The 141,068-nt window shown below is 43.5% G+C and overlaps 2 protein-coding genes across 5 annotated transcripts in view; both read right to left on the minus strand.

Annotated features, from left to right (window-relative positions):
* Positions 1-6,400: 6,400 nt before the first annotated feature.
* UACA (uveal autoantigen with coiled-coil domains and ankyrin repeats) lies at positions 6,401-80,394 on the minus strand. Of its 4 annotated transcripts, none has more exons than XM_032949280.2 (21): positions 80,207-80,394; positions 76,080-76,140; positions 29,609-29,733; positions 27,360-27,448; positions 26,587-26,651; positions 25,714-25,771; positions 24,413-24,483; positions 22,925-23,031; positions 20,971-21,173; positions 20,302-20,330; positions 19,761-19,838; positions 18,642-18,761; positions 17,761-17,889; positions 17,176-17,220; positions 16,554-16,652; positions 15,599-15,656; positions 14,604-14,719; positions 9,977-13,720; positions 9,537-9,704; positions 8,893-8,958; positions 6,401-7,928 (listed from the first exon to the last, which is right to left on the minus strand). In XM_032949280.2, exons 2-21 carry the CDS (start codon positions 76,113-76,115, stop codon positions 7,851-7,853), a joined length of 5,484 nt encoding a protein of 1,827 aa, XP_032805171.2. In that variant the 5' UTR covers positions 76,116-76,140; positions 80,207-80,394; the 3' UTR covers positions 6,401-7,850. The 4 variants fall into 4 exon arrangements, with proteins under 4 accessions (XP_032805171.2, XP_032805176.2, XP_032805164.2 ...); XM_032949285.2 differs by having other exon boundaries at positions 80,146-80,394; XM_032949273.2 differs by lacking the exons at positions 76,080-76,140; positions 80,207-80,394 and adding an exon at positions 34,437-35,643.
* Positions 80,395-138,869: 58,475 nt separating this feature from the next.
* Positions 138,870-141,068, minus strand: part of LOC116940048 (relaxin-3 receptor 1-like) — a 9,921-nt gene continuing 7,722 nt past the window's right edge. The window contains exon 2 of the mRNA XM_032949309.2: positions 138,870-141,068. This exon is cut by the window's right edge and continues 3,799 nt beyond it. The gene's annotated coding sequence lies outside the window, so the exon portion shown is untranslated.

Genomic DNA, 141,068 nt, shown 5'->3' on the forward strand with positions numbered 1-141,068 from the left:
CTGTTTACGAGCACCCATGAAGTCCGGCCAGTACTGCACACGAGGGCTTGGGTGATCAGCACCACGCCCGGTCGCCTTTGTCTCCCTCGTGGCGATGTTTATACATCGCTCCGGGTTCTCATTTGATGCTGAGTCGACCTAGGGTAGGCCCAGGACCGGTTCAGATAATCGTCACTGGTGTTGGCCGTGAGCGGGGGAATCGAACTCGGGTCGTGGGGTTCGTAGCGCAGTGCGCTAGCCGCTACACTACTGCTCCCCACATAGAGACATTTAATACAATGTTTACTTGCAACAAGGCTGTGTGTATAGGTACTCTGTATACCAAGGGTAGAGTTTATTCACTAACCACGCCTGCCACCTCATCTCTCGAGATTAGATGGCATGTCACGTTCAAGGCCACAATTCAATGAAAGGTTTACCATTATACATTTTTATATTGTGGTGAATGGTAACGCCGGAATGGCTGCAGTGGTGACATGAAGCGCTTATAAGACACCCCATATAACGTTGATTCTTATACGAAGCAACGTACATATGACGCTCTGAAGAATAATTAGCGTTCGATAAAGCAGTGTATCGTACCACCTATAATATGCTGTACAATCGTCAGACATTTGCGATTCCCACTGAGAGTTATTAAATTTCGAATACTGTGCAGGCAGATAGTCAAGAACACTTCGGGAGTGGCAGCCAAGGAAAGGAGCGCATTCGAGAGGAAGCCTCACCGCCAAGGAGGTGGAGCGACAAAAGCAACTTGTGTGCTGGTGCTTGGTGGATTATTCCATTCCAGGATAGTGGGAGATAGTGTCAGCTTGGGGAGAACATCATCCAGCAGTGGATCAACCATGATGGCGATGACGATGATGAATGTGTGTAATAAGTTACAATCTTAGTGGACTACAAGCAGTTTGTGATGTCGCGGCACAAGATCCGGCTGTACATAGAGCAATAGGGCACGAGGTCTTCGTGACCAGAGATGCCCCTTGGATGGTGAGGTCCATTATCATTGGTTATGCAACCGTTTGCCAAGCCACTGCTGGATGAAAACTTCCCAGGGCGGTCTCAGTCATGGGGGTTATTTTGATCAGACCTCACCACCCTTGGTCAGTGCGAGTTGGTAAAGGGAGGAGGGGCTCAAGACCGATTCAGATATCACTCACCATTGATCTCAGCCGTGACCGGGAATTGAACTTATCTGGTAAAGTGCATAGTGCAGTGTGCTAACCACTACGCCGCTGCTTCCTCCACTCAATACCATTATTACCATAATGAATCTCTTTATCTAACCAATTCCAACTCGGGAGTAGATTTCTCAGTTGGGTATTTGTTGTTTGTGCTGTTGCCGATTTGGGTAACTTGTGTAAACGCACCCCATTACTTTCATGAATCTATAGGGTCATAGAGAAAGGGCCATTGTGGTGGTTAAGATCACAGTGTTAATCAGGGTCGATGCGATATCTTGTTTTATGGAAGCGGGTGTGAACAATTTAACTTGTGTTTCACGTGCGGCTGCTCTTCGGAGGGGGGGGGGGAGAAGACCCCATTTAACAAAGTGCATGACAACACATGAACAAATGGCTGAGCAATTCATCGTGACCATAACAAGAAGAAGTAGAAGAAGAAGAAGCAGAAGAAGAAGAAAAGTCTCGCAGTAAACATCACGCAAATTAAACGCTCAATAAAGTGAAGCGGAATGCGCACATTGTTTTTTTTTTGGAAATCATTCACTTGAACGACCGAAAAGCGCAAATGCCGTAAAATTAAGCACAGAGTCAAGGTGCGCATGAAAGCAAACAAGACGACCGTAAAAAAACAGAAAAAAGCCAGGAAGATCACTGGACTTTGGCAATCTTTGTGGTTCGTTTGCGCTGTGCAAACACAGTAAAAAAAGGCAAACTAAATAAAACAAAAGAACACGGCATAAAACCCAACGGCTCCTTCCATCTTCCACGTCGCCGTTAACCCCATTATCCCCCAGAACGCGCAATTCTCTGTACGCGACGGGTAAAGGTGCAGCCCTGCAATTGCGCACTCACGACCACTGCCAGCGTGCCATTGCCCGCTCACGCCACCAGTCACCACAGCGGGTATTTGGGGCCTTTCTCTGCCACGTCGACCTGCCCATCGACTAACTGCAGTGGGTGAACAGAGGTCACGGCGGGAGGGAAGGAGTGGGGGGGGGGGAGAATTGAATAAACTTACTTTATTGTTTCCACCTGCTGTATTGTTTCTCGCACATCCGATTAGCACGGTTGGCTACGTACGGTGCGAAAGAAGCTCAATATGCATACGTACAACTGCCGCGCGGGAAGATCGAATTTAAGTGATCGACCTCTGGATGGAAAGTCCAGTGTGCTAACCATTACTCCACGGCAGGATCCCCCCCCCCCCCCACGTGATGCCATCCGCTCACTGTAAAACGGGCTGTATAGTTGCGAGGTTTTTTTTTGGTTTTATATGTTACGAGCCGTACAGGTGAGTCATCCACGTCCCTGTTTTCAAGAAAGTGGTTACAGCTCTCTGAACACCGATTAGAAGCTTCTTCAAACCGGCCAGTGTCAGCATTTCAGGCGGAGTTTGGCTTCGGTTCAGGCAATAAAAAAACGGCTTGAAAATGCCAAGCATCGGCCAACGTAAACAGATGAATCACTTACTTTAATCACGGGCGACACACACGCATGAAAAGCACGATATTACGCATAAACTCCGGATGAGAAATCGTGAATGCATTTACACTGCAATCTCACTCCACCGTCTCAATGCTGGCTTCAAAACAGAGCTCAGACACGGGTGGTGGCGCCAAGCACATGCAAAAGTTAGGGCCCCGTGTCGCTCAAGCGTGGGCGATAGTCATGAAAATGATGGATGCTGCAAAAATCGACCCGAATTCAGATAATAATAAAAATGTCATCCGTAATTCTAATAACATCGACAGCCGAAGCTGTCCAGGGCTGGGCTGTGGAAAACACTGAATCCTGAATAACACTTAAAATAATGTGGTTGTTATTAATCTCATGGCTTAATGATTCCACACACCTGTGACGTTACGTTGCTAAGTAAATAATATACCGCACCTGAAAATTAATTCTGCTTCAGGCACACAATGTCCTGAAACCACCATTGTGCAGAGATTCACACGGTTCTGTAACAACGCACGTGAAATCCGGTAGGGCCGGATTGATCTGCGGACCTGGTTGAGTGACGTTTTCACGAAAAGTCAACACACGACGTTAAATAAACAGCTGATTAAATAGACCCAGAGCGAGCGATGATGAGGCTTCAGAAAGGGGCAACATTTACACGAAACATGTGGCTGGCTGACAGCAGAACCACATCTGCCATCTAGTGTGCGCGGAGGGGAAGGCTGTTCGGGTTTGGAAAGCGGAACTTGATCGAGACAAGCGACAAATCGACTGCGCCTCGAGAAAAAAAGAGTGTACTGATTGTCTACCACCCGCTCTGATATATGGTTTAGAAACATGGTCGTGAACATCAAAAGGCAAACACAAAGTGAATTGCACAGAGACGCATGGAGGAGAAATGTAAGTTGGAATTATATAATGATACATAGAGAAAGAGGAATGTGAATTAAATAACATACACAGGTTAAGGACGTAACTTAACACATTTAAGAAAAAGCAAGTGAGCAGGACACGTCGCTAGAAGTGATGAAGGCCGTTGTAGTGGCAGCCAAAAAGGTAGAGAATGCGTCCGAGTAAATGCCCACCAGAGTAGGAGTGGTAAAATCATCAGCTCATGTGCACGTAGGTTATTGGTGGACTGTTGAATTTCGGGACCTTGAGAGATGGCATAAAGAGCTTTGGTTGGCCTTCATCCAGCAGTGTATTAATCATGGCTGCTAACGCTGGAGGCAGTAAGCAATTCCATTGTCAATCTTGATTTGAAGCTTTCGTGACTGCAGGAATCCATAAATTCCATTGTCAGTTGTGCAAAGGTTGTGCAAAGTCGGGTAAGGCTATGTTCGGCAAGCCATCTCCCACTGCACGCACAGTGACACTGGAGGTGTCCCTGTGTCAGTTTGACAGTGTTGGGATGCAGCCAGTTGGTGTCGCTATCGAGTGTACAGGTGATGCAATTGTGCCGTGGCCCATGGGCTAGGAGGGGGTCCAGGCACTGGACTACAAATATTTATAAGAATTCAAATTTATAATGCGCATTCCATCCTATGATCCCAATGCGCAATGCATGAAAAGCAGGAAACAAAAACAAAACCAGGGCAACCGACCAAACTAAAGAGGGAAGGCCACTTTAAAGAGATGGGTTTTCAAAGTACTCATATATCTACCGACTCTGCCTGATTTCAAGTGGCACGGTGTTCCATAGCTTGGGTGCCATGCTAACAAAAGCCCGATAAGAGCGCAACCGACACCTGGGAGTGCTGAGCAGTTGGATATCAGAATATCTTAAGGACCTTGATTGAATATATAAATGTATTAGTTCCTGCAAGTAATGTGGGGTGAGCCCTTTGAAAGTCTTATCGGCTAATTGCAGTATCTTAAAATCCACTCGGAATTTGACCGGTAGCCAATGAAGAGATAAGAGAATTGGTATAATGTGCTCACGTAATGGTGTACGTGGTGTAAGCACTCGAGCAACTGCATTTTGAACAAGCTGGAGTCTGCCAACTACTTTGCTCGGTATCCCAACCATTAAGGTGTTGTAATAGTTGAGTCGGGATAACACAAAAGCATGGACCAGCCTCTCCAAGTCAGCGGGTGACAGGAAGCAATACATTCTGGCAAGATTTCTTGGGTGGAAAAAGGGCATTTTAACCACATTAGATATATGTGCCTCAAAGGATGACTGGTTAAACTGAACACCAAGGTTTCTGACCTTCCATGTGGGACTGACATCCTGACCATCAATCAACAAACGAGGCGAACCAATTTTAGAAAGATGCAGAGAGGAGCCAATGAACATGGCTTCGGTAGTCGGCATTTAGTTGAAAAAAGTTTTGGCACAACCATGAATTCACTACTGTTAATGATGCAAATAGCGCAGAAGAATGCTGTTGTAAAGTCTGGTCATAACCGGATATAAATTTTAGCATCATCTGCATCGCAATGGTAGAATAAGCCAATATGTTGGAGCAGAATACCTAAATGGTGCCATACAGATGCTACAAAGTGATGGGCCAAGCACAGATCCATGCGGAACACCACCGATAACCTAATTGGTGATTTGAAGCCAGCCTTTGTGAAATAGGGGGGGGGGGCATTCCTTGCACCAGGGCCCATGCCGATCACGTTGGAGGGAGGGGGTGGGGAGGCCGGTGAAAGGCGAGTTACTGGGAGGGCTCTGGGGATGGGGAAATGTTGGCAGGGGGATTTCAATCGGTGGAATTTCAGTGTTGTGACAGAGCAATTGTCTATTTGCCTCCGGATGCAAAACAAGCTACACTCACCTTAGGCAACACTGAGAACAGCCTTAGAAGAGAATTACACTGTGGAGTGAGCAATGTCAAGAACCCTGTTACGGAATGTGACCCATGGACATCCGTGTACACGTAACAAATCATTTTTGAGTTACAGGACTTTCATCATTTTTGTCAGTCTAGTAAGGGCTAGCTCGTTCACCTATGACAATGATGAACTAAGTACGGCCTTTGACCTTCAATTAATAATGTGCAGCTGTTTGTCACGCCACCGCCAGGATTCCCCATGTTGTCACCATCACCTCGTGGTCTTATTGGTGATCTGACCAGCGACCGACTTGGGTTAGGATTGGAGTCAGCGTTTTGTAATTAACAAAGTTAGGACAATATGAATTTATAGTCTAAAGGTCGTAGATTACTACATATAAGCCACCTTTATATATCTGTCCGGATATTATATTCTTGGTTCTTTTGGTAAAGTCACGTGACTTTACCGAAAGAACCAAGAAAATGAATCCCTGCAGTCACGAAAGCTTTATATCAAAATTTGTCCGGATATTGTTTAATAAAATGTGTACTTGAATTTAGTTCGTATTTATCTTGAGCTCAACTTGCAGGCTTCTACGATAACCTAGGTAAATTGGCTGTAACCTTTAACCTCAGTAGTCTATGGGTGAGAGCATAAATTGGTACCACTTAAGAAAGTAACACGCTAGCTGTACCTCTGTATTTATATGGCAAAGTAATATATTTGATAACCCTCTCATTTCAAATCGTTTTCGGCCATGTAAGGAAATTGGAACCGCAAAAGTTAGGCCACCTAAAGTGAAATACTGACATTTTAAACGTTGCCTCCCCTCTCTCACGACCCCACACCCATGTTGCCGGTGCTGGGTGGCGAGTGGCTAGCCAGCCAAACTTTTTTTGTAATACAGCACAGTGTGATGTGACAATGTTGAATAAAAAAAATAACACGGCACAGAGGTAACCCGTTATGACACCAACCATATGCAACATATCATTTTATTTTAACATTTCTAATTTTACAAATACGCACCCCAAAAAAACATCATCAAGCAAGTATAAATAGTGTCAGCCTGTAGCAAATGGCATGTTTTTTTTAAGCTTGAAATGGCCTGCACAAAAAGCCAAGCTGACAGAATGGTACATCAAAAAATATCACTATACTCTCTAAAGAAACACTACCGCACCACAGCAAAATATCCATTTCCGCAATCACTAACAGGAGGCAAAAGAGAAAAAAATACTATGAAATAAAGTTTCTAGCCAACATAACTAGTACCTTGAATAAGAAGCAGTTTCATTGTCCAAGTTTTTACGAAAATTCACATTAGCTCATGAAAAGTTCGAGCATGATAAGTATGCCAAGTACTTGGCCAGCCAAGTAGCACTTATACATCAGTATCAAAAAATCTGAAAAATAGAGTTGCACACGTACGCACGTACACACACGAACACACGTGCATGCGTCGGAGAGTCTCGTGTCCCCGTTACGAAACACGCAAGGCAATTTATGATGCTGAATCTACAGCGATGTCCTCTTACTATTTGGCAAGGTGTTGGGTTGGGTTGTCGGTTGCACTTTGTAGCAAGGAAGCATTTTTAAAATATGATTTTCAAATTTAGGCCTGGACAGAAAATGTCTCCCGTCTCGTAGTATAAACAAACAGCAATTACGTTTTGTTTCGTTGGTGCTGATGGCGCTATCTCTAAAGTGGTTCGACGTATTTATGGTTCCCCAGTGCAAGGCCACAACTCTGTTTATTTTAATCATTGTAAGGGGACTGCATCAGCTGAATACTTTCAAATGTCGTGCTAATCGCGCCCAATGCCGCTGCGGACTTCACTTACTGAAGCCAACAGAAGGGGAGAGCATCGACAAAAGAGGGGAGGAAAATATCACCAAATCTTAGTCCACGCACACAAACACATGAATCAAAAATACAGACATTTGATGTTAGCTTACGCCGCACGTAATGGAATCTTTTTAGACCAATGCATATCACAAACACTCGTAAGTGTGTATGCAGTAGACTCTTGATTAACCACGCTTGTTGGTAGGGCTGGGGGGGGGAGGGGAGTTAAGGCCCTCACTGAAACGTGAAAGATTCAAGGAGGGCCACAGGGTTGAAGGGGGAGCACGAGGGAGGGTGGCTGGGAAGATATGGTAACGAGCAGGGACAGTGCAGCAAAGGGACGATCCGATAAACAGTTTCACAAAATCGAGTTCGTCCTGCAGACACGGTTAAAAAATAAATTAACGAGCGCGCGTGTGTGCGCGTGCGAGCGCGGTTTACCGAGAGCCCAGTGAACATACATACTACGTATCCCGTCAATGTGTTTAAGCAGGAACGAAAGAGTAGTGTGCACGTCCATCCTGTGATGGCGTTCTTCTGCGCGGCGGTGGCAGCGCGGGACAGGAACTAACGCGGCGTCAACGGAGCGGTTCCTTCGCCTTGTGCATCTTGAGGATGTGCAGGAGGGTCGACTGGATGTCCTCGTCCATTTGGCCCTGTGGTCACAGAGATGAGTTTAAATGACGACCATTAATTACAATATGAACATTGCTTTGGGGGATTATCATCATCGCCATCATCATTCGCGATCATCTATCCACTTCTGGATGGCGCGCCCCCCAATACCGTCGCCATCTGTCGCGCTCTAGCGATGCCACGTTCCACTTCGCTCATGCGCATGAGCTAATCCCATCAATCCATCTCCAATATAATCCAATCGTCCAATTACGAAATATATGCAATATTGCGGTGTGCATTACCCATGGATTTATGGGCATGTGTAATGCCCACTTGTGATCCAACATTGTGGTGGCAAGGCTTGAGGGATCACACAAATATTGTCAAATTACCAAAAGCCTCTGCGCTGCGAATTGGCCAGGAGATGGCACAAATATGCGGACCCTTCAGCGTTACCGTTTCCCCTGTATAAGATTGTCTGTGTAGCCTTCCACGCTAGATATAATTTTACCCACAGGCTCAAGAACCCTTATGAAAATGTTGAGAGCTTGCTCAGAGTCCCATCGCGCATTGAAACCAAAATCGGCTTAACACGCAAAAATAAAGAAATTAACAAGTCTGCGATCAAAATCTTGCTTGAGCAATAATTGGGGGGGGGGGGAAAGTTTTTTAGCTATTGTTTTTATTCCAACTCAATGCGAGTACAAATCACCGACTGCGATGCAAGGAGGGGGGGGGGGGACAGAAACTCTGTGGACAAAATCCCAGGCTTGGTGCTCCAGGGGTTTAAAGAAGATGGGGGGGAGATTTGGGCTCAACGCCCCACTCACGTGGGGACCGTGAGCAAGAGCGTGGAAGTTCGTACAGGGAGGGAAGGATGAGGAGAAAGGTAACTAACATAAAGGGCCAAAGGGTACGGTGGGGGGGGGGGAGAAATGGCTAGGGATGGGGAGGAAAGAGAGGGGGAGAATGGGGGGGCAAGTTATTGACACAGGTACAGACCTGCACGGCGCAGAGCAGGTGGGTACGGTACACGGACACCACGTCCTTGTGCTGCTTGTCAGCCTCCTGGGGGATGGGGGGTGGGGTGGGGGTGGGGGTGGGGGTGGGAAACCCCCAGAAAAACCATATAAAGTACATATCAGAGTTTCAGTATAACAACACAAACCGTGATTTGAAAAAATCCTTCAAACAGTGACACTGAAAACAAATATCTATCATAAACAGGTCCAACAACAAATCACTGAAAGAAGCGGGCCTTGTGTTGTGAAGTCAGTTGTGTTGATTTTTTGTTGTTTACAGTCAAGGTGAAACGTAGCGTAAATAATAAATACGTGCGATTCGGCGCAGATCCGATATAAATCGAAGCACCGGCTATGGTTTAACACGGAACAGTAAATTTCACATACGCTGTCAAAAATGACCAAGACACGTTTGAATGTTCTCCTATTTCTCTCAAAGCAACACTTTCAAGTCGATTCAACAGACTACGTAACATCAAGGGACGTCCCAAAAGCTCCCCAAAAAAAAATCAGAGTCGAATCTCTTTTTAGCGTTCATTCTGATGGCGGGAGGCGGGTGGGTGGGGGGGGGGCGTGTGGGCGAGGAAGGGGGGCGGGTGAAGAGGTAGAAGCCAAGAGACTCACGGCGAGCTGCTGCTGTAGGCGCTTGACCTGACTCTGCAGGACGTCGAGCTGCTGGCTCGCTCGCTTGTTGCCGCCGCCGCCGCCGCCGCCACTCGTGGCGTACGGCAGCTGCGACAGGCTGTTGAGAGCCTGCCGCAGGGTCCCCACCTCCTCCTGAAGCCCCGCGAGCTGTGTGCACAAAACAACGGTCGCCAGGATTCATTTATAGAGGTGGGTGGCCCAGGGTGGCCCGGGGGGGGCTCATTTTGTGTCTGTAGAGAGCACTTGAGTCAGCACTGCTGGGAATGGTGTTTAGTTTGGAATTCGGGCAGTCGTTCAAGATTAGTTTCCAAAAATCACAGCAAGTCGACGCGCCTAAAGCCTGGACATCAATGACAACAAGAAAAAAAATCATTACATGTGAATATTACACGGGGGGTTTTTCCACCCCTGAATATTACCTTGAAATCCTTTTGTTTCATCAGCGCAGCTGATTTATCCAAACGTTGTTGCAGCTCTTTGATTACCCTGCTGGCCTCGTCCAGCTTCTGCTTAAGGTTAGAGAGGTGCTTTTGCAGGTCCCCTGCCTTGGAGTCTGCCACTTCCCTCTCGTCTTGTGCTCCGTCAGCCTCCGATCGATATCTTGAAAACTCGAGTTGTGATTCCTCATACTTGTTTCGCAGTTCCTCCAGCTGCTGCGTCAGCGAAAGAACCTCGGCTTCCAGTTCCAAATGCCTCTCGTCGGACGCCATCCGTTGCTCCATCTTCTCCAGAGACTGAATCTCTTTGTGCTTCTTGTTTAAGGCCTCCAATTGCTCACACAATGCCATGATCTCAGCCTCTTTTTGAAATCTCATTTCTTTAAACGCCTCAACGGACACAGTTTCCTTCTCCATCGTGGCTTTCAACTTTTCAACTTCACCCCTCAACCTCTGAATTTCATTATCCTTCTCCACAATGCCTTTCTCCACATTCGTCGATCCCCGCTCCAACTTTCGCGTCACCTTCTCCAGCTGCTCCTTGGTCCCAACATGCTGCTCCGTCAGCGCCGCGTGCTTCTGCACCCAACCCGCCACCTCCTTCTGCAGCCTCTGCGCGGTCTCCATCACCTCGCCGTGCTTCCCCATCATCTCCGACACCCTCTCGTTGAACGCGCTTTCCAGCTCCACGTACTTTTCAATAGGCACATACTCTGACCCGCATTTCTCAATCAACGTCTCCATCTCCTTCTTCTGGTTGGCCACAGTCGCCTCCAGGATTTTGGATTTTTCTTCCGCCGCTTTGCACTGTGCGTTGAGTTTAACGGCGTCTTTCCCGAGACCTTTTATTGCTTCTTGCAGCGATAGCACCATCTTTTCTTGCTCCGCCATCGGAGCCATCTGCTGCATGAGCTCGGACTGCAGCTTAGCCTCGGCCTCCTGGTGCACGTGCGTCGCTTGGATGCTGTGCTGCAGAGAATTCTCCATGATTTCCATACTCCGCTCCCTCTCCCTCAGCTTTTCATTCACTTCTCCGACAGACACCTCCAGGGCAGAATTTTCATTCTGCAGCTCGGCAACCTGCCTCTGCATCTCTTTCATTCGACCTTCTGAAACCTTCACCTCCTCCGTGAGTTTGGTGAGCTGGTTCTGCAGCTCTTTGCCGGCCCTCTCCAACTGGCCGTGCTCTTTCAGCACTCGGTTCTTCTCCCCGAGCGCCTCCGCCAGCGCTTTGTCGGAATGCTCCTGCGCCTGCATCATCTCTGCAACGCGACCCTGCAGCTGAGCCACGCTCAACTTGGACAGGGCCTGCAGCTCCAAGTGCCGCTGGGGAGAGGTGCTCTGCTGCAGGATCACGTCCCTGTTGGCCAGTTCCTGCTTCAGCTGTTCCACGTGGTTCTGCACCGACGACAGATTTTTCTTCGCCTCTGCCAGCTGCGCGTCGGCGCCTTCCAACGAGCCCTGCAGGGACGTCCTGGCCCGCTCCGTCTCGGCGAGGTTGCGCAGGGCGTTTTCCAAGCGACACTCAAGGTCTTTGGTGGCAGCCACTGCACCAGTGGACTCCTGCTGCAGTCGCGCCAGCTCGTTTTGGGTCACCTCGTTTTTATTCTTCCATGCCAAAAGTTCAGAACCTTTCTGGGCTAAAAGAGCCTTTAGCTCATCCATTTCCTTGTTATATTCTTCAAATTGTTCTTGTTTACTCCTGAGATCGCCAATAGTGGTCTGCAGTGAAGTGTGCTCTGTTCGTAACCTACTGAGTTCATTCTGAAATTGATTGTTCTTAGACCTCAGTTCTTCAACGGTATTGCTCATCTCCTTGACGTTTTTCTGCAGTGCTGCCCTCACCTTGTCGGCCTCCATGTACTTGTGCTCTGTTTCGCCAAGCTGCTGGTTAATATCATGAATCTCCCCCTGCAGTGACGCCGTTAATTCTTTATGCTTCTGTAAGGGGACCGAGTCCGTGAGCTCAGCCTGAGCACTTCGCAGCATTCCATTTACCCTGCTGACCTCCGCTTGCGATTCTGAATATTTCGCCTCCAGCTCCGACAGCGCGCTCAGCTTTTGTGACAATCTGGCATCCACCTCCTTCTTTTCATCCTCCAGTTCCACGACCCTCCTGGACATTTCCGAAATCTGCCTGCTCAGCATCATGGTTTCCTCCTGAAGCAGAGCCATCTCTTGCTCGTACACACTCTTCGGCACCATTTCAGACTTGTTGCTCTCCAAATTCTGGGCCTTCAGGCTTATCTCGGTGAGTTTTGTTTCCGATACGGAGCGCTTCTCTGTCGCTTCAGCCAATTTCTTCTGCAGATTTTCAATCTGAGATCTATGAGCAGCCAGCGCTGTCTCCATGTCTGAATGTTTGGCTACCATCGAAGCCACCGCCTTATTCTTTGCCTCGAGCTCAGAGGCCAGGCTCGACTTGCTGTTCTTAGCCTCGGAAAGCTTATTCGACAAGTCAGCCGCCTCCTTCCTCTTCGCGTCGAGTTCCACTTTGAGTACTGTCTTTACCTTCTCGGACTCGGTAAACTTGTCGGTCATTGTGGACAGCTCCATTCTCTGCTGCTCCACGGTCGCGCTTAGAGCTTTCCTTGCCTTCTCCGCCACGGAATGCCTGGAAGAAATTTCGGCGAGCTGCCGATCGAGGTCATCGAGCGTAGCCCGCGTCGCGGCTTTTGCGGCCTCGTGCTCTTGCCGATTCACGCTGCAGCTCCGCAGGCCGGCGAGCTCATGGCGGAGGCCGCCGATCTCGTCCTGAGCCGCGTTGTACTGCTCCGTGAGCCCTGCGAGCCTCTCGCTCGTCTCCTCCAGCGACAGGTTGAACGACGTCTCCAGCTCCTCGTACTGCCGAAGAGGCACCGTCTCGGGAAGGGCTCTCTGCGAGTCCTCAAGCAGATTTTGGAGCTCTGTGGCACGTTCCTCGGCCGTCCTGCAAGACGCCCGTGCCGCCAGCAGCTGGCTCTCCAAGTCCCTTATCTGCTGCTCATAAGACACTTTAATCTTGTCAACGAGCCCTTCCGCACCCTTCTGGGAAGAGCGGGAGGAAGCGATCTGATTTTCCATTTCCCGCACCCGTTGCTCGAGGGACCTCTTCATATCGTCAACCTTCTTGTCCGCCTCCTGCCGCAGTGCCTGAGCGAGCGCAAGGCGCTTCTCCAGCTCGGCCACCTTGGTGCCGTACGTGCGCTTCAGCTCCTCCACCAGCTCCTGGTTGACGGCACGGTTCATTGCCTTCACCTCGGACTGCAGGCGGCTCACGCTGGCCGCCGACGCCTCGTACTTGGACGCGACCTCCTTGAGCTGCCGCTCGAGCTCGCCGGTGCGCTTCTGCGCATGCTGCAGCTGCGCGTCCTTCTCGGCGTCGGCCGCAAACAGCGCCCCGATGCTTCCAGGTCCAGGCCCTGCCGCGCCGCCTCCCAGCGGCAGCGACAGCAGTTGCTGCTGCAGGCGACGCATCTTGTTGTCGGAGTCCCGCGTCCTCTGCAGCACCTTTTCCAGGTCCTCCTGCAGCTGGCGGATCTGGCGCTCCGAGTCGCGCTTCAGGCCCTCGTACGCAGCTAGCGGCACCGCGCCAGCACCGGGCGACGCGGGGCCCGCGGGGTCGGCGATCTGGCTGCGCAGGTCCGAGAGCTCGAGGCGCGAGTGCTCCAGCTCCGACGCCAAGCTCAGGTGCTGCTGCAGGGGCACGCAGTCCTTGGTAAGGTGACCCAGGTCCGCCTCAGTCCTCTGCACAGACGACAAAGGGAATGGCGGCGGAAGGGAGAAGACCATCAGACCATCGTCAACATTCTGGCAGCAGGTTCTTAAAAATATATACATATACTGTGTGACACCTGTGTACATCAATTAAAATATGCGAGGAGGCCGGGTGGCTAAGAGGTCAATGGAGCAGAGCCTGCAATGCTGAGATCCTGGTTCAAATCGAAGCAGCTGCCTATGATTAAAGCTCGTTTTCAAGTTTAGTGAGTTGCTCGTCTCAGCCCGGGTGTCAATAACTGTACAAAAATAAAGTCGCATGAAACTTGGTTCTGCATTAAAATTGGCTCAATTCCATCTCTGAAAGTTAAAGATATTGGGTTTTACCATCATGCGATGGTCATTATTCTTTTTGGAAGAGGACATGCATACCCAATGGGTTAGGTGACTGGGATGGATCTCAGAAGTAGCTTTGTGATATTCCCCTCTGAAGGATGTTCTCTAGCATAGGGGGGTTGCGCTGCTCTGTGAAAGTTTGAATAGACAAACTAAACTAAAACTACAAACTTTGTATTTTACCAGAGAAGGACTACTGAGATATATAGTTCTTTTTCAGTATTATCCTGGCCACACATGACAGCAAACCCAACGCATGTTTATAAATATGGAGGAAAAAACTGGAGGACCCAGAGAAAAATCCACGCTACTCCAGGGAAAACATGCAAACTCCAAATATACAGCAGGCGTCAAGGGTCGGGATCGAACCCACGACCTCTTGTATACCAGGCGCCCCTCTCGCCACCGTGAGCGTAGAGCCCTGTGAAGAGCTCATCCCCCTCGCGTGAGCTATATGAGGGGGCTTGCCTCGCCCCATCCATCTATGGCCAGGCCCCTGGAGCTCCGTGTGGCTCACCTGCAGGCGGACATTGAGGTCGCGATTTCGCAGGCTCAGCATGGTGACCTCGGCGTGCAGCGCTGAGATCAGATTCCGTGCCTTCTCCTCCAGCCCCGCCATCTCCCTTCCTGAATCTTTTACCAAAAATATAAATTCATAAACACGGAAGTTAGTTTCATGTGAAGGTTTTGCGTAAGCATTGTCTTCATCATCAGCCATTAAACTAAAGCAAACTATTTTTATTTTGCCAGGTAAGGCCCAGCGCTATATAGCTCTTTTTCAGTGGCGACCAGACCACAAATGATAGCTCAACGAAGTGGCTTATCACGTGGAAATTTAAAGCAGCCAATAATGGAAGGAAAAACCTGAGGACATGGAGAAATATCCATGCAACCACTATCCACTAGATGAAGACCTCTGGCAAGCCATCGACCATGTCTCATTGCCCTGAAATACGACAATCTATCATAAGAGCTGATTTCATCGCTCCATCTCCATGGTGGGTAATCTCTCAGGAGTTTTCCCTCCTTTGGCTGCAACTCTGTTATTAGTCTCGACCAACAACTTGTCCTGCCCCCGCCCACTTACTGTTCAAATCGGTCAACGTGATGCCTCCTACTTTCTTGTTTCTATTTATATATGTGCGACTGATTAAAAAAATGTATAGCCCACTGAGGATTGTACACCCGCACCACGATGGCAAAAACCCATTGATTTTGAAATCTAATATTTACCACCAACCATGCATGCAGTAAACCTTTACACAGGTATAACACTGCCTTAAAAGGCAAAAAAGTATATAATAGGTGACATTTCATAGCAATTTTATGTGCTATGTAGAAGGGCCATTGCTTGAAATGTCACCCTTATATATATATGTTTTTCCTTTTAAGGCGGTAGTATTATTGACTAATGTGCCGAGTTGTATTTTTAACCATGCTTGTGCACCATTGCTGACGTAGCATCTCTATATAATTGGTTTATACGGGTAAATGTTGTAGCCGTGAGCTCACCGCTGATCATGATGTCCTCTTCATCCTCCCAATCTCTCTTAACTCCACTGGCGTCGACCTGATCACACGGTGCCAGCACCCAAATCACAACGCAGCCCATAAGTGTGCTTTTTCTGTTCCATTTTTATTGACTTAAAATAATATTAACCCTCTCGAGCATCAATTATTACTGAAAGAACCAGAATAAGTCTACATTATAGAGTGCCAGTGCGCTCACTCGGGTTAAGAACCAGGCTACATTCTGCATTATAGACTGCCAGTACGCTCACGAGCTTAAAATCAGCCTACAGTTTACATTATAGACTGCCAGTACACTCACCAAGGTTAAGAACCAGGCTACAGTCTACATTAGACTGCCAGTACGCTCACCAGCTTAAAATCAGGCTAAAGTCTACATTATTGACTTCCAGACCGCTCACCGAGGTTAATAACCAGGCTACAGTCCACATTATAGATTTCCAGTACACTCACTCCGATTAAGAACCAAGCTATGGTCTACATGAGTGTTTCTATTATTTTTTTATTATTTTAATTCACTTTATTTATTATTTTTCTATCTACGTGACTTTACCTCATAATCTAACTGGATTATTACTCTGAATGACCGTATACGTAAAGACTCGAGCGGTGGAGCTAAATCGCTGTATATTATTGCGGAATTAATTTAAATGTCATGGCAATTTTTTGTAGATTGATCACAGACAAATAATAATTTCAAATTGTAACGTGCTGCCGCACAGTACTCGCTCACTCTCCAAGACGGAGAATGATTCAGGACCACGAGGATGAACCACAGACAAGTGGAAAACGCAGCCAGGAGGTGAGCCGGTGCCAACTTCCACCCCAAGCTCTGTGGTCCTCTATATATTAAGGTGTTATCGATGATGACGACGATGATGATGATGATGACGTTGCTCCAAAGGTTAGTATTGGATACCAGTCGTCAAAATCTTACCGCTGACGTGTCAACAGCCTTCTTGAGCTTTTTGATTTCTTCAACGATCACCCACATGGCCTCTTCTTTTTCCCCCAGCTTGCTCTTCAGCTGAGCGACCTGACACAGAGAAAAACCCACGTGCTCTATTCTTCCCGCAAACGTCTGATAGAAATGCCACGTCGAATCTTAGCTTATCTTATAGAGATTTATATATGTAGCGCCTTATTCCAAGGCGCTATACAGCAACTATAAAATTGTACATAAGATGATGGTGGTTGAGATAAAGAGTGGGGTCGTAATAAAAAGTGGCGGTGTAGTTATGGTGCCAGTTTTGAGAACAGGCAGGAGTAGTTAAGAAGAGGTTAAGGTTGGGGTAGTGATAGGGGATGGGGTAGTGATAGGGGATGGGGTAGTGATAGGGGTTCGTGGGTAGTGATAGGGGTTGGAGTAGGCTTGGTCGTAGCTGGGGGGCTGGGGCAGAGAATAGCAGTAGGATGGGCTAGGGGAGAAGAGATGCGTTCTAAGGGAGGAGCGGAAGCAGGTTCGTGAAGATGATTGTTTGTATCGCACCATTAAATGAAGGGGTGGGTCTATATTATTTTAAATCATCGTGTGTTAGTGGATCCACGTGTTTCCTTACTTCGTTGTTGAGCTCAGCCTTCCTCTGTTTATCCGCTGCTTGCCTCTGTGTAAATGTGAACAGGAAAACAAGCGCGCCTTGAGCCGTTTGTGCCACTCTACAGATGATTTTGATGGCAACTTCGTCACTAGGCGCACACGTATTGTATCGAGTCATCGATTAACGTCAACTGTTTCGTTCACAACACATGCAACGCATTGGATCATGTGCGTGAGAATTCATAAATTATGATTCGTTCACATTTTAAGTAGTGAGTCCACTAAAGTAAACTATTTTTATTTTACCAGGTAAGGCCCACTGAGCTATATAGCTTTTTTTCAGAAGTGACCTGGCCACAAATGATAGCTGAATGAAGTGGCTTATCAACTGGAAATTTATAGCAGCCAAATGTGGAAAGAAAAACCGCAGGACCCGGATAAAAATCCACACAACCATCCACGCCAGAACATGCAACCAAACTCCAAATATGCAGGCGCCAGGGTCGGGATCGAACCCACGACCTCGTGCATGCCAGGCGAGATAGTTAACATCTCGCCACCGTGGCGTCCAAATGGGCCCGAGGCTGCATGCATGCGGAGCGCCCACCTCGCGGATCTCCAAGCTGCGGTTGGTGAGCTGCGTCTCGAGCCCGTGCGTCTTGTCCAGCAGTGCGCGGTGCTCCTTGCGGAGCTGAGCCAGTTCCGTCTGCAGAAGGCTGTTGTCGTCGTGCAGGGCCTGACGCACGCCAGCCAAAGCCACGACAGAGACAGACCGCATTGTGGCAGCCGACCGTCAGACCGTTTTCCCAAGCACTTTGAACTATGCATGTTGAACTTCTTTCGCACCGTACGTAGCCAACCATGCTAATCGGAGGTGCAATTTGCAAGGTTAGCACATAACGTGTGACGATATGGGCTATGGACCTTCTGTATAGCACATGCAGAGAGAGGCCAGAGAGACAGAGTTGGGGGGCCTGATGAGAATTACATTTTTATATTTTATGATGACCAGTTTGAATGTCTTTTACGGTTTTTACAGGATTGCTATTGACCTTTTATCACAATTACTGTATCAGTGTGTTTTACCCCAGTCACCTTTTGACAAGGGATGTTGAGTCTCAATGGGCTCTCACCTGGCCTTATATCAATTACACGAATGAACGAATTAATTAATAACCTCCTCTCTCACACACACGCATAATCCAATTGTCCACCACTGCCCTCTCTCCCATGATGATCCACAAAATCTTTCCAACGTGGTTCCGGGTTGTGTCCATAGCTGAATATTCAGTACACACAGAGTGTGTGCGTGTGAATAATACTAGTCTAAGTACACAAATGAATGAAAATTGGTAAACCGAAGCTCCCAGAATGTGCGGCGAAACGTCAGACATCGTGCCAAACAACGTGCAGTACAACTCAAAACACATTGGAGAGCTTTACAGAACTGTAAAAAACCTATTCAGCCATACACGATGAATCTGTTACCTGGAGGGACTGTCGTTCGGTAGCCTGTGGGGTGTAGAAAGCCCCGGACGTGTTCCCCGACATCGGGGAGCTAAAGCTGATGTTTTCGCTGCCGGGTGACGACAAACTGCTGCCGACACTCTGAAAACAACACACACACGCAAAGCAATTAAGCCTACAAGCTCTTAACATAGAGTGCACATATCCGGCTTTAAGGGGTTTTTCAAACACTTCTTCCGCTTCACTATTTACTTTGTGTTGGGGTGTAGAGGTGGCCAACACCCTGCGCCATTATTCCTACGGCCTGAGTTTGACTTCCGGCGATGGACCAACGTCAATCAGCAGTGACATCTGACCCAGTCCCCACCCCCAGGACACTTCACCAATCCGCACTGACCAGCATGGTGAAGTATGATTAATGACGGGTGTGATGTGGGGTGGCCTTCATTCGTAAGTGGATTGACCAACAGCTGTAAACTATTATTCTCCGTCGTTCTCTCTCTTCTCGTCTGTTGTCAGACGTTGGCTGACGATGAGGCTGGTCAAATTTCTCCCACCTCTTCCTTTCTCTAGTCATTGCGATTGCTTCCTGTATGCCTCTGTTTTTCTATTTTAAGTCCTCCTTCATGCCTTCAATTCACCATCTGTGTGGATGTCCAATATTATCATTACTAATATAAGATTATTACAGTGTGTGCACTTATTTCTGTCACATGCGTGTATAGATGTAAGTTTAACTTCTTTCGCTCCGTACAAAGCCAACCGTGCTAATCGGAGGTGTGGGGGAAGGACAAAAATCTAAACTTAAAAAAGAATTTCTAAAGAAAATCGTTTTCAATCTAGATTTAAAAGCATATAGCTCCAGTGGCTTCCTGATTTTGGAAGAGTGTTCCAGACGGCCGCAGAAGCGCATCTGAAAGCGTGTGATGCAGTGACCGTCTTTGTTCAACGGCCAGCCAAAAGCCACTGCTGCGGGAATGACCGGAATTTGTGTGATGATGGTGTATGCTCCTTGACGAGATCAGCAAGGTATTGTGGTTCATTCGTGGGAAGCATTTTGTGTGTAATGAGTGCAACCTTATAATGCATTCATTTGACGAATGTATAACTTGAGTGCGGTCCACCCTCTCATGCATTAACCTGGGCTGAACTGAGGGACGGAGGAGGAGCAGGGGCTTTCCGCTTCTTGCCAGGGTCATTCCGGTCCTTCCCTGTGGCCTGCACGGCAGCGGAGGGTTAAACACCACAGCCTGGCACAGACCGCTCGGCTCTACTGGTGATGATGTCCGTGCTGTTGTTCGCGATGAGGCGGGGGTGGGCGAAGGTCATGGGACTTGAGAATTTGAGATGATGCCGGATGAGAGGGGAACTACTCACTACAGCCCTCCGACCGTGCTTTCAGGTTGCACCGCGTGCTGTATAAACTAGTGTGCGTGGAGTGGAACGTCAGACATCGTGCCCAAAAACATGTGGTGCGACCGGAAAACGCATCGGGAGAGCTGTACAAAACAGCCGCGAAAAGCTACGCAGGAGCAGGCGTTCTACTATATATGATGCTATGATAACCATTACAAAATATATATTTTTTTATCTGTGCTAGAATGTTTCAATATTACATTGCTTTTACATCAACAATTAAGGATTATGAGCAGGAATGGTGAAGTCACAAGCGTTTTCTCACCTGCACAGCTTTCACGTTGTACTTCTCACCTGTTAAAAATAAATTCAGTATTAAATGACCACCAACTCTATAAGGCAGCTGCACGGGCACTCTGAATACCGGTCCCAATGGTGTTGACGTCTTGGCAGTGCAGAACATTGCCAGAACTTCTGCATAATTCAGCTGCAGTCGAGTTTGAGTTCCATCGTTTACCACCAGAGGGCACTCTTGGCTCAACATTAGGTCTTATTTTACTCCAGTGGTTTTTATTCTCCCCAAAACTGGCACCATCTTGAGGGGCAGCTATGCATTATTCAAAATAATAATCTAACAATTTATCAGGAGAGCCTCACTGTTCGTAAAAACTCATTCTGAGGAGCCCTCTTTGGGATAGTTGGCCAATTTTTTCCTTGAGTGTTTTTGCATTTAACAAAAAAACGAATGCTACATGTGATGATGCTTGACGACGTAGTTTCTAACGAAACGTCACATGTACCTGCTACATTTATTTGGTTTGTGAAATTTTTTTTGTGTTTTTTACTTACCAGTGAGCCAAAACAACAACAATAATTGGCACGCTTGGGTGCGCGCGACACTTTTAATTTGTCGCGCGGTGTCGGTCGGTGGAAGGGGTCTGAACGAGAAACATCTGGCCGGCCGAATCGGGAACCCTGCTTTTGCGAGACGCACCGGGGTCGTGTGCGGCGGCGGGGACGGCAGGGAAGCCGGCGGCGCCCTGCAGCAGCGCCAGCATGTCCGGGTGCCCCGACAGCTTGGCATGGTGGAGCGCGTCGTGGCCCCGCGAGTCGGTGGCGCGCGTGTCCGCCCCCTTCCGCAGCAGCACCTCGGCGGCGTCACAGCTCGCGTGCTCGCACGCCACCATCAGCGGGGTCCTGGGCGCACGTGGCAGAAGCCACGCAAATGAAGATTTCCCCACCCCACCCCCCCCACCCACCTCGTCCCTCTCAGTGTAATGAGGATAATGATTAATAATGACTGATTAACTAACTTACATTTTTTTTTTTTAACCAGGTAAGGCCCACTGAGCTATATAGCTCTTTTCAAAAGCAACTCAACCACAAATGATAGCTCAACGAAGTAGCTTATCATGTGGACATTTGTAGCAGTCAAATACTCTAAACGCATGTTTCTACACGTGGAGGGAAACACCAGAGAAAAATACACGCGACCAAGGGGAAAACATTAAAACTCCAAATATACAGGTTTCAGGTTCAGGATTGAACCAACAAACTCCTGTATACCAGGCGAGGTAGTTGACATCTCGCCACCACGGCTTAAGTTCATAGACACAGGGGCGGGGAATATTTTATCCCTTCCGAGCGGCGACTATGAATTCATAATAATATTGATGCACACAACTCGGCATTACCCATTAACGCGAAATATAATGTGCGGGTCAATTGCGTAAATCGCAGTGTGTTGCCTGGTCGAAAATATTCATTTCTAGCATACGATAAGTACAGCTAAGATTCTAACAGTACTGGTTCAGATTCCAGTTGCCGTTGATGCGATCCATGACTCAGAAATTAACTCAGGTCGCTGGGATCATAGCGTAGTGCGTTCACCCCTACAACATTGCTCCCCACATATGCAAACGCAAATGTACACACACACACACGTGTTCATAAATACAAGATCATCGCACAAGCACACAAACTACCTCATAACCCAGGCATAGGTTATTCAAGAGTGCAAATTCAGCATTACACTGACTTCTTGGCATCAAATATAAATAAGATGCCAATTCAGCCTGTCAGACTGATGTGTCAAAGTTCGTCTCACATTACAAAATACCACCATTGTCACTCTCCAGAAAAAATGTGCTAATTAGTCACGCACAAAGACACAGGCAATCCGTTACAGCACAGGAAGCTCGTTTTGAATTTTGGAAGCAAAATTGAAGCCGAATGTCCAATTATGACAGCGAGGATGAAGCTCATTTGGTAGAGCAGCAGGGATCTCAATAACAATAACATTGAAAATATAAAACCTAATCACCGTGATAATTATCCCTGCCTTCCAACATAACAATTACACAGGCCAATATTTCAAGCGCCGACTTATTCTGAGCATTCTCTTTGCTGCTCCGATGAAGAGCCGTAAAAAGTAAAAACGTTAGCTTGCTAAATGTTGCTCCGTCACCATATAGACCGTTCGCAAGAAGGTGAATGGGGGCTTGGCAGTCAGTGGATGAGACTCGGGACAGACTGCCCGGCAAAGCAGGCAGCATGCCCCTGGGAGTTTGACCACCGCAGAGATGGCACAATGAGAAATCAATCATGCGCGGGAGCAAGATTTATTGCAACATCATCGCAGGAACACGAAGGATGGTGGCGTCATGAGGAGGCGGCCTTCATCCAGCAGTGCAAAGGACATGGCTGCTGATTATGTATATTGAACTTTTTTCGCACCGTACATAGCCAACCGTGCTAATCGGAGATGCGGGGGAAGGACAAACTAAACACGACAAGAAAATACAAAAAAGCATGATGATGACGACAGGACAGCATTAATGACGATGATGGAGGGGGCTTTTTTTTTTAAATCAATCTGTTCATATGTCACTCTCACAAAGATCCTTTAAGCTACAGGCAAAGAAGATCAGGCAGGCCCGCCCACGCACTTGTTGTGGTTGTCGCGTCCATTGACCTCGGCGCCGCACTCTATGAGGTGGCTGCACACTTCGGGATGGCACATGCGGGCGGCCAGCGCCAGCGGAGTACAGCCATCCTTTGCAGGGGGGTCGAGAGGGTGGGGTAGAGTTGGGGGGGGGAGGGGGCGCACAGAGAGGGCAAACCACCAGTGAGGCCTTTAAACGGAATGTTTATATTGTATGTTGAACTTCTTTCCCACCGTACATAGCCGACCGTGCTAATCGGAGGTGCGGTTAAAAAAAAATATGCAGTCAATTTTCTCACGACAAATTAAATGTCACGAATGTACTGTGAAAGTAATAAGGCGTATCTATTCATTTGATCTTCGCACTGGATAACTGCCTGAATTTAAAAAATATATAAACCCCCGAGGTTTCCTTAAGGTGCCCCGCCAAGCTGTGTGACAATGCGTAGATTTGTCGATTGAAATCGATTGTTAAGTTCTAAAGTTAATCGGGCACGCGCAAGAACCAGTTATTTTACACCATGCTCCTTATGCACGGATTATATACGTATGAGATTGAACAAATGGGACAGAAACAAGCGAGAAAGACAGAACAAAGGAGAAAGAAAAAACGAGGAAGACGGAACAAAGGAGGGGGGGGGGGTTACGAGGCAGATGACGCTACCCTTTGTGTCATCTATACTGTACAATCTGGATTGAAAGTTCATTTCTTTCGAACTGCTATTTGTGTTTAGTTTGTTGTCCTTCCCCCGCACCTCCGATGAGCACAGTTGGCTGCGTACGGTGCAAAAGAAGTTGAACATACACACTGACATAGTGTTCAGATGGTAACAAATTACACGTACAGGATAGATGATGCCATGGAGGCCGACTGCACAGACTACAAATGAGAAGCACAAATGAGATCGTATGAACAAGACATATAAATCTCTCTCAATAAGAGCATCAAATGGCGACACTGAATTGTGTCAATTCATCAAACGGATGGAGAATAAATCGTGAGATTGCCTCGTCCATTCACCGGTGTCGCTAAAGTGCAAGTTACGCACGGAGTTTGTGCCTCACGGAGAGGAAATGGATGCAGTTTAATGAGGCTGATATTGAATATCTGCGAGTCGTTCTACGAGCTTTGCATTATTAACGCGTACAACCTGTTTTAATGTTGCTCAACAGCCACGAGCCATTAAAATGGAATGCATCCTTACAATCAATGATGCATGTCAACGTGTGCCTGTCAGGCCGCAAGGGTTACAATTACAATTTTGATAACCTGGCAGCCTGACACATCAGCACGCGTCAACGTTGCGCTGCCCGAGTTTATAAAATTCCCAGCCCACAATCGGGAAACGGTGAAGCGATCGTAAAGCAAGAGCTAACACGCATTCGCATTAATATTTCACGTCTTTGACGTCGACCGTAAAACCTCCGTAGGTGCGAAAGCTCGCGTGCAAACGTGTCGAAGTGGATAGCGTGCGCCGCACGGTGAACGTACTGCATCCTGGGAATTAACGGGAGCCTTGTAGTCGCACAGGAGCTGCACAGAGGCAACGTCTCCATGTATGGCTAACGGGGGAAGGCAGAAGCACAACAAGAGGCGTTATTGGTAACGGCACGTTTCATCCAATCCATCATCTTACGAGCGCGTTGCAAAAATCGCACAATATCCTTGCTCGGCGCAAGGATTTTGTGATTGCAGAGTTTTAACCAAGTTCAGCTTCGAGTATGTTGTCCACTCACACACGAGAGTATGGCAATATCGCATGAGAAAAAAACATGCTACTGCTGCTCAGGAAGTCAAAAGGGGATGGTGGCGTATACAAATTGGAAAAAAAATACGCGAAGTCCGGCTCTTTGCGCTGCTAATTAAAGTGGTGCAGCTGGAAGCCTTATGAACAGTCAAATTCCCACGCAGCCACTCCTGCCAAACTAGGGGCTGGGGCTGCCATCTGCAGCTTCTGAATGGATTTGGGGCCTCCTGAATAGGTGCATACACACACACTCCCTATTTTCATCCGCTCCACACATCCCTCGCTCGGGCTCTGTTCAAGCTCCCAAACAATTGGGCCGTTCATCGGCATCGCTGAGCAACAGAGGGGCGACGGGCGGGAGGGTGCGCATGGGGCGGGGATGGAAGGATTATTGTGCTCTTAATTTGCACAATGGCCACTACGGCTTGTACCCCACCATGGCCATCTCCCCATTAACTCAACCGCAAATCAATTGCACACAAAGCGGCCAGTCGCCTGTGAACGTGTCCTCGCTACACGCGACACGCAAACACGTAAGCCGAACGCGGTCAACTAAAAAAAACAATGCTCGCAATCTGGACGACTCAATGCTCGGCCGTAATGAAGTTAAAATAAAGGAAAGTATTTTTTTCTTGACACCGACATTCCACCCACCGCCTTCCATCTCCATTCAAATTGGTTCCTTTTGCTAATTTGCTAATCTGTGCATCTTTAATTGAATTGCTTTTCCTCTGTGCCCATAAACATCAGTGCTTTTTAAGAGAAAATGGATTAGTGTTGCTTCTCCGCGGCCAGGAAATGGTGTTGCCACGAACCAAAATGTAAATCCTTTGGATTAAGGCTGGGAGGAGGCTTGCTTCCATAACCCCAGCTGGAGTCAGATAACACGGCATCAACAAGCAGGGTTTATTCTGAGTGAGTGAGTAAAGAGAAATGTTTCGCTCGCCCACGGCGCCACGTGAATGGCCGTGCACAGCCAAAGCTGTGGGGGGCTTTGGGAAACTGCTCACGGAGCATTCGACACAAGCCCATTCACGCTGCTCACCTGCATAGTGCAGAGCTGTGCGCCCGGCTTGGTCCAAAATGCTTACGGGGCTTTTGTACTGTGGAAACAAGCCAGAAAGCATCAAGAACGTGTCAGCCAGATCACCCCTTCAGCGGGTATGCGGCGTTCCACACTGGGGGTGGTTTCAAAGGCAGGGGTGGATGGATGGGTGGCTGAGTAAGTGAGATGGCGAGCGGGTGAGTTGGTTGAGTGGGTGGCAGAGTCAGTGACTAGATGGGTAAGAGTTAGTGAGATGGTGAGTGGAAGGGTGAGCGAGCGTTGATAATGTTTTAATTCAATGAGATTTAAAGTTAAGGGGAAAATGTACAAAACGAGATAAATATTTGAATACTATTTGTATTTTACCAGTTAAGGCCCACTGAGCGATATAGTTATTTTTCAGAAGTAATCTGGCCACAAATGATAGCTCAACGAAGTGGCTTATCACGTGGAAATGTATAACATACATATGTAGAAAAACACAACTGTGTATGCTTGCAAGCACTGCACATATGGCACGCGGCCATCTCAAGGGGCAACCGTAACTAAACTCAATAATGCGCTGTGCTCTTTTGTTCATAGTCTAATATATTTTGTACCTATTTTAGCACACACTGGTCCAACCAAAGGAAGATTGCTCATGTATTCTGCGCATGGTATCAACTTTGCACTTGACAGAGTGCCCTTGCAGTGCACTCGGATACAAAACATATCCGCGCAGAGGCACGAAACAATCCCACAATATTGTGTCTACCAAAGCAGGAGTGGTCATTAGTTGTGTTTTTGTGTTATGGTATAAAACGTATTCTGTGCACGTGTCCGCGTGACTTGGGCGCCCATCGGCGGTTTACAACTGCAACACGCGGTGCTTGCCTGCAGGAGATGCCTCATGCATTGGCTTTGACCATTTTTCGCCGCCAGATGCAATGCGGTGCGACCTGGAAATAAACGCATCATATTACAGGCGGAGGGGGTTGGAGTTGACTGTTTTCAGTTGTTATTATTTTTTTAAACAAAAGCCTTTGCTTATTTATTTTATATTTAACATCACAGGGGGTACAAACATGGTGTTAATGGCCAGCGCACCGGGCTTGCGATCTTAGAGGTCCGTCAGTTAGATTTGATCTCCTGCAGCAGTGTGGGTAAGCCCAGCTCTTCCAAGACATCCCGCCAGTGTAGAAGAGTTAGCCAAGATATACCCTTGAGAGGGCCTCCCTATGGAGCTCTCTCTTAGTGGAGGCCCTTTCCGCCAGCAGCAGCGTGAGCAAGACATTAGCAGAGCTGCACCTTTACCTTTTAACATATATATATTAACTTAAACATTGTTCAATGTCGTGACACGTCACGTAAGAAGCCAGTTAATGAAAGCGGAGTTAATGTATCAAAGGAATGAAAGAAAACAAAATTTACTCTCCCATGAGCAACCCCATGCACATTTTTTAGTGGGTTGTTTTTAAAACTTGTAACAGATAACAAGTGAACTCAGGATATCGATGGGCAACAGATTGCATAAACAGTGAATTAAGGACGGGAAATCGTTAAAGATTCCATTTGCTGGTATAATAAATCTTTACAAGCTTGCCAAACTACACAAAGTGAACTACTTTAATTTTCATCTCCGTCAGAGGGACTGCACACAAGCTCACCAGACCCATCAGTGGCCCCAGCGTCCGCCCCGTTTGACAGAAAGATATCCAGCAATTCATCATAGCCCTTCGCAGCAGCCAAATGGAAACTACATGCACGCACGCACACATAAAAAAAACATTATTATCCATCACCATCAAAAACGCTGTCACATACTTCAACTCGGGACACCGGATTTGCAGTTCTCTAGCAGAAGAGCACCAGAAAAGAACACAAATGGCAGACTTGCAGACGTTACACCGCCAACTTACACGTGTTGCGTCGTTCTGGCCAACAGCTAATAGCGTTACTTTTACGTGACCGATGCCTTCCAAAACACGTTCGGTTACATCAAGAGTAAAAAGTGCCATGACTAACAGTTGATACGTGTTTATTTGCCCACAGGTACATTCATGAAATATTCACGATGATAATTACAGGGGGCTTCTGATAAATGCTCTACCTCCTCCCGCTTCTGCTATATTTAAACAACAAAAAATGTCAGGCTTTTAAAGATAGACAACGTCTGCCTTCTCTACCCTGTATTTAGCTCCGGGCTGGTCCTAAGTCTGGCCCCTTCTATTAGGGGGGGGGGGGCAAAACGAAGCGGCATCGTAAACAGCAGAATGCTGGGTCACAGAGGATGTCGCTTGGATGATAACAAACAACTGTTTGTCGACCTATCGGCTGAAAATCGATTCTCTCGCTCGCAGCGTATGGCTTGGTTCTCGTGCGACGTGAGAGCGGGTTATTTACGACTCGTATGCAAACGCCATCCAATTAGGATAATGGAGCCGACAAGACTGTACAAAGGAGACATGGAAAATGTGAAACACTACAAAGTAGGCGGTAAATATTCGACAAAAAGGAACCGTTTACTGAATTTAATTTTAACCCCCACGTCGTGACAATGAATAGAATCACTATGAGTAATCTGGCAGGGGGGATATTTACATGCTTCGAAAAACAGCAGCATGCAAAGCACAATCGTTCGGATGATTTATGTAGAGAAAACAGGTCAGAGGATAGCAGAAGCATTTGCCTTTGTACTCTGGTCTGGAAACAGTTCATGAAATGCCCACTGATTATTATTAAAAAAACGTTTAAAAGCCTCGATACAAAACACAAGAGGTTGTGCAACCATTATGCGAAAAGAAAAAATGATACACCATGGCCAAATAAGCAACGAGGGGAGAGAAAAAAAACCTATTCCGTTTTTATTGCGAAGTGTGAGTCCACTCAAACGGCCTTTCTCACGAAGGGTTATATTTTTCAGGCGAGAGCCCCCCCCCCCAAATTTTTTCATGCAACCCAAAATTCCAGAAAAACCACAAATATCAACACCATCAACAGTCAACACCTGATCCCATCTGAACTGGTGCACACGTACAGTGCGTCTGCCGTTCTTTCTCGGAAATGCGCAGACAGTGGGCTACAACGCCCTAGAAACTTATTCAGTTGTAAGGCTTTCAGCGCAAATGTTTTCCCCCGGCCAGTTATACAGTATTTGATTAGCTTTCCTAACCCCATAGTACTCTTTAAAGTGTAAAATTTCCTTCTGATAAACGTGGATTCCTTCCTGGATTTGAAAGTTCCCTGTTGTATAGCGCCACGTATAGGTTTTCGCGGTTCTGCTACACAGCTGGCTCTATCTCGTGTTTTTTGGGATGTGTACGGCGTATTGTTCAGTATCAAGTGCGACGATTCAGTGTCATGTCCAAACATGCTGGGAACTTTTTTTTAGGAACTCATATCTGGAGAAAAACGTCAGACATGATTCCAAATAACCACGAGGTTATTATTATGGTTCTTTACCCAGGAAAAGCCGCAATGAGTTTCAATGCTATTTTTCAGGAGGGTCCTGCCAAGTTGTTTCGCAGGAGGACAAAAAGCAATGGGAAGGAAAATGTTCTGCATTGGTATGTTTCATCAGTACCACTGACATTGTGTGTTTGTCTCTTTATATATGGCAGGAAACTGGCGAACCCGGAGAAAACCCATGCATAAGAGGAGACAGAACATACAAACTAAACATAGAAAGGCACCCAAGTCAGGAATTGAACCGAGGCTCTTCTTGTGCTACTACTGCGCCATCATGCCGCAGTACAACCTGAAAACACTTTGGCGACCTCATTCGCCGCTGAACCCTCCAAAGGGTAACGTTAGTGCTCCAGAAAAGTCGGCGCCCTGCCATATTAAGGGCGCCATGGGAGATTGCCCTGCCATTGGGAGGGGACCACCACCAGGAGATGGAACTGAGCTCACTCACGCCGACTGTCCCTCCGCGTCGAGCTTTGTGGAAGAGACACCCTTCTTCTGCAGAGTGGTGGACACACGCTCGGCGTCCCGGCTGTCCACGGCATGCAAAAGGCGATCGTCGTACTTGTTCCATTCCTAGAGAGGACACGAGGCATGACGAGTGAGCACGGGGCATAGGAACACAACTGTGACGATTCGTTACACACGTGTCACCGCCTTCCACGGCCTGGGGAAAAACCCACGTACGGTCACGCAGCGTTCGGAATCCTGGCTAATGTGAGCATTGTATAAATCAGTCAGATGGGAGGATGGCAGGGCCTGGTTGTCAGCAGACTTGTCACGAATAATATTTCGAAAATATAAAGCGACGAAATACAGGCGCATCTCAAGAAGTTGGGATTCTGCCATATTATAATTATTAGCAGACTGTACTTATAAATTATATATATTTTTAATATTACTCTTGATTACCCAGGAAAGACTCATAGAGCTTCAACTAATTTTGGAAGGGTCTTGCCAAGTTTTGGCAGTAGGGGGGGGGGGGGAATGTTGCTTTGTGTGATCCTAATTGAGTAATTTGCAGGTATTTTTATTAGCATTGGGATGTTTGGCCAGCACATTAGATGATTTTTTTTAGCTTTGGGAGGAAAATGCAGAACCTAAAGGAAACCCATGCAGAACACGGGGAGAACATTCAAACTCGACACAGAAAGGCATCAGAGTGAAGAGTCGAACCCAGGACAATCTTGATGTGAGGAACAAGTTTTTCCACTGCATCACTCTGACTGACACCCACTTGCAATCCAGAGGTTCACCGTTGCTAAATACTCAGTGCGGCAGATAATATCACGGCCAAGTTTCTTAAAGTCCCCCCAAGTATAAATGGGCAAACCAGTTTGTTAATCAGCAGGAAACTTGGCCGTGATATTCCAAGACTTCCAGCCAACGTGGAATAGGCCAAAAATATAATCTAAAGCGTCGTCTAGTGAAGGGCCTTCCGCCAGAAAGTGAGCAAATAAAATCGTAGAGCTGCGCCTTTATCTTTAACTCAAGACGCTGCACAAGGCAGCTATATATAAATACTCTTTGGTTCTTTCGGTAAAGTCACGTAGGTAGAAAAATAAATAGATCACGACGTTTCGATTGCAACGCAAGCAATCATCATCATCCTGCAGTCACGAAAGCTTAAAATCAAGATATATATAAATAGTTGACACAAACTACAAGGAAATAAAGATAGCCCGTTTGCATGGAGTTTATATAGACATTTAATATGCACATATTTACCTGGATTCAATTTGATTTAATTAACAAAGAAATGAGTAATTACTCTCTTCTGAAAATTGGACTATCAAAAACCCATGTGCTATCCCTTGTAAGATTTAGCAACTGTTTTGCCAATTTCAAAATCCAAATCCCCAGACGATACCCAAGTATTCCTTTGCAATAGAGAGCATGTCATTGGCATTTGAGGTTTCTACTGCAGAGAAGCACTCACAATTTATCAACTGCAGCACCACACAGCAGCTCCTCATAAGTCATCAACGCACATCAGCTGTGACGCAGCGTGAACACATAACCTGAGTTTGCAAAAGATTAATGTTTATGACACTCCACGACAAAACATCAAGATGCATGCTAGGTCATTTTATATATCCGTTGTTTTATTTTTTGACGTTTATAAATGTTATGTTGCACTTCTGCCAAATGTAGAAAACACACACACACACACAACAGGAAACCACTCGGTTGGTTAATTTAGTGTCACCGAGCTTGGGAGTGCCAGATTCCGAACCGTGGCGCTCCAATAGGATGGGATGCTGATGGATGGACTTGACCGAAGTGTTATGCAGGTTCAGCCCATGCTCAAGTCTTAGGCTGTGAGCAACCATTATTTATGAACATGGCGTTCTCTTCAAAAAAATCAAGAGGCGGTGAGCCCGAGAGAGAAAAAAACAATACACAATCTAAAACTTGGCGCACATTTTTAAGCCTGCGCCAGAGTCAATTTAACGAATGCCACCGCTGTAGTTTCATGCCAACAGTATTACAACCATAAGCACAAATCGTGAAGCATTGCATTGCTTTCCATGGCAGTGACATTTGCTTCCAATGTTTAGTTTTCCTGAGAATACATTTTATTGTAAACTCGAGGCAGAAATCCAAAGAAAACCGACAGGGCGCAATCATCAAAGAGCTTAGTCTGATGAAGGGTACTTCAGCTCAGCTTCTGTTATGATGTTAAGCTTCTTAAAAGTGTATACGATTATTAGAGAAATAAAACTTTGACTGCAGGTAGACAGATTTCCAGTCTGTAATAATCGCTCTGAAAACCGACCCCTTCCGCGTCGTACTTGGGCTTCCAAAAGCAATGCTGTAGCAAACACACACACAAAGAAGGCTGAGCCACACTCAATGGATACTAGAGTACGTGCACGCGATCTTCATGAGGAACGATGCAGTACAAATAAAGAATTCACAAGGCATACTGCGATCAGCGCATTGAGGGGGGATGCACGATGGTGGTATCGGGCTAAAACGCAACGGCAGGATAACTACCTCTGTGGGAATTGCTGTGTGCCAGGATGAATGCCCTAATGCTGTGTTGCTACAAATGGGGTGTGTTTCATAATGCCGCTCAATGGGACGTTCCGTGCTATTTTCTATATAAGGAACGAAACAGTAAGACTTCTCCACAATTCTGGCTTGTCGCCTGATGAAGCTACATCATGGGACCTCCTTTGCCAGTACCAAAATATGATAATAGGTTTTCCCCTTTTTTCTGGTAACAAAACAGGTGTTAAGATGTTAAAACACCAAACTGAAACCTTTTACAAGGAATCATGTCTGCATTAACCACAATACTTGTGGTCAGAATGCAAACAAAAAACACTGATAATAAATGTATTGTCTTTGAAACTAATCGGTCCACACAAGAGACAGCTTTCTTTTGAGCCTAGTCTCAAAACGGTGTTAGACCAGAGGACGCCAACAAACCTCTCAAGGATGATATCGGTCGCGAAAGCCTACGTGTGAAACTATTTTCTGATTGTATGGAGTGGAGATGTAGGAACAATAATGTCGTCATCTCCTTTCAATCTGGGGGGTTGGCGATCCAACAACCTCCTTAATCCATCACAACTTTCTAATTCGATCAGTCAAAGACAAAACAAGTCGAATGTTACACGGCACTGGGTACTGTTCATCTCTGTTCCCAAATGAGAGTGATTGGTGGAGACTGCGTATTACTATTGGTCTCTGAAGAGCAAACCCTTTGGTGAATTCCCACCAATTGCCACAACCCTGTTAGGATGATTGGCTCGGCTGACCCCTGAATGGGGTTTCAACTTATGTATTCCTGCTGGAAGGCAGCCACTCTGACAGTCTCATTAGCACGAGTGACCAGGGAAGAACAATTCTGCTGGGTTAAGACCTCCCCATGTTGTGTCTTGGTGGGTGATTGAACATTCTACGCCACACTGGTCAGTGGGGGCTTGTGGGTTGACCGGTTCAGATATCACTCGCCACCAATGTTAGCAAGGACTGGGACTCGAACTCAGGCCGCTGGGTTCAGAGCGCAGTACGCCAACCACTGCGTCATCGCCCCCCCCACCCTCCATTGAAGCACAGAATAATTATTGGGTCAGTTGTCTGTTTACTTCCGCGAGATTATTTATATTCAGGCTTATATTCATTCACCATCTGGACCCAGCCAAGACACCCTTTGAACTTCACTGCCGACCAACCCACACCCTCGCCTGCACAGCGCCCTCAGCTGGATGGACAGCTAACCGCAGCCCTTTTTCAGGATTTCATTTGGCCTTTTCACATTGGCTCATTCTGGCAGCATTGGTTAACTGTCTTCTACTGCTGCTGCATCCTCGGGTGTATGCAGGCATGCAGCTGTGACTATGTAACAAACAGATGAGGGAGGGAAAAATATATATTCCATGGCGGACTTAGCGTAATCTGATAGGGGCACGACCTCGCAATCTGCTATACTCGTTACGCCCCAGGGGACAGGCAAGAACCTGTTTATTTGGTGGTGTCAGCGTTTGAAATAAGTCTCGGTCACTTCACACGGGACCTTGAACTGCCATAATTGAACAAGTGGCTGCAATTAGGTTCTCAAGCGCAATTAGATTCCGATTCATCGTTGCAAAAGTGTGAAAATAGCAGGATTCTCTGCACCACACGACACTGATGGACAACATTAGGGTAAAAATGAAAAATTGTCAAATTAATTTTGCACAATGCTTACTCTCCGCAAATACTTTTAGCACAATTGCTCACCAGATTTAGCACTTATGCATGACAGAGTTGTTTTAAAATAAATAAATAACAATGCAAATATGGGGGCTACTCCAGGTCTTTCCACTTACAGTCTCACATATTTTTCTTGTAAAAAACAGAAATTTAGTGCTCGAAAATTCACACGCAAAACCACATGCATGCACAGAGCAACGATCCAGTACGGCTCCGTAATCTCTTAATACAGTAGGCTAAACTGTATAATCCCTATCGCATGGAAAATGCAGACGTCAGATTGGGATGCCAGGTGCATGCTGTAGGAAAACTGAAAATGTATAATTTTAACGCAATAAAAATTAAACTTGTCTTTGTGCAAACGCCAACATTTTCAGACCAGAAGGTTGAAAGCGATACCATTTACATTCAGCACGTTCGAAAGTCTACATTTTTGTTTCAAGTGTATGCGAAGCAGATAAAATAACAAGAGAACGAGGAATGTGGGCCATGTTTGGCTAAACTGAAAAGAGATGGGCGATGAAGGGTCACGCGAGGTTGATGGTGCGAGGCTTGCAACAGACATTACGTACGGTCCTGGAGGAGTTGCAGAGGAGAAACCGCTTCATTTTTCGGCACCGGTTCAAGCCGTCGGCGAAAAGCCCTTCCTGCCAGCTCCCGGCAATGAGAGGCAGGCGAGCGAGCCCACGAGCATCCCCCCCCCGCCCGCCACGGCCTGCCGCCCCACGGACCCCGACGGAGCTTAGCAGCCACCGCCGGAGCGGCGCTACCCTCCCCCGAGCGACCTCAACCCCGCCACTCGCTTCTCCCCACCAGCTAAAAGCCGCAAGCGCGCAAAGCTCCGCTCCTGAGACTCTCTCTCACTTTCCCTTGGGCGAAGCGGGCATACCCTGGGCATGCATGGGCACTGCGTAAAACACACAGCTGTTACGAATCTGCGAATGTGCCGCTGCCGCCGCCGCCGCCGGACGGACGGACGCACGCTGCCGCTGTCGGCGCAATCGAAGTGCTCACACGGGTTTTCTCCCCTGAAAGACGCCGCTCGGATTCGCTCACTGATGATGGCATGACAGCGTTCTGCTGCCTACTCTTGAGTCCCTAAAACCTTGCTCTTCTCCAGCCCCGGCGCTAATGTGCTATCCCCCACCCCCCACCCTCCCCCGCTGCTTATCAATCCGGCACGCTGCACATCGCAGCGGCTGCGCTGCGCTGCGCGCTCAGGCAGACGATACAACGGTTAAAACATTTAATAGTCAACTCACGGCTACAGTGAATTCCTGCCACAGCCACAGGCTATGGACGTACAGCGCGACAAAGGTAAACCCCCAAAACTGTTTGCTCCGTGCTCGTTTCACTGAAGCTTAACCTTTTAACTAGACCCGGCTCCCTTTGCAACCATTTCTCTTTATGCATTGGCTGCTTTCAAGTGCCGCGGTAGACACAGCGGAAAGAAGTGAGCCACGGACACATGCACACACGCACACACGCACGCACGCACGCGTGCACAGAGGCTTATCTGTTAATCAATTTCCCTGGGCTCTCAACTGATGCAGCGCAAGCCCTCACACGTTTCACCCACCCGTTTCACGCACACCCGGCCCCCGAAATCCGCCCTCGGCCAAAGACACCCACAGTATGAAATTCTATCACGCGAGTTGTCTTGCTGACATCCGCACGGTCAATGCAGAGAGAGAGAGAGAGACGGGGCGCCCAGCGCCCAGCTGCCCGCAGCTTCTCTCTCCCTGTCCGTGCCTGTGTTGTATGGTCGCTCCCCCCCCCCCCCCCCCCGCAGAATGCAGACCCTTATTTAACGCCTACCATAATCCCCGTCTCCCCACGGACAGCCAGTGGCCAATCCCAACCCCACCACGACAATGCTGTCAGTGGAGGCTGGCCAATCAGCCTCCAGATTTGTTGTTACTTTTTTTTGTTGTTGTTGCTCACCCACCCATTCCCTCGCTCCTGCTTTCTTTCTGAACAAGATATCACACCATCCTTTCCAAAGTTCCAGTTTGCCAGTGTCACGCAATCTTTCCGAGACCCTGACCGCCACTCCCCCGTCCCTCGACCCCCCCACCCCAACACCTGCCCCCCCCACCGGTCCCTATCCTTTACACTCCCATAAAACCTCCCAATCCATCCCCTCTCAGTGACCATTACAAGTTTAGGTCCTGACCAAAAATTTGCACGCAAAAAAACTGCGGGCGCCCGCTCACACCCCGAGTCAACCCGTACACCATGCACACGAATCGTTAGCGTTGATGGGTGCGCGGGTGGTGGCTTCAGCCCTCCGGCTTCGATTCTAACGGTCCAGCCGCAGTGCCAACTGACACGGCAGCTGCCGGCCGACAGGCGTGCCGGCACGCCCGGGGCGAGCTAAATCTGTTGCCGCCGTTCACGGGCGTTCCTCTGGGACATTATCACGATTAGAGAGATCAGCACTGATGGCCTCTCGCGGAGGATAAGGGCTAATGAAATCCGTTACGCTGCCAGGTGGAGCTTTGCCCAATTTGGGGGTCCTCAACTCGCCTCCGACATTCGCTATCGGCTGCCATCGCACGGACAACGCCGTGTTGGGGAGCGACTTGTAAACGAGCGCACGTGAAGACCGTAGGTTGTCTGCGACGAGTCAAACGACGCTCGGGCAAAAACAACGCAACAACTGTTGACTCATAGTAGCTAGAGGTATATAAATACGTCCATGAGATATTAAATTTGGACACGGGTACAGTGCTTTGTGAACAATAACACCGCACATTGAATGCAAATTCAATTAACATCTACGCAGTGGTTCATTTCAGATTCATCGTTGTGCCAAGGCCCTTCCTGCATGGCTCCTTTGGACTTGTAATGCATGAATGCAGGGGACAGCGAATTGATCGCAAAAGGCAGAAAAGCTAAGCATTGTTAATTCGCATTGTTTTTGACCTTTTAAATTTCACCCTGCCATTGTACCGTGACTCTGAGCATCGCAGCAATGAATGGTGAATTATAACCTCCACACTGTGCATGTGGTCTTCTGCATCCATGCTGCTGTGGTGAAAACAAAAATCTGCAATGCCTTTGAAAGGTTCCACCTCGATTTACACACAATTATGGATAAAACAGAGCTGACCACATTGGACAGAGAATGGGAATTCAATAGCAATTTCCACAGCCTGTGCCGACTGAAGAGCCTAGCGTAGAACATTCGTGCAGCTCCTGCAACACGCTGACCACTGTGAGCCGGTTTGCATGAGGTCATCGGTTCGATTCTTTGCCACCGGCTGGGGAAGTTCTGTGGGGAATTTCCCAAGTACATCTTCTGCTATAAAGAGGACATTAAAGACCCCCCATAGAATCACTATTTACAAGCAGAGACCATTGCACGCCAATGTCATAACCATCAATCTAAAAATGAAAATCATTGGCAGAGTGGGGAAAGCTACGAAATAACTGCTAAATATAAGTACTTTACGATAATAACCACCACCCCTCCCCCCTTTGGTGAGGTAGCGGCTAGCGCACTGCGCTATGAACCAAGTGACCGATTCTCTGCCACGGCTAGCATTAATGGCAAGTGATATCCGAACTCACCTTGCCCACCCCTCTATTTTACTAATTTGCACGAGCCAGCTTGGTGAAGTATGGTCGAACAGCACCCCCATGAATGACATAGCATGGGGAGCCCTCCATCTAGCCGTTGCATTTCAGACTGTAAATTGTTGTTTCATTGTTGCAATAAATCGTTAAATAATAGGCAACAATTTTAAACGCAAGTTTAACGTTTTCCCAATATCTGAACGTAAACAAGCTCGATTCTCAAATTATGAATTCGAAAGCATGGTCATGCAACTGGCAGTGATCCCTAAAAGATGTCAGGCACGACTACTTTGTGCAATAGTTCAGGAGAGGAGGGCAGTTGCTGTGGCATTGTGGTGCGTGACATCTCCTGAATGGCGAATGGGATGAACAAGGTCATGTTATTCAGCTGCACAGAAAAACAAAACTTTTCTAAAAGGGCCCTTCTAAGGTCTGACCCTTGTTGGACGTGCATACCGGAGCATGAATCCTCAAATACAATGATTACATCACACTGCTGGGCACTCAGTAGTCTAATCCTGTAAATATTTGTTTACAAGTTATTTGATTTGTTGCTTTTTTTAGGAGAGTTAATTGGAAGCTCAACCTATTTTCTAAAAATGTTGCATTAGGGAAGAAACTGCAGTGCCTAAGAAAAAAAGGAATATGCATGCTAAAGAATAACACGCGCAAACAACTGTCACAGATGTATCAAACATCTACTGTATGGATTGAAATTTACTGTCATTCATTTCATCATCATCGTCATCAGCCATGTTCAATCCCCTACTGGGTGAAGGCCTCCTCAATCAACTGCCATCTCTCACAACTCTGGGGCTTAAATAATCCACATAGCACCTGCACACAAGCTGATATCATCTCCATCTCCCCGGTCAGGTGCTCGCCCTGATGTTTATTCCTGACCATCATCCATCATTCCTTCTCGTCACAAGTACTGCCGAAGCAAACAGACTTTTTTTAAGAGCCTAAATTATGTCAGTCCGCATATGTTCTCTATTTCACGTGGCTCTTTTTATGCCTTTCAACGCAATTCAAAGCGTGGATCTCTCTGCGCTTCTTTGCGCTCTTTCATTTATTTACACAAGACATATTTACCGTCGCCTCTATTCATGTGGGCGTGGGCGTTGTGTAACCTGTACATTAATCATTTTTCATAGCTCCATCGCCACCACACCGCATTCCGTTCGGCAGTTTAAACCAAAACTTTGCCCACAGGTGAGTGCCTGGTGTTTCTATTATACAGGAGAGGGAGGCACTTGGCTGAAATAGGGAACCGATGACCTTGACACTGCACCAAGCTGGGAGAGATCAGCGAAAAAATGTGCGGCCTGCTCCGTATATATATTAAAAAAAGGTGCTGCACATGGAACGCATTGAACGGTGTCAGCCCGGTTTCTGATGACGACATGAAAAATACCCATCCTGAAATGGCACTGGCACCTGATTTGGAGTACTCGGCCCTGAGAGGACAGAGTCGTGACAGAGATGGAACGAAGTGGTAACTCGCTTCTTCAGCACGGCGGGCAGAGTTGGGGAGGGGGTGGGGGAGCGAGCAACAGAATTGAACGAGACGGCGGGAGATGTCTCGAGGTGTCTCGGCGTGGGAATGTTCCCGGACTGGAGGAGTTTTTTTGAGCACGAGTGAGTGGTGGGATTCGAGTGACTCCTTGCCCACTGAACATATTTTTTGCAGTTTTTTTTGGCACACGCACACACAGGGATAGGTCAGTCGATGATGATAAAAAAAGAATAAAGTCTTACATGCTTGTATAGGCTTGTTTTCAAAGCGGATTGTACAAATGCTATTGTATTTCCTCTCTCCTGCCACTCCGTATGTAGGTAGATGCTTTCAGGCAATACACGAAGGGTATTATGAATCTGTGTTTTAAGCCAACCTGCCCAAAATTTTTACTTGCTCTGTAATAAATGTCAATCTTCCCGCACCATGGCTCAGATTCCAAATGAAAACCTGTCAAATCGGGTGTGACGCACCCCAAGGCTAGCACAGCTGTTAAATATCCTTAACCCTTCTGTATCCCTCCATAACTTACATTACCGTACTGCTGTGTGTTGAACCACTGCTGTGTCTGTCCAGTTTCTACGCGTGCAGACTTTACGTTTATGTACTGTATAAGCGTGTAGCCTGTCAACTTTTGGCGCACGATGCTAATTGTTCGTATTTAGTATTCACAGCATATTGCTTGCTACAAGTTTAATAAATAAATAAGTACATCGATGTGCACAATGATGCTGCTTGTTAACAATGTTGCACCGCCACACTTTGTGAGAAAATCATTAAATGCTCATGGCACACTTGCGTTTCGAATGCAAGCACGTGAAATCACGTACATTCACGTGTACGATGTTTGAAAGTCACGTTTAAATGGTCTGCCAGTCACTGAGCAGAGTTCTCATAAGTTTTCGATGAAAGAAGCGGTGTTCGCACAAGGTTCCCACGGACCATCAGGACCGTGACTTTAATTAATATAGTGAAATGAAGTTAATTAATGAGTTCATTACTATTCCATTTTTCTACGCCTACCACCGTGCCAAGAATTTTCTATAAAAGCTGGTGACGTCAGTGCAAGTCAGTCCGGCTTTGCTCTTTCTGCACGCCTTTGTTTTGGAAACACTTTTCATTAAGATAACCTTTCACGTGATGTGTAATCGCACGGTGGGTAAAAAAAAGTACTTATTTTACCATTTAATTGAAACGTAGCCATTGTGCTCTTTCAAGCATGGTATTTCTTAAATTCGCAGGCATTTGTGGTATCAATTACCATTTACAGTTTACCTTTCCTCCCAAACAAACACAAACAAACGTCTTTACCACTTTTCGAATAAAATATTCCGCATCGAATAAACTGCTGGAATTACTCCACACAACCGTTAATCAGGGTGAAAATTGACTTGGCATATTTTTCGAATTACAAATATGAGTATACAGCCCCACATAAATTACATAATGACATCCAGTCACACTGCAGGCTATGTATTTATATTGAACCTCTTTCACACCATAAGTAGCTAACCGTGCTAATCGGATGGTAATTGTTTATCAGGAAAAATGTTGGGGGGAAAAAAATCCATGAAAAGTCGCATGACCCCCCAACTTTTCACGATTTCATTTTTGGTTACACTTCGCACGAATGTACCGAAAATAAATGCAGAACAGTATATTCATAGCAGTTATTTAATGTTCTGTTAGGGAGTATATTTTTTTTTATTTTAACAGATTACAAAATTCAATATTTAATCAAGTTACTAGTAATGTAGGAGATAATCCAACCCTACTAATGAGTAAATATCAATTATAAAACAGCTCACGACAAGAATAAACAATCAGTGACAAATGTTTAATACTGCCTCGTGTCGTGGCATGGTTTCTTCCAGTTTTACCAATTCCTATTTCTGTAATGAAACTAAAAATCAAATGCAGTAATTTTCAAGTGGATGTCCCACCAAGCCATAAAACCTTCCAAAGTTTTGCTAATTTAAGTCATTGCACCTTAATATAAATATATACACGACTGTCATTATACTTTAAATAAATGGAAAACTGTTTTGGTATGTGAATTAAGTTCATTTTATCTGTTACACGGATGATCCCGTTTAGCCAGTTTCCTGGGTACTTTACATGGGAGATCCGTCGTGCATGAGCACAGCACAACGAAACAAAGACAAAAACGTTAAATATTTCAGAGAACGCGTACCGGGTCCTGGAGGAATAGTGCATAACCAGGTACTGGTGCAAGCATACTCTGTGCTTTGGTTTAATAGAGTAAAAGAGAGCGGGAGAGAACGGAGGCAGAACCAGGCTGTAAATTAGCAGCATGGGTATTCCAGAATAGGGTATTTATTGTGAATTGACTTCATGGCATGGTTTATCGTCAGACCGGTCCTCGGCCACTTATTACGGAACCCTGCAAAACCTGCAGCGGTTCTTCCTTCCACCGCCATCAGTATGCAAGGGATGCTCCGTGTTGATGCAATGTGCATCACAAATGACCCACAGACAATCCACGCATCTCGCAATAGCTTCAGTAAACACGCGCGCGGGTAAACATGCCCGCACACGTACACGTGCGTGGGTGGGGGATAGCCCCTTACGAGGCATAGGAGAGTCAGAATTAAGCAGGGCTGCTGTTGCATATTAAATAAATAAGACAGGCACCCCTGTGCCAAGAAATGGTTTGATAAAACACTTATAAAGTAAGGGCGGCTCCGCAGAGACATGTTTAGAAATCATGTTGAAAATATTACGGCAATGTGCCCCGCGTCGTAAATCCACCGTCCAGCATGCGACCGCTCGGCTCTTTTTTTAGGCTGCATCGTATTTAGGAGTGCGGCTGCCGGCACTGATGATGCAATTTGGCAAGGATAACCGGGAATATACATCTGAGCCGGTGCCATCACGGCACGATAACCCAACGCGGGCCAAACCCCGCTCATCCATCAACAAGCACCCGGCCTCCCCGAGCCTGGCAGGGGGTGGGCGCGTGAGCGAGGTTCTGGTGACGACCAACGGGGGAGGGCACACAGGGCGAGATGAGTGTTGGGTGGCCTTGCTGCTGCCGTACGCGAGGCATATTTGTCACCATAGGTCATGGAAAATGAGCGGTCAGTGAACCCGTTATAGTTCATCCGAGGTTTTAATGTCACCTTCTTAAAAAACATATATATTACATGACATAATGCAAAAGCCAGAGTCTGGTTCATATGTACAAGGTCATACATTCTGAACATCAGTTTACCCTATTGGTTAGTTGGCTTTGAAATTGACCATTGCTTGGTTATCTTTGATCTTGGTGATGGGGTTGTGTAATTGTGATACGAGGGAAATGGGTCTGTAATTCTTTACATTTATTTTTTCTCAGTTTGTTTTTATAGCAGAAAAACTGAGTGAAGGAGTTTCATTACTGTGCAAACATTTAGTAAACAAGTCCAATAATTCGAATTCAACAGCTGGTCCCAACTTCTTTGATGTTCAAAATCAAGATGTCATCATGGCCAAAGCCGTTGATGCCACTACACCTCGCCAACGCTTTCTACCCTTTGCCAGATACCACAGCTGTTGTGCAGCTGACACGTAACTTCCAAGACCTGCACTAACAGTATCCCACAATTTGGTTTTAGGTCCTTCCTCTTTGTAGCTAGACACCGTGGAAACTATTCCACAATCTGTCTCATCAGTCAGCTCCAGCCCCATCTTTCACATAGGCCCACCCAGCGCATCGTTCATATCCGTATTTTACATCTCTAGGCATTTGCATGTGTTGCTCAGAGTAATTCCAAATTATTCACCTGTAAGAACTACATATTTTATGGTCACTGTCATTTTAAACCCTGTCATTATATTTGTCCTGTCTTTGGCCATGTTAAAGAGTAATAAGCATTGCAACATTCTCTGATAACATCCTTTATTGAAGGGACGATGACAGCAGATGGACGAGAGCGGAGATTAAATTGCAGCCAAAGGAGGGAACATGTCCAAGAGACGGGCTACCACACAGATGGAGCGATAAGATAATCTCACGCGCAGCAGCGAGATTGATTGTGGCATCACAAGAACAGGAGAAATTGCGAAGATGTGGGAAGGCCTTCATCCGGCGGTCGATGGAACATGGCCGACGGAGATGATGGTGCTGAACAATGAATGCAAAAGCTACAAAATATAAAACGGGAATACTTTGAAAAACTTTAACACGTGCACATTGCGCGTGATATATTAAGCGACTGAGGGCCACAGCGTAATCTATACATGGCCGCAGCTGACGTTTTCCTGGCTCAACGCGAGCCATGCAAAAGCACTCATGTCAGCACCTAGCTATTAGTCAGGACTGACGATTCACTAATTTAACATTTTACAAAGCCTTGACAAAAGGTTAGGACATGTTCAACCTAGTGTGTGTGCTGTGCAAAGTTCCAAACAAACAGCTATCTCCGTCATAAAACATTTTTGGGAGTTTTATTTTGCGTCTACTAAAGTTACGGCATTACTCTCAAACAGGGATTGGCCACAAATAGTCAGCGGTAATGTCACATGGTATTGTGGCTACAACTGATGTTTACTTGGGCAAGACTATATTTTTGTGCGAATCACATGATGTTCTTGGCATACAAGTTTAGGAAGTATCAGCTGTTACGGTTAATATTTGTTTGTTTTAAAATGTTTAATTGTTTCGATGCTGCCCACAAAATGTATGGTGTCATAATCCAAATATGTCTGATCACAAGGCCTGTGGAAAAAGTGGCAAGCCTTATTTTAATAAGCACATGAAAACATACTAATCTCCACATTAAGACATTGGCGTCAGCATTTCAGAGACAACGTTGGTGTTTGTGTGAATCCAAGATCCGAGGACTAATTATGTGGTAAATTTCTTATTTGCAATTCAGCTCCGACTTACTGAAATCCGAAGAAACATTATGGAACCTCTAACAGGGCCATCAGTGTATGCAGCAGTATTTTACACAAGCAGGCCTATTAATGAGCCCCGTTCATTAGCACCCAGCGGCTAAATGTGGAAAATCACGACAGCAGCCGAATAATGCATATATTGTGCAACGTGTCAAGATAATATTGTAATGTGACACACTTAAAAAACAAATCAGAAATATATTGTTGGATTAGGTTCAGAGTAAATCACATCTCTATGGCAACGCAAGGCTATTAACAGAACATGTTACGTCAACAAAACGGCCGTATACACCGTACATGAAAAACTGTCATGTCGCATAATACATTTTCTATGCTTATAGCATCACAAATGGAAGCTGTTGCTGTATATCGAATCAAACGATTATTCTATTTATGCTTCTAAAAAACCCTCAAAAGGTCAGTGGAAGCATTCTAAAATATATAAAAAATATCAAGGTTCAGCCTTGTAATTATTTTCTCATGCTACTGCTGCCAGAAGGGCCTTGGTTAGAGGGAGCTCCAGAGAGCCTCACTTAGAGGGTATCTGGTCTTCTCTTCCACACTGGCCAGATGACTCAGAAGAGGTGGGAATACCTACAATTTAAACTAAAACTATTTAAACTGTAAACTATTTTTTATTTCAACAGGTAAGGCCCACTGAGCTACATAGCTCTTTTTCAGAAGTGACCTGGCCAAAAATGCTAGTTCAACAATGTGGCTTATCAGCATGTAGAAATTTAAAGCAGCCAAATACTATAAACGCAGTTTCTAAGTGTGAAGGGAAAAACCGGAGGACCCAGATAAAAATCCACTCGACCACGGGGAGAACATACCAACTCCAAATATTAATGCGTCAAGGTCAGGACCAAACTCACGACCTCCTGTATACCAGGCGACGTAGTTAACATCTCGCCAGCGTGGCGCCAACACGTGACCCGCCGAATGACAAACTGTGGTTGTACCATTTACTCTGCTCGAAGGGTTGAGGGTTTCAGAAACGTGCTCCTTGTTTTAGCTGCCACACCAGGAGATCCAACCGGCAACCTCTGATTTGCTGGCTGAGTGTGCTAAACCAATCACACCAAGGCAGCATCCAAAATAAATAACAGGTTTCTAATACATGTTTGCTATTCAAATAAGTGCCACTTGTGCAAAATAAATCAATTGTAAAATCAGTAGTTGGCTAAAATGTATAACTATCATTTATAGCCCTTTGTCAATACACTGCAGGATTAAGGCCACCTTCCCATGCGTTGCTGTCATGGGGGAATACAGTATTTGTTTAAGTCACTGGACCTACAGTGAGGGAAAAAATATTTGATCCCCTGCTGATATTGTACGTTTGCCCACTGACAAAGAAATGATCAGTCTATAATTTTAATGGTAGGTTTATTTGAACAGTGAGAGACAGAATAATAACAACATCCAGAAAAAACGCATGTCAAAAATGTTATAAATTGATTTGCATTTTAATGAGGGAAAAAGTATGACCCCTCTGCAAAACATGTCTTAGTACTTGGTGGCAAAACCCTTGTTGGCAATCACAGAGGTCAGACGTTTCTTTTAGTTGGCCAACAGGTTTGCACACATCTCAGGAGGGATTTTGTCCCACTTCTCTTGGCAGATCTTCTCCAAGTCATTAAGGTTTCGAGGCTGACATTTGGCAACTCGAACCTTCAGCTCCCTCCACAGATTTTCTATGGGATTAAGGTCTGGAGACTGGCTAGGCCACTCCAGGACCTTAATGTGCTTCTTCTTGAGCCACTCCTTTGTTGCCTTGGCCGTGTGTTTTGGGTCATTGTCATGCTGGAATACCCATCCACGACCCATTTTCAATGCCCTGGCTGAGGGGAGGAGGTTCTCACCCAAGATTTGACGGTGCATGGCCCCGTCCATCGTCCCTTTGATGCGGTGAAGTTGTCCTGTCCCCTTAGCAGAAAAACACCCCCAAAGCATAATGTTTCCACCTCCATGTTTGACGGTGGGGATGGTGTTCTTGGGGTCATAGGCAGCATTCCTCCTCCTCCAAACACGGCGAGTTGAGTTGATGCCAAAGAGCTCCATTTTGGTCTCATCTGACCACAACACTTTCACTCAGTTGTCCTCTGAATCATTCAGATGTTCATTGGCAAACTTCAGACGGGCATGTATATGTGCTTTCTTGAGCAGGGGGACCTTGCGGGCGCTGCAGGATTTCAGTCCTTCACGGCATAGTGTGTTACCAATTGTTTTCTTGGTGACTATGGTCCCAGCTGCCTTGAGATCATTGACAAGATCCTCCCGTGTAGTTCTGGGCTGATTCCTCTCCGTTCTCATGATCATTGCAACTCCACAAGGAGAGATCTTGCATGGAGCTTCAGGCCGAGGGAGATTGACAGTTCTTTTGTGTTTCTTCCATTTGCGAATAATCGCACCAACTGTTGTCACCTTCTCACCAAGCTGCTTGGCAATGGTCTTGTAGCCCATTCCAGCCTTGTGTAGGTCTACAATCTTGTCCTTGACATCCTTGGAGAGCTCTTTGGTCTTGGCGATGGTGGAGAGTTTGGAATCTGATTGATTGATTGATTGCTTCTGTGGACAGGTGTATTTTATACAGGTAACAAGCTGAGATTAGGAGCACTCCCTTTAAGTGTGTGCTCCTAATCTCAGCTCGTTACCTGTATAAAAGACACCTGGGAGCCAGAAATCTTTCTGATTGAGAGGGGGTCAAATACTTATTTCCCTCATTAAAATGCAAATCAATTTATAACATTTTTGGCATGCGTTTTTCTGGATTTTTTTGTTGTTATTCTGTCTCTCACTGTTCAAATAAACCTACCATTAAAATTATAGACTGATAATTTCTTCGTCAGTGGGCAAACGTACAAAATCAGCAGGGGATCAAATACTTTTTTCCCTCACTGTATATGAATACATTTTAATTTGAATAAACCGAGTTAACCCTGCATCTTCTTATTGGGAATCCGCTGTATCGGTAACAAATGAACTGTAATTGCTTTCCCGGACACTTACAAATTATCACACAAAGGAGGCAGAAGCCACAATATCACTGCCATTTTCTTCAGGAACTGACAAGGGTATCCAGATATTGTCAGAAATTTGGTCTAAAGCTTAACTGAGAGAAAGCAGGAATATGTGGCTTAAACATATCCGGATTAAAAGAGACCTGCCACAGATGGCACCAAGAGCCTTCGCTGCCACTATGGCTAAAAGCCACGTGGGCAAACAGTGTTGTGGAAACCTAAATGCAGATTCAACAAAACCCAACATTGTGATACTGCGTTGGCAGTGATGCACAAATACACGAAACAAAAAACTCACATTCACCAATGCCACACTCAAGCGGGGAAAATAAAAAAATACTATTATCGATTTGTATTTCACTACCTATTTATGCGAAGTTGAATTGCCCGAAAAGTCGCCTATAATGCGTTTTCCTATGTAAGCCAGTGTAAATAATGAATGTGTTGAGTTTTTTGTTCTAAAAATAGGCAGATTGGTGACACAAAAGCTCAACGGTTTTCCCCTTGCGATGAAAAATAAGACCACCAGGTGGCATTATACGCCTTCATGAAAACAGCATTGTCTGAGGCCATTATGAATGAGCAGTTGCTTGGACGCAGAAGTTTTTAGGGGCCAGGTGGCGTGGCATGTTTGATTGGTCCTAAAAAAAGGCAGCTTTGGTGGCCTGGAAAAGGCAAACACACAAAGGCCCTGCAGACACTGTATGCACCTTTGTACCTGGGTAACGTACCGCACCGCAGGTGTAAAAGAAGAATGTAATCCGCTGCGCAGAACAGAGTACAACAATACACCACCAAGTTAAGGAACACAGTAACAAGCACTGCAAACTTCACCGGCTCCTTGGGTTCACCAAACGGGTGGGGAAGGGAGCAGCCGTAAGAAACTTCTTTGTTTAATTGGCTCTGCATGCCTGCACAAACCCTCGGACTTAAAACACATTAGCCGATTTGAAGACAAAGGTGGTGTTTAAAACCCGCCTCGTACGTATTGGTGTGAAAGAAGTTCAACATACTATATAGCTCTTATCATAAGTGGCCTGGCCACAAATGATAACTCAACGATGTGGGTTATCATGTGGAACTTTATAGCAGCCAAATACTCTAAACACATGTTTATAAATGTGGAGGGGAAAACCGGAGTACCCGGAGAAAAATCCACACGACCACGGGGAGAACAAGCAAACTCCAAATATACAGCAGCAGGCGTCAGGGTGGGGATCAAACCCACGACCTCCTGCAAACCAGGCGAGGTAGTTAACATCTCGCCCCATGGCGCTTATACAAGATGGCATTTCTTTTCCATTTTGGTTCTCTCAACTTGAAAGTTGTTTGAATTGCACAGTTGAATGTTGAAGTAATTGGAAAGATAGCGTTTTTGCTACACTTCCTCCCAAGACGCTTGAGTGATCATGAACAGCACATGACAGAAAGCAACAGTCAAAAATCACAGCCGAGATGTTGGTGAACACTAAGACTTTGGAGGGGATTTGCCTGAAATGACGAAATATTCACACCACGAAGTGTGTGTGTGTGTATAGCTATATTGACCCAGCTCAAAAAACTGTCTACAGTGATTACAATTATTCCATCATGGTTACCTTTGTGGCTGCCCTGTCTATGCAAAACATTTTTTGTAAGATCTTACTCATTGCAATTTATGCCAGACACAGATCTAGTGTAAATAAACAAGAGCTAGATAAGCCGGTTGCTCTTGCAAGCTCTTTGACAGTATTCCAAATCCTAAAGTATGAATTTCAGTTCGTACATAACTCACCAAGGCCATATACCACGTGATTAATTTTGCTTACTTTGAACCTTAACCCTCTCGTGCATTAATGATTTAAAAGTATTACCAAAAAACGAATATGTTGTTTAATGTGATTGAAAGCCCCTAGAATGTATTAAAATTGTGTCATATAGTTTCATAGCAATCATGTAAGCAATAGAGGTCAACCCCAGTGGACATTATTCATGAGAGGGTTACACTCAAAAACAGTACAGACAAGTAAAGCTTTCACCTGGCCTCGTCAGTCAACATTTCTTGGCCTGTGCAGATTCTGAAAGCCAGTGAGAAAAGTGAATGGCATTACAGTAACTCAAATATTGGATTGAGAGCCAAAGGTGTTGAGTTATACTGTCATGAGCTGGTTGATATTTTTTTATTTAATTGACATTTTTTTATAATATAAAATTTCATTAATATTAAGTGATCAGTTTGGCACTTTTTTACCCTTAAACAAGTGTTGACATGAATTTAGCGATGTGTAAATACAGCATAGCATCATGCAATTAGCAATAATTGTGAGGTTTTTGTAATTACTGAATAGAGTAGTAAATTGATTTAGTTTTGTTCCGCATGAGTATTGCACCCTTAAAAACTTTCCCTCGTGGTTTCCCCACGGACCTAAATGAATGGATTTCCACCAGCCTCACCATTAAGCCTTGTTTATATCATCCTGCATACCGACCGGTTTCCCACCTCCAGTCCCTTATGACTCTGACTGCACAGCTCTCCGTGATCACGGCCACCCAAAAAAGTTTTTTCGAGGCCTGGAGTGAAATGTCAGATGATGCCCCTAAGGTCCCCTTGGCCTTTCTAAAGCCCACTCAGGTCTGAGGTCCCTGCCTGAGGTCCCTGTGTGCGATTACATTCAGGTGGATGCCGTGTCTTAATTTGCATATGAATTGCAAAGATTGTTCATTTAAAAAAAAGGTGCACCATGAGGGGTCGTGTGGACTGGAGTTTAGGAATACCGATATGGGGACTCGTGAAAATTACAATGGTGTTCTAAAAGGGGCACCAGATCTGAAATGTTGCACAACTATATTCAAGCCTTCCACTTGTACTTTTATATATGTATCTGGAAACCAAAATGTTTAAATATTATAAGCCCACAAAATTAATTTCTGGATATTGATAGGTTTCAATCATGGAGCTAAGCCAACCTAAAGTCCTACATTGCATCAAGACTGATGCCAAAGGCAATATAAAGCAGGCAAAGCTCGCTACTTCTGCAGTTACAAGTAATGAACAGAATGTATATGGCTTGGATTAAGTGCACATTGTTTGGCAGGTTGCGTGTGGTCGGATATCAAGTGCGTGTACCCAAACCCTCTTCCAAAGTGGCTGGCCAGTGTGAAAGAGTAGGCCAAAATTCCCTCCAGAGTCCCCTCCATTGGAGGCCCCTCCACAAGCAGACCGGGAGTTGTGCGAGTAAGAATGCGTAGGGTTGCACCTTTTACCACTTTTTTTTACACAGCATTCAGGAAACGGTAATGGCAGTGGTGCCGTGATTAACACACTGTGAAGTGCACCCTGCGACCCGAGTTCTATTTCTGGCCACATTTAACATCAGTGGCGAGTGACACTTGAACCAGTCCTGGGCCCTTAGACCTTCACCAACCCGCACTGACCAGCATGGAGAAGCATGGTCAAACAAAGCACCATGAACGACACGGCACGGGGAAGCATTAATCCTGCTTGGATTGACAAAAGGCTGTACAAAAATACAGTCCCTGTATTTACTAGTCGACGTAATTGATGAGCCAAAAGACAGAGTGCAGGTTCAAACAATGGGCAGAATCTGAGGCCTTTTAGAGCAGTCTCGCCTCAGCCAATGGAAATACTTTTAGCATCTTTGGACAAGTTGAGATTGAATTTTTTTTACCAACTTGTGGTGTACATAAACACATGATTATAAGTGACACTGACAGCCACATTTAACCTTTTTTTCATAGTATTGTATTTTTAGACGTATTCCCACAATATTTCACATCCGAGTCATTATTAGACATAATGAACAATGTCTCATACTCAATAACTGCATTACCAAATGAGTCATTCGGTCACAGGAGCGTATCGCATTGTCTTTCCAAATAACATTCGGCCTGGCGATAAAAACAGAGCCCATTTGCATGCCTATAACCATAAAACAGCTCAAGTGGAATTCCATTCCATTTTTGTCTCTTTACTCCCTTCTGTTGCTTTTCTTTTAAATATAACTTATTTCATACTTTTCAAAGAATGCAAACTCGAGTCCTTTTTCACATTTGGCGACGCAAGCCAAGTGCCGTTTGAGCGTTCGTAAAATGAACGCGGGCATCAGCGACCGCCAGAGGAGATGAAGTGATGAGAAACACGCTCAAACATGAAACACGTCACCAGTTGCAACTATTTAATCGAATTTCTTAATAATTTACTTAATGGCGAGATATCAAACGAGATAATCTCGAAAAGTTTTTTTTTATCTGCATCCGGTGTTATTTTCCGTCCAGGTTACCACTCTCTTTTCTGTCACGTTGCGGGCTTTTTTTTGCAGCCAGCAATGAGGGTGCCTTAACTTTGTGGACATTGTTCACAAACCTATGGCACGGCATGTTTATTTTGTCGTTTGAAGGCAAAGCAGTCTCATGCATTTCAGTTTATGAAAAATAAACTCTCTCAAAGCTGAGGTCCACTTGAAAAACAGCCACCATTGAAATGTTCACATTTATTGGTTTACAAACACACAATTAAAGTTTAATTTCAGATACTCCACTAATATGCGTTAGAAATTCAGCAAAAATACAAGAGGTTTATTTTTAAACTTCAAAACCCCAAAATGCACAAGATAGCCAACACCCTTTAGCTTCAAATCAAGATTGAACCCCTTAGATGCTTGACATTCATAAGGAATTCGTCACTGTACCCACGCCTGTAAGTGAATTCAGAAATTCATCTTGTGGCATTCTTTTATATTTTAAGGATAATTACCTTTGTCAAAAACATATTGTATCACTCTCAAAATATTTGACTTAGCTCGTAACAGAAACACCAAGGTTTGTCCCAAAAATCTAACTTTCAAATTGCACCGTGAACTACTATATAGGTTATAGTCATTAAATAATTGTAATACCTTACTTTCATAACAGTTCTGTTTTGCCAACATAACATATGGCCATATAGCTCACTGATGTGTTTCCAGAATGTCTTGCCCATTGCTCTGGATGATGCTGGGGTGCTTCTTCAATAATTGAATTAAGTTCCTGAAGAAATCTCTCAGGACGTGGTTCGAAACGTCAGACATCCTCTTCACGTGAAGTTAACTAATGCCAAACGGCGGTCATCAAAGTTGTCGCGTTGCGAAATCGGTCATTCCGTCCTCGTGTCTGCCTGGCATTTCCCATGAAACGAGAGCTGTGGGCCGTGGTGGGTCAGCGTTACTGCCAAGGGATCGGTGTGGGGAGGGGACGCGTGATCGGAATGCAAAACCCCGATGTTATGATATCCACGTGTTGTCGAATTGATTTGCTGACACTTTCTCATAAAACGAAGAGAAGCAGAAATTAAAAACAGAACAAAGTTTCTTTTTTTCTTTTTTTACCAAAGCAAAACATATTTGTCCACAAAGGCCTCGTAGACCTCGTGCAATTTAAAACTTAACACAAACTTGGACATGTCAGTGGTATGTTTTCCCTTATGCCACAATGCAGCTGCCCTCCCATCCTGTTTAGGAGCCAATCAGCTGCAAGCTACCCAGGTATTTTGATTGCATCTGACTAAGAGGGAATGCAGCAATAAAATCTAAGTTGTAAATGCTCTCTTTTGCCCGTAACTGTTACCTACAACAAGCGATTAGTTAAATATATGTGTAAAACACATTAAAAACGTACGTTAAATTCTACGATGCAGACAGATGGAATGTGCTCGATTCATGGTCATTGTGCGACTGGGTTCGCGGGTCTGCAAGCAGAACTACATGCTTTAAAAAACACAAAAAAAACTACTGGAATTTTAATGGTTGTTAATCATGACTTAGCCAGAAGGAAATACGCCAACCTTTTATAGAAACCCGAGTTATGACCATGCAGTGGAAAAGCTGGTTGCTCGACTTTAACAGATTAGCACAACTTTTTAAACTATTTTTTATGTTTTGACGCTACAGTATTTACTAACCGCAACTGAAAATGTGCAAAAACACCACATTTTTACTGGAAATGCGTGTTCTCAAAATCGGCATTTCAAACTAGGATTATTGTCTCAGGTACAATAAACCAGGATATATTATGGAAAGAACAATATCTCTCAACACCGGAGCAGGGATCTACATGTAAATTGCCAACGACATTGTCACGAGCGGCGTATTGTGAAACAATTGACAAAAACCTCGATTTTAAATGTCCCAGGAGACCTTACTGCTTTTTACACGACAGCTACATATCTCAGTAAGAGGACGATTCTGGAAAAAATCAGGACCGGTGGCAACCCTCTCTCCAATAAATGACAGGCATTTCCGAAGTGAAATTGATATAAAACATTCTGCGGCAAGGCTGTACATTCTACAACATGCATTGACCGACCATCGTTCCCCTTTAAAACTCATTCCTAAAATAAATTTCCTAAAATCCCTTTGTGAGCTGGAAGTGTTTCAGAATCACCAACTCAATTCTACCCTGGGGGTTTTCCCCAGGCCTCCCAGAGGCCACGGCATAATCTAGTTCCCAGCACGGCACGGCGGCTTTCATTTCTTAGCGAGGAAGTGGGAATCGATGGGGTCTCATGGTGAGGAGCCCTGCCTGGCATCACAGCTGCATCTGGCAAGCCGAGACCACGCATCGATTTTTCGCGATGGATCAAGCCTTCCTACGGCCACTGAGAAACATGCGTTCATTAAAATAAATGGTCGGTAAATTGCGGCGCTATAAACCGTTTCGCGACGATAATGCTTCTATTTGGATCGCCTGCCACCCCAAGTATTGTCCTGGGAAAATACTGAAAATGCTTCGGCTGTGACGAAAATTAATTACAGTGATCGCTGACCTACCTCTAAAAAATGTACATTAGTATATGCATTACTTCCAAAATGTTGCTCACAATGCTGCGTTATACAGCATTCTCATTTTTACAGTAGTTTATTAGATGGACCCTTTTGTCAATCCACTGGTGGATGGGGGCCTCCCCCACCCCCCACACCGTGTGGGTCATAGGCGGTTATTTTACCATACTTTCCCACGCTGTTCAGTGCGGATTGGTGAAGGAGCGGCACATAGACGTGGGAGCACACAAGGCCACTACAGAAATTGATTTTGCTGCATTGCCCTCTGCTGCTTGCCACATGGCTGCAAAGCCTATGACACCTGCAGTTAAGCATGGTGGTTGCCCATCCAGCAACTTTCTTCGGCTCAATCCTCTTTAGCTTCTGAGATCTGACCAGACTGGGCACATTCCAGGTGATTTGGTGATAGGCTTGCCGTTTTATTACCAACTTCAAATCTGCCCACTGTGTTCTCGACACAGTGATAATATGTGGCACACTGAGAGTGGTAGAACCACTGCTGTTCTGTTCTTGGATGTTTACAGTGTATTTGATAAGGCTGAACAAAAAATGTTATTGCAGCATCTGGAACATCTCATTGGAATAACAGACAGTCCTTGCATAGTTCCAGTCATTATCACGGAAAGTTTGTATGTTGAAAAGATGCATGGTCTAGACATTGGGCAAACAATGCAAGGTCTACCACGTGGTTCTGTATGACACCCGATGTTATTTTCAATTCATCGCCATCCTCTGGGTGAGTTCTTTGCAGCTTGCACCACATCTATGAGGGATGTCCTGGCAGGATCCGATAATCCACAAAATCCATTGGCCATGAAAGTAGGCTTTTGTTGAGAGCAGGTGGAGACAGTTATTTTGTTTTAAGTTCATTGTATGACCATCTGCGGGGACATAATATAATAAAAAGGATCAATAGTGGATGGCAATGAAGCTATCATGGGTTACATTTAAAAAATGTATACATGTGGTTTGTCAACATTTTCCGGGGTAAAATATCATTTGGTGACCATGTGCAGATCTATTTAACGGTCTCACTTGGGTCTGATACCACTAAATTACGACTTAATGAGTATCTTATAAAACACACTACATACATGTGTTTAATGAAATAAAAGGCCTAAGTTTGAATGTAGTCAATCCCTCATTTTATTTTATGGCCCAAAATTAAAAGTTTAACAGTCCAATTTGGAAACGTGGACCTTGGCAGAATTCCAGAACCCTGTCAATGTTTGGGTGTTCATTTTGATTCTGGTCTCACTGTGTCTTATCAAATAAAAAGTACAGTAAAAAGACCTTCATATTTTGAACTGTGTGAAATGTCAAAACTGTCACTTGCTATTTTTCTACATGATCTGTTGCACACGTTGGGGCACACTTATCTTCCCTTTCCAGACCGAACTAACATCATGCTCTTTTGTGTCATCTTACCAGCTTAGCAATTCAAAACAGGGATGACTCGTCCCAAGTGTGTCTTGCTAGAATGATTTACAAATGAATTAACCGATTGCCAGTGCATTTTAGAAAACATTTTTTTATGCATTGGGTTACATACATATCACTTAATGGTATAGCGGTTCCATATATTTGCGATCTGATGAAGCCATTACAAAAGTTGACAAAAACACTCTGCTCAAAACGATGTGTGAATTTGGTGGCTCCACAGGCATGGACATGGTCGTGCGGTGGTGCATTTGCCGACACTGCACGGAGATTTTGGAACAGTGCTTTTCAGAATCTCGGTGCACGTCATAAAGTCTGGTGTTGCGATTTTCCAATTCAGGTCTTATCGAAGACTTCATTTTTCGTACCGGATTTTCCACAATGATTTGTATGTTTATTGCAAAAGGATTTTGTTTAATTTGCAACGTTGTATATGTTTTTCTATCCTGATTTTTTTAGTTTTTACACCTCCGACTAGCATGTTTGGCTACATACAGTAAGAAAGAAGTTCAACATACATACCCATCGTTACAATGCAATGCTCTCAATAATGATTAGGTGCGAAACAAGTTCAACATACATAAATACCCATCATTACCATGCAATATTCCCAATAATGCTTCCCATGCTTAGATTCCAATGCAGGGCACAATGTTGCATCGCAGCATCATCAAGAGTTGACGGCCTTCATCCAGCAGTGGACTGACCATGGCTGATGAGGAGTATAATAACAAAATAAATATTCTTGTTAAAATAGCTCAAGTAGTCACATCCTCTTTCAAAACTATGTTGCCCCGACGGAACAGTTAAACTTTCAAATGTTATTACAACTTGCCTTTGTGTATGGGTGTGTGGGTTTGGTTATGCGGGCGTGTGAGTTTTAGGATGTGGGCGTATCAATCCTATGACTCATACCAGCAACAGATACAAGGCATGGTTGTGGTTTATGGATTTCCTGCCTGCCCTAAATGGTCAATTATAATCGCAGACCTGAGTCGGCATTACGGAAAGTTGGCTTATGAAGAACTGAACTATTGACCATGTTCCCAGGTCCATTGTTTGTATCATTAAGCGGTGGACATCCATGAAAGACCTGCACAAACAACAACCCATACAGGTTGGATAGTTTTACAGATGTAGAACTCTAGTCAAGTTGAAAAATGATTAGGGAAACACTATATTTCCATATTCTTCTAATTATAAAATGCAAAAAAAACCTAAAACACATGAATCAAACTTCTTCCAAGTCCCAACAAGGTAACAACAACAATCTGGTCAAGCTATAAGAAGTACAGCCCCAACTCGCGCTTTAAATTGCAGGGAAACGGCCCATCTTGTAATCCAGAGAATACAGTACATCATGAAGCATGATTTTTAATGATTTTTTAACCTGCAACAAATTACAATTACAGCAACTGCTCTCTTGAAAAAGCTTTACGATAATGTAGAAGTAACTGGGACAATTGTAAATGGTATATCAAAAGAGCAATGTTGTCATTAGAAATTACATAAGGCTTTTTCCAATTAGAAAGGAACGCTATTTCAAGTAAAAATGTTTTTTTCTGTCAACAAAGCACCCAGTTAAAATGCAAATGGTTTTGCATGAATAAACATGTGTATTATCATACGTAAAAATGCTTTTGTTACTTATTATTTTGCAATGAATGTAATACAATTTCACATTTAAATGCGAAGCAATTGCTAATCCAAGCAAGCAATATGATAAAGATGAGGCCATAACCTAACAAGCAATCAACTGAACTGCAGAAGAATCATGCAAATCCAATTCATCCGTTAGAGAGCTGCATGGGCCGGGGAGCTCATGATTTCGCTATGAGAGCCCTGTGCCACCTCAAACCGGGAGCCTGAGTTGCAGTCTGGGCTCTGATGAACCGACACCAAACTAGGCCCTCGAGCTGAGTAACCACGATATGTACACGATGATTAATAACAGTTAAACTTTTAACAGACACGTTTTTTTGCTCAATTTCAAAGCGAGAGAGAACGACTCAATAGGTGCGAGGAAGAATGACAGACTGGTGGCGAGCCGGCGGCAAAATCCCCACACCATCAACTAAGCTCTGCGGTCCTCTATATATTAAAGTGTTATCAGGCAAATAAATGGTACAGTTGATGATTTATTATCCGGTGCGCGATGATCAGGCTTCCAACATTAACCGGCGGTCCTGGGCTGATCCGGGAAAACCGGCAAAACCGCTCCAGTGATCGGCACCACCATGTGCGTGACAAAAAAAATAGCTAGGCTTCATTTCAGTGCAAAATATACAGTACATTATACACTACATACAACTTAAACAATGAAAATACTGCACGTATATGCATCACCCCACGGAGAGTCTTCGAGATTGAATTTGTAAGTATGGTAGTAAATAAAGTAACTTTTTAAAGTAGGATATTTATTTTTGTTTGTTTGTACTGTATGTTTATGCCAATTACATATAGTAAAGAACTAAAAAAAACACAACACCTAAAAACATTTCATACAAAACTGTGCAAAAATAATCTATTTTAAATAATGACGCATTGATTATCCGGCGTTTTTGGAAATCCGACACCCCTTTTCCCCTGAAGCCGCTGGATTAATCGATGATCTACTGTATTTACATCATGTGGGAGAAACCCCACGCATGCGAGGGGGCAACACTCTATCCTACACAGGACGGACAGATGATATTAGTCTGCACTATACCACCTTCTCCTAGCAAGTCAGCCAATACACTTCAAGGCCCACGAGAAGGGCGCTTCAACAACATTTGTGTCATCCACCAACCCTCTTCTTCAACAGTGCTGGATTACAGGTGTTCTGGCAAGGATGCTTATATGTCTCATGACGTTACTCCGATAGCACACAATTATTGATGATTTTAAAGAAAAAAATGTTACATCAAAACAACTAATCAGCTCAGTCTGGGCTGATTCCGGCCACCTGTCTCCTTCACAGAGCAGCCTGCTACGATCCACCCCACACACTGCAGGCGAGACGCAGAGCTTTCTGCAGCATTCCTAGTGCGTCTGCGGTTACTGGCTCAAATTTCTGAACGTGCCCAACCCCGCGCATACTACCCCGCACACCAGCGAGTCAACACCATTCTTTTTTTTATCAAGGAGACCGATTTAAACAGCCTAAGTGAACATTTCCCCCAACAATCCAAGGGAACACTTCGGCTATTTTTTGTGTGCTCACAACTTCATGAAAATCTCGTACACAAGGGGGGGCATTGACCCAGCTCTTGGCTGAGTGAATGCTGCACTTCAGCTCACGGATGTGTTTTTCTGGTTGTATCGCGTGTTATTCAGCATTATGTCCTAGATTTCGCTCCACGTGCTGGGAACTTCTGTCGATTCAGTCCCTGAACAGCCCTGGTCTCAGAATGTGGACCGAGAGCTCCCAGGACACGGAAAGACAACGTCGAAACATCAGGCCGAGCAACACGATGCAACTCGAACACACTCCAGAGAGCAACACAGAACCACCGCGAAAAACTACACGGTGGAGCTGCATATTCCTCTTATGAGATGGGAGGATGGCAATATAACACTGCCATGGACAACTTTCCATTTCAAGGCTTTACAAATACATTTCACAAGTCGCATTCGACTCATGGCCCTGCTTTGAAAACTCATCGGATGCATAGCCAGAGTGAGAAGAGTTATCTGAACCTTTTGAAATATCAGTGGGTAATTATATTGCATTCCTATTGTTCGACCAGATTTATTTTTGTATAATATTTCCGATATATCTAATTTCTATGTTCGCAAGTAGTATCTTGTTAACAGAAAGTCAATGGCACATGGGGCATTGTGACGTAACAGCCCACGTAGCATCACCAAACCTGTCAGATATTAAAGCATCACAGTATAAATTGTGGTTTTATACTTAAATTCTGTCCAGAAATTAGTCTCAAGACATGACCAGTCACCACACACCCTGTATATATATACAGAGTAACTTCTATGCAATAACGCAAGTAGACAACTTTAGGATTTTAGGGTTTGATGTTATTGCCCAAGCATGAAAGATTGATTCTAAGTCAACATCAAGAGCAACACAGCCACAGGAAACCACCTCTCATAAGCAGCAGCAGCTATGTTTTACCCTGAGCTGGATTAACGCCTCCCCAAACTATCACCATCTCCCACGGTTTCGCTAAGCGACAATCCACACAGCACCTTAACACAAGCTGATTTCATTGCTCAATCTTCACGGTGGATTTAAACTCATGCGTATTCTCTCCTTTGGCTGCCACACATTGCTCAACCACGGGCAGTAATCCCTCCTGCTGACATGTCCTGTCCAAGCCCAGAAACTATTCCTAACGGTCAATATGCCTTTAAATGTGCACATTTACCAATCTATGTGTTCCTCCTTCCTCTCTCTTCGTGCAAATTAAACCACGCACCTCTCTTTTTACAATCTTAGGAAGCCACTGGAGCTATGCACTTTTAAATCTAGACGGAGAACTCATTTCTTAAGAACTGCTTTTTGTGTTGAGTTCCTTGTCCTTCCCCCGCACCTCTTATTAGCGCGGTTGGCTGTGTACGGTGCGAAAGAAGTTCAACATACGAAGATCTGTGTGCACTTTTCTGACTTTGTTTCTTTTTCTGTATTAATGTCCATGACTCTGAACCACACATCACAGCAGGTGATGTGAACAACCGAGCAGATAGTAACACTTATTATGGACTTATGATGCATCAGACGTCGATATCTAATTTAAAGCAAATGGTGGGAAGATGTACAGCACACCAATTTTAAAACAAGCATTCAAATTCATAATAAGGAGGTCTAATGATGTAGATGCTCACTCCGAGCCCTCATTACTTTGATAGTGCATTGTTTTTGAGCTGTGTGACGCCTTCTGGCGTCATCTGGTCGAGCACCAATTGGGTCGAGGCTCAAAAGAAAGCTGTCCCTTGGTGTGGACCAATCAGTTTCAAGGACAATGCCACATATATTATCATAGTATGTTTTTTGTTTGCATTTTGACTGCAGGTATTGTGGTTAATGCAGACATGAATCCTTGTAAAAAGGTTTCAGTTTTGTTGCCAGAAAAAAGGGGAAAAACCCTATTAAAGGTTTTTGGGTTAGATGGCGTTATTCATAAATGTGTCGTAACCCTCCACCACCCGACACGGCCACACAGTAAAAAATGTGTTGAAGAGTGAAGCCACAGCATTCACTCTTCAACACACCCGTGGGCTAAAGTAGTGAACTATTTGTCTTTTGTAAACGTGACACATTTTTTACTGTTTGGCCATGCCGGGTGGTGGAGGGTTACGACACATTTATAAATAACGCGATCTAACCCAAAAACCTTTATTATTAATAATATTTGTCGCAAAAGCCTACGTGTTAAAAGCATGCAAATTTTTAAAAGAGAAATTGTCATTGAGAGACCATTACATAATCGGCATAAAATCAGATTGACCAAGAGCTGCGATGGTAATTTGGGAAATCACAGGTGCAGCTGACAGCTTAAGTGGCTAATTACCATAAAATTAGTGTTCACAAAAAGCAATCGTGTGATTATTACATTAAACATATTAGTTGCGGCATACGATAGTGGGGGGGGGGAAGGCCAGCGCAATTATGTACTTTGCCAAGGCTGCCATTTAGTTTTTACTTGGCACAGCGCACAGAACTATAATGCGGAAATAAGTTAATATTTCACGAGAGAGAGAAGTGAAATGGCATTTAAAATTGTACAGTACAACATTGCAGCGCATTGCTGCTGTTGTTGCAGGCGACTGAGTGAATTACACGGTTGTTGCGCGTTGTTGCAGTTATGCAAAATCATGTATTTACTACTTACACCATTCTCTGTTTGGGATGCTGCCAAGGGGTTATGGGTTAAGCACGGACTGGCAGCGTGAGCAAGAGGATGGAAGGCTGCAATTTCACTCTTACATCATTTTTATTCTCGATTTGATTTTTTTCTCTGAGGGGTGCGACCGAGGGCATAACTAATTTTCTCAAACTATCAATTAATTACCAAGAACACTTTACTACAGCACAATATTATTTTTGTACGGTATTTTTTCACGTGCTGACAAGGAGTTCTTAATTTAGAATCAGTGCTCTCATTGATAGTATCAAAGCAGAGGCAATTGCGTGTCGGCATCGCGGTCCAAATTTGGCAAAATTCGATGAAAATTACACCGCCAATGACGTAATTGCGAAATACTGCACATAGCAGCATCGGCCGGCGACTGCGGAATCTTAGCAGGACCCTTCTGAAAAAGAGTTGAGACTCAGTGACGTTTCACGAGCAAGCCTAACTGCTAGTGGCCAAATACAAGGAGCATAGCCATCACGCGAACTCCAGTCATCCTCGCAGCGACTTTTTGCCGGCCATCGAACAAAGACACTTCTGCGGCCGTCTGGAACGCTCTTCCTTCTGATATTAGGAAGCCACTGGAGCTTTGCACTTTTAAATTTAGATTGAAAACTAATTTCTAGAAATGCTTTTTGTGTTTAGTTTATTGTCGTTCCCCCATATCTCCAATTAGCGCGGTTTGCTTAATACGGTGGGAAGGAAGTTCGACATGCATACATACACAGACGATACGATGGTGAGATCCACAACTGCTGCTGATGAGACCTGCGAGGTCAAAAACTGGTACATTGACAAATGCTGCTGCCAATGTATTTATGGAAGGCCAATGCAGTAGTTTGAGAGACTGGAAAGTATTGCATTCATGTAGAGATATAGAACAGACGACCGTCTATTTATTTAATGTAATGCTCACAGACAATGATCAACACACAGGCAATTCAAAGAGTGAAAGTCTGTTTGACATTCAAACGTTTAGGGAGTACGTAAAGAAAGCGCAAATTACATTCTTGTACTCGGCATACATGCATGGAGTAACTCGTATATGAACAGATTACAGGATTCACAACTCGTGAAAATAATTTTAAAATTTTGTTTAGGATTTTTAACTAATGTGATGAACTAGACAGAACAAATGAAACACAATTAAACGGACAGCGCATTTTAAAATATAATTGTGACCTTCAATTGTAATCATTCATTGAATCGGCACATTGGCACTTTCCTACACTGGAAATAAAGTGACCTCTCTGCCTATGACAAGCATCAGGTCCACTCTGACCTTAATGGGTAGCCCCTGTAGGTTTAGTTTGTTTAACCAGGGTGAGAACTGACCTGGGTCACCAAAATGACAAAAGCAAAAACAAATAAAATTAGAGGAGCTCATCCTTGGAATATGCACTATAGCCACAATAAGCACGTGGTTTTCTTCTATCCGAGACAAGTAGGAACTGTAATATAAAAGAGCCACCCCAATACATGATTTATGACGAAGGTGTTCAGAAATAAACCAAAAGCGCCAATGAGATGAATGTTGGAGTCATTAAAGCAAGTACGATTCTGACAGGCAATCTCATACATGAGTTTTTTTTTCCCTCTGGGTACTCCAGTTTCCTCCTTCCTACACACGAACAAAAAAAACCTAAAAGAAATTCATCAAACATCCGAAGGCGGGACCCTCTGAGACAAAAAAAAATATCTTGACTGTCAGTGAGGAATTATTGGGTAAAGGTTACTTTTTTACAGACACTACACAAAAGCCGATTATTGTAGTATTACTTATATTGCGTAATGTATTGTGATGTAGATTCAATACTGCTGCATCATGCCTCACTCTTTCTGGGAGTTGTTTAAAAAATATGTCACACACACAAAGCATCGTGGGTTTGTAAATCACTTAATGAAATGCAACAAGCTCTGTCTGACAATCTCTGTTTGCTAAAAAGATGCCTGTGATCCAACCGAGTTAGCCCCCCCCCCCCCGTGACGTAATGGTAAAGGCTCCAGCACCGCCGCCGCCACCACTCCTGTGGTGGGGTCAAATGAAAGGGTGCGGTGGTGGCGACGACGTCGGCAGCTGCAGGCCCCCAAGTGTTTCATCGCACGAGCTCGCGAAAGACCTGTCCGGGCACGGCAGCGGTCTCTCCCTCTCTCCCTTCCTCTCCAAAATCCCATCCCCCACGCCTCGCCCTGGCCCCATTTCCAACCCTACCCTGATAAACGGCACAAACTGCGCAGGATTATCAACTTACGACGGGGACAATGCGGCGCTCGTAAACGCATATCACGGCGCCCGTCATCACAGCGCCATCTCGCTCGCAGCCGGGCGGAGGTGCCTATGCACACACCCGCGATCCAGCACTGTGGAGGAAGCGAGGGTTTGGTGGATCACCAGACAAATTACAAAATGTTGCACGACTTCCTTTCCCGTGGGCACCGTGGTGCAATAATACCCTGGCTCGTCGGCAGAATTCAGAACAGCAAAAGTGTGGACTGACATCATCTGACCCTTCTGCATGGGATGGAGTGCTGCCCCCTTGCATGTGTGGGTTTTCTTCGGATGATCCGGTTTTCATCCACATGCATCAACAGTCACTAATTGGCTGAAAACATCTCAATATGTAGAGAACCGCCGAGCAATTGTTGGACATGGTTCACCGCCTGGCAACCTTCCAGCTTCGTCTATGGTTCCTACTCAGTGATTGTCAGATGCAATTTGCAAGTACGACACTGTATACAAACGAAACATTGGATTATTGTCTTAACAGCTCCCCCACCTGTCCTTAACTGAACCACAGCAAGGAGCAAACTTCCAAGATGGACACATCACCCGCGAGGCACAACCGTGAACACCCACACCGTGCAATGGAAGCCACGCACAGCTGTTCAAGGACTAAAGATGTGCCATGCTGCTGAAGACGTCACAGCAGGGCTGTGGAAACTCCGGCCCATGGGCCATATTGGGCACCAGCTGAATTAAGCCAGCTCACGATGACACCGAAATTAACTTTTCGTGTATGACTCTCACTGCAACTTTTTGATGAAGGTGATGATGATATGAAGGTGATGTGCCGTTACATTTTGCCTCTAATGGCCGTCAACAAAACTGTATAAATCATAAAATATATTACAAGCAGAACAAATGAGATGTTAGCAATGAACTACAATGAATAAAAACACAGTAAGAAAGTATCACGAAAGAATCATGAATCGTATCATGGCCCCAAATCTTGAAAATTAAAGAAATCACTATTTGGGGAGGGTGGAGGGGGTGGGGAATTAATTGTTAAATGCCTCCTATACAACACTTACAGAAAATACTGAGCACAGAGCAATTATTAAAATATATGTTTAATGAATATTGCAACAGAAAATTCCTTAGTTGGGACTGCCATAGCTCCCTCCCCCCACGAAGCCGTGCTCGGGCGTGATTCAATAAGGGTTTTTTTCTGAACTTGGCACTGCACACTTCGAATTTACCAACAATTTCAGGCGATCGCACAAATCCGGTCTTGCTAATTACGCACCACGAGAACCTCTCGAGTCACATCAGTGGCACGCAACTTCATTCTGACACATGATGCCAGCCCTTACCAAAATGCTCTGAAGGATCTTCATGGGGAAGTTAGGGCGAGACTGTCAAAAGTTTGCAAAAAAAAGTCAAAATAGAAGATTACCATTGCCACCTTCAAAGAGCCATGGGATGCACCTGCTAGGGTAGCTTCAGAATACAGATTATGGATTAGACAACGCATTTCGCGTGCCTGTGCATGTTAAAAGAAGCTGGTGATTCCTGATCATGCAAAACAATGCCAACGTAACTTATGATCAGTTTTACACGTAGGCTTTCGTGACCAATATTATTCATAATAAAGGTTTTTGGGTTAGATCGCGTTATTTATAAATGTGTCGTAACCTTCCACCACCCAACATCGTGGGTTTGTAAATCACTTAATGAAATGCAACAAGCTCTGTCTGACAATCCGTGTCGGGTGGTGGAGGGTTACGACACATTTATAAATAACGCGATCTAACCCAAAAACCTTTATTATGAGTAAGTTATGATCTATCAACCTAGTTATGGGCCTCTGCTGATAGGTTTACTCAGCCAAAAATAAGTACCTAGTACATTAGATCAACACGAGCATGGAAAAAGACCAAACCAACCACCAGTGTCCCATTTCTGGCCCTAACAAATCCACGCTAACAGCATTTGTCCAAGCTTTCAACTCATGCTGAGAGCAGGATTCTTTGTATTATTTGTTTATGTACAGTTATCATTTCATTCATAAAGTTTATTCATATTTCAGGAGTAAGACCGATGCTCACTTGGGAAATTATTCAGTAGAAAATGGTCAATATATAGCAGGTCATGTGTGTGAAATATAATTTATATGTATATGTGGGCATTCTAAATTTATAGAATTTTCTTTCCCATGATGGCCTTTTTTCATTTCGCAGTATCACATCTTGCAGTGTTATCACCCACCGGTGAGTGTCTATCACTCAAAAATCCATTTTCCCATTAGAGCACTGCAAAATTTTAGATTTTGCCAAAGGTTTTGTATAACAAATTGGTGGTCCTGTACAGATTATATGCAGAGTGCAGGAAAAAATGTTTTCACCATTTATTCAGAACATAAAATAACATAAAAAATAACTGCATGATGAAAATTCCACTCAGATGAAATATTACATATAAATATTAAAATCAAGAAATATAGCACTACGCTCTAATACTGTAATTTGGTGTTAGGGTATGAACACAAAGATCCCTGGTAAAATGTAAGAAATTTTGCAAACGTAAAATGATACTGGATTTTAAGTTTTAGAGATATTGTTACTACCATTATCCAGAACCAATATCTCTCCACTGCTGGATGAAGGCCTCAGCAGGTCATCACTATTCCTCAGAGATGCCACTCTCCATCCATCTTCACGACTTGTTGTTGCAATTGCGACTGTATATACTTACATTATGCTAATAGATAATACATAGGAATTATCTTTTTTGATCCAGTTATAAAACAATTGTTCCACTGGCACCTTTTGCAAGTCAAAGATGAATTACATCTGCAACTCAACTTGATGGGAGAATTGTGCATCCTGTAACGGAGAAATCATAAATAGAATACCGCAAGAATGCGCAAAGCTATTACATTTTTTAACATACAAAGCCCTCGGTAGAGATGAGTGCTCGTTTTGATTTATCTCTGATTCGGGTCATATCAAAAGCTCAGGCTGATCAAATTAAACACACAGTAATTGCAGTTTTTTTTTAATGTTCTGGTAAAACCATCAGTATCCCAAAAGAGAATATCAAATTACGAGAGTACATGAGAATTATAATACACTAAGTGGTATTTGCAGAGATCTCAGATCAGTATCTGGATGTGCCCCATATTCCCCTGAGTCACCCAGCATCCTCTACCTCTTACACACAACCATAAATTTTACACTGCACACAATAATGGTAGTTTCAATCGAGCGAAGTTGCAAGCGCTAGCTTTCTCCACAGGCGTGCAAAATGCATTTAACAAACGCCAGAGGCGGTCGACGCGCGGCTTGGTAAACATAGAGGGCTTTTGATATAAATAACCCTCAAACACTTCATACTTACTCAGGCGAAATATTTTTTTGTTCAAAGAAACTACCAGAGCCAAAGAAGTAAACGATTATGGTTTTTTTTTAAATATAACCTAATACTTTGAACACGTGTGTTACTAAGCAGCGTCCTTTTGTATCCCCAGCAATGTTTAAAAAAATCGGCCAACACATCCACAGCTATGCAGGTGCATGAGTGCACAAAGCAGATTCAATGCCTCAAGATGAAAAAACACTAAATAAGCTTATTTTCGGCCATATGCTGCAGGCATTCCCCAGAAGGAAGGCAAAAAAAAGCATTTACGGTCCCAAATATGTGCCAATGCTCTTTCACAAGAACACTGCACTTTTGAGAATAAAATGTATATTGTATACAAGGCCAAGGGACCAGGGGCAGAGCCAGGGGGGGTGACAGGGGTGACATTCTGCGTATAAGTGTACGACACTCGGTCTGGCGGACTCCGTGCAACTGCATTGTCAGAGTGTGTCGCCAACCGATGGCATCTAGTTCAACAGCCTGACTCTCTAATCATTCTTGAAATTAAAATTTGTTGAATGTCACCCCGGCCTGAAATCCTGGCTCCGCCCCTGCAATAGACCATCCTGTCCTACTGTTCTTTAATGGGAAATTTTCAACGGTACGGTCCATCTGTTTCCGAGGCCATCAACAGATTTAGGACATCAACAACATGTAAGGTGCTTGGTGCACATGGCAGTTATTATGGCTTTAAAGTAGTTTTTTTATTACACTGAAAGATGTATAATGCGCTGTTTATAAATTTCGAAAACCGCATGCTTGCCCGTAATACATGCGAGTAATGAAATAATTGGCTGTACATGGTAAGCAGCAAAAAAATGCATCGGTTGGGTTACACCGTTACAGGAACTACAGAACGGTATTATTTATAGACCAAATCATTTACTCCCAACAAAATTACCTTGCAACACGTGCATTTGAGAACATACGGAGGTAAAATACGTTACAGCTATTATTAAAAGTAACTGAGCTTGGACAAAATACGTCATCGCTAGGAGAGCCAATTATCAAAAATAATGATGGCGTAGCAAGCCAAGAGATAGAACGCATCCACTGTGGAGATAAAAGGGATTAAATCAGTTCGTGTGCGGGTACTAGGTGGGTTATTACATCATAACAGATGGTGGTAACTTGGGCAGGGCTTCATCCAGCAGTGAATTGAGCATGTCTAACGATGATGATAAAATCATCCTGATTACAAGGTCAATCTCCAAAGAAAGACAGCATGTCCTCAAACATTCAGAGTGTGTGCAGACAAATAATGCGGAGTGGATGAAAACCAGGTCAAAGTAAAGCATCAAATCAACGATTTTTTTTTTAAATCGTACTCGTTCATAAATATATATAAACTACAAGTAAGAATGAATGGGGAAACAGAAATAGTTATTAACCTTCTTGTTGGATACTAGTAGGAAAAAATATTATCACAGAACGAACAAACTGTGTTGATTTTAAATTGTATTCAAGATAAAACTTTTAACAATGAGCGGAGCTCGCTGCTTGCCAAGTGCATATTGCGCGGAACAGTTAAATATTTTCCCCCCACGTCACAATGCCATTCAGTGGACATTATCACATCTGCCACGAACAATGGGGGGACGTTTCAAACGTCCAAGTGCAGAAGATGCTTTTGTGCACAGCATAACCCACTGTACCCACACAAAGGCCCATTGTGTAGGCGTTCAAATGCAACAATAAGCAGGTCCAGGGGGATTAACTATCCCATCCGAAAACAACATTTGAATAATGACAAAACCTCATAAATGTGTTTTTTTAAATGACATAAAGCACAAAGATTGTATTTATTGCGAGTGGCGTTGTTGTAAAACGTATTAAATAACCTTCGAGCTTTGTTGGAATAGGTGTAAACCACGGCCAAGCCATTGTGCAAAGAGTTATCACCTTTGGGAGTTTGCCCAGTACCAGCTGTTTCCTGACAAACTGATAAATGGACCAAAAAGACTTTAATTTATGCTCGAACAGTTGGAACAGGGCGACCTACTACTTTGTGTGCTGGAATATTTAATGTTTTACAGAGACCACTTGTTGAACACAGCTCACCCCCGAGCTGTTTCAGGTATCCTTCATTCATCGCAGTCGAAATGTGTGGACTCTCAGTTCCTACAAAAGTATAAAGAGACCTTGTGCACGTTTTGATGTTGGGCCAAGTGAACGTGTCCTGTGCAAAATCAATTGCAGATTTGTCGTTTTTTCCCCCTTTCAGTCAGCGTAAACGAGCAAGCCTTCATGTTAAGACTTTGAAGTTGTGTGCATTTATTTTGTGAATCTGACCGTGTTTTTCTTGTAGAAGGATGCTAGTAATTATGTGGTCAACCACTGTCCCCCCCCCCCCCCCCCCCGACTGCAGGCTCAAGAAAGGGGATATTTGTTTATAGCTGGTGGAATTATGCAAAGAAAACAGGTCACGGTACCCCCAGTGTGCCATGACGGCACAAATCCAGGCCAGAAATTGAACCCCTGTGCTCACAGCTGCTTCGAAAAAAAGGCTAAGTGCTGCTACTTTCGTGTTCTTTTTTCTTCACCAGTGCCAATTTGGACAGCGAACTAAATTGCCTCAAATCCATCCTTGTCAACAGCACCTTGCCAACAGCCTTCTCTCGTCTCCAAAGTTCAAAGCAGCCAAAGTACATACAGCTTTTATGGGGTTTTTCCTGCTTTCTCACGTGCATGCTACACAATTAACTAAAAGCAGTTCCAAATTAATAATGCTGGTCTAAAGTTCTAGCAACACCAGCCATCAATACGTTGTTAATAATGATTAATAAATCCGCTATTTCAGACTGGATTAACGGAAAAACAATTGTTTTCCAACCCCAAGCCCTTCACATTACAGTACCATAGCGACACGGCATGGAGAAGACCCTTCCTGACAAAATGCAGACAATTGCTGCCAACTCTGCCCAGGAGGCTTTGTGTGTGTTTTTTTTATGTTGTCAGGATGCCTCTGAACCATCGATGATGAACTAACAATTAAAAACCCGGGGGGTGCTCTAGTCACTCGAGCGAAAAGGACATCTGTCCGGTCCTGAGCTGCAACTGTGCTCACGTGGGAATTATCGAGCGTTGCACCGAAATGGCGCCGCAGTTGCGGGTGGAACGGCGGAGGCGCGACGGGGATCGATGAGCGGAGGGGGCTCTCAAAGCCACATCGCATGGCCGAGCGGAGCGTGGGCTTCGGTGCACGGATTCACTCGTGCACAAGCATGCGGTGGTCGACACGTCGGCCTTGGAGCGCGTTTTCAAGCCGGTCATGCGGCCCCCCGGGGGGGGGGGGGGGGTGTTCTAAATTGTGCTCTGCGTCTGTCCTTGGATTAATGTACAGAGCGCACGCAGAGGGCTGTTGAAGTGCATCAACATGTAAAGTATTGTTATTTTGAGAACACCACAAAATACACAATTTTAAGTTAAATACTAGAGGAGTGATGCAGTGATTCGTTTGTTAGATATCGCTTGTTATGCTTGCTATACGTGCAACCCATTGGAGGTTCAAAAATATTTTTGTATCCGATGTGCGCATGTGTATTCTACAACGACTACATTCACTACAATGTTAAAATAAAATAATTGATTCTGGAATCAAATCAAGGCCACAAATCCTGACAATGCAGTGAACGATATCAGTGAGACATAAAATCATTACAGAATGCAGGCATTTGCAGTGTATAAGCATGGAAGGTATTTATTAAATACCAAAAAGAACAATCTTAAATGTCACAGGAAAGTAATGACAGTAAAATGGCAATACTTTATTGAAGGCCTGTTCACTTAAGTTGCTTTGAAATCCAAGATTCTGTTTATTTTGTACATAATACATTCCAGGCAATTCTGCGATAAAAAAATAATAATCTTGGATGTCTGATGAAACATCGCTTAAGGTGGAATCTGCAGTTTTATCACTAAATTTGTTTATATTTGTTTGGGCGACCAGTGCACTCGACTGGCACGGAATTTGGCACAGCAAACTATAACAAAACCAACACGTACATCTTCAGTACTGCACAAATATTCCAATGCACGACTACATTTGGGATTAAAGTATGTGGTTAAAACAGATCCTTGCTCATAGAACGTACCACTGAAATGATCGTAAAGTTGTCAAGCATTTTGTTTTCTGTGTACGAGTGTAAATACACTGTACGCACATGCCACTTTTGCCAACTACATGTACAGGACATGCCCATAGATACTTCGATTCTAACAATAATTTACATCCATTAGTTAATACACTTTTTAAATGGTTCTCCCCATGCTCTTATTGGTCATGGGGCATTTTGCCCATACATAAGCCATGTTGGTCAGTATGAGTTGAAGGGAGATGGCACGGCGCTGTGGTTTAGATAGACCTTGCCACTCAAGTTAGCCATGGCCAGGATTTGAACTCAAATTGCCAGGTTCATGGTGCAGCAAGGCGAGCCACTCTGCCCCACATCGTCACTCTTCTTGATAGGGTTAATCACTTCGGGCAATATTTTGAAATCACACCTTGGTATGAATGTATTCCATTTAATTTACAATATAATTAAGTTTAACAATATATTTCCAACCCCACTAAATTTGCAAAACAGCATGAAAATATTTTTCTCAAAACTGCAAGGTCATCCTGTTCCACATTTACCGCAAGGATTGACATGCCAAAGTTATTTTTGTTGCTACGTCTCCACAGCAGGTGCAGTAATAAAGGAATTAAGAATATACTTTGGCATGCAACCATTTTCAATTACAGTACCTCTATTGGACACACCTGGAGTAAGAACGCAAAACAATGTAAATAGTTTTGAATGAAAGCTCCGTATGTGCGACTGTGGAACACTATGGGGTAGTAACAGGAATACATACACTTCAATTTTCCCTCGGCAGAATTTGTCTGCTGATGAGACCCGAAAGAGATCGAAATTCATCCAAAGTTCTATTTAAACAAATGCTGCTCAAAATCATAGGGCTGCAAAAGTTATTCCTTTTTTAATGCGAGATGGAACTGGGGTTCGAAAGTATTTTAAAGCTCGAGTAAATCCACTATATAGAGTCGTAATGTATTGTAATGAGAAAGACTTAAAACCTTATAAAAAAAATTGGCTCAATAGATTAGATAAGTCTAAGAATGTGATAAAATCAGTTTTGGACAGTTTAAGCGCAGGCATTTTTAGTGCTTCACTTGTTTACTTTTTAACTTTCAACATTTGTAGATGTTGCCTCTTAGGTGCTTTACCAAGCCCCGTTGTGTAACTTAAAGAATTCCTGTGCATACATTCCTGAGAAAACATTTAATATACCAACAAGATAATAGATCTACAATATTAGGACAGAGCTAGCCAAAGATTGTTTAATACATTTCTCACTTGCAGCGCAACAAGAAACAGTTTTTTTCTACGCCCTACAATAATAAAACGTTGTCCAACAACGTGCATTAACAAAAGCACATGTGACACATTCCTCCGCAGCTCTACCCTTTCACATTGACCACGTGCCACGGCACTGTCGGACTCTGCGCTGTGTGGTTTGCCGAGATTCGTACAGGGGCCCGAGACACAAAGTAGCAACAACTATGACTACAGTACAACACCTTTCAAAAGGGACACTTGAGCTGCCGTGCGTAGGTTATCTGAAGTTGTTTTTTTTATGCACAGCAGAACAGATCGTGTGGGCCTCACCTGTTATTCTTAAGCATGCCCCACTCTAAGGAATGCCCTTTGCCGCAAGCTCGCTTGGGAACACTCAATGCTGCTGGGCAGATGTCTACGGGCAGCCGCATTTCCACCCACTGAGGTATAACCGCCCAGAGGCAAGAGGCCAAATGCGATGTTTTCGTTTTTTTAACCTTGCTTTTTTACAAACACAGGCAGCATAACACGAATATAATTGTGCCAGCTTTTATGAGACGTCCAACAAAAGCCAGTACGTGCATTTTCTTAAGTAGAATTCCATAAATACCGAACTCTGTGGCGCCTTGTTTAAGAATGCAACAAAATATTTGTTGCAAAAGCCGCCAAAAGGTTGGATTATTATTAGCAGCAATTATTTGTTGAAAGAACGCCTGCCCTTTCACGTACAGTGGGCGGCAAGTTCTGGGGCAGTGCTTACATCCAAGCACAATATCCTACACTTACAATGCAAATTATTGACAAGGAGTGCAGAGGAAGATGGGAAAGATTTTGCAATGACATGGCCTAACTGTGCAGCCACAGTGAGCAAGTCAATCCTATCATAAAACACCTTACTCGACCCCATGCAATCAGCAGTCAAGTCTGCTCATTCAAGAATGGAATGGGACAAGCAGGCTTCCTGATGGCTCAGACCTTTGTACTTATTCTAGAAAATGTTCTTAGCAAGTTGCTGGACTTGCATGTGACCATATGGTTCATCACGTGGGAGTCATCGAGTGCAATATCGATTGCACTAAAATCCTTGCACCAGGCAAGGGCTCAAGGTTCGCCAGACTAAAACCCAGTCGCAGCACTTGTATTGAAGACAGGGAAGTACAAAGAGGACACCGTCTTCCAGATAATGTGTAATGCTTTCCAACCCATCTGCTCGCACACACTTATAATTCTAGAATAAGAGGTAGCCAGAGTGGCCTGAGGGAGGGGGGTGATGTTATGACTGTGATGGGGTACTGAGCTAGCTCTGCTGATAGTCTATAGATGAATCCACGCAGCCACCAGAGAATAGTGTCCATGAAATAATGAGATGAAATACTTTGGCGATTGCAGAAATGCTGGAAGAATGTTTCCATATGATGATTAAATTATTCCAATAGTAAAATTGGGCCTATGGAAAGTGAAGTAAAAAATACCCAAGGCGAAACACCAAAACCCAAGCAAGCATTGTGTCACAGCCAAATTAACCCCTCCCAGATTAACTACGTTGTCCTTTAAATGAGCATACCACTACAATCTGAGAATGTTTTGGCTGTGTAGTTACCACTAAAAATACGTGAATAAATCTATTTATAAATAAGTTGATGTGCATTTGTTTTCATTCAGCATATCTGGCACTGTGTTCTAGTTCTCATGTTCTAATTAATACTGAGTGACGCACTTGCCCACTGGACTGCCTTTCCTCTGAGTGAACAGCAATCTAAAGTGGCTTTATGATGACTCTGGGCATATGTTGAAATAGCTGGCTATAAAATGTATTGCTCTGATTCTAAGCTCTTAAAATTAATTCCTAGGCTTTACACAGAGACTTCATGATCTTTTGATGTCTTTGCAATTCATTAAAAGTCTATTCAATTTGTGCTCAACAATGGCCATAAACGAGGTTTAACGATCATTTTTTGTTAACAAGTTCCACAACTATTGGTAATGTCAAAGGTCACATTTCGGATAATGGCCAGGACACTTGTTTACCTTCACTAATAAAAAATAACTTCATTTGGGGGTCAAAATTAAACCAATCAAAATGCCACCAATACTTAAATGAGCACAGAGAAACTGAGAGGACACAATTTCCTATCCCATGCACCCCAATCAGAGCTCCTTGACACTTACTCTGCATACATCACTGCTGCTCTGATAACGCCATTGGCTCATTCAGGTGAGCCTTTTACAGAAGCGGGTGAAAGCAGCGATTTTACCTGTCTAAGGCGACGAAAGCACCAGTTCAGTGAACAGTAAGGTCAATGGAAAGCCACTGGCGTGGAAAATTGTGAAAGATCACGTAAATAAAGCAACACAGGCATATGAATTTGCAATTTCTGCTGCTCCAATAGCCAACGCCACGTCTGAGATTTTCACTTTTTTTCACGCAAATGGCTGTTTTACGAATAGATCTGTCAAAGTGTATGTGGTGTTTTGGAAAGGGGAAATTGCTCAAGGGGAAAAATAAACAATTTCACGACAAAATTACGTATATTTTTTTTCCTGTAGATGATTATATAGGCTTCTCTCCACAACGAGCATAAACAGTACTTTTTCTGAACTCTGTTGGCAACAAATACGAGTTATATTTTTTTAATCCAATAAATAATTCCAGTGGATAAAATAAGAACATGAATCGTAAAAGCAATCACATTTAAATGAAACCGCTACATTTCATTTACTCAACTTTATTTGAATCAAACATTCTTTTGCTACAAGCATAAAAATGCAAAACATTTTTTGCATTCAAGTTGGAACATAAATTTTCCAATATCTGAACATTTACTGTAGCAAAAGCAATTACGACATCATTTACAACCAAGCTGGAGGCAATGTTGACATCAGCATTGTCACAATGCTGGGATGTTTAAGCGGTTCGTAATCGCCAAAAGTCTCTCTATGGATTACCTCACTAAAGTTAAATTTATAAATCAGTCAAACCGCGTCAGCTCTGCTTACGTAACTGAAAATAATTCACCACTCAAGCCATAAACACTGCCTCATAACTGCAAACTATGCAGCAGGCTAAACATTTGAGGCAATTAACCATTCATCACAGCAAAGGGTCACCGTCAGAAACATTTGGCCTCCTACTGCACCGTGTATCCTATTCTCGCCAAAAGGAGCGAACAGGGGCCATGTTCACCACGGAGATTGAGCGGTAAAAGTGGCTCTCATACACGTGCCAAATAGATTGTCGCGGTGCAAGACCATGGGAGATGATAGGCGCCTCAGGAGGGTTTCATCGAACAATTCACAGATCACGGCTGATGATGCATTGCTGTTTTAATGACGCTCGTGAGTTTCTTTTGTTGGCGTGCGCTTGTGAACCACAGCCAGAGAACATGGCCAAATGCATTGATTTCTCTTTACCCTTTAAAGAAATTGTCAATTTAGAGTGCTTTTGTCACATTGTTAAACTGCAACGTGCTCACACGCCTGCGTGCGCACCTGCTCTCGTGAAAGGTAGTGCTTGTCATTTCACGCTTGAGGGCTTCTGTCTCTGGCGGTGTGTGGCTTGTGCTGGCTGGACTCAATTTTACCGCCCCGATCTGCAGGTGCGCCACTAGTAGCCACGCTTCAAGTTTCACATTTTGTGGCGGGCACATTAGGCTCCCAGTGGCATTTGAAAACTGCGCCCACCTACCATGTATACCTGTGACTGTTACAGTGTCCAACATAAACTCACCTGGTCGTTCTCACTCAAGTCTGGGAGAGAAAAAAGCAAACAACCTTCTGGCTATCTGTGACAAAATATATTTGAACCAACATTGCACTGCCCACTGTGTCCACCACTGCGCGCCTGTGATCAAATCACCCTGAAGAAAGTTTGGATGGGTAACCGGTATGGTGAACTATGGTCAAACACAATCCCCGAAAGCTGCATGGCAAGAGGAGGCGCTAATCCAGCAGTAGTTTGACAAAACAACTTCACATATACCACTGAAAAGTCTATTGGTCTCAAAATGTACAGTTTGGTCTAATACATGACTAATGCTTTCCACAAAATATAATGCAGCAAGATACAAAGTTTGACGTTAGTTTCCACAAAAACACTCACCTCACTCTTCTTAAACCTGGCCCTTAAGCTCTTCATTTCTGGAATGCAGCTTTACAACCACCTGGAAGAGAGGCAGATACGACCTTGAAGTCACCTGTGGGAAGTTGATTTAAAATTTACATCACTGCAATAGCACTTGCCAAGCCCGCAGAGCTGCGTCTCGAGACTGCATGGCATGGGACTCGAGAGATTACGGAGAATTATGTCCTTTTTTATTGCACGTGCTACCCTCCTCAATATCCTTTCCAACAACGCCACAACAATTCAATTTGCACGTTGCAGAATATGTATTCTTTCTCATACTGTACTTAATGAGTGGCCTTGAAAAGTAAAATACCTTATTAGCACATGCTGTGCAATTTAGTACACAAGCTACACCATAGTATATTCCACACACAATTTTCATACATTTTGAAATAGTAACTGTAGCTCAGGCTAATTGTAAGAATAAAATATTGCAGGTACAAACGAGTGTCTGGAGAGCAACACCACAGCTAATTGAGAGCATTTGAATGCGCGTGCTGTAGTGGTTTCTGCACAGCGCTATGAGCCCAGCCACCCGAGTTTGATTCCCTAACAAGCCTAGCACAGTAAATCAGTGGCGAGTTATATCTAAATTGGTCCTAGGCTCCCCATTTCACCAACCCATACGGACAGGTGATTTGGTTATTAACACTGTGCATTATAAATAGATCTAGCATTTGCAGGTACAGGCAGTACCAAAATGATGTGCGTGTTTTTCACTCTTGAGCAAGGGAGCAGCTTGGTCCCAAAGACGTGGGATTTGGCTCGTAAGTTAAGGCAGCGCCAACTGACTACCTTCGTCTGTTTTGAAAAAGAACCCCTACCAACAAAAACACCTATGTTTCTATTTTAAGTGTTTTAAAATACTCCAGTTGCAGCTCATGCATTCCTTGACATTTAAGGTACTGGCACTGCAGAATGTTTTTTTTCCTTAAGCGTAAAAAACGTTTACACCCATACCGCTTGTTATGTTTTCGTTACTTAATTCATATTAAACTGCGCATTTGTGGTGAAAAATGAGCCGTCTGATTTTCCTTTCCTGTTTGGCGCTGTTTTTGACATATATAAAAAAACAACTGCCCATTATTTAAGCAAGTACAAACAGCGTGTGTGTCGTGTACCTCGTTTTAAAACCAAATTATCTCAAGTTATATTTCGAGACGCAGTTTACCTCTGGCCAAGGAAGCGATTGCAATGTTGTGTATGGAGATATATACACACAGACACGCTCAAGATCTTTTCAAGTATGTGTGATTCACAGAGGAATACTTGTCAACGTTTAAGATTCAAAATACCCCAACACCGACTGGATTGGAATGAACCAAAAAAATGCTCAGCAAAAAAGAATCAGAGTAAACTTACACATTTGCTATAAACTACAGATTGGGAAGGGCATGTTTTAATATCGGTGCATATTAGTGTGCTTTAAGAAGCTCAAGGTGACCCCTACCATTCTACAAACGTGTGACATACATAAAGGTCATTGTGAACAGACACGTTAACAAACACGTGTATCTATTGCACATCACTGATGGAAAGGATGTTCGAGAAAGGCTGACTGCAAAGATGGAATTTGGCACGAGTTCAGTCGCAGCTTAATTGCATTGATAACAACAAGCACATTAAGAACTAATCACATATCAGATGGGGATAGACTTTGCTAACAGGACTGTAACGCAGATATGGGGGCTAACACGTGGGCTTTCACTACGACGCCACTCTTCAGCCTAACAACGCAACGCTGTAGCACACACACACGCAGTTACACACACACTTTTAGACAAACACTGTACACAAACAATCTGCTGTACATGCACGCAGACAAAAATGACACTCATACTGTACACACATAATATACATTCACACATAAAGCCAATGTATAAATATAAAGATCCCTAGCATTAACAGACTGCTGCATCAAGTGTTGTTACAAATACCTGTCAACCCCTTATCAGTGCCTCCCTTACTACAGACCAATTCAGACCTTATTGGTCACCCCGTGCCCTTATAAATCTCAACATTCACCCTACAAAGTCCCATCATAAGGGAGAAACACAAACAAATAGACAATTTATTTATGTTACCCCTATTCAAACGGCTGTACGCCGTGTAGACCTTCAAACTCGATTTCCCTGTACAAGAATACGGGGTACACAGTATGGGTTGACAGATACAGTCAGCATGTTGTTAACGAGCGGGCACGGCACACGATGGAATGTGTGGCCAACACCACGCCCGGCCGCCTTCGTCTCCCCAGTGGCGATATTTACTACACATCGCCGAACCGGGTACTCATTTGAGGCCGAGTCGACCTAGGGGGAGGCACAAGGCCGGTTCAGATAATCGTCGCTTGGTGTTGGCCGCGAGCGCGCCCTGCACAGACACGTGCGCGCACACAGAGACACGCGCCCTACACAGACACGTGCGCGCACACACAGACACGCGCACACACAGACACGCGCGCGCACACACACACACAGACACGCACACACACACACAGACACGTGAACACACACAGACACGTGCACACACACACACTCACGTGTCGTGCTGGGTCTTCTCACATTAAAAGTGAAAAACAGAGCAATTATACAGTACTCTTAAAGGTGGCACATGTAATGTTTTATTCCCAGAAAGTGTCTCAGTCGCGTGGCCTGTTAATTATTGTTCCGACAAAATAAATGTAACAACACCTATGCGGGCCACGAGACATGGAACACACAACAACGTGTGATGATGTGTCACTCGCCACTTAACGTGTTATCCACGGCCTGAGAGTCGAACTTAACTTTGTCGAATTCATGGCACAACACCCGAACTAACCACTTCTGACGCCCCTAGCCTTGCCCCCCACACACACTGCCCTCATCAACCCACAATGACCAGCGTGGTGAAGTAGGTCTAACAACCCAAGAGCCGTGTCGATCAAATGGGGGATTGTTTGAACCATAAATCACCCTGTTGGTAAAAACAACCCCCACGTTGTGTATCGGTCACAGAAGGGAGGCTTCAAAAATTTGCCAGGGTGGCGAGGTTTGTAGCCAAACAAACCTCGCGACTAAACAATACATCGCTTGCTGCCTTTGTTTAGTCCAGCAGTAGATTGGCATTTCAAGGGTACTTTTATAATGCATACAAAGACAAATATCCCCCGTGTAGCCTTAAACAGACTGCTGGGGCAAGTGCTGTTAGCGAGCGCCTATGAAGGCCGGCACGGCACACTAAAGGGGGGTGTGTGGGTGGCCAACACCACGCCCGGCCGTCTTTGTCTCCCCGGTGGCGATGTTTTTACGCACCGCACCAGGTACTCATTTGAGGCCGAGTCGACCTAGGAGAGGCCCAGGAACGGTTCAGATAATCGTCACCCGGTGGTGTCGGCAGTGAGCGGGAATCGAACTCGGGCGGCCGGGTTCGTAGCGCGCAGACCCGTCTCATGCAGAAGAAGAAGAGAGAAAGACACATTGAGTGTGGACGTCTCACACACGTGCGTGACATCTCGTGAAACGTCGGAGTTTCTCAGGCAGCCAAACCACCCACACACACAACGGGCTCGGGCAGGCAGGCAGGCAAACATTATTCACACGTACGTGTACAAGACGGAGTCTTCTCTCACACTTCACATTCTCTCTCGATCTCTCTCTCTCTCACACACAGACACACACACACGCGTGATCTCATTCAAGTTTTTCAGGCAGCCAGTCACACAGCCTCAGGCAAACACACATTCGCTCACATACAAGACAATCTCTCCATTGCGCGCGCACACACACACACACTGTAATTGTTTCACACTTTGTAATTGTTTCACACCTACAGTGTCTCTCCCCATCTCTCACAACAAACAACATGCTTAAGACATTGTATCGCACTACAATGTCACCGTCTCGGACACAGACACACACACACGTATAAGACATTGTTTCACTCACCGTCCACACGCGCTTCACACTAACATGGGTATCTACGTCTCACACGTTGGCACACACGTCCTTACAGTCGCACAAGATAGTTTAAGACGACAGCGTCTCACACAGTCACATACCTCCCAGCCATCCAGCCGCACACGCTCACACTCGATTTGTTCAAAGTGCGCTCGCAAATACCGCATGCCCGGCTCCCCCTCCTCCTCCTCCTCTTTCTCCTCCTCCTCCTCTCACAGCACTCGGTGCTCCGTTCGCTCGTCCCCACGTAACCCGAGCAAGGGCAGAGAGCCGCCTTTTCTTCCAGGGGACACAGCAGCGGTAGATTCACCGGTCTCACGAGCACTGCATCTCAACCTAAGAGGCAGCGGCAGCAGCAGCAGCATCACCACCACCACCATCCCCATCCCGCCCACCGCAGCCCCTCCCAGCCCTGCCCTGCCCCGAACTCGAGCCCTCCCCCTCGCCTTCATCCCTTGTCCTCCAACTCCTGCTACCACCACAGCGCTACGCTAGCCCGTCCACAACTCCCCTGGCCCCAGCTCTGCGTCTTGCCAACGACCCTCGCCGTACCCACTCGGTTAGCCTCCGAGCCTTGCCCCTGCCCGACCTTCCCCTGTTCCTGACCACAGCACCAGCTTCTCCGTGCCATTGGTGCCTGCCTGTCCACACGCTGCCCTTGCTGATAGAGCCTTATCTTTCCAACCCTTGCTCAACATTTTCCTATCCCTTTACCTGCCAACCCCAAGCTTAGTCATACCTCTAGTTTTGCCAAACCATAATCCTACCTATCCACACTGCCCTGACAGAGACCTGTCGTGCCAACTATTCTAAACCCCCTCACTTAGTCATGCACTGCCATAACTTAGTCCTCACCTCCCTTAAGAAACATGCTCAGTGTGTGATATCATAACCCCCTTGTTCCACTCTAGTCTTTTACCCTACCCTCTCCATAACATTCCTGCTCAATCAGGCCAACCTTGCCCCGAACCTACAACTGTAAATAATATTACCATATTCATCACAACACTGTTGTGTTGTGATGAATATAAAAGCATATATAGTAGGCTGCAGTTTCGGACAATGGTCCGTCTTCAGAGTATATATGGAGAGACGGCAGAGATAGTAACAGCAATGGGTTAGAGTCCCAGTACTTTACATTGTGGGAGCCTGATGAAAAAAAAATGTTATGCCAACATAGATGTACAATGCAGCAATATTCCCTGGCTAACATATGTCCTATAGTGTCCACCACCATCACCACCACCTACATCTGGGCAATGACCACCCCACCAACGAAAGAGATCCCCCGTATAGCCTTCGCAGAATGTTGGGACAAGTGCTGTTAACGAGCACCTCTGAAGGCGGACACGGCGCCCGGCCGCCCTTTGCCTCCACACTGACGATGCTGACACACACCGCAGCACCAGCTACTCATTTGAGAGGCTGAGTCGACCGAGGAGAGGAGAGGAGGAGGGCCCCCCCTCGGGGGACCGGTGGCGAATAATAATTCGGCGAATACCAACTCGCCACCGATGTTGGCCCGTGAGCGGGAATGGAACTCGGGTGGCCGTGTTAGTAGCGCAGCGTCGCTGGCCGCTACACCGCCGCTCCCCCTCCCAACCCACGCAACAACCCCTCGGCACCCTCTTCTCCTATTCACCCCTTCCCCAAGCTCCTGTCGCCCAGTTCATTGTCTCCTATCTGCACCCCGCGGGGCTGGGGAGTGAATGCGACTTCTCCCCCCCACCCCAGTCTCATTACAATGCACGGTGTGACGAGCTGCAGAAAAAGCGTGAACGCCGGGGTTTGCACGGCGGGATTTTCAAAATTCCCGCCGTTTTCGACGCCAGATTTGCAAAGGGGGCAAAGATGAAACATTTGTGACGCATATCGCGATATTCTTCGATTCTTGCGAACGACGTTACCATGTATTACGGAGATGAAAGACAATGTCGAAGTCTGCCAGTCACGACGACGGGGCTTTAGGACAGAGTTCGTGTCGATTCTGATTATGACATTCCTACGTTGAAGGAGTGCACACGACAGTGGTTTACTATACGGTCCGTAGTTTGAGTTGCATGGCCACAATCGCACTATTGCACTGTACTATGGTTTGTCTTTAATGTATCTCTATGCTTCTATATGAGTACGCGTATCTTTGTGTCTCTATGGGTTTACTCTATGGGCCATAGTTTGGGATACATGGCCACATTTATGAAGATGTGCGCATAGGCATGTCGATGTTTTGATGCGGTTGATGGTTACACCAGTGTCACTATGTAACAAATAATAACTTTATGAAATAAGATACTTATCGCTGCATGACTGTCAGTTAATTTTCAGGAGGTCCCTTACCATGACAAGTCTGGTTTATCTGTAATAATAATAATTATCGTGTCTTTGTTGAGACATAAAAGATAACTGGACGACTTTTCAGGAGGTTACAATTTTGGGGTGGTGGAGGGTATTTATTTTATTTGTATCAGTGACAAAAAGATCCACGATTAAAGTTTCACTTCACTGTTGTAAAACGATTTCCTGGGTGCGCCTGTTTTCGGATGTTTAAACCTCAGGTTTGTTTCGTTTGTTGGAATTTGGTTACAGCTTTTTTTAAGGGCAACACCCTACATTTTCCTGGCATAGTATTTTGTTTTATAAACATATTTTGGCAACCCATGTTTGTATACGCATCACATTTGCACCGGTTGGTTTGACTTTGCTCGCCCAGTGCATTACTATACAGCATAAAGTAATGTCCAGTATATGTTAACTACAGTCCTCTAATACACAATATTGCAGAATTCTTCGTAATAAAGATCTGCGGGGCCAGCAGCCAGTCGCTCTATAAAGTAATGATACTGATAATGGTTGAATTTCGGAATTATTTTAAAAGCACAATTTCGGATGTTATGGTCATTTACATTACACATCAAATGTATCATGCATTCGCGCTAACGATAGTGACACAAAATGACAGCACGTGTTGACGAGGGTGGTGTTGAGTTTTTTTGTGTTAATTCCTCATCATGTTTTTGGATAAATTCGAAACAAACATTTCGGATAGTCCGAAATTAGGCATCTGGCCTCGAGATGCGAATTAATCTTAAGCTCTGGAAAATATCCCTAATCGCTAAATGCCGTACAGAATCCCCGTGTCCTGTTTCACGCATCCAGTCTATTTGTATCATGTGTCACTGTATTGCACATGTCAATTTTGTCAAAATACATAAATGCATAACGTCTGTTTTTTTTGCTTTTACCTTTTTAGTCATAAAACGATTCACCCAAGTAAGGCACTAGTTACAAATGTGTACGTTAGTGCATTCTTTCAGATGTTTAAAATCCCTGCAATTCGGTACATTACAGTGTACCAATTTAACACCAGGTGCTGATGGCAGATTTTAACAAAAACTATGGTACTTTGCAATGTATAATTGCATATGTGTATTAAAACGTACAGATGTTTTGAAGTATTTCACAATGCCGTATTCATTAGACAGATTTTAAGCTCCTGTATTCAATTTTCCGTCATAAGATAGTCATAATTGACACCTCTTTTTCCACACGCTTGTTCATGATTAATGGTATTCTTCACATATATATGCATCCCTCTCTTGCTTTGTATTTTACCGTATATCCATTCCTTGAAACATAGACCGAAGACTGAAAGTGGAGTGGGATTCTTTTGGTTTCAAGCTACAGAATTAAATGCAGCACATTACCGCGGGTAGAAGGGCTCCAATTAAATGTATGCCAAACACAATAAAAGCAATGTACGAGATGGGAGTGGTGTGGTCGGCACTCTGCATGGATAACACAATACAGTACTCTATTGGCATTGGCTTCTACAATACTACGACACTCCAAAACTATCTTGTTATATAATTCATGTAAAAATGTTGTGGCTTGGTTCTCCAACACACCGGTGTGCTGTACTAGTGACGAATTGGCCACGTTCTGTTTCCGTGACAACCCTTACTAGGTGTCTGTGTCGGGTGGTGGCGGGTTTTAACGACACATTTATACATTTACGCGATCTAACCCAAAAAACCTCTATTATGGTTGATATTGGTCGCGAAAGCCTACGTGTTAAAAAGCCTACGTGTTAAACTGAAAGTTTTACTGTGAATGCTCAGTCGTTACAAGCATAGCTCCAGCACACCGATGGGTCAGAGTTGCAGCTCTACGTACAGGTTGGTCCAGATGTCTAGTGACCCCCCATTTAAATCTGTAAAACTTAATGTATGGTTCAAACTTGATTTGGAGCTTTCGTGACTTGCAGCAATTACTCTTTGGTTCTTTCGGTAAAGTCACGTAGAAAGAAAAAACAGTAAACACCCTATTATGTTAGCCGACTCTCTATGTTGTATTGCATTATATTTCTAAGTTCACTAGGTTTGTTTTCTCTTTCATTTGTACCTGATGATGATTGCTTGTGTTGCAATCGAAACGTCGTATGCTATTATTTAATTTATTTTTTTCTTTCTACGTGACTTTACCGAAAGAACCAAAGCGTTAGTGTAAGGTTCTTTAAAACAGAAACTAATAGCCAAAGGAACAAAAATACTCCGGATCAATTCATTGGGCGTCGCACGACATCTGGGCCATCCTGTACTCAGACCTGATACATTTCAACTCATATGAACACAATCACAGCACTGCTAATTGTATTTCTTTAAATGTGTGGTGTGCGTTTGTAACCGAGGACTCACTTTTATCAGAATGACTGTTTCGTCTCATCTGTACTGTGTTCTTGCAACCTTGCAAAATTCAGGAAAACGTATTACCCCTCACATAATTACAACTTTAATCGTGCTGCTTATTGCTGGTAGCTTGGCCTTTTGGACTTTTGGATCAGCAACCGTGATATTAAACTTGTTATTTTACGCGTGTGTGTTTTTTCTCTCTCTCTCTTGCCAAGTCGTTATTTGAAACGTCTCGCACAGACTGACGCATCAGCAACACGTACAACTATGTAAGTGGTATGATCCAGAGCAGGTGAATTGTTTGCTTAGTAAATACTGTAACGCTTTAATAATATGTTATGTAGTTCAGGCGGAGAGTGAAGATATGTCGGACTTTAACGATAATACTTCAATGATAGTACAGTTCTGCGAATGCAATAGCACTAGTAAGAGGACACTGACCGACATATTCCAATCCCTTTATTGTCTAAAGTATGTACAGTATTGCTTTTTTCCTTCGCCTTATTTATTCCTCAATGGACCACGGATCGATGTGCTTCTTCAAGGTTCTAAAACGTAATCTTTTTTTTCATCTTCCCTCTAATTATTGCCGGCAATGTCATGGAACAAACCCACATTCAATTCAATTCAGTGAGTAGCGCCCCTTCTTGTGTCGACGGACCATCTTTTGAGTCCCTGTCAATAATGCCGACTTTATTGTCGCACGGCAAACGCTAAAATGTGTAATCCTCAAGAGCTGGGAAGAGCGAAAGCGAATCAAGTGGAAAGCAAACTTAATCAAATATGATGGATTTTATTTCGGTGCAGTCATTGGTGACCGGGCAAAGGCCGTCAACATCTCGCTATGGTGTTATCACGGGTGGTTTCCCAACTAAAAAAAGCCAGAATGTCAGCGGTGTCGGCTCAGTGTGTTCTGGCATGGTATTAGCCTCGCGAGCCACCTTCATGCCAAGTGATTTTAAAAGGGCTTACTTACGCAATGAAGGAGGCTACTGCATTGGAATGTTTGTCTAGCTCCGTTTTCTAAAATCATTTTTTTTGCATGTGGGAGTACCGGACCGTGTCCGGGGAAACCCCACGCTTACAAAATGATGGCTTCTCACACTCTCCTGCAACCGAGCAGGGTATGTCAGTAACCTACTTGCTATACGGTCTCCTGTAGGAACCAACGACTTGTTCTCATCTTCCATCCATGTGTGCTCCATCAACTTCGCTCCCCCCCCCCCCCCGACGGCCCAATCTAATTTTATGGATGTCAGGCATGCACCGCCAATTTTGGCATATTTTAGCATCAATTCTCCTTTGGTGTTCTGGGTTGCTGTTTTTTTCCTGAATTTTTCTGTTGCGCGTAGTCACTTTAAGATGTTTCCTTGTTCATGTTTTTGTTTGTTGCGGTTGCACCCGAGTCTAGAGCCGCATGGCTCACAGGGTTATACCTAATAAATGGAACTGAAGACTGAAACTGAAAACATACCACTCTAATACCGTAGAATTGTACTTTAATTAAGTAATGTGATGTTGTATGTTCATCAGCTACCTGTTTTATGTTACGTTGCATAGCAATGAAAGCATACCTATCAATGGTTAAGATTGCCCTCTGTGGTGTCAGCCGAAACGTTGCTTATTTTATATTCAACGCATAGTAAACAAAGTACAGTGCTCATTTTTGCGGTACAATGTGTGGTTGCTGTGTGTGTGTGTGCGCGCAGGAGTACACGGATCACCTGTATATACACACGTGTTAAAGATTGTACTAATACACGCGCGTCATTATATACACAGAGTATGTTCTCATCAGACTTGGTGAGCAAACGCGTTGTCAGCCTCGGCCGTCAATATTTTTAGTGAGATGGATAATACGCACATCTGGCCCCATGTATACAGGAGTGATTACAGTAAGAGTGTGCAATGAATTACACACAACCAAAAGCAGTGCTAATAGGGCAGCGTGCACTCGAACTACACATGCCACGGGGGCGTACGTTGAAAACTGTAGATTATTGCATGATTTTCATCCCAAAAAATGTCTCTCTCAAAAAAGCTTAAAATTGTACATGCTCATTGTGTGAACAATTGGCCTGGATAACAAGATTATAACTGCTTCATGCTTCTCTGGTGAGATCATTCAAACTCCCCTAGTTTTACAATGGACTGCAGTAGCCATAGAGATTAAGGTTATTCATTGTTGATTCTAATGAGACAGCTTGTTCCACGTGATTATAGTCATAATACCCTGTTCTAAGACTAGTATACAGTACTGTACAAGGCATATCCCATGTACATTGCAGCTTGTTACCAATATTTCAGAATGTCAGCCTGCACTTAGACGCATCACGATTGCGGATGCGGGCTTACTCATCATGCTGTGGTCGTGAATGAGGTGCCGTGTAAATGAGTGACCTAATTGCCGAGCCATTGTTTGTGCCAAGTCATTTTTATTGACGCAAGGCAGTGGGTTTTAATCAATTTGACTATAAATGCTTAGACTTTAAAAGGGAATTTCCATCACATCCAAACAATTACATACCAGGACACATGGACAATAATTAATTTTAATCCACAGACGTCCCTTTAAACAAATACTGTAATCTCAATGGAGGATCACTTGCTAAAATTTCCCAACGAAAACGAACTTAATGCCTTGTTTTTGTTCTATTTGACAATCTTTCAACATTTATCAGATGCTTTACAAGCGAACCTTATATAAAAAGTACAGCAATATGTTACTATATATTATGTTAACTGAACATAATAATCGTCAATGTTATTTCTTGCTGATTTGAGCGTGGAGGCGGTGCTCATCTCCTATTCACAGCCCTGACCCTGTGGTCGAAATTCCACATTCATATAGCGGAGGCAAGTCTTTATATTAGGAGAACAATTGTTGACTTCCACACAAATCGGTAACCCACCACCAGGATTTGAACTCGCAAACCTTCTAAATTGCGAGCCGATGGCTCTGCCACTGAGCCGCAGCGATTAGCGTGCTTTTATTTATGATTCGCGGACGTGGCTAATGTGAGTGGCGTGTGATATGTGAACCGTCCCCGAGATTGCACTGCCTTCTCTCGCTCTCACAAACATCCAACTGATCAGCGTGAGGAATGTTTAAAATATCCCCATAATCGATGCAGCGTGGGGAAGGCTTTATTCAGAAGTCGATTGACAAAGGGCTGTAAAGCTCTAAAGAGCAATGCAGTATAATATTGGCGAGTAAGGGGGAAAGATGTTGAATTACAGGGTAAGAAGGTATACCAAAATTTCCCAGAACATTAACACACCAGGGCCTACTTTGTGAAGTGTCGTGTGACGTTTACTGCCATTAGAAATATAGGTGGCAGAGTTCACTGAAAGAGACCTATATTCTTGGTTCTTTCGGTAAAGTCACGTAGAAGGGAAACAATAAAATAAAAAATATAACATTTCTCACGACGTTTCGACTGCAACACAAGCAATCATCATCAGGTGTGAAAAAGAAAGAGACCTGCTTATTTGATTGTGTTTTCTTGTATTGACACAAATCAAGCCTGTACATGTTTGGCCTGACTGCATCCCCTAGACTCCTAGTTTGAATTTGAACGTTTAATCACGTTTGTCAAAGGAGCAGCTGTAGGCACAGTGTTCTGGTAAATGGCCATAAGTGTAATACATTTCTATAGAGCTACTTGCCAATCGAAGGCTAATTTGTATTCGTTAATCATTCATTGGTCCGAAGATGACCTCAGATCCCACACAATGGAATTGTTCTGTACTATTGAACAAAAAAACAGAACACCTGCGTCAATAACACTATCCGGAAAAAAACTCGGCGACGTTTCAGGCAATACCCCTGCTTAAAAAGAACAGCGAATGACCGAAACGTCACCTAGGGCAGTGTTATTGAGGAATGTGTTCAACGTTTGTTCGTTGTGCTTATGTACCACTGCCGACGCAATATAGTATCACAAAGGGTTGTGTTGTTTTAATAATTGCCTTAAAGGGATATTGAGCCATGTAAAAAGAAATATGACGAAAACAACAAACCGAATGCCAAAATTAGTGTGATGCATCAAGTTTGTGATTCATCATAACAATTTTAACAATCTTGTTAAACAATTTTTGCCATAACTTCACCATGACTCTGTCTTCACGCACATGATGTGTAATGTAAAAAAATGAAATAGCACCTCTTGACATGCCCCGTATATTCCTGAGGGCACTAGCGTTGACCCGTTTTACCACTTTCAAGAACCTGGCAGCTTCAATTTAACTGCTCTATAAATAGTCTCCACTGTACAGCGTGGGGGCAGGAATTTCATGCCATGTGGTTAGTCAACATTTGCGTCATCATTACGATGGTGACAGTTTTGTGAAGCAAAATCCATGAAATGGGAATGAGCTATAAAACAGCAATACATAAAATAGGCACACGTTTATTGTTGTTCGCTTTCGATTGGTTTACATTACATTCCATGACAGGAGGACCTTGCTGTGTCTTGCAGTTTCTTACAAAGAGCAAAACAATAGATACAGTACATGTTAAATGGGCCACAACCCAGCCCACATTGGTCTTTGAAACGGGCGGCTAGAGTCCTCTCGTCCTCTAGCTTGAGATGGCTGCCACCTATGGGTCAGATTATTGCCTGCCACCATTAAGCAATTGGTAAACAAAAAAAAACCCCATCAATTACGATGTAAAGTTGAGCAACTCAGAAGTGTCAACGGGACGTAGATTTGGTAAAGAAGAATGGCGTGGTTGTGTTGATTGGTTTCCATCGGAAAAAAGGTGAAGTAGCCTTTGTCGAGTGTGAATTACCAAACAGAGCACACTGCCATTTCGGAAACTCAACACATTCATCAACAACACAGATCCAAAGTAAGGTAAACTGCATTGGAGCTTTTATATATTGGCCCTTCTTTAGAGCACAGATAGTATCTCTCTGTTATAAACAAGGACTATTTGCCAAAACGTCGCCCATGACAGTATGTACTTTGTTTTCCTGTTAGAGTTGTGTTATTGACGAATGTGTTGAGTTGTGTTTTCTGTTATTTGTGCTTGTTGCACCACTGCCAACACGATATCACACAAAAATGTGCCATTTCAGCATGGATATATGAGCCTCCTCCCAGCGGATGAGTGAGGTTTAGTGTGCATGACTGCCGCTCGATTGCCTATAGTTAGATCTCCTCTGTCCTCATGTAGCTTTGCTTTCTGCAGAGCACAACATTCGCTTTAACGAACAGTCTGGCTCAAATTACGCATTGCACGACGCTGTAAATTGTTGCAGAATATTTCATACGTCCATGTACCGTGGTTGGGGCAAAAATGGGAACCTTTTTTCTGGAAAAGTACAAACACAGAATTTCCAATGACAAAAACTTTTGGTCTCTGCATGTAAAAAAAACAATCAACAACCACCCACATTTGTGTTTAATTTTCAAGTAAATAGTGGGGAAATGATTTATCATCCCACGTTCCAAGATGAGAAAACAACAACTGCGCATGTTCATTTGGTCCGTGTGACACAAAAAACACAACCCAGAAACCCACTGTGGTGACTTGCGACCACAGCTGACTGGATGCATACTGCATCGGTTCTTAAACAATTACACACCACGTATTCTTCTCCTCTGCATGCACACGCGGTTTAAACATTCAATAAAACAGCTGTTTGCCAGATATACTACACACCGACCAGTGTTATGTCAATCGCTTGAAGCAATAACACGTTGTCCTGTATTTATTTGCGTATACAATATTCAGCCACTTACCGGATGGGTGATACCTGCGCTGTCAGTGTAGAGTGGTGGATTTATTTATTAACCAATAAACATCCCTCTCAGAAGTGAAACGCAAGTCCAACATTTGCATTGCGAGCGATCTAGTCCACGACGTTAAACAACTTGTTTTAGAGATGTTCTTGAAAGTCTTATGATGTCTTATAACGATATGTGTTGTAACAGCAGACCTTGAAGACCCATGATCCAACGACCGTGTGGGTGACCTGTTACCACAAATTGAAGGAACCCTGGAGCAGAGATCCTGCTATGAATAGAGGCACCCAACACCGGAGTGTCGACTGTTACCTTCCAGTATAGATAGAGGGCGCTCACGTAACATACATCCACGTGTGAATGAATGAACGCACTCACCACGGTACCACATTCAAAAATACATGCAATGCACGTGTTAAGCCTTGATTGCATTCACATGTGCACGTTGTATGTGCTCGCATACGATCCGTACACGTAGTTTTCATAGATTTGACAATTCGAATTCACTTGTATTGCTATCATGTGGCTAGCAGGTCACTGCGTTAACGATGCTTTGAATATAGTTTTTCTCCACAGGGGGGCAGTGCTTATCTGTATCGGATTTTTACCACAAGTTCTGGCATCATATTTTTATTTTTAAACCAATTAAAAAACACAGCGGAGCGCTTCGGGATAACGTATGCTCTTTTTTTTCTCCACACAGCCTATAAATAAGCGTTCGCATTTAGTGAGGTATCATGTGCGGAACAGAGGACTAACAGGTTTTTTGTTTGAGCTATTAGAATTGTAACCCAGAGGTTGGCGACTCAATGACGGATGTGAGATGAGGTTATAAAGGCAAAGCTTCAGGGTCACGTGTTCACTGTGTAACATGGGGGGGGGGGGGGGGGGGAAGCTGAGATCGTGTGCGTACCCTCAGATCATATGGTGGGATGAGACTGTAATAGCAGATCTTAAAAGGTCGGCTGTGCAACGGTGATGCAATGTCAGAAAATAGAAAGCGATGGGTAATGGGGTGGTGGCAGCAAATAAGTTAGACAGGATGACTTCTTGATGGTCAATGAAATGCATTTATACTGCTGCCAGCTTTTGACAAAACAAAGATGGTGTCAATCATTTCCATATGAAAGTTGAAGTCTTCCGACTATTGCCTAAAACCTACCACGTCCATTCACTTTAAACAAAGTCAGCCATAAAATAACAACCTGATTTATGTATGACCTCTCTGACAAAAGCGTCTCTAGAACATGTGATGCTGTAACTCAATATTCAACCTCACCCTTGGTGTTACAACTTTCACAAAAATCCAATCAGAAGGTGCTAGAGCAAGCACAGTGGCAGATATGAGACAGAATTTTTAACCTTTTATATTTGGAGCAGCATTTGTACATTTGAGCAAAATTTTCAACTGCCCTTGGGAACGTAATGCATTGCTAATATGTGGCATCAATAATATAATTCTACACTTCCTTTGCCTGCATTCTTTGTAACATCATGTAATATGTGCTACATGATATAATGTGTGGTAATTGAACATTAGCTGGGGCGAATTAAATTGTGACGTGAAATAGCACTGCAAAAGAAGACATTTTCACCAGGCAGTATTTCAACCCATATATAATTTAATTTTTATCTCTGAGGGTTAAGTGAATAGGTTAAATACCTAACTGATTTTTATTTTCAGAGTGCCATACAATCTTGATTTGAAGCTTTCGTGACTGCAGGAATCCATACTCTTTGGTTCTTTCGGTAAAGTCACGAAGGTAGAAGACTAAAACAATAAAAAATAATATATCACGACGTTTCGATCGCAACACAAGTGGTCGTCCTCAGGCGGAAAAAATAATCCAGCAGTTGAACTGCTGAACCAGGAAGAACACAGCGAGAGAGCTGTTACAACAAGAGGTTATACAGTATATGTGGCGAAGGGCAACACCATCACCTTGCTATACATAGCAGGTGTTACCAAAAATATTTCCAAAATCTTAAACAAACACAAGATCCAGGTCCAATTTAATACAGTGCACAAAATCCGTAATATGATCCCACCTGTGAAGGATGTCATTCCTGACATGCAATACCCTGGTGTCTACAAACTAAGTTGTGTCTGCAGCAGCAGTTACATTTGGGAAACGAAACTACGTCTGGGACCGTGTTCGCGAACACAAGGCAGATTTGAAACACGGCAGAACCAATACCTCTGCCGTGGCTGATCATTGTTATAACACAGTGGGCTCGCACGATATTGTTTTTTCCGAGACCAAGGTACTCTGCAAACCTTCGGGCTACCATCAAAGATTTGTCCATGAAGCCATCCAGATATATAAACACAGAGACAATTTCAACCGAGAAGATGGGTATAAGCTGTGCAATCATAGGAAGGACGTTATTAACCAAGCAAAGTCGTAACTTGCTGTGGTGCTTCCATTTTTCCCTGCCGATTGGCTGCTAACTCCGACTCTCTGAGTTGCATTGCCCTGTTGGGTGCCTCTGCATTAACGGGCTGGGGTTTCACTAACATGGCCACCTCTGCTCTCTTAGCCTCGATGTATCGATGGTTCTGGCTGTGTGATGCGCTTTGTGTCTCACTGGCGCGACCACCGTTGCGGTGGTTCTCTTGCGTGGACGTGCTTGCCTCTCACAGCGCAGTTGGCAGTGTCGCAGCAGCTTGTGTTACACATAGACATGACATTAACTTGTGAATCCCCCTAATCTCTCTGCCTAATCTCTCCCATCAACATAGTGCTACTCTCCCATTAACACTGCTGTTGTGCGCATATACGGGGACGATACTTTTATGCGGCGACGGAAGCTCATTTCATGATACTCTCTCTCCCTAATCTCCCCCATTAACACAACTGATGTGCTTGCGTGCGGGGATGGAATTCCTTTCCAGCTCAGACCCCGCCTGCTTGCCCTTAGCCACATATATAACCTCTTGTTGTAACAGCTCTCTCGCTGTGTTCTTTCTGGTTCAGCAGTTCAACTGCTGGATTATTTTTCTGCATGAGGACGACCGCTTGTGTTGCGATCGAAACATCGTGATATTCTATTTATTTATTTTTCTACCTACGTGAGTTTACCGAAATAACCAAAGAGTATTTATATATAGCTGCCTTGTGCAGCGTCTTGAGTTAAAGATAAACGCGCAGCTCTGCGATTTTATTTGCTCACTTTCTGGCGGAAGGCCCTTCACTAGACGAAGCTTTAGATTATATTTTTGGCCTATTCCATGTTGGCTGGAAGTCTTGGAATATCACGGCCAAGTTTCCTGCTGATTAACAAACTGGTTTGCCCATTTATACTTGGGGGGACTTTAAGAAACTTGGCCGTGATATTATCTGCCGCACTGAGTATTTAGCAACGGTGAACCTCTGGATTGCAAGTGCGTGTCAGTCAGAGTGATGCAGTGGAAATACTTGTTCCTCGCATCAAGATTGTCCTGGGTTCGACTCTTCACTCTGATGCCTTTCTGTGTCGAGTTTGAATGTTCTCCCCGTATTCTGCATGGGTTTCCTTTAGGTTCTGCATTTTCCTCCCAAAGCTAAAAAAAATCATCTAATGTAATAGTGTCATACAGATTCATCTAATTGTTGCTCACATTTAAAGAATGTTGATGCTCCAGTTAGAAACATAATTCTGGGACAGAACTTTGCTCTACATAATTCATAACACTACAGTCTTAGGGGAAGGGAAATATATCCATCCTCTTCAGCAGCCTTGGTTAAATCACTGCTGGACGAAGGCCTCCCCAAGCTCCTGCCACCTCTCACGATACTGCAGTAAGCACTTTAATCCACCAGAAAGCTATGACCAACAATTACGAGGATTTAGCTCTGTAATGTACGACAGTATAGACATAATGTGATCTTACCATCTTAGTTAAGATATGTATGAATTATATTTATTTGCCGTCAGACTCAACGACATTTGTTCATGCTTATGTTAGTGATTGTTCTGATTTTGTTTTGATTTGCCTTGAGATCCACAACAAATATCCACCGTATTGGTCACTGCTGTTCTACAGGATCAGCTTTCACAACAATATGCTGTTTAAATTTTTATTTAAAGCTTTCGTGATTGCAGGGATTCATATTCTTGGTTCTTTCGGTAAAGTCACATAGAAGGGAAACAATAAAATAATAAAAATATAAAAATAAAGCAATTATTATTTTATTATTATTTTATTGTTTCCCTTCTACGTGACTTTACCGAAAGAACCAATAATATAATGTGCTGTTTCTGCAGTACTGCAGTTCTTCTCTTCACATTTCAAATCAAGCGTTGCTCCCAGGTGTAAGCCATGATTCTCATTTTGTTGAACACTGAACAATTGATTAAATTCCCTCTATCTATGTCCATCCAGGAGTACAAATGTGAGTCGGTCGGTAGGTCACCTGTGGTGGGGTTAACGTGTGGGTACTTCCACCTCTTCACAGATGTCTGATTGGTGTGACAGAGTAGGCCAAATACACTTTAGAGGAGCTCCCTAGAGCTCCCTCTGAGTTGAGGTGCTTCTGCCAGCAGTGGCTTGAGCAGCAATTGCAGGGATGTGTCTACATTACATTCACAGACGTATTCCTTTTAAGTGGCACAGATATGAGAGTGTGCAGCCGCATTCTTCAAGGTTCTAAAACGTAATCTTTTTTTTCATCTTCCCTCTAATTATTGCCGGCAATGTCATGGAACAAACCCACATTCAATTCAATTCAGTGAGTAGCGCCCCTTCTTGTGTCGACGGACCATCTTTTGAGTCCCTGTCAATAATGCCGACTTTATTGTCGCACGGCAAACGCTAAAATGTGTAATCCTCAAGAGCTGGGAAGAGCGAAAGCGAATCAAGTGGAAAGCAAACTTAATCAAATATGATGGATTTTATTTCGGTGCAGTCATTGGTGACCGGGCAAAGGCCGTCAACATCTCGCTATGGTGTTATCACGGGTGGTTTCCCAACTAAAAAAAGCCAGAATGTCAGCGGTGTCGGCTCAGTGTGTTCTGGCATGGTATTAGCCTCGCGAGCCACCTTCATGCCAAGTGATTTTAAAAGGGCTTACTTACGCAATGAAGGAGGCTACTGCATTGGAATGTTTGTCTAGCTCCGTTTTCTAAAATCATTTTTTTTGCATGTGGGAGTACCGGACCGTGTCCGGGGAAACCCCACGCTTACAAAATGATGGCTTCTCACACTCTCCTGCAACCGAGCAGGGTATGTCAGTAACCTACTTGCTATACGGTCTCCTGTAGGAACCAACGACTTGTTCTCATCTTCCATCCATGTGTGCTCCATCAACTTCGCTCCCCCCCCCCCCCCGACGGCCCAATCTAATTTTATGGATGTCAGGCATGCACCGCCAATTTTGGCATATTTTAGCATCAATTCTCCTTTGGTGTTCTGGGTTGCTGTTTTTTTCCTGAATTTTTCTGTTGCGCGTAGTCACTTTAAGATGTTTCCTTGTTCATGTTTTTGTTTGTTGCGGTTGCACCCGAGTCTAGAGCCGCATGGCTCACAGGGTTATACCTAATAAATGGAACTGAAGACTGAAACTGAAAACATACCACTCTAATACCGTAGAATTGTACTTTAATTAAGTAATGTGATGTTGTATGTTCATCAGCTACCTGTTTTATGTTACGTTGCATAGCAATGAAAGCATACCTATCAATGGTTAAGATTGCCCTCTGTGGTGTCAGCCGAAACGTTGCTTATTTTATATTCAACGCATAGTAAACAAAGTACAGTGCTCATTTTTGCGGTACAATGTGTGGTTGCTGTGTGTGTGTGTGCGCGCAGGAGTACACGGATCACCTGTATATACACACGTGTTAAAGATTGTACTAATACACGCGCGTCATTATATACACAGAGTATGTTCTCATCAGACTTGGTGAGCAAACGCGTTGTCAGCCTCGGCCGTCAATATTTTTAGTGAGATGGATAATACGCACATCTGGCCCCATGTATACAGGAGTGATTACAGTAAGAGTGTGCAATGAATTACACACAACCAAAAGCAGTGCTAATAGGGCAGCGTGCACTCGAACTACACATGCCACGGGGGCGTACGTTGAAAACTGTAGATTATTGCATGATTTTCATCCCAAAAAATGTCTCTCTCAAAAAAGCTTAAAATTGTACATGCTCATTGTGTGAACAATTGGCCTGGATAACAAGATTATAACTGCTTCATGCTTCTCTGGTGAGATCATTCAAACTCCCCTAGTTTTACAATGGACTGCAGTAGCCATAGAGATTAAGGTTATTCATTGTTGATTCTAATGAGACAGCTTGTTCCACGTGATTATAGTCATAATACCCTGTTCTAAGACTAGTATACAGTACTGTACAAGGCATATCCCATGTACATTGCAGCTTGTTACCAATATTTCAGAATGTCAGCCTGCACTTAGACGCATCACGATTGCGGATGCGGGCTTACTCATCATGCTGTGGTCGTGAATGAGGTGCCGTGTAAATGAGTGACCTAATTGCCGAGCCATTGTTTGTGCCAAGTCATTTTTATTGACGCAAGGCAGTGGGTTTTAATCAATTTGACTATAAATGCTTAGACTTTAAAAGGGAATTTCCATCACATCCAAACAATTACATACCAGGACACATGGACAATAATTAATTTTAATCCACAGACGTCCCTTTAAACAAATACTGTAATCTCAATGGAGGATCACTTGCTAAAATTTCCCAACGAAAACGAACTTAATGCCTTGTTTTTGTTCTATTTGACAATCTTTCAACATTTATCAGATGCTTTACAAGCGAACCTTATATAAAAAGTACAGCAATATGTTACTATATATTATGTTAACTGAACATAATAATCGTCAATGTTATTTCTTGCTGATTTGAGCGTGGAGGCGGTGCTCATCTCCTATTCACAGCCCTGACCCTGTGGTCGAAATTCCACATTCATATAGCGGAGGCAAGTCTTTATATTAGGAGAACAATTGTTGACTTCCACACAAATCGGTAACCCACCACCAGGATTTGAACTCGCAAACCTTCTAAATTGCGAGCCGATGGCTCTGCCACTGAGCCGCAGCGATTAGCGTGCTTTTATTTATGATTCGCGGACGTGGCTAATGTGAGTGGCGTGTGATATGTGAACCGTCCCCGAGATTGCACTGCCTTCTCTCGCTCTCACAAACATCCAACTGATCAGCGTGAGGAATGTTTAAAATATCCCCATAATCGATGCAGCGTGGGGAAGGCTTTATTCAGAAGTCGATTGACAAAGGGCTGTAAAGCTCTAAAGAGCAATGCAGTATAATATTGGCGAGTAAGGGGGAAAGATGTTGAATTACAGGGTAAGAAGGTATACCAAAATTTCCCAGAACATTAACACACCAGGGCCTACTTTGTGAAGTGTCGTGTGACGTTTACTGCCATTAGAAATATAGGTGGCAGAGTTCACTGAAAGAGACCTATATTCTTGGTTCTTTCGGTAAAGTCACGTAGAAGGGAAACAATAAAATAAAAAATATAACATTTCTCACGACGTTTCGACTGCAACACAAGCAATCATCATCAGGTGTGAAAAAGAAAGAGACCTGCTTATTTGATTGTGTTTTCTTGTATTGACACAAATCAAGCCTGTACATGTTTGGCCTGACTGCATCCCCTAGACTCCTAGTTTGAATTTGAACGTTTAATCACGTTTGTCAAAGGAGCAGCTGTAGGCACAGTGTTCTGGTAAATGGCCATAAGTGTAATACATTTCTATAGAGCTACTTGCCAATCGAAGGCTAATTTGTATTCGTTAATCATTCATTGGTCCGAAGATGACCTCAGATCCCACACAATGGAATTGTTCTGTACTATTGAACAAAAAAACAGAACACCTGCGTCAATAACACTATCCGGAAAAAAACTCGGCGACGTTTCAGGCAATACCCCTGCTTAAAAAGAACAGCGAATGACCGAAACGTCACCTAGGGCAGTGTTATTGAGGAATGTGTTCAACGTTTGTTCGTTGTGCTTATGTACCACTGCCGACGCAATATAGTATCACAAAGGGTTGTGTTGTTTTAATAATTGCCTTAAAGGGATATTGAGCCATGTAAAAAGAAATATGACGAAAACAACAAACCGAATGCCAAAATTAGTGTGATGCATCAAGTTTGTGATTCATCATAACAATTTTAACAATCTTGTTAAACAATTTTTGCCATAACTTCACCATGACTCTGTCTTCACGCACATGATGTGTAATGTAAAAAAATGAAATAGCACCTCTTGACATGCCCCGTATATTCCTGAGGGCACTAGCGTTGACCCGTTTTACCACTTTCAAGAACCTGGCAGCTTCAATTTAACTGCTCTATAAATAGTCTCCACTGTACAGCGTGGGGGCAGGAATTTCATGCCATGTGGTTAGTCAACATTTGCGTCATCATTACGATGGTGACAGTTTTGTGAAGCAAAATCCATGAAATGGGAATGAGCTATAAAACAGCAATACATAAAATAGGCACACGTTTATTGTTGTTCGCTTTCGATTGGTTTACATTACATTCCATGACAGGAGGACCTTGCTGTGTCTTGCAGTTTCTTACAAAGAGCAAAACAATAGATACAGTACATGTTAAATGGGCCACAACCCAGCCCACATTGGTCTTTGAAACGGGCGGCTAGAGTCCTCTCGTCCTCTAGCTTGAGATGGCTGCCACCTATGGGTCAGATTATTGCCTGCCACCATTAAGCAATTGGTAAACAAAAAAAAACCCCATCAATTACGATGTAAAGTTGAGCAACTCAGAAGTGTCAACGGGACGTAGATTTGGTAAAGAAGAATGGCGTGGTTGTGTTGATTGGTTTCCATCGGAAAAAAGGTGAAGTAGCCTTTGTCGAGTGTGAATTACCAAACAGAGCACACTGCCATTTCGGAAACTCAACACATTCATCAACAACACAGATCCAAAGTAAGGTAAACTGCATTGGAGCTTTTATATATTGGCCCTTCTTTAGAGCACAGATAGTATCTCTCTGTTATAAACAAGGACTATTTGCCAAAACGTCGCCCATGACAGTATGTACTTTGTTTTCCTGTTAGAGTTGTGTTATTGACGAATGTGTTGAGTTGTGTTTTCTGTTATTTGTGCTTGTTGCACCACTGCCAACACGATATCACACAAAAATGTGCCATTTCAGCATGGATATATGAGCCTCCTCCCAGCGGATGAGTGAGGTTTAGTGTGCATGACTGCCGCTCGATTGCCTATAGTTAGATCTCCTCTGTCCTCATGTAGCTTTGCTTTCTGCAGAGCACAACATTCGCTTTAACGAACAGTCTGGCTCAAATTACGCATTGCACGACGCTGTAAATTGTTGCAGAATATTTCATACGTCCATGTACCGTGGTTGGGGCAAAAATGGGAACCTTTTTTCTGGAAAAGTACAAACACAGAATTTCCAATGACAAAAACTTTTGGTCTCTGCATGTAAAAAAAACAATCAACAACCACCCACATTTGTGTTTAATTTTCAAGTAAATAGTGGGGAAATGATTTATCATCCCACGTTCCAAGATGAGAAAACAACAACTGCGCATGTTCATTTGGTCCGTGTGACACAAAAAACACAACCCAGAAACCCACTGTGGTGACTTGCGACCACAGCTGACTGGATGCATACTGCATCGGTTCTTAAACAATTACACACCACGTATTCTTCTCCTCTGCATGCACACGCGGTTTAAACATTCAATAAAACAGCTGTTTGCCAGATATACTACACACCGACCAGTGTTATGTCAATCGCTTGAAGCAATAACACGTTGTCCTGTATTTATTTGCGTATACAATATTCAGCCACTTACCGGATGGGTGATACCTGCGCTGTCAGTGTAGAGTGGTGGATTTATTTATTAACCAATAAACATCCCTCTCAGAAGTGAAACGCAAGTCCAACATTTGCATTGCGAGCGATCTAGTCCACGACGTTAAACAACTTGTTTTAGAGATGTTCTTGAAAGTCTTATGATGTCTTATAACGATATGTGTTGTAACAGCAGACCTTGAAGACCCATGATCCAACGACCGTGTGGGTGACCTGTTACCACAAATTGAAGGAACCCTGGAGCAGAGATCCTGCTATGAATAGAGGCACCCAACACCGGAGTGTCGACTGTTACCTTCCAGTATAGATAGAGGGCGCTCACGTAACATACATCCACGTGTGAATGAATGAACGCACTCACCACGGTACCACATTCAAAAATACATGCAATGCACGTGTTAAGCCTTGATTGCATTCACATGTGCACGTTGTATGTGCTCGCATACGATCCGTACACGTAGTTTTCATAGATTTGACAATTCGAATTCACTTGTATTGCTATCATGTGGCTAGCAGGTCACTGCGTTAACGATGCTTTGAATATAGTTTTTCTCCACAGGGGGGCAGTGCTTATCTGTATCGGATTTTTACCACAAGTTCTGGCATCATATTTTTATTTTTAAACCAATTAAAAAACACAGCGGAGCGCTTCGGGATAACGTATGCTCTTTTTTTTCTCCACACAGCCTATAAATAAGCGTTCGCATTTAGTGAGGTATCATGTGCGGAACAGAGGACTAACAGGTTTTTTGTTTGAGCTATTAGAATTGTAACCCAGAGGTTGGCGACTCAATGACGGATGTGAGATGAGGTTATAAAGGCAAAGCTTCAGGGTCACGTGTTCACTGTGTAACATGGGGGGGGGGGGGGGGGGAAGCTGAGATCGTGTGCGTACCCTCAGATCATATGGTGGGATGAGACTGTAATAGCAGATCTTAAAAGGTCGGCTGTGCAACGGTGATGCAATGTCAGAAAATAGAAAGCGATGGGTAATGGGGTGGTGGCAGCAAATAAGTTAGACAGGATGACTTCTTGATGGTCAATGAAATGCATTTATACTGCTGCCAGCTTTTGACAAAACAAAGATGGTGTCAATCATTTCCATATGAAAGTTGAAGTCTTCCGACTATTGCCTAAAACCTACCACGTCCATTCACTTTAAACAAAGTCAGCCATAAAATAACAACCTGATTTATGTATGACCTCTCTGACAAAAGCGTCTCTAGAACATGTGATGCTGTAACTCAATATTCAACCTCACCCTTGGTGTTACAACTTTCACAAAAATCCAATCAGAAGGTGCTAGAGCAAGCACAGTGGCAGATATGAGACAGAATTTTTAACCTTTTATATTTGGAGCAGCATTTGTACATTTGAGCAAAATTTTCAACTGCCCTTGGGAACGTAATGCATTGCTAATATGTGGCATCAATAATATAATTCTACACTTCCTTTGCCTGCATTCTTTGTAACATCATGTAATATGTGCTACATGATATAATGTGTGGTAATTGAACATTAGCTGGGGCGAATTAAATTGTGACGTGAAATAGCACTGCAAAAGAAGACATTTTCACCAGGCAGTATTTCAACCCATATATAATTTAATTTTTATCTCTGAGGGTTAAGTGAATAGGTTAAATACCTAACTGATTTTTATTTTCAGAGTGCCATACAATCTTGATTTGAAGCTTTCGTGACTGCAGGAATCCATACTCTTTGGTTCTTTCGGTAAAGTCACGAAGGTAGAAGACTAAAACAATAAAAAATAATATATCACGACGTTTCGATCGCAACACAAGTGGTCGTCCTCAGGCGGAAAAAATAATCCAGCAGTTGAACTGCTGAACCAGGAAGAACACAGCGAGAGAGCTGTTACAACAAGAGGTTATACAGTATATGTGGCGAAGGGCAACACCATCACCTTGCTATACATAGCAGGTGTTACCAAAAATATTTCCAAAATCTTAAACAAACACAAGATCCAGGTCCAATTTAATACAGTGCACAAAATCCGTAATATGATCCCACCTGTGAAGGATGTCATTCCTGACATGCAATACCCTGGTGTCTACAAACTAAGTTGTGTCTGCAGCAGCAGTTACATTTGGGAAACGAAACTACGTCTGGGACCGTGTTCGCGAACACAAGGCAGATTTGAAACACGGCAGAACCAATACCTCTGCCGTGGCTGATCATTGTTATAACACAGTGGGCTCGCACGATATTGTTTTTTCCGAGACCAAGGTACTCTGCAAACCTTCGGGCTACCATCAAAGATTTGTCCATGAAGCCATCCAGATATATAAACACAGAGACAATTTCAACCGAGAAGATGGGTATAAGCTGTGCAATCATAGGAAGGACGTTATTAACCAAGCAAAGTCGTAACTTGCTGTGGTGCTTCCATTTTTCCCTGCCGATTGGCTGCTAACTCCGACTCTCTGAGTTGCATTGCCCTGTTGGGTGCCTCTGCATTAACGGGCTGGGGTTTCACTAACATGGCCACCTCTGCTCTCTTAGCCTCGATGTATCGATGGTTCTGGCTGTGTGATGCGCTTTGTGTCTCACTGGCGCGACCACCGTTGCGGTGGTTCTCTTGCGTGGACGTGCTTGCCTCTCACAGCGCAGTTGGCAGTGTCGCAGCAGCTTGTGTTACACATAGACATGACATTAACTTGTGAATCCCCCTAATCTCTCTGCCTAATCTCTCCCATCAACATAGTGCTACTCTCCCATTAACACTGCTGTTGTGCGCATATACGGGGACGATACTTTTATGCGGCGACGGAAGCTCATTTCATGATACTCTCTCTCCCTAATCTCCCCCATTAACACAACTGATGTGCTTGCGTGCGGGGATGGAATTCCTTTCCAGCTCAGACCCCGCCTGCTTGCCCTTAGCCACATATATAACCTCTTGTTGTAACAGCTCTCTCGCTGTGTTCTTTCTGGTTCAGCAGTTCAACTGCTGGATTATTTTTCTGCATGAGGACGACCGCTTGTGTTGCGATCGAAACATCGTGATATTCTATTTATTTATTTTTCTACCTACGTGAGTTTACCGAAATAACCAAAGAGTATTTATATATAGCTGCCTTGTGCAGCGTCTTGAGTTAAAGATAAACGCGCAGCTCTGCGATTTTATTTGCTCACTTTCTGGCGGAAGGCCCTTCACTAGACGAAGCTTTAGATTATATTTTTGGCCTATTCCATGTTGGCTGGAAGTCTTGGAATATCACGGCCAAGTTTCCTGCTGATTAACAAACTGGTTTGCCCATTTATACTTGGGGGGACTTTAAGAAACTTGGCCGTGATATTATCTGCCGCACTGAGTATTTAGCAACGGTGAACCTCTGGATTGCAAGTGCGTGTCAGTCAGAGTGATGCAGTGGAAATACTTGTTCCTCGCATCAAGATTGTCCTGGGTTCGACTCTTCACTCTGATGCCTTTCTGTGTCGAGTTTGAATGTTCTCCCCGTATTCTGCATGGGTTTCCTTTAGGTTCTGCATTTTCCTCCCAAAGCTAAAAAAAATCATCTAATGTAATAGTGTCATACAGATTCATCTAATTGTTGCTCACATTTAAAGAATGTTGATGCTCCAGTTAGAAACATAATTCTGGGACAGAACTTTGCTCTACATAATTCATAACACTACAGTCTTAGGGGAAGGGAAATATATCCATCCTCTTCAGCAGCCTTGGTTAAATCACTGCTGGACGAAGGCCTCCCCAAGCTCCTGCCACCTCTCACGATACTGCAGTAAGCACTTTAATCCACCAGAAAGCTATGACCAACAATTACGAGGATTTAGCTCTGTAATGTACGACAGTATAGACATAATGTGATCTTACCATCTTAGTTAAGATATGTATGAATTATATTTATTTGCCGTCAGACTCAACGACATTTGTTCATGCTTATGTTAGTGATTGTTCTGATTTTGTTTTGATTTGCCTTGAGATCCACAACAAATATCCACCGTATTGGTCACTGCTGTTCTACAGGATCAGCTTTCACAACAATATGCTGTTTAAATTTTTATTTAAAGCTTTCGTGATTGCAGGGATTCATATTCTTGGTTCTTTCGGTAAAGTCACATAGAAGGGAAACAATAAAATAATAAAAATATAAAAATAAAGCAATTATTATTTTATTATTATTTTATTGTTTCCCTTCTACGTGACTTTACCGAAAGAACCAATAATATAATGTGCTGTTTCTGCAGTACTGCAGTTCTTCTCTTCACATTTCAAATCAAGCGTTGCTCCCAGGTGTAAGCCATGATTCTCATTTTGTTGAACACTGAACAATTGATTAAATTCCCTCTATCTATGTCCATCCAGGAGTACAAATGTGAGTCGGTCGGTAGGTCACCTGTGGTGGGGTTAACGTGTGGGTACTTCCACCTCTTCACAGATGTCTGATTGGTGTGACAGAGTAGGCCAAATACACTTTAGAGGAGCTCCCTAGAGCTCCCTCTGAGTTGAGGTGCTTCTGCCAGCAGTGGCTTGAGCAGCAATTGCAGGGATGTGTCTACATTACATTCACAGACGTATTCCTTTTAAGTGGCACAGATATGAGAGTGTGCAGCCGCATTTATCAGCATAGTCACCAATATTCAGTACACTTGTCACACTAGCTCGAAATTAATACGGTATTAATGATGTTTGATACATAGACGGTATCACCTTGCAACGGTGTTATTGTTTAGAATTATGTAGGGGCAATTACTGTACTTCAATAATGTGAAATGCCACGTTATATTTGGGTTTTAATTTGTTTTATCCTTTAAACATAAAGATTGACAGCCTGGTTTTTATTTTTAGCTCCAACATTGCTTATCATTTGATCCATTTTACTGCATTAGATACACTTTAAGGGGAATTTAAAAAAAAAACCTTCCAGGATTAAAAAAGTTCAAAAATTCTTGCTTTCATATTAAAACAAAAATTATAATAATGAAATGTCATATTCAGGTGTAAGAGCTTTTATTGCCAGCACATGTAATTACTGTTAAATCTCAACGACGCTTTCAATACCACCCTGCTTTCAGAACATATGATTTGCCATAAGTGTGTCCCATTAAGTTCCTTTTACATAACTTTATTTGACAGTTTTTTTTTAATGTGATGTCCCATAACCAGGACATTACATTGTCCTCCTCAAAATATCCATGACAACAATGATTAGGCTTTTACTGTGCTTTTCCGTGATTATCCTCATCAGTCGCTTGCTCCTGCCTGGAGCGGAACGGTCCCTGCACGACACCTGGGCGCGCCGCCACGCGGAGTTACGCTCCAAGTCGTTCATGATATTTGACGTTAGCCTCAAAAGTGCGCGTCCACATCAACCGTCGTCTACTCCGAGATCGGCTCTAGTTCCTTGGCTCCGCAGGGCTCCGGTGAAGATCGGGCGAGGCGTCCGCCCGGGGCAGCGTGTGTCCGAAGAGGGAAGTCTCCTGACCCTGACGATGGACCTCAGCGTTGGTGATGTGCTCGTTGAAGTGGCGGCGGAGTGACCATGGCAGACAACCCCTGTTCGAACGCATCCAGTTGCCTACGCAGATAATCTGTCATTGGCCACGTCTCTGATGCGTACAGCAGTGCGGCGAGAATGTACGCGTTGCATAGACGGATCTTTGTTGTCGTTGCAATGCTGGAGTGCTGTACGTATCCGTTGAGCTGTTTCATATGCACTGCGATTAATTCGGATGGAAATATGTGAAGAAAAATACATCATGGTAAGGCAATATATTTTGTCTTGCTTTAGAGTATTTATTCACTTAAATAAACCCGCTGTAATGAAGCCTTTTCGAAAATTTTTACAAAGATGGTGGAACAAAAGTTTGAATTTTATTGAGAAACAGAAAGGGGAACACATGGATTGGAAAAGTGAATGGACTTTGGCAGAACACGTCATGTGAAGGGATGATGGTCGGTAGTCACCACAAACAAAGGAGGTGTTTTTCCACCATAGCTGAATATTTTAGCTCTGCTGGGAAAAGGCTTATTTGAGGTATTTTACAGGGTATAATGGTAACAACTGCATATTCAATATCTCTCAAACATCAGCTTGAAAAATATGCATACTGTACAGTATTTCATTGCTTATTTTTGATGGCGAGAAATTGAGTGTTTTAATAAAATAATAATTTAAGTGAGGAATCCTTAATTATATTTATTATGCCAATTTCAAAACAAACCAGCTGCCATAATATTCACAATTATTGTTACACCGTACTACAATTTGCATGCTCATGCTTTTACCAGCTCGGCTTTGTCAGGCACCACACTTTTCGTAGCTTCAATGATTCGCTGCCATGATGATATTAGCATACTGCCAAGATAAACTGCCAGTTAATATAACCAATTTTACCCTCCTAAAAGCCACACAACAAACTGTTGAATATACACAATACCATGTACAGTGCTGCAACTTGGATTAATAAAATATCCAAATGGGATATTATATTAAAATAATCATCAGAGCATAATAACTACGTTTATTAGTAGTATCTTGAGGCCATCATCGCATTAAAATGTTTACTTCAACAAAAAAAACTAACCGAAAAGCAAAAGTTGAATTTAAAATATTCCAAGAACAAAAAGGACAGTGTTACATTGCTTCGTGAAATTTGGCACGGCCATGGTTAAATTGAGCAATATGCTTTGCAACGTGATCTCTGGAGATTCATCATGCGGATGTGTGACCCAAAAGGGTTCGCCTTTCCATCGCCCACGCTTACAAAGCGCTACTAATTATCCCACCAATCTCCTGCTACCTTATTAATCTCGTTGAAAATTAATATTACGGTACAAAATAAACAATGCATTTATGCAAACGTGATTCGCAACAAATATTGGGAGTAAAACTGATGCTTCATGGTACCGTTTGTCAACACTTGCTGTGATCACAAATCAAGATTGTCAATTTGTAATATTTGCTGTGTCAATAAAATTACCTTTATTTGCAAATTTGACAGATTAACTCATGTTTGCTGGCTAAAAGGCGGTAGTTTAATTCACATAAAGTAAGCCAAATGAAGCATTTCTCTACTACAGTGCAATTTTTTTTTCGAACAAGACAGAACGTCACATTCTACATTCAACATTTTTTATGTTCTTCATCAAAAATATAAAAACATTCGTTCATTATGTTTCTTTCAGCCGCTGCCTCATGGTAGCTTGAAATTATTGGTAATTTAAGCTGCCTGGAACTTGCCAAGGCAATTGTATCAAAAAGATAATTATCTTGTAATGAGGTAAAATTATTCTCTGGGCGCACATTAATCATTAATGCACGAAATGTCACCATGGAAGGATATGCATCTTCTCTCTTTTTACTATGTTTGGTGCAAATGTTTTCAGGCAATGTTTTTTTAAGCAGCAGCAATAAAAAGTAATATTCTGCCTTATAGGTATAACGATGTGTTTACATTTTGTGTAATACGTTTCATTTTCTATTCAAACGATTATTGCTGTCTCAAGATGGTAAAGTTAGATCAGCAAATTTATTTAACACTGCAAAACAAATTTTAACTTAAAGCTTTCGTGACTGCAGGAATTCAAATTACTCATTGTTTTTTTTGGTAAAGTCACGTATGTAGAAATACCATAAAATTATATTAAAATAAATCAATCACGACGTTTCGACCGCAACACAAGCGATCTTCAGCAGGTGTAAAAAACAAATAGCGAGGGAGCATATAGGGTGGCATCAACGCAACACTTAGAGAGCGTTAAACTGCACGGAGGTAAATACAACAAGAAGATGAGAGACGAGAATTCAACAAACCTAAGAGAAAATTACGTGATGCAAAACCAGTCAGGCCAACAACACAGTTAGACACTTGCCTGGCGGACCACGAATTTCAGAAGAGTGCTAAATTTCGTGTTCATCCTCTGGGTTGAACATACCAGAATAGGCAGAGTGAACAAATACGAGGTACAAGGCAGCAGAAATACATATACAGGAATTCAAATTATTTTGGTCTTTCGGTAAAGTCACGTAGATAGGTTCAAAATAAAAATAAAAAGACCACAATGCTTTATGTGAAGTTGGGCGTACAACAAGTACAAAAAGTTGTTAATTTCCCGCATTAACATAACCAACTCCACTTGTGCTGGCCCCAGGGCACTTGTGCCCCACCCACTTCGTTGGGCGCACTGCAAGTTGACACTTGGGCTACGCCCATCTTAAACCTTTAAAGACAGCTTGCCTTTGGGAGCTTTCCCCCCTTTTTCCATCTGAAGACGATCGCTTGTGTTGCGATAGAAACGTCGTGGTTTTTTTGTTTATTTTTTTTAATTAATTTTGAACCTATCTACGCGATTTTACCGAAAGGCCCACAGGATACTGCTAAATATATATGTATTTCATTGTTTTATTTCTAAAGGGAGATGAAAACCATTTTAATAATTACTTAACCGTTAGCCTGCTATCACATCTTCACACATATAAATGGATCACAAAGTCATAGAGAACTGAATAGCTAATTTAGAGGCCAGCCAACTAACTTTGTAAGCAAACTGCATTTTGAAATGGGGTTTGTACCACCATAAACATACTATCAATGCTATTTTAGGAAAGACAACAAATTAATATTAAATTCCATTCTCACAATTTAATATTAAATGAGATTATAATTGTTTTTTGTGGACTAGGAAAATGAATTTAACTCAGTGGAAACTAATGTGGTTATCATTATTCTCACAAATCAAGGCCTTGAAATCAACAGGCTGCTTTGTACATCTCCTTCATCAATGGAGCCGTAAAAACAAGCCACAGTGTGGCTGTTGCCATGCAATCTAAACTATAGACCATGTAGTAAACAACTGTAGTTTGCACTCCTTCAACGGAGAAATAGCAAAATTATACGAACTCTCTGCTGAAGGCCTCTCGTGGCCAGCTGTCCTGGACATTGCCATTTACTGTAGCTCCTGAATATATTGCCAAATTCAGGAATAAAATAGAATTAAAAACAATTGTACAGAAATTATGACACTCCATATTAAATGTCGATAAGAGTCAACCAGGAAGATACGTTCTCACCGAAGTTATTCAGAGCAATATTAGAAGACATTAAAACAATAATGGAGCTGATGAGATCGGGGACATTACAGATGATTTGGTCATTAGCTACAAAAGATAATGATTTTAAATTTATACGTGGTGCCCTGTATGCTGGGGCGTCTCTAAGTGTGCTTTATACCACATCTCATTTCAAACATTTATAAGAGCATCCTGAGTGGCAACTGTCCCTCCGGGCACAAGGGGATTCTGCACCTGGCCTGCAAATGGGCATTAGTCTGCAAAATCAGGGGCAGCGATTTCTATGCACAGTACCAATTGAGTAATTTTGGAGTCTCATTTTCAAAATTTGAACCCTGACGCCGGCACACAATGGCATACTCCTGCGAATATTTATTGTGCACTGTGAAGCAGACGGCGTGTATTTTTATGGTTGTTATATACGCAGTAATCATCGGGGCGACCGCTTGATTCAAACAGTGGACTTACCCAACCACAAGGCCATGTCACTGCCCATGTTTATAATGTATATTTTCTGTATTGCATAAATATACATCCTGGATACCTAGAGTATACCTTCCCATTCTTATTTCAGTATTCATCGTTCGTGAATAAGACTTCATCACTGTATCGAATACTGATTATATCTTCCAGAACTAAACTGCAAGGACTCACAAAGAGTATTCTTCCATACTCCATAGGCATTGTGGACATGATCAAGCTACCTTCATTTTGGTCAACTTCTCTCACCTTTTATCCATATGTCCATCTACACATTTATTTCCTAATTTAGTTGTATATTTTATAATTATCTTACGTTGTCATATTCTATTTCAATAAATATTTTCACTTTTTTCATGTGAGTATTCTCTCCATCATCCTTGCCATGGTGATCATGTTGAAAGAAGGATGTCATTTGAATACTGATTGCAGACATATTCAACACTTTTAAATTTCAGACGATTTGTCTATTTATGACCACTTACAACTGTTTTAATAGATGGAACATTAATTAACAAATTATACGTGTTCATTTAGATTTTAGTGGATGTTGTACATGAAGATGTTTTGCTGGGGTAGTTTGGCAGCTTTAATTTTCGGCACAATTTATTAGGAACTGAACTCTCTCTATATATAAAACACCCTACACTAACTGTGACTACATGTGTATTCAATGAATGGGTGTTTATACAATTTGGCTTGAAAACACAAAGCATGTGCCCTTCACTGTATATGTATCCATATATATAATGATTACAGCAGTTTGTATCCGCAGGTTCACGTCCAAACTTTAAATGATACATAACACCGCAGCCAGACTTTTCACCCATATCCGTAAGACAGCAAGACCCCCAAGTACACAGATCCCTCCCCTGGCTCCCAATACATTCCCGAATAAGCTTCCAAATTGCCTTTACCATCTTCAAAATCTTCAAAAGACTCGCCCCCATCTATCTCTGTCTTCTCATTGAATGGGAGGATACTCCTTCTCTGCTGCTGCTCGCTCTGTCTGAATTAAATTCCTCTGTCCATACTGATGAGAGCAGTCATGTGTGGAAGTTCAGGCTTAAGACTTTCATAGTTAACATTTCGTGGTGGTAAAATGTTAACTTCATCGCCTGGTATACAGGAGGTCGTGAGTTCGATCCCGACCCTGAAGTCATTATATTTGGAGTTTGCATGTTCTCCCTGTGGTCGCGTTGATTTTTCTCCTTGTCCTCCGGTTTTTCCCTCCACATTTACAAACATGTGTTTAGAGTATTTGGCTGTGATAAATGTCCATGTGATAAGCCACTTCATTGGGCTATCGTTTGCGGCCAGGTCGCTTCTGAAAAAAGAGCTATATAGCTCAGTGGGCTTTACCTGCTAAAATAAAATACAAATAGTTTAATAGTTTTTCGTAATAGTTTATTTGAAGAGTGCTGCTGCCTTAGTTTCCCCCAAAATGCCAGAACGATCACTGCTGGTGTGTTTTTAAATAGTTTATTTCGGTCTTCTGCCACTGACTGCCTCTCCATATCCCAATGAAGTGCTTTAATTTGCACATCGACCAATAACACCGTCTCAACTGTCTCTCTGGCTTTAGCATTATACCCACTCTTTCCCGTCTAGAAATAAAAAAATATGTTCAACCCCCCCCCGCCCACCACTCCATTTTATATTCAAATTCTCTAGATGTGCGATGTTCTCTCTTGATCGTACAGATGTGGTCACTATCGTATGCTCTGATAGTCCAAATTGTATTGTAAAACACAGGATGTACAAAATTAACAGGAGAATATGTTAAATATATCACACATGTGCATGCTCACGCATTTGTTTAATATTGTTGTCAATTCAAATTGTTTAACATAATGCAATTAACCTGAATTTTGATTATCGTTAAACATGTGACTGCACGCGGATTAACAAAACATTGGGATTTTTTTGTACATCAAAATTAAAACGGGGAAATTGATGTGAATTAAACATGCAATCTATGTTCTATGTGTTCCATTACCATAATGTGTAAAACACGTTTAAACAAAAATAATTATTTCTCCAATTTTATCTCATTAATGCTGCGAATCCACTGAGATGTAACACAAGGTTCATAATAGCAGTACTATGTTTTGTTGTATAAACAAATTGTAGTAATTTAATAACACATAATTTAGCAATGTTAACATTGATCAATTATTCAGTGTTCATTGTATTGTCAAACATGTTTAATATTGCCCTAAAAGAGTTTCAGCCTTCTGTAATTCACTGACCTCATACAACAGCAGAACTTTATAGTAAAACAGCAAGAGCCCAACATGCACATGAGTATAGATTAGGGTTGCCTAAATTACTCAAACGGCCCCAGGAGTATTCGACAAAAATCGTAAATTGACATTGGTGTACGTTCCCAGTTGCACTGACCGTTCATTCATTCATAACCCTTGCCGACAATTTATAACCATCAGAATTTTCGCAGATTCCTTGACCCTCTGAGCTCAGCGAGCCGCACATTTGCACGACTGGAAATGCAGCAGCGGACCGAAGTCATGCCAAGGGGCACCTTGAAGAGCACTTTCCCCGCACCTCTGATTAGCACCGTTGACTACGTACGGTGCGAAAGAAGTTCAACATACTTACTTTACATACTTGTGCCATTATCTCGCGTGCAAGCCGAGCCTTTTCTATTGTGGGTCTATTTGCACAGCACATCCACCATAAGGTACCTCTGCACAGCAACGTAAATAAAAAAAAAACTACTATAAAACATCACGGTCACTTTGATGGGTGGTGTCTCTTTTAGACGACTCGTTTTCTTATCTTTGAAAGCCAAATACTGATAGTTCTTTCTGAAAGACACCTTATTCTGGGGAAACGAAGTGAAAATTTTACTTTCACAGCATCGCGTCCAATTTGCTGTTAGTCCCGTGGTTATAGTATCTGAATCTTGAATAAATTAAATGAGCATTTACTTACTGGGACACAGTGCTTTATTAACAATCATAAAAGAAAATTAAAGACGAGTCGCACAATAACTTTAAAATATAGATGGTCTCTGGCCCTTAAACCGATTGGCCCTTTTATAATCAAATCTCTTGATATCAAAGGCGCATCTGCACCCATTTATCTGTGCATCGTGCTTTTTAAAACGTGAAATAAGAAAGCCGTTGCAAATAAATAAAACATGTTATTAATTAGGCAAAAATGATTTTTAATTAAACTTGATCATTTACATTTTTCACAGTCCACTGTACAATACTTCATTTGTAAATACCTGGAAACAAATGATCATTTGTTTATTTCTTAATTAAAACCTTAATTATTTCTGAATGTTGTTTGTCCACATGCCTGCTTTACAGCGAGGCAGCTTTGTTGCTTAACTACTCGATGAGATTGAACATCGATTTCAAAAAGATCATGGAGTGGAGATGCGCATCTGCAGTCAATGTTTAATGTTACCCAAAACAAGGTATACAGTGAGGGAAAAAAGTATTTGATCCCCTGCTGATTTTGTACGTTTTCCCACTGACAAAGAAATGATCAGTCTATAATTTTAATGGTAGGTTTATTTGAACAGTGAGAGACAGAATAACAACAACAAAATCCAGAAAAATGCATGTCAAAAATGTTATAAATTGATTTGCATTTTAATGAGGGAAATAAGTATTTGACCCCCTCTCAATCAGAAAGATTTCTGGCTCCCAGGTGTCTTTTTTACAGGTAACGAGCTAAGATTAGGAGCACACTCTTAAAGGGAGTGCTCCTAATCTCAGCCTGTTACCTGTATAAAAGACACCTGTCCACAGAAGCAATCAATTAATGAATCAATTTCCAAACTCTCCACCATGGCCAAGACCAAAGAGCTCTCCAAGGATGTCAGGGACAAGATTGTAGACCTACACAAGGCTGGAATGGGCTACAAGACCATTGCCAAGCAGCTTGGGTAGAAGGTGACAACAGTTGGTGCGATTATTCGCAAATGGAAGAAACACAAAAAAACTGTCAATCTCCCTCGGCCTGGGGCACCATGCAAGATCTCACCTCATGGAGTTGCAATGATCATGAGAATGGTGAGGAATCAGCCCAGAACTACACGGGAGGATCTTGTCAATGATCTCAAGGCAGCTGGGACCATAGTCACCAAGAAAACAATTGATAACACACTACGCCGTGAAGGACTGAAATCCTGCAGCGCCCGCAAGGTCCCCCTGCTCAAGAAAGCACATATACATGCCCGTATGAAGCTTGCCAATGACCATCTGAATGATTCAGAGAACAACTGGGTGAAAGTGTTGTGGTCAGATGAGACCAAAAGGGAGCTCTTTGGCATCAACTCAACTCGCCATGTTTGGAGAAGGAGGAATGGTGCCTATGACCCCAAGAACACCATCCCCACCGTCACACATGGAGGTGGAAACATTATGCTTTGGGGGTGTTTTTCTGCTAAGGGGACAGGACAACTTCACCGCATCAAAGGGACGATGGACGGGGCCATGTTCCGTCAAATCTTGGGTGAGAACCTCCTTCCCTCAGCCAGGGCATTGAAAATGGGTCGCGGATGGGTATTCCAGCATGACAATGACCCAAAACGCACGGCCAAGGCAACAAAGGAGTGGCTCAAGAAGAAGCACATTAAGGTCCTTGAGTGGCCTAGCCAGTCTCCAGACCTTAATCCCATAGAAAATCTGTGGAGGGAGCTGAAGGTTCGAGTTGCCAAACGTCAGCCTCGAAACCTTAATGACTTGGAGAATATCTGCAAAGAGGAGTGGAACAAAATCCCTCCTGAGATGTGTGCATACCTGGTGGCCAACTACAAGAAACGTCTGACCTCTGTGATTACCAACAAAGGTTTTGCCACCAAGTACTAAGTCATGTTTTGCAGAGGGGTCAAATACTTATTTCCCTCATTAAAACGCAAATCAATTTATAACATTTTTGACATGCGTTTTTCTGGATTTTTGTTGTTGTTATTCTGTCTCTCATTGTTCAAATAAACCTACCATTAAAATTATAGACTGATCATTTCTTTGTCAGTGGGCAAACGTACAAAATCAGCAGGAGATCAAATACTGTTTTCCCTCACTGAACATGTACATATGCGAATGTATCATTGGGTACTGTTTATCTTCAGAATATTAGATCCATTGTCTGCTATTGAGAGATATTTTTTCCAGAGTGGGCTGAATCTTTCAAAAACTTTCAATAGTGCTGCCAAAGTAAAGCTGAGACTCCTGAATTAAATCTCATAACTCGTGGTGAAATTACAATTCTGCTGGGATCTCAGAGGACGAGGAAAACTCAAAAAACGTATCCGAAATGTAATCAACATTCACACTTTATCTTTACTATCATGTTGATAGGATTTTTTTCACTCAGATTGTTGTAAGGGGTTTAAGAGCAGAGGATGCATGCTCTTTAAGCAGTGCATATTCCTCTACACTGGACATCTGTGACTACTGGATATCTGTGACTACTGGACATATGTGACTCGTGGATATATGTGAAAAAAGAGCTTCATAGCTCATCGGAAACCTGCAGGATAAATAAAGATTCTGAACAGTATGCTCATGTGTATTCATTTGGCAAAAGAGCTTACAAGATGAAAGGCAGTTTCCCGTTGTAAAACCATTAGATATTGTCATCCTGTCTCTGAATTTTACTGTAAATTGCAATGCTGTATAGTGCATAATTTTCCTATTCATCTAAAGGAATAAGACGATGTAAAATTACCTGCCGTTGTTCCACATTTAAAAAAACATGCAGCACTTGTAAATATATTTTTTCTTTTGATTTGAAATAGCAATAATAATGCAAGCTGCAGCACCATTCAAAGGGGTACCGACATGACCCCTCTCCTCTTTGATAGTCAAAAATTCACCATCCCATGAACAGAGCAATCCACCAATTGCGGTGATCTCTTGTTAAATCCATCGTCCGAGGATCCATATTGTCTGCATCATTTTTGTTTTTAACTTATCTCCTTACCTAAACGGTCCCTCAATGTCACCTTTAGCTTGTGGTGCGTTTGAGAGGAAAAGGCGGCTGGACATGGTGCTGGCCAGAAAATCGGCTGTGAGCCCCAAGTCTTTCTTCCTGCATCCAAATGAACGTTATAAATACTGTATAGCGTATCTGATCCGTTATGCAACCAGAGGCCACGGCCTCTTAGGTACAAAACAAATATTATTTGTTCATATGTCATTTTCTTCATATAAATCCGTTTACGTAAATGAACAAAACATACTACGTGAGATAATGTTTTCCCTCCGAGTAAAAAACAAAATCAAATAAAACATCAATACACTCTTTAATCACAGCTTTCTGAGTAATTTTGAAATTGTAGGCACTCTCAAAGCGCAATTTTATTTTGATGCACGTATTGGAAATAGGTAAATAAATTAATAAGGGATATGTTTAATTCAAATGCCTTCTTTGTCTGACAAGAGTGGGGGCATGCCTGAATGCTTTTGTGTCTATTCACTACACCTCGTAGCACATGGAAATGTCATTCTGCAAATGCATTTTTTCCACTCTCAGTATTGTACTTTTTTAAAAAAAATCAACGAAGTCTACTAATCATATAATATCCTGAAGGGTTTTTCCTCAACTAGAGCCGAATCAATTATATTTGCTGTAAGTGGCGTTATTGGGAAGAACAGAGAAAGGGGGAGGAAAGTTACATTCACGAGCATAGAACATTGTTTATCTCATGAAGCACGGTTAACAAAGATACTGCTGCTGTGGTCTAAATAGCAGAATATGGTAAAGGTGCAACCCTGCAATTACTTGCTCTCTCCGCTGCTGGCAGAAGGGCTTCCACAAGAGGGAGCTCTGGAGAGCCTCTCCAGTGGGTTCAAGAGGTGGAAGCACTTACACTTCACCTCACGACACGCGAGCTGCCGATCCACCATGGTGCACAAATTGTTTTAGCTGCCGTGCCTGGAGATTTAGAAATCCAGTGGGCTAACCGTTACATCAGAATAATGTAGTGGAATCGCTGGTGAGGGCAAGAGGCCACACACCTATCTCCAACAGGATGGAGCATCTGTTTTCCCACAGGGGTTCCATGCAAAGACCATGGTGAATCGGTCGGTGATGCTGCCGATGGCTGCAATGCAGACCTTTGAAGCGAACGACCTTCAGTGTCTTGGACATGGGGGGAGGGGGGGGGAGAATGATATATTTAAAAAACCAAAAAGTTATATTTTCCGTTGGGCTTGAGTATGAAAAGCAACCCGTCCGAAGAAAGCTTAACTTGTTTATTTTTTTTTATGGAAATACAAAAAAAATAATGGCAAAAATAGCTCGACAAGGCACAGTAAAATTTTGATTTAAAGCTTTCGTGACTGCAGTAATTCATATTCTTAAAAAAAAAATTCTCACGACGTTTCGACCATAACACAAACGGTCGTCATCAGGTGTGATGGTGACGACCGTTTGTGTTATGGTCGAAAGGTCGTGAGAATTTTTTATTGTTTTATATATATCTTATTATTTTATTGTTTCCCTTCAACGTGACTTTACCGAAAGAGCTAAGAATAAGGCACAGTAGATTATAAGCTGATGACATTTTTTGACATTATATATACACACACGCATAGCCTAAATCAGGTTTACTATCAATTACGTGCCATCATCGTTATCCTGCTCTCTCCTGGGTTGCTAAAATGAGTACAAGCTGGTGAGGCAGCGCCCGTTATGAGGAAGTCGACAGCATAGGCTGGTCTCAATCATGGGAATGTGGAACGTTTTATTTACTGCTCGTAAATAAGCATTATGAAATGTTTGTACAAAGCCTATATATATTTGTATAGAGGGTGCGATAAATATATTTGGAATATATAGGGTGTGATTATATTGGAAAAATTGGGTTCACTATTGCACAGTAATACGTTTGAGTTAAAATATAATTCCTGTGGTCTATTTTTAGCTCTTTGACCCGCTCTCATATGTAGTGATTATATATAAACATAATTTACAGATCTTTATTTAATTTACTGAATTGTTTTCCTTCCCCCGCACAATTAGCACGCTTGGCTACGTACGGTGCGAAAGAAGTTCCACACACGTAGACATACATACAAGGTCTCCCAATGCCAAGTCAGTTATGGATCAGTTTTGTTTGTAATGCTTCACCGCACTGGTTAGTGTGGGTTGACGAAGTTGGGATCCCAGGATCAGTTCAAATATAACTCGCTGCTCATGTTTATCTGTGGCCAGGAAATCAAAATAATGTTTGTAAGGTTCATAGTAGCCACCATCCTGCTCCATCATAAAAAAAAATAACTGACATACTCTACCCAGTGCCGGATTAAGCTAGTGCGGGGCCTGTAGCATGTGTTATAAAGTGGACAAAATATAAAACACGTAAATATTAAAACACACACATTTTTAACTTGCATCGTAAAGTAATTATATTTTTTCATTTGATATACAGCCAGATATTATGACAAATGGCTAACCTTAAACACTCAGTCGTTCATAAAAGTTGAAGGCAGTATAGTACTATAGTAAAAGAGCAAGTGCAGAATCGCTGAAACCGGAATTAATATCTTGAAAGCATTTAGCGCGGGGCCCTTGAAAGTGTGGGGCCTGTAGCATATGCAGCTACTTGTGCTACTGGGATAATCCGGCACTGACTCTACCAGACATTTTTATTACCAATACCTCTATCCGTTTACCGTTTGTCGTTTAGCAAATGGCTTATGGGCCACAGACCATAAAAAATAACCACAAAATCATTCCCATATGTCACCTAAATAGCAAACACCTTCTATGTTGTGCTTACTGAAAACGAATAAATGGCTCTTTTCTGCAACACACACACACACGCACTTACCCATCGTGTGAGGCGGACAGGCAGGGAGCTCGATATATGGACAGCACATACTATCCACTGTGTCTTTCCGGGTGAGCGACCAAGAGAATACTTCTGTATCCAGCACACCACATCAAGTATTACCTCTCTCTCTATGGGTGTGACAACTAGTCACGTGCCGACTCCGGTTTTCAGCGATCCAAAGGTAATTCAGTGGGAAATTTAAGCCCTGTATATTTTTGCGTGCACGTGGCGTGCGCCCACAAATACCAGACCACCTGTATCCCAGGCAGTAAGTACCGCCATCTCACAGTTGTGACATCTCATTTGGCAATGCTTCATTGCTCTATTGACGAACATCCCAGTGGGCACTTTGCAGCATTCAACATGTGTGGAGAACGGAACAGTGTAAACAAACAACATAATGGCCTTCATGGTTGGGCACAAAATGGAATTGTGAACGTAGCTGATGAACAAAGGTTTATTTGTTTAATTCCCAATGACAATTGTGTTATTTATATATACTGGACTGTGTAATGTATAATAACAATTTACAGCCTTTGTCAATCCACTGCTGACGGAAGGTCCAAGAGTTGTTAGAGCGTAATTAATTCACCATTCTGCTTAGTGTGGATTGGTGAATGGGATCCCCCAGGACCAATTCAGATATCACAAGCCACTCACGTTAGCCGTGGCAGGGAATCAAATGCACCTCGCCAGTTTCAAAGCAAAGTGCATGATAAACTGCTGCACCGCCAATGTACTTTTAGTTAAAACAATAATATACAGTATTGTTTGAAGTAATTACCCCTGTTTGCATAACGAGTAAATTGTCATTGTAGGTCAACTTCCGATTAAAGCGAGTTAGCCAAAGCACAATTATTTATTCAAGTGAGAGGAGAGAACCAACGTGATTATTCTAGATTTAAAGCTTTCGTGACTGCCAGGATCCATACTCTTTGGTTCTATTCGGTAAAGTCACGTAGGTAAAAAATAAAACAACAAAAATCACGACGTTTCGGCCACAACACAAGCGGCCTTCATCAGGTGAAGGGACCAGACTGTCTCGAAGACTGCGCTGGAGTGAAACAGAGCCAAGCTCAGACCACGGCCTTTAAGCTGTGTGAGAGGGATTAAGGTGCCTTGACAAAAGAATTAGCATAAAAAATGAGCATTTAATTGGCGGACTTAGCATGATGAAAGGTGTAGAGAGGGTGAACATGCGGGTACACATGCACCCGCATGCATTTCGGACCAACACCACCTAACCAGTAAATTAAAACATGTACACCTGGCCCTCAAAAGGAATGGATACTCTGACCGTACCATCCACCAAGCTGTTTCTCCCTCCATACAGAAACGACCACTTGATACTCCGGTCAAAACCATTACACTACCATATATAGCAGGCGTTACTAAAAAGATTTCCAAAATTCTAAACAAACACAAGATCCAGGTCCGGTTCAATACAGTGCACAAAATTCGTGATCTGATCCCATCCGTGAAGGATGTCATTCCTGACTTACAGTACCCCAGGGTTTACAAATTGAGTTGTACCTGCGGTGATTGCTATATCGGGGAGACGAAGCGACATGTCTCTGACCGAATTCGCGAGCACAAATCAGATTTGAAACACGGAAGAACGAATTCTTCTGCCGTAGCTGATCACTGTTACAACGCTGTGGGTGATCACGGTATAATTTTCTCCGATACCAAGGTTCTTTACAAACCCACGGGTTTTTATCAGAGATTTGTTCACGAGGCAATTCAGATCTACAAACACAGACACAATTTCAACTGAGAAGATGGTTTCAAATTAAGCAACCATTAGAAAGATGTTCTAAATCGAACCAAAAATTAAACAAATTTTCAATGGTACAGTATATTTTTTCAAGTAGTGGTACCCCAAACGTTCGCAGCACATGCCGATGCATGTGCACCCACATGTTCACCCCCTCTACACCTATCATCATGCTAAGTTCGCCAATTAAAAATTTTCAAGTAGTGGTACCCCAAACTTTCGCCGCACATGCGGGTGCATGTGCACCCGCATGTTCACCCTCTCTACACCTTTCATCATGCTAAGTCCGCCAATTAAATGCTAATTTTTTATGCTAATTCCTTTGTCAAGGCACCTTAATCCCTCTCACACAGCTTAAAGGCCGTGGTCTGAGCTTGGCTCTGTTTCACTCCAGCGCAGTCTTCGAGACAGTCTGGCCCCTTCACCTGATGAAGGCCGCTTGTGTTGTGGCCGAAACGTCGTGATTTTTGTTGTTTTATTTTTTACCTACGTGACTTTACCGAATAGAACCAAAGAGTAAAGTGATTATTGTATATTCTTTATCATATTCTTTGGGTCTTTCGGTCAATATTTATTCCTCATCAGTTTATGCTTTACTTGCTCTAAGAGTAACAATTTATTATGATGCACTGACTAGACCGTATTTATATAGCCTACTAAACAGTGAATAATGTTCCTGTACGATGCGAATTCAGTTCCAGTTCCGATGGGATACTTTTCATTGCATACGCGCAGAATCATAAATGTGACTCATCTCAACACTGTCCCCCCAGTGCCCAAATGCCGCTTGATCTCTAACCACGTGAGACTCATATGCTGTCCGCTTCCCTTTTAAAACAGATACATTCGAATATAAAAAAACCAGTAAATTTCTCGTGGCTGGCCGCTTGATTCACTATGGCAGGTGTGTATTTGGGATCCCTTTCACTTCCGTTGCGTGTGGTCCGAGGAAGGATCTCTGCACCACATTTCCATCGCTTCTGCTCAGCCTTGAACATCCAAAACCCCATTTGTGATCCGTACGAGCGCGAGTTCCCCCGCACAGATAATTGAGGGCTGCATTAACGCGTTTCGCGCAGGGATGAAACGTGACCGATCTCCACCGCGGCGTGTGACGCCGTTAATGCGATACGTGCTCGCGTTGCGATCTCTCAAAGATTGAAAATTTACCTTGTTCAGCGCTCTGCGTAATTGCTCTTTTCGTGCAAATAAGGTCGGTCCTGTGCTGGGAAAGGTATGATGCCGAGTGGATCGACCTAACACGTATATGCGGGCACCTTATGGCTACAATTCCAATGCTAATCGTGTAGACCTGAAATGAACGGTGTATTTAAAAATAAAAAAAAATACTTCGACAGGTGGCCTGGGTGGGCTCAGAGATCAGAGCAATGAGCTAGCAGCTGCTCGGATTGTGGGTACGGAATCTGGGCAACGACCCATGAATAAACTGGGGTTTCAAGTAGATTGAGTTGATGGGTCTCAGTCTGTGCCCCAATGACATTTGGTTTTGGACTTAAATGTGGCTAAGTAAAAATGTCGGGATGATGGTCATGTTACGAGTAATTCCATAGGAGGGACGAAAAGTGTGACTCGCAATGTGTGGAGGATAATAACAACAATAAATGTGATAATTGAATCATTTGATAATTATATGTGAATAACTTAAGGTCACGTAGGATTTTTTTCGGAAGTCCTGTGAAAAAATACATTTCCGCAGCCTCGCGCGTGAGTACTGCTTTGTGATATTTACAAATGTATTGTTTGTCACATGACACGATGCCGATAGCACAATGGGAATACATTGGGAGAGGGGGAAAATACCAAAACACATTTCCGCTCAGAGGGAGTTGACCCAACATAAGCAGTCACTGGCCTTGGGTAGTGGCAGAGACGTGTATGAATGTTAAAACATCAACCATTCCTATTTATGCACGTTCGCATGCTCGTGTGTCTCACTCGGTTTACACTCTTCGTGAACAACATGAGCGTCAAAACACATCTGTCTGTTCCCCATAGTGCGGTTCGTAAACAACAATTCGTTTGTTAAAGAGGATATTTTTTTTCATATTCAACTTATAACCTCGGAAAGATGAGTTCCAGGTTGAGGCATATAAATAAGAAATGATTTTAGGTAATTTCATCTTTTGGTGAGGTATTGAACATGTCAACAAGAGTAATAAAACCCACCTTGGAGGTTACTGGCACCATATGGTCAATAAGAATTGGAATTAGACGTTGAACCCCAAGGCTAAATAGAGCTGCCAAGAACCCACAAGAGCACTGTGGGACGGCGAAGGCATTTGCCCTCTCATCTGAAAAATAATATCCTTTTTACTTGCGGTCTGTCATGTTACATGCTTGGGTGTAATGAATTGCATGTTGTTTATTAAAGATTTGCATATATTGCAATCGTAATTGTATGCTGCTTTTCTTTATTTATTTAAACTCACTATAGTTGTAGAGTATATACCGTACAGCGACAGTAAATTTTAAGATGAAAGAATATTTTCTTTAAAAATATATATATACGTATAGTATTCCATCGTCAAACACACATTTGTTATCCACAATTTTGGCTATCCGCGAATTGCATCTGGAACTCCACGTTTATATGTATGTATGCTGGACTTCTTTCGCACCGTACATAGCAAACCGTGCTATTTGGATGTGCGGTGGAAGGAAAGTGATGAGAGAGAATGTGATGACATAAAGAGATGAGAGAGATATACACGTAGAGACAGAACTTCTCGAAGCTTTATAAGCATCTGCAGGCCAATATCATTACCCGTGAAATTTGTAATTCATGAGCATCTCCAGAACGTATCCTTCGCGAATAATGAGCGAATACTGTGTAATATTTGACAGATTAAGAAGGTATTCTATCTCAGATGTTGTGCTGTCAGCTGATACATCGTTGCTAAGCAGTACCGGTCGTCCGTGTAGCGAAGCAAATTTTTCATTTCGCGGCGCGGTTTAAAAGTGTGGCAGAAACAACAGATTTTGCATGACATCACTTCAGGGTGTGAAATGGCTCAGAAAGGTTCTCATGCGTTTGTTATCCACTTATTTTTTTGTCTGCCATCCCCCCCTCCCCCCGCATGTGTTGGTATATATTACTCAATGGAGAGGGCATTTTATTTGTGCCAGTGTACATTTGTATTTGCTTTACCTGTGTGTACCTTAATATGACTTGATAGACATGAAGTAGTTTTAGGTCCAAATCAGATTGCTAAGTAAAGCACATCGCCACACATTTATTCTTGCAATTCGAGTCTGCTACTGACTAGACCATGCTCAGTGGCATAGCGTGGTTGGAATAGGTCCTGGTGCGAGGAGTTTAATGGGGCATCGCCTGTCCAATCTCCCCCCCGTTCGGAGCCCAGAGCCTGGTTCCCCTCTGGTCAGTAGGCCCTGGTGCAGTTGCACCATCTGCACTCTCAATAGCCACGCCACTGATGACGGTGGGTATGTTCTCATTGCGCGTGCCTTTTGTGACGTATTAAAATTGCCACATATAACCAACACAAATCTATTGTGTCATATTCCTTGTGTGCCTTTGCACACAGTGTTGGGGTGTCATGGTGATGAGATGTTAACTACCTTGCCTGGTATACAGGAGGTCGTGGGTTTGATCCCGACGCTGATGCCTGCTGTTGAGAGTATTTCGCTGCTATACAATTCTACGTGATAAGCCACTTCGTTGAGCTATTATTGGTGGCCAGGTCGCCTCTGAAAAGAGCTATATAGCTCAGTGCGCCTTACCTGGTAAAATAAAAATTGTAAATAGTAATACAGTATTCCACATACACATGCTGTTATGCCAGGAATTAATATACCTCCTGGACAGATTGGGCTATTTTGGTTTAAAATAAAATGCCGTAATCCAATCCACAGTACTTAATCCTCGCCCTTAATAAAATTGTTAACGTGCGAAAGACATATAAATAGACACATCTTATTCATGCTAAGAAAGACAATGGAACTCTTTGTGATGGTCAGATGTGAACATTGAGAGACCGGTGTTGCTGCTATCCATTCTGACAGCACTGCTATTTTAGAACACTGCGCCCTAGTAATTTTGAGCAAAGCTTTACCTTAATGCTATAGCTACTGATGGCAAATTGCCTGCAGAAAATCATGGGGGGAGTTTTTTTCTTTTTGCTCGTGCATGGTCCAGAACAATGCTCTTTGGTGCACGGGCAGAATCAAAAACTGTAGCCGTGGGATAGCGCAATCAATATCACAATAACAACGGCATATTTGTGTGCTTGTGCGCGCCACGCGCGTGTGTGTGTGTGTGTGTGAAGCGGTAGTGTAGCGGTTAGCGCGCTGCGCTACGCACCCAGCGACCCGACATCGATTGCCGTTCATGGCCAACACCCAGTAACGATTATCTGAAACGGTCATGGGCCTCCCCTAGGTCGACTTAGCCTCAAACGAGTACCTGGTGTGGTGTGTAAACCTCACCACTGGGGAGATAAAGGCGGCCGGGTACGGTGTTGGCCACCCATCCCCTCGTGTGCCGTGCCAGCTTTGTGTGCGTTACAGCCGACAATACTTGTTCTCAAACCTGCATTTTTGTGTCCTGTCGGTATGGCTTTAATCACATTAATTATTTGAGATCAATGCACGAGTTGCCATGAACTTTCCCGTTGGGTATGTTTTGAATCTCACACTCGTCTCATGTGTCATTTACTCAAGAGGACTCCATCGTTATTTACACAACCACACTCTGAATATTTTATTTTCCCCTCCATTCAGATTGGTGTCAGCAGAGAACGTGAAAATACCTGCTCGCCACACATACATTAGGAAGCCACTGATATTATGAATACACTGGAGCTATCCGCTTTTAAATCTAGATTGAAAACTAATTTCTTAAGAACTGCTTTTTGCGTTTGGTTTGTTGTCCTTCCCCCGCACCTCCAAATAGCACGGTTGGCGATGTACGGCGCAAAAGAAGTTCAACATACATACATATAAAAGCCTAAAATGAGCACTGGCAGGCTAAAGTCACAGGTTTAGCATTTTGCACGTTGTGTTGAGTCTCTGGAACAGTTGCCAGTGGGAATTCAAAATCCGCCTAAGAGCATCACACTGTGCTGGCGATGACTCCGTTGACAGGAGAAATGAGCAAAGGGACAACAGTGAGAGACTGAGAAAACCTCTGGGATTGTTTACACATGATGCCCTCCACTGGTGAAATGTTCTGCTGACCAAGCGTGTTGGACAGCACCCTCCCTCATGGTGTGTGAACTCCTACAGGCAGATACGTTGGAAGAAAATAATCTGCTGGGGGCTAACGAAACGAAATTACTTTTGCAGTAATTTGCCCACTGTGCAGAGACTCACGTCTTCGGTAAAATGTGATGTTTGCGTTAATATTACAAGTATCGTAGTGTTCAGTGCTGAACCCTCGCGAGACACTCAAAGCATGAATAGATTTGTTTTGTTTACCAGCATTGACTTGGGTTAGGAAATTAGCTTAATTAAATTAAAGGGCATGTCTGACAATGTATCTTTTTGTTAGCAAACTCATGTACAATAATTCATAATCCAGCAATTAATTATGCATTTACCTGGATGTAGGATCTTTTCTTTTTAAAGCATTGACATTCTTAAAATTCAAAAGATGTTTGTTTTCCCTTCCTAGTTTTTGGGTTTATAATATAAAAGTTATGGTTCCACAGTGAAGAATAAACACAAGTCCGCTGTGGGTTTTCCAGTCTCGGCTTCCACCAAACCAGCTTTGCCGAGGAGCTGCATGGACTGCATGTGCCCATCTCTCTTGGAGAAAGCACTGGCAAGAACTAAAAGAATGCATTTCATATGTTAAAGCCTCACTGAGTCTTAAGACTCATTTTCAAGGAGAGGTCCTGCATTGTTGCGTTATGTCAATTATATATATTGAACGAATCAATCCACCGCCATCGCATTGCCTTCAAAGCCCTACTCAATGATTGCATTCCCTTGCACACGCCATCGGCTGGGACTGGACAATCCCAGGCAGAGTTTATTACATCCTCAATGTTAAACAAGATACCATTGATATGAAGGTAACTGCATTTGTTTTAGTGAGCCAGCTGCATTGCATTGCACAGTTCATCACATTAGCCACAGCTGTTCAACACTAACCTTGAATACAATTAATCGCCTGGCGAACATCCAGAAAACGATCCCCCTGTGTCTGGAGATTCAACACTTTCCCTCCATAGCAGAATGAATTTCAACCAACTTCCTCAGCTAGGTATCACCATGAAAATGCCAAATTTTTTGACGAATTTTGGATGCGAATATTCACGCTAGGGTTGCCATCCCTGATGTACAAACATAGGATATATAAGAAAGTGAAGAATATCGCACAATACTGTGCCAGGAGAGGGGAGAACTACGTGTACATTCATAGCCGTGAACTATTATTAAACGGATACAAAAGTGGGATTTTTTTTAATGTACCCGACAAAAAAACTTAAAAATTTCTCAGGATCAAAAAAACGGAGGACGATCCTGAGAAACCACGACAGATGGCAACCCTAGTTAATGCACAACGAGTCTCTGGCTTTCTGTCGCAAGGCACATTTGCAGCACTCCGCCATTTTACAAGTCCATGGTGGAAGTTTGTTTGAAGGCGTTTCTAGCGCATTTCTCTTTTAAATTTTCATGGTATTTTTAATTTAAAGCTTTCGTGACTGCAGTAATTCATATTCTTAGCTCTTTCGGTAAAGTCACGTTGAAGGGAAACAATAAAATAATAAAAAATATATAAAACAATAAAAATTCTCACGACGTTTCGACCATAACACAAACGGTCGTCATCAGGTGTGTCGGTTTGCATTTATTTATTTTTAAACGGTGTATTTATTTATTGAGGAGCCTTTCAAAACCATCACTTTACCCTACATTGCGGGGATCACAAAAAAGATCTCCAAAATCTTGAATAAACACAAGATCCAGGTCCGTTTCAACACATTACCCAAAATCCGTGATCTGGTTCCGTCTGTAAAAGATGTGATTCCGGACATACAGAACCCTGGTGTCTACAAACTAAGTTGCCTCTGTGGTAGTAGTTACATTGGAGAAACCAAACGTCATGTCTCGGACCGCATTCGTGAACACAAAGCAGACCTTAAACACGGTAGGACCAACACCTCGGCCATATCAGATCATTGTTATAATTCAGTAGGCTCACATGACATTGACTTTTCCAAGACAGAGGTTCTTTGTAAGCCATCTGGATACCATGAGAGATTCGTTCATGAGGCTATCCACATATACAAGCACAGAGACAATTTCAACCGAGAAGATGGATTCTGGCTTAGCAATCATTGGAAGGATTTGATAAACCATTTCAGGTCTTAATTGATTGTTCACGCTTACGGTGGCTTTCAGACAGCATACATGCATTTTTTCGTCTCCCCCCTCCTCTTTTCAGAACATAGATGGACTAGTCCTTCTAAATAAACTGCGAAATCGCTGCGCGTGGCGCTGACGTTTTTTATAAATACACCGTTTAAAAATAAATAAATTAATGCAAAGCGACACACCTGATGAAGACCGTTTGTGTTATGGTCGAAACGTCGTGAGAATCTTTATTGTTTTATATATATTTTATTATTTTATTGTTTCCCTTCAACGTAACTTTACCGAAAGAGCTAAGAATATATTTCATGATATTGTTGCATGACTTTTGGTGCCAATTGATGGTGACGCCAGAATTTCACGTGATTGAGAAACTTTGCTTTGGCGCCACTGATTGTCATTCGATAAAACGTGCCTCAAGCAGGGGACCCATTTTTCAATAGGAACTGATGAAAAGCGAAATGCATTGTCATATCTTGTCACCGCAGTGGTGGTTTTATTCAATTTCAGCTCCCAAACCCTCTGGAAAACATGAAGCATTTTCAGTGCCAGATGTCCAGCGCGGCGCTCGGAAACGTAACTGAGAGCAAGTTCACAACAATGACGGAAGCGTCATCCGCATCCGTCACCATACATTGTGGAGCCGAATCCAATTTTCTGACATCATCAGTGGACAGCAGAGCGTGCCCTAAGTGTCTACCAATGTAAATCTTGCATGGCTACACAATTAAATTTAATAGAAGATGTTATCCATTTTAGAGGTTTGGGCTGACCGATGTGACAGGATGACATGATAAGGCTGGATTATTTCCCGCAATCGACCGTTTTGTTTGAAGCCACGGCAAGTGCTGAGATCTAATTGCATGCCTGCATTGTTTGCAACGAGCGCAGGAATGAATGCCTGTCATTGTCAGCTTTGAGATTTGCACACACGGGGGCCCTTGATGTTTCACGATGTATGACATCGCTGCGTGACGTGAAGAAAACAAGGCCTGGCCTTGAGCCACATCACCGAGTCCCTGCTGCACATTTGGCTCACTCTACTAGCTCACTCTCTGTATTTGCACTACTGGACGAAGGCCTCCCCATGCTTTCTCATTCATCGGTATCGCTTGACTATACTTCACCATGCTGGCTCGTGTGGGTTGGTAAAGGGTGGGAGGGTGGGGGGAACAGCACCGGTTCTGATATTACTCACCGCTGATCGAATCCATTGCTGGCAATCAAACTCAGGTTGCTGTGCTTATAGTGCAGTGCGCTAACCACTGCATCACTGCTCTGCGTTTTACCGCTCTGCTGCTGATCCTAACCATCCAATTATGACTGTGCAGTGAATACTTGAGTCGCTATTTCTGGACTAGTCTGGCTGGTAAAAATGTAACGATTCGCACTATCCTTGATTTGATTACTTGTCTCCAATGCGTAATTTCCTTGACTAACTTATTATTTTCCTCCATTTGAAATGTAGCATCCATAGTGTTATGAATCGATAGAACCTACAATGATTTGAATCACAATTATCTAGAGTTAATTTATAGTGATATAGAATAGACATATAGTATATCAATATTAAATAACCGATAATCTGCACACAATTCCATGTTTTTATTGTCGGTGTAGGAATGTACTTTAATCAATTAATCCCGGAATTTCGACATGTCTACTGGCTAGGATTGCACTTAGAATGACTTTGATATCAGCTGGTTGACTAAGGAATGTATCAATCAGAAATATTGTGTACTAATTGTGTGTATATGTTTTAAATATATATTTTTATATTTCTGTTACTCGTGCATTAATATATCCTCCACCAAAATCATCCATTGTGTATGTGTGGACTGTATGTATGCATGCATTAACGTTCATCGCTGTTAACGTATTTTGTTTTTTTTTTACTGCGGGGGCTGTAGTGTCGTGGTTAACGAATTGTGCTACGAAACCGGCGGCCCGAGTTAAAATCAAATAACAGTGGCGCATGTTTGAACCTGCTCCTGTGCCTCCCCTAGGTCTACTCAGCTTTCAATGAGTACCCGGTGCGATGTGTAAACATTAGCACTAGGCAGAAAAAGGTGGCCATAGGTGCAAAGAGCACTCATCCCAGCAGCTTGTTCAAGCCTAAATGGAGAATCGTTGTCTTTGTTGGTATGTACCGTGTACACTTCTTAAAGTGCTAAGATATCATGCCAGCGGTGATGCAGTATTTTTTTATCATGCTGTTGTGCCGGTGATGACATTGGGTTGCGTGTCTTTGTTATGCATCACATTGGGCACACACATGCAAATGGATTGACAGAGCAAACAACGATGCCTTGGAGGAAATGCCTTGGCACACCGGCTGCCGAACACGGAGGGCTATGTCGATATAGTGAGAGTAAATACTCATGTCAACGCATTCTATTTATCTGTCTTGAAGATGATTTTTGAGTGTAAGCAGTTTGCCAGACATCTCACGGCCTGTATCTTTTAAAATGCAGCTCTGTGAAAGTGCTGCACTCTATTTTATAGGGCCTGTTGGTGAGAGTGGGCTATACCCGGCTGTGTGAGAAATTATGGAATTCGTTTGAGAGAGACTTCCACTAAGGAGATGGAGCGATGAAATTCGCTCATGCTCAGAGGTGCTGGGTGGATTGTTGCATCAAGGAACCGAGTGAGACTGCGACGGCTTGGTGAGGCCTTTATCCAGCAGTGGATTGATCATGGCTGATGATTGTGATGAGGAATGTTGTGTCATATGTAACTGCTTTATACCTGGTGTTGGTTTGCGCTTCCTGTTTGGAGAAAAAAAAATCCGGTTATTTTCAGTTTCGCACAGCTTGTGCTTGTGGTGTAACGTACGGTTTTGACTGCGGTCCTCCTCCGCTATCTGACTGACCAGTTCGCCAGGTGAAGCTGCGTGGACTTTGTGCACTGCAGCACGCAATAGCGGAACCAGGATTTTCAGGTAGGTGGGGGCAACCCCTCCAGCAATGAAAAATGATAGAGGAGTTGTTAGTGAGTAAGGACTTGTCCCTTGCTTTTTATTCGACGCATGTGCGGCGATGGCGCAGCCATCGATCGAGGGTCGAATTCGAACCGCGTTGTGATCGGCATCGCGCTCGCTGAAGGTGTTGATGCCTTCAGGGAAGTCGTGGACTCTGTAGACGCAACTGTGCACAATTCTGAGTCACTTACAACTGCTTTTCCGTTACTTGTTGCGAATTATGAACTCAGACTATTGTTCTATCATCTCGTAGAGTCCCTGGCACTTAATAATATTCTACACAGTGGCAGTGGGGGTCGAAAAATTCCGATTCATTACCAATAAACCCCAATTATCCGATCGAAATGAGGGATTTCGATCGGATCATTGGTGGAGGGGCTTGTGCCCCCCCCCCCCCCACTGGCTCCGCCAGTGGCAGCACGGCTGGAGTGGAGTTTTCCACCTCCCAACAATTGAGCCACCCATCAGCTGCCAACATTTTTTAATCTATGTTTTTTACTCTGATGAAATGATGGATTTACCGCTACGGCAGTGCGACGTCTCTTGTCTGTGCAGAGGCTCAGGTAAAAGTTTGAAATTAGCAATACCGGAAGAATGTCGTACACAAATAAACGCGAATGATATATGCACGTATTCATGTTGATTCCAATTAATAACAGTTTCCAAAATAATACTAGGATAAGTTACCGACAGGTGATTGGATTTTCCACTCATCAATGAGCAGTGTGAATAATGCGAGTATCGGATATTAGGGGCCTCGGATAATAGGGGTTCCGCCGTAGACAACTCAAGTGGCTGAGCTCTCCCACACATTCAGAACCACGCACGATGTGAGCACGGCGCACGGAATCAAAGTGTCCTCGTGCGCACAAAGCAGGCCCTCGTGCAGCGCAGATCAATGGAGAGGTCACTCATTACACACGCAAGGTGTCACGGGGTCCGTGCTCATGATGGGGCGGCCACTTTCATTTAGAGAAAGCTCGGTGTGTTGTGTGCACATGTAGCGTGCAAATTATTACGCCTCCATAATTTCATGTTGGAGAGTGGTGGCGCCGCGGTTAGCGCACTGAACTATGAATGCGAGAGACCCAAGTTAGATTCCCAACCATGGATTGCATCCCTGCCACTGTTGACATCATTGGCTAGTGATATCGGAGAACCAGTCCTGTGGTCGAACCTGTAGTGTATGTTTGTATTTTGAACTTCTTTCGCATTGAATAAAATTAATCGCCCGACTAACTTGCAGAAAACGATCCCCCTGTGTCTGGAGACTCAACACTTGCCCTCCAGAGCAGAAGGGATTTGAACCAACTTCCTCAGCCAACCGCGCTCATCGGAGGTATGGTGCAACAGCCCCCATGACCGACACGGTGTGGAGAGACTTTAAATCAGTCGTAGACTGACAATCAGCTGTAAATTAATAAGACTAATTCTTAATAATGCTATTGCTTCAGTGAATTTCATTTGCTTTGTGTGTACACTTGCGGCAAATTCATAAAAAAGTGATTGCCATATAACAGGTATGCTGATCAGCACAAACACACCTGCATGAAAATTCCACGTTGAATGTTAAAACATATTGAATAAATGGCATTCACGCACTGATTAATGCGCTTGCAGAACTTAATGGAAACTGCTGGATGAAGGCCCCGCACCGTGTAGGGCATGCAGGTTGTTTGGCCATTGGTCACCACACTGACCGGCGGGTTGCTGAAGGGGGAGCCCAGGACTGGTTTAGATGTCGCTCACCGCTGAGTTATCCACGGCCAGGAATCACGCTTTTGTTGGTACGTAGTCGGGCTGCGCTCACAACTGCACCACCGATCATCCACCAAAACGTCAATTTCCAGAACAAAATCATCTTTAAGGAGCGCCATGTACATTGATTACCACCATACATATCTTTTATTGACAATAAAATATTCAATAATTATTCTGGGATGTTGAAGCCCTTGAATGATGTATTTACTGTAGGGTGGCCTCCACTCCATCACTCGAGTTGCTTTCTTTGTCTGTGCACAACCTTTGCTCGCATTGACCTAATAGCAAAGGCTAAGCCTTGGATTATGGCCATCCAAGGATTATTAAGCAATATACTGATTTTGCGATGTTAAGATGCTAAGTCAGCAACGAGCGTATTTGTGTGTGTGTCAAATACATATAGACAATTGTGACTGATTAAAATTCGAAAAGTGTTCTAGAAGGGCTAGAACAACAGAGCCCAGTACAAATACAGTCGAGATAAATTCTCATTTCTAGAAACATCTGAAATCCCATACCTTTGAATGAGAGCATGGAGGTTTCTTGGTTGTACTCATGGGGTATGGTCAGCCTTAGATTAAATTTAAGATGCAGCCCTGCAGTTATGTGCCCATGCTGCTGCTAGCAGAAGGGTCTCCACTATAACGAGCTCTTCCATGTTGGCCGGACCTCTTGAGAGAGGTGGGAGTACCGACACTCTACCCCACCAAGCACCACATACCGATCGACTATTTGTGGTGTAGTACTTACGCTTATTGGGTCAGCCTAAAGCCTTCAAATATGCTTGTTCTAAACAATCACAAAGTATAATACCTATCACCAGTGAACTTAGCAATTTGCTTCGAGTGAATTGTATGATTAAATATGCTGGAAAGCAAGTGAAGCCAGCTACCAGTTGTATACGTATCGTGGTGATACGTGAATGCCAGCGCATGTCACAATCACACACGGTACGATATTCATTAGCGCTGTGGATAGAGGCGTCATCACCGATTCGTGCCGACAGCCTCAAAAACCCCTTGCTCCATCAGTGGGGTGAGACTCCAACATCATGTTTGCTTTTCCCCAAAGCTGACTCTAACGCATGCTATGCTTGATAAGGGCTGGCTGCTCTTCAAGCTGGCGCTAGCAATGATTTGGGGTCAGAGTAACTCAAACACAATAACCGGGTCGGAGGGGGGGTATCTGCAGAGCCTACGTCTGTGCCCCCCTCTCAGCATATAAAGTTAGAGGGGCATGGCGAGAATTTCAAAGCATTTCTTATTCATCCCGGTTCGACGTCATTAGACGCTGGTGGTCTCTGGATAGTAATGCTCTGGAAAACCAATATACATCGATGGACTGGAAAATATATTTATATGTGGAGACAAAGATCAGATTGCTTTTGCTCTCGATGATCAAAGGCCAGGCGTGATGAGTTTGTGGACGGTATTGCTTTTTTTGCCTTGAGCAGGAGCTCATGGTTTGGATGGAGTGATCTTGCCAATAACATTTGGAAATCCAGGGTCATTTATTTAACAAGCCTGACTCGACTGATAAGCTTCAGAAAGGTCGAAAAACCAGTCCAGAATTTGCTTACGTATTAAACAAATGCTGCCAGATAGCAACGGCCTAGAAAGACAATAGGTCCGTGGACTAGAGAATGTTTAGTTATGCTCAAAGGCATTGTTAGTTTGTGTACAGCAATTAAAACTCCGCTTGAAATTAAACACGCACGTCGAACACAACGCACATCCACGTTGATAATTTAATGCTGTTGTTGTTTGTTCATAAATATTGTTGTTTGTTCATTGATATCAGACAACGTGTCACAACCAGTTCTCCCAGTCTACCATTAAGCTATTTTGGGCGGTGAGGGGAAGTGACCCAATTTTAAACGCACGCGTTTGTGTCCATTGAACAATACAACAAAAGCTAGGGTTCTCAACGTCCAATCTTTAGATTTTGACAATATATTTTGTCAAGAGTATACTTGACCAAAATGAGTCGATCGATGTATTCATTGTTTCATCCATTCATTCCATTGATCTAATTTGCAAATCCTTTTGTACGGATCTGTCATGTTTAGAATTACACCCAACACGCACGGATAGGAGTGTGTCTCATTAAAATGCATTGGATATGTTTGTTGTTCTCTGTATCCAGCGTCGTGCGTCAGATGCAGATAGTGGCGACGCTCGTGATATAAACACGGCATGCATTCCCGGTCAAGGCCCCGTTCCGCGCCGAAATGTGCCACATTTGTAGATGGACACGTGATAGGCCCTTCTAGTCAGTCCGCAGCCGGATGAGGGCTTTCTCAGACCGTGTAGATTATGGGGGTTATTTGAACCCGACTTCACCACGCTGGTCAGTGCGGGTTGGCGAAGGGCATAGCTCTGAATTTTGATCCGCTGCCCTCTGCTGACAGCGTAGTCTCGCGGCAGCCTATAACACCTGCGTTGTTCGTGCTGGGGTCACCCATCAGCGGTGTTGTTTGCTTAGCTTCTGAGATCTGACGAGATGAACACATGCCGGCCCAATTCGTCACGGGCGTTCCACTTTACGCGCTACTGCAGATATCTGGAGTTAGGCAATGGGTTTTAGTTTATGTATTTGACTAAATTTGAGCGTGTCCACAATATACATTTGTAGTACATATATTTATACCCATTTGAAAATGTACTGCTGAATGAAGGCCTATCTACATTGTCTCAATCATGGTCATACGTACTTTACCACAATGGTTGGTGTAGGTTCATAAATGGAAGCCTCCGTCCAATTCAAACATCATTCGCCAACTGATGTCAGCCGTGGCCAGGAATCGAACTCGTGTCTCCGGGTTTATAGCGTAGTGCGCTCCTAACATCTGTGCTACCATCGGCCGCTCCAACCAACCGTACATTTTTAGTATAAACAATGTGCCGGTAACTGCACACACGTATTTTTGTTTGCTACAAAAGCCTCCAACCTACTTACTACATAGAGGGATGCTTTGTTGTCTGAGTTGACACCTGTCATTAAACCCCTATCCTTCTTACCCATGACATCAATAACGATAGTTTGTACAAAGCAATAACAGCCCCACAATAACATGTGCACGCCCAGTGACGGATTGGGACAAGAATGTTGTAAACACACAGCGGCCCAAATTGGCATGCGATCTTATTGGCCTATTTGGGCTGGTCCAAAAACACAAATGGGCCGGTGAGAAATACAAATTTTTGGGCTGCCGAATATGGGACTTAGTGCCAACTGAGAACATACATAAGCATTGAAGCGTACATATTAGAGTTAATAACATATTTTTTTCAACAAAGATATATTTCGATTTAAAGCTTTCATGACTGCAGGGATTCATATTCTTGGTTCTTTCGGTAATGTCACGTAGAAAGGAAATAACAAAATAATACAAATAAAACAATAAAATTCTCACGACGTTTCGATTGCAACACAAGCAATCATCATCAGGTGTGAAAACCACAGCAAGAAAATTTGAAAAAAGTGGCGGTTTTTAAAATTTTCTTGTTGTGGTTTTCACACCTGATGATGATGATTGCTTGTGTTGCAATCGAAACGTCGTGATAATTTTACTGTTTTATTTGTATTATTTTGTTATTTCCCTTCTACGTGACTTTATCGAAAGAACCAAGAATAAAAAATATATATATCTTTTTTACTTTGAGCACATTTGAAATTTCCCCACACAGACCAGCTCACCGGCCTTCACAATGGACCGGCCCTCCGGGCATTTGCCCGGACTGATGCCCTATTGACTTTAGTCTGGGCCTGCGCGTGCCCATCCCCTTTTGTCAGTCCACTGCTGGATGAAGGCCCCTTCAAGCCCCCGTCATCTCCCAGACGCATATCCCCAGCATAAGATAACTAATGAATACGAATGGTCTCTTAGCCGATTGGATGATCTCCAGATTAATTGTCCATTTACATAAATATATCACTCTACATTCCTGTATTAAAATATTGGCTTGAGACTTCAGCTATCCTCCGCATATTCATATTATGGTTCTGTACATACGCGAGGGGAGATGCAGCGAGGCAGTGGTTAACGAATTGCACTTTGAACCCAGTGACCTGATTTCGATTCCAGTCCTTGCCTAAAATCAGTGACGAGTGATACATTCTCTCAACCGGCCTTGGCCTGCCCCCATTCGTTCACCCACCCGAACGGACCAAGCATGGTGATTTGCAAGTCCGATTAGCACGGTTGGCTACGTACGGTGCAAAAGAAGGTCAACGTACATAATACATACGTACATGGTGAAGTATGGTCACTCGACGTCTCTGACACGGCATGGAGAGGCTTTCATCCAGCAGTGGATTGATAAAGGGGCCGCACAAAGAACATTCAAATGCACTTGTGGGTCAGTGCCGTCATAGAAGCTATCCACTCTGGTTTCTGCATCTGAATGGATGTATTCCATTAACGTCAACACCAACACGTGGGTTGTCAATGGTTATTAATGATGTTTTTATGATCATGGCCCTTACTCAGGCTGACCATTAATTAAACGGATGAACGTTTACACAACAGCCCCCTGACCTTTCGCCCACTAAAATACCGCATGCTCCCTCCACTGTGATATAACACACACTGTCATTATTCTCAACATTAATTCTAGCTCTGCATGACGGGAGGTCATTTTATTCTCTGTCACCCGAACGTGCAAATGCAACCTTTCCACGACAGTCCTCGTCTCCAACTTTGTCTCTCATGCTTAAATCAAGACTAAGAACATATTTCTTTTGAATTGCACGTGCTTGAAATTACGAACCTCCGTCTACTTTTGCTCTTCACGTCATCCGTATTATTAATATTTGTTTATTCCCTACCTCGCCCCTTCTGCGTCATGTCAGAACAGCCTACATAGATCTTAATTTTTTTGCATATCACCATCATCATCGGCGACCATCGTCCATTCACTTCTGGATGAAGGCTTTCCCAAGCTATCACCCTTTCTCACGGTCTCGTGACATCACAATCTATCGAGCTCCTGCACACAAGCTGCTTCCTTAGCTCCATCTCCGGAATCGGATGCCCTCTTGGGAGTGTTCCCTCCTCTGGCTGTTACTTTGTTGTTAATGATGACCACTGCCCATCATCCCTTCTCGTGATGAGTCCTGCCCAAAAGCCTGCTTATTTTTCTGAACAGTCAATATGATGCCACTAACCAGCACACGTTCTCGAATCCGTTCAATCCCCTTCCTGTCTCCCAGTGTCATTCCAAGCGTGCACCTCAGGCACTCCAATGAAGAACATTGCTTTGCGGAGCTTTGCACCGTGCAATGCGAGGCATTACCTGGATGTGCAGAATGGCGTCATCGAGGTCACGGTAAATGGATGGGACCAAATATTAAACAAGGAATGCTCAGACGTCATGGCAGTAAGCTGCACGGCAATTTCGAAGAATAAGAAGAAGAATAAGAAGAAGAAAAAACTCCAGCACCACATTGGTGCAGTATTTGCTTCCACGTGCACCGTGTCCTGACTTTTAGACACCAGCCGCAATAACACTCGGGGCTGTTATTTACGTGCATGCCAACAGAGAGCATCATGGGTGTTGTGGATGTCTCACATAATTACTTGCAGCTGACTGTCAACTTCGTATGAACGTGCATTACGCGTTGCTTTGTTTGGGTTTTACACCCATTTTTTTCCAGTTCGTAGAGATGTCCCATTGACCAGAGTTAAACATCAACTCAAACGATATATTTTGACTTTCGAATTTCATCGGCTAATGCTCATATTTCCAGATTTAATTATGGCATTTACTTCCAAACGTTTCCACATAACGTTGCTCGCGCATGATCCAGAGCCCAATACAGCCTCACGTCCTTCTTCCACTTCACCTCGGCCTGTGTATACGGGGGGTGGCGAGGGTCTGCTCCGAATCTCTCGCACTCTTTGCGACATCCTTCTGCCTTCGACCAACGCTCGCCATATTCTCCCAGATCTTGACTCTCCGTCTCATCTCTGGTCTGCCGCTCGCTCTGTCTCTTGCCTACGCAATTCTAATCCAGGAGGTTGGGTTCTACCCCCGCCCCTCTTGAGCCGCCACAAAAACGGCCGGACCGTTCAGGGTGTTCTCCCCTTCAAGCGTTATGACGCACAGAGCCCGTTGCTTGCGACCGAGGGTGGCCTGCGTCGACTCGGTATTGTGCCTCGCCTTAGTGTCGAGCCAATGCACGTCTTAATCTTGCCGCAGAGACAATGCGTTACGTGGAACACCGCAACTCCCCCCCCCCCCCCCCCCCGCTTTATCCTCCTTTTATTTTGCACCAAAGGCATTCACAAAAGGTCAGCGTACCACATCATATTTTTTTTTATTATTATTTGTAAAATGCCATGCAACTGCACGAACAGCCGCGCATCATCACTGGCCAAGAGACCAGTTCCCCTACAACACTGCCACATTACACAACTGCCACGATAAAAAAAAACTGCTCACAATTTGGCCACAATATTAACACAGCAAAGCTTTACGTCAGTTAAATATGTGTGTGTGCGTGCGTGCACGTTCTGTGAGTGAATAAAAACATAAGAAAATACTGTACTGTAGAATGGCATTGTTCTGCCTTGTAAAGAGGAAATGGAGACATTGACAAATCTGCGTTGATTTTGTTGCAGAGCCAAGTCGGGCCAAGAGAGAAATGAGATGCTTTATTTATTTATTAAGAAACGCATTTATTTAAGCAACACGTTCTCTAGATGAGACAGAAACAATGTCATTTACTGTATAAATATACAACATATTTACACATGCTACGATTTGCATTGAACATGAAGAATTCTTTTTTTTCTGAGCAGCACAAACCCATCGACATGTTGATTACCACCAACTGGAATAAATGGCGTAAATGCTTTAATTTGGGGCACCTTTGTAAGGCTATGCTTGCACCTGTTTGGTTATGTAAGCGACCTTGACATTGTAGGCCAGCGGCAATAATAGACCATGATTTATATTCACGTGGCACCAAATGCCAGAGCATGTCGAGGCACTACAGATACATCTTTTGAACTCTTAGAGAATCGACAAAAATAGGTTTCAATTTGTTGCAGTTGGCATTTCCATTCAACATTCAGACCCTGACGACTCTCGTGTAGCATTTAAAGGCTGCCTGTCACCTTTTGTAGCGGGGTGGGGGGGGGGGGGGGCACGGCACTTGACTGCGAGTTGCGTACAACAAGCACCCGTGGCTAATTTAGCACAACCTGGTGTGATGTGATTCTGACCCGTGTCCATCAGTATGACTCGTCACTTCCATTTGTTCAGGAAGGGTAAACTTCGGAGCTTGCGGGTCTTCTCGGCCCGTTTTTCTACATCAACCGAATTGTCAGGGCTCACTTTGATAGTCGAGCACCTACTGTATTAATGCCGGCGCGGCGCACGAGGGAGGAGGGGGCAACGCCACGCCCGGCCGGAGGAAGTCTCCCCAGTGGGGAAGTTTACACACCACACTGTGTACTCATTTGAGGCTGAGTCGACCTAGGGGAGGCCCATGACCGGTTCAGATAATCGTCACTGGCGTTGGCCGCGAGTGGGAATCAAACTGTGGTCGCCGGGTTCGTAGCGCAGCGCGCTAAACGCTACGCTAGCGCTCCCCATGAAATCGGATGAGTATTTTCACATGCATCTGCCGGATCTTTGAACTTGAGGTAGTCGGCGTGTAACGATTTGCCTCCTCGGTGATTTTGGGTTACGATTCAATGCAAGCATTTCTTTTTTTGCCCAAGTCTTTTTTGCCATGTGGTTTCCATTTTTATTTTTTTAAACGTGTTTGCACAGTCGTTCATTAGTTCTATTGGCCTAAATGCAACATTACCATAAAATTAGAATATAATTTGCATGAGATGCAATTTCCTAATTTCATGCATTTAACGAGGGCCTAAGAATATATTTGAAACCATTAATCACTGAATTTATTGCACGCCTAAAATTACATTGTTTTACACTGCAGAAGTACGCGTTTACCAATATCTGCCTCGTGAAGAAGAAGTTATTGTAAATATTTTCAAAATAAAAATGCAGCCTTGCAAATGTAACTTTAAACCACGTGTTTGTTTATGTCCAAGCTGCCAAGCACGTAGTGTACATGTACATTCATACACACAGACAGGCGCGTGTGATTACAGGCACATCCACATTGGACAGTCAAAACATTTTGGGGACAAGATAATGTATTAATAATAGCCTCGGCTGCAAAATAAAGTGTTGGACTCTCTTATTTCCACACACTGTGATTTGTGCAGTAAACATCATGCACTGCTGCCACATTACATCCATAACACTTGAATGGGATCACAAAGGTGGAACGCGCAGCAACAAGTACTTCAACAAAAATAATAACCGAAACATTATCCATAAACCGGCACGTATATTTTAATTCCCAACTTTATAAACAAAATTGACCGGCGGTCGCAAGATGTCCCCCCAACGTATCGCTCCGCTGTCTCAGTGGCTAATGTCGGCCGTGACAAGTCACTTCAATAACATTCC

This window comes from Petromyzon marinus, chromosome 1 (assembly GCF_048934315.1).
Source record: "Petromyzon marinus isolate PM22_M1 ecotype Great Lakes invasive population chromosome 1, UKy_Petmar_22M1.pri1.0, whole genome shotgun sequence".
In the NCBI taxonomy this organism is placed as follows: domain Eukaryota; kingdom Metazoa; phylum Chordata; class Hyperoartia; order Petromyzontiformes; family Petromyzontidae; genus Petromyzon; species Petromyzon marinus.

What these genes read in the sequence shown, in the direction of transcription:
- UACA (XM_032949280.2), bottom strand. Translation starts at nt 76,115, where the DNA reads ATGAAGAGCTTAAGGGCCAGGTTTAAGAAGAGTGAG. An exon ending in CACAGCTCTGCACTATGCAG is followed by an intron (nt 24,484 to 25,713) that starts GTGAGCAGCGTG and finishes TTCCCCCGTTAG; the next exon opens with CCATACATGGAGACGTTGCC. An exon ending in ACCTCAATGTCCGCCTGCAG is followed by an intron (nt 13,721 to 14,603) that starts GTGAGCCACACG and finishes TCGTCTGTGCAG; the next exon opens with AGGACTGAGGCGGACCTGGG.